The following is a 143,830-nucleotide window of genomic DNA, read 5'->3' as shown; positions in this document are numbered from 1 at the left end:
TGTGCGCCCCCCCCCCCAAAAAAAAACAACCTCCCTCTCTCTCTCTCGCTCTCTCTTGCCAGTCACCAAGTGTTTGCTCATGGTGGGAATTGTTGGGTCTCTGTAATTAATATTATAAAGAGTACGCTCTAGACCTGTTCTACAGGAAAAGTACAATGAGATAACTTCTGTCATGAATTGGTGCTATATAAATAAAACTGAATTGAATTGAACTCTGATTTTGTGCTATTAAGTAACTAAGTACATTTACTCAAGTACTGCCGTTAAGTACATTTTTGAGGAACGTGTAGGCTATTTTTCTTGAACATGTTAATCTGATGCTACTTTATACTTCTACTCCATAACATTTCAAAGGAAATATTGAGACGGTGTAGTCTCTCATTCGTCCAGGAGTGTTCTATAGTAGAAAAGGTTTCAGTCGTAGTCATCTGGACACTGTTTTCATAATCAAGACGTTTCGGCTCCCATCCGGAACTCAGAAATTTAAGCTACTCTGTGTTAAGCCCTGCCATCAGGGAGGAGTCTACCTGAGTATCAGTTGATTACCCTGCCTAGTTGCACCTGAAACTGACCTAATTGTTTCCATGATGGCCCAGTAATCAGTAATCAGGCCTATTGTTCTCTGGTTGCACCTCCCTCATCACTGTTAAGTGCCTGATTAGCATATGATTGGCTTGACCAAGGTGCTAAAATAAAATTTTGTGATATTGTACTTTTTACTGAACTACATTTATTTAACCAATATAGTTACTGGTTACTTTTCAGATTCAAAAAATAAAAACCTATAACGAACATATAAAATATGATACAGTAAATAATAATAATAATCCATAGTATAACAATTAACACATGGGCCATTTAAGCCCATGAGTGGGCCCATGAGCCCAAAGTCTAGCATTAAAAATTGTACTTATGTCCCAAGTATAATTTTTAATGCTGGACTTTTACTTTTGATTTTGTGATATTTTCACTGTTACTTAAAGGAGCAGTGTGGTATCTAGTGGTGAAATTGCAGTTTGCAACTATTACCACTCGCCTCACCCTCCCCTTCCAAGCTTGTAGGAGAAACTAAGGTGTCTGCGAAACTCGCAAAAAACGTGAACGGCCCTATTTAGAGCCAGTGTTTGGTTTGTTCATTCTGGGTTACTGTAGATACATGGTGGTGCAACATGGCATTCTGCACATGCGCAAAAGCCAGCGTATAAGCAGAATTTAACCTCTTTTACGACCTCTGCCTGATCCGCTCAATACATGCTTCAGGTGACAGGAAATCACGTGATATCAACAGCGGAAGTTGGTCTTCTGTGTTGTTTTTGACCGCCTTACTGTACAAAAACACAACTTTATGATTTTGGTGAAACTAGCGATATGGGTCACTGAATTTGATGAATTTACTGTTCATCAGACCACAAATGAGACAAGAATTAGGTTGGAAATACGACAGAAGCCAGAACTGCTTATTCACTTTTTAAAGTATTTATGTAAGTATTAATGTATTTATTTATTTACTTCTCTTGATTTCTGTATTATGTATGTTTTTACATTGCACAATTTTATTTCTGCTTGTGTTTTGTGATTAGTTTATTTAAATTTTTCTCAAATACTCCCTGTACTTTTATTTATATTGTAGTGTTATTTATATAATATTGTTAAACTTTAAAAAGTAAAAAAAAAAAAAAAAACAACTCACTGGCTGCAATCAAGTACAATGCTCACACACGTGGGTGGTAAAATGGGCAGGAATAAGTATGCATGGACACATGGGTACTGACAGGACCCGCTCCCTCTGTAGATATAAATGGCTTATCCTAAGGTAATGAAAACACAACAATTCTTATTTTCAGGTGATTATACTCTAATTAAAACATACTTGTGTTATATAAATATTATATTCCATTTCTGCCGATAGGTCTTCCCAAATGTTACACACGTATCCTTTAAGTAAAGGTTAGTACTTCCATCGCTGCTAAGTACATTTAGTAAAATACTATATTTGAGTACAATTTTGAAGCACTTGCACTTTTCTTAAGTATTACCATTTTATTTCATTTCATTAGGTCGGCTCTCAGACGGGAACCAAGAGCTCATCGTTCGGGACTGACACATCACTACTGGTTACTACTTTCACTAGCCTACATTTTGTTGTATGTATTTTGGGTCTCAGAAACCCCATATTTTGTCACTTTCATCAAAACAAGCTCAGTTTGTGGCAACGAGAAGAATTACCACTTACATACTTTTCTAGATACTGAGAAAGAAGAAAAGAAAAAAATAATCAAAATAGGAGAAGAAACAGTATAAACACCGCGGAAATAATAAGCCAGTACAGACAAAACGCACGAGTTAAATACATTTAGTTGACTTTTATTAACTCGAGTACATTTTCGAATGTTTTACTAACTAGTGTTTCCATGGTGGCATTGGTACTTACACTACGATTGACGGGCAAATCTTACAAATAATTCACTGATGAAGTAGAGAATTTTCTTTCCAGGAGAGCACAAAGCTGACATACATTATTCAAAGATTGAATAATAAAAAGAATGTATAATATTCGGACCCAGTTTGAATAGAAAATGTCATCCACCGGAAAAATGCAACGAGCAGCCTGAATTAATGGTGTCACTTTTCACTAGCTGTATCCTCCCCTTTTGTCATTCAGTCTTTATCTACCTGAGTGATGACGATATCAAGTTCCACCTGAGTGGAACAAAACATTTATACCCCTCAGTGCTAAAGAGATAATGTGTGTGTGTGTGTGTGTGTGTGTGTGTGTGTGTGTGTGTGCCCCTGGAGAAAAAGAGAGGGCTGCGGTGGGAAGATTGTGTGTAGCCTACGTGGGTGGAAAAAAACTATAAACTACTTGCAGTCTTTGATGTTCATGATCTTGTTGTTTGAGAGAGCAGATAACAGTGAAAATGTATGTGCGTGATGATTCCACAGTTAACACTAGATCGGCCGCGACGGTCATTTTGAAATGTATATGTGCAACATATAATGTACATTGTTGAATAAAAAAATACAATCCTGCTGGTACGTGACTTTACCCAAAAGTGTCTGTATTTTTATTTACAATGGGTTTCATATAAATTACACAAAAGTCAAAGAAAATATGACAATTTTTACCTGTTTCAACCATACAATATACATACATATTGACGTACTGAATTTCGCGCTATTCTATTGTTTTATCTTTCGCGCGCTTTGTTATACAAATAGGAACTATTGTCAAAGAAACGTCGCTAGCGCTAGTGCTATTAACATATGCTAAATTATTAGACTAAATTGGCTATCAGTACAATAATTTAAGAAATTGAGTAATTGCCTAGGTTGGAGTTTATAAGGAGCCTTTAGAAAATGTCTGAAATGAATGAAGGAATGAAGAGAAAGATTACCGCTGCCATGGCCTTGGAGAACTTGGACAGCGATGACTCTGATGCAGGGGATCTATCAGAGGTGGAAAGTGACAGCGACCTTTCCTTTGTGCAAGAAAACACTTCACAACACACAAAACACATCCTCATCAGAGAGTGATTCAGAGTCCATACCGAGGAAATATCCGTGGAGGGCACAGGGAGCAAAAAACATGGAGTTGGGCAGCCTTTGGTCGGAAAAAGTAGGGCTTCCCATTTTTCATGGTTGGAAACCATGGAAAATTCCTGGGGTTCGACACAAAAGAGAGACGTGTGCGTCTTCAGGATGACAAGTATGGAATAAAATTTTAGCTGGCTGCGGATGTCAATTCAAAATACATGCTGAACGGGCTCCAGATCTGGGAAAAGAGGAGACGTGGAGCAGAGGTCAGCTCGTGGGAGAGAGTGTGGTACTGAGACTGGCGGAGCCAATCCTGGGGAAGGGAAGAAATATTACTACAGATAATTTCTTCACTTCTCTCAAACTGGCCACCGCCTTACAGGTCAAGAAGACCAGCCTTGTTGGCACGCTGGGGAAAACGAAGCGTGAGTTGCCCCCCTCTGCAATAGAGCAAGCAGAGCTGTTCAGCACAAAGGTGCTAAAATGGCCTGATGCAACGCTCACCATCTTCCGGGGAAATCCAAGGAAGAATGTGTGCTTTCTGAGCTCCATGCACACAAGCATGGGCATTACTGATGGGCCGAAGGCAAAGCCGGAGTTGGTCACATATTATAATAACACCAAATATGGCGTCCTGGATCAGATGGCAAGGGCGTACTCAATGAAAGGAGGTATGCGTAGATGGCCAGTGGCTGTCTTCTATAACATCCTCGACCTGACTGGAATCAAAGCCCACATGCTCTTCAAGGAGTGCACCAGCAGCAGGATAGCCCGGAGGAAGTTCAGAATCAGAATCAGAAATACTTTATTGATCCCCGAAGGGAAACTCTTTGTTACAGCAGCTCGCCTTTACGTCAGTGCACACAGGAGAAAGTACTAGCAAAAAATATAATACAATACACTATAAAAACACTATAAAAACAGGTCAGAAAATATATTAAGTACCAGGTGGGTATAAGTATAAGATAAAATAAGTGTGAAGTACCAAGTGGGTTTACTGGTTGATGATGATAATACAGTATAATCGTAGAAAAGGTTTCAGTCGTCTGGACAGTTTTCAGAATCAAGACGTTTCGGCTCCCATCCGGAAGTCATTCTCAATTGTGAAAAAAATGGGACGGGAACTAGAAATTTAAGCTACTCTGTGTTACATAAGCCCTGCCCTCAGGAAGGAGTCTACCTGAGCATCTGTTAATAGCTAGTTTCACCTGAAACTGACCTAATAGTTTCCAAGATGGCCCAGTAATCAGTAATCAGGCCTATTGTTTTCTGGCTGCACCTCCCTCATCACTGTTAAGTGCCTGATTAGCATGTGATTGGCGTGACCAAGGTGCTAATACACTGTGATAGACTTTGGGCAGATTGAATCTCAGACCACAATTTCTGTTCAAAGAGGGGTTCTCTTTTTTCACAAAAATGGCTTCCTTGACGCCCCGTTCAAACCAACTCATCTCTCTACTAAGAATCTTCACCTCGCTGTCTTCAGATGTGTGGTTTGTAGCTTTTAGATGCAAATGCACGGCGCTCTGTAATCCTGAGTTAGCGTGTCGTCTGTGATGATAAAGTCTTTTGTGAAGTGGCTGTTTGGTCTCACCTATGTACCGTTCTTTTCAGTTTTCCTCACTGCACTGAATGGAGTAGACTGCATTGCTCTGTTTTTGTGTGGGCAATTTGTCCTTAGGGTGAACGAGTTTCTGTCTTAAAGTGTTGCCTGGTTTAAAGAAAACAGGAACATCGTGCTGTCTAAAGATCCTTTGTAGTTTTTCAGACAATCCAGATACATAAGGAATGGAGACACCGTTCCTTCTTGGTTCTGTTACACTTTTGTCCTGTTAATACAGTATAATAATACAATGCAATAATATAAGTAATAAGTAATAAGCAGTGGTGCATGCACTGTCGAGTTAAGTGTAGCTTATTGAGATTATTAAGATATTGCACAGCAGTAATGGAGGTATATAATATCAATATCAATAAATAGGAAAAACTAACATGGGAAAACTAAATATTGCACGGGAGTAGTACACAGAATATTGCACAATTATTCAAGTATGGCAGAGATGTAATGATCAATGTCCAGTTTAGTAACCTAGGGTCATAAAGACTAACACTTAGAGGGAAGAGTGAAAGAGTTTGATGGCCACAGGCAGGAATGACTTCCTGTGGCGATCTGTGGTGCTTTTTGGTGGGATGAGTCTTCTGCTGAAGGTGCTCCTTTGTTTGACCAGCATGTCATGGAGTGGGTGGGAGACACTGTCCAAGATGGCGTGTAGTTTGGCCAGCATCCTCCTCTCTGACTCCACCGCCAGAGAGTCCAGCTCCACCCCCACAATGTCACTGGCCTTACGGATCAGTTTGTTGAGTCTGTTGGCAGCCAGTGTTGCTGACCACGCTGTCCGACACACAGTGCTGCAGATGCATATGCTGTGGTCTGCCAGTCAGGTAGTCAACAATCCAGGACACGAGGGGGGGCATCCACCTGCATTGCTGCCAGCTTCTCACCCAGCAGGGCTGGCCAGATGGTGTTGAAGGCACTGGAGAAGTCAAAAAACATGATCCTTACCGTGCTTGCCGGCTTGTACAGGTGGGTGTAGATGCAGTTCAGGAACAAGATGATGGCGTCCTCAACTCCCAGCCGGGGCTGGTAGGTGAACTGAAGGGGGTCCAGGAGGGGTCTGACATTGGACCGCAGCTGTTTCAGCACCAGTCTCTCCAGGGTCTTCATTATGTGGGAGGTCAGTGCCACTGGTCTGTAGTCGTTGGAGGCACTAGGACGTGGCGTCTTCAGCACAGGAACGAGGCAGGATGTCTTCCACAGAAAAGGGACCCTTTGAAGACTCATGCTCCGGATGAAGACATGGTGAGGGACCCCTCTAGCTGGGGGGGCACAGGCTTTTAGCACCCTGGGGCAAACACCATCAGGGCCTGCAGCCTTGTTTGAGTGGAGTTTCATCAGCTGTCCTCTCACCTGGTCAGCAGTCAGGCACACAGCAGTGGTTACAGGCGGTGGAGGGGGGGAGTTGTCAGTCTGGAGAGGGCCATTAGCTTGAGAGCCAGTTGAGGGGGGAGTAGGACTCTCCCGGGAAGATGGAGGAGGGGGGATCAGTGGACTCAGAGGAGTGTGAGGGCAGACAGCAGCTGAGTTATCAGAATCAGAAATACTAGATATTAGACAGGGGAAAAGCAGGAGCCCATGTGTTGAATCTTAATTAAAGAACAGATTAAGTTCGTTGGCCTTGTCCAAGCTGCCTTCAACTCCTCTGCTGCCAGTCGGTCTGAAGCCAGTGATGCTCTTCATGCCGCTCCAGACCTCTCTCATGTTGTTCTGCTGGAGTTTCCACTCCAGCTTCCTCCTGTACTTCTCCTTGGCCTCCCTGATTTTCACCTTCAGGTCGGCCTGGATAGCCCTCACTTCCTCTCTATTGCCATCAGTAAAGGCCCTCCTCTTGGCATTCAGGATGTCCTTGATGTCCTTTGTTAAACACGGTTTGTTATTTGGATAACAATGGACCATGTTAGTAGGGACATTGCAGTCCACGCAGAAGTTAATGTAGCCAGTAATGCACTCAGTGAGCCCGTCAATGTCCTCTCCATGAGGCTCACAGAGTACATCCCAGTTTGTCACCTCAAAACATTCCTGCAGTGTCTCGTAGGCCTCCCCTGACCATCTCCTCACTGTCCTTGTGGTCGCGTGCTGCCTTTTAACCAGAGGCACATAGCAGGGTTTAAGGTAAACCAGGTTGTGGTCTGACCCACCCAGAGGGGGGAGGGGGGAAGAGCTGTATGCGTCCTTAACGTTAACATACAGCAGGTCCAGTGTCCTCTCCTCTCTAGTAGGACAACTCACATACTGGGTGAAATTAGTCAGTGTTGTTGAAACACTGACATGGTTAAAGTCACCCGAGATTAATATGAGTTCACTCGGGTGTTGAGTCTGTAGATGTGCTATGGCGGTGTGAATGGCGTTGCACGCCGATGCTGGGTTAGCAAAGAGGGGGATGTAAACAGCCACAACAATGGCATGTGAAAATTCACGTATCAGATAATATGGCCGGAGTCCCACAGCTAACAGTTCAATGTCCGGGCAGTACCACTCCCGGTGTGATCCCTGTCGGCCCGAACAGTCTGAAAGCTGTCGATGGAAACGTTATGGTCCTGGATATCCTGGTGTAGCCATGTCTCAGAGAAGCACATCAAACTACATGCAGCAAAGTTCATGCAGCAACTGGCAGAGGAGCTGAGAGCGGAGTTCATGGAGGGAACGGGGCCAGCATGGCAGCTGGCACAAGGTCCCAGTCAGCAGCAGAAGCGATCACCGCAGCAGACACCAAAACGGAGGCAGCGCCAGGTTCGGAGAAGCTGCAAACAAAATAAAACAAAAGACACCTGCTGCAAATGCCGCAAACCTGTGTGTGGAAATTGTGCACGGAGAATAGAGGTCACTTGCGTTGTCTGTGCAGCTTAAATAGCCAAGCACATGATGTAATCAGTTAATATAAAATTAGTAGGTTAGGTCCCTAAACCTACCCCCCCACCTCTCTCTCTCTCCTCTCTCTCTCAACCTCTCTCTCTCTCGTCCTCTCTCTCTCTCAACCTCTCTCTCTCTCTCTCTCTCTCAACCTCTCTCTCTCGCTCAACCTCTCTCTCTTTTTCTCAACCTCTCTCTCTCTCTCCTCTCTCTCTCAACCTCTCTCTCTCTCGTCCTCTCTCTCTCTCAACCTCTCTCTCTCTCTCTCTCAACCTCTCTCTCTCGCTCAACCTCTCTCTCTTTTTCTCAACCTCTCTCTCTCTCAACCTCCCTCTCAACCTCTCTCTCTCTCTCTCTCTCTCTCTCAAAACCTAACACTGCAGCTGCAGATGGTTTCTGCCTGTTTAAGAATTTTTTTCTTGGCAGTCACCAAATGCTTGTTCATGGTGGGAATTGTTGGGTCTCTGTAATTCTGTTATTAATATTATAAAGAGTACGGTCTAGACCTGTTCTATAGGAAAAGTGCAATGAGATAACTTCTGTTATGAATTGGCGCTATATAAATAAAATTGAATTGAATTGAATTGGTGCAGCAGGCTTCCAGATGTTACTGCTTTGGTCTCTCGGATTGGGTAGGCATTGGCGCATCTTTAGACGCTTCTGGTTACATTATTTCAGTTTGGCTGACTTGCGGCTTCACCACTGTTTGTGGTAAGTAAGGCTGATTTATTTTCCTTGATTGACTGAGCTCGTGGCACATCTCACTTGTTATTTGAGTCGCCCCAGAGCACAACTGGTAGCCCATTGATTAATCTGATGTATTTGTTCAGTGGTACTAAATGAAGAGACGTTTGGGAGCCAAACGAGCCAGCTCTCGGAATGAAGAGCTGTAAGATCCGACTCCCTTCAATAAAACTGTAATTCCCATCACTAGTGTGTGTGTGTGTGTGTGTGTGTGTGTGTGTGTGTGTGTGTGTGCCAAGGAGAAAAAGAGAGGGCTGCAGTGGGAAGATTGTGTGTAGCCTACGTGACTGGAAAAAAACTATGGACTACTTGCAGTCTGTGATGTTCATGGTCTTGTTGTTTGAGAGAGCAGATAACAGTGAAAATGTATGTGCGTGATGATTCCACATTTAAAAACCGGCCCGGATTTTTAGATTTTTAGTCAAACTTCTGTGACCTGAGTCCAGCATAAAGTCAAGGTCACTAATGAGCAGTGGAGATGCAGAGGAGAATGTCGGCATTTGGCACAGCACTTCTCAAATTACTGATGCAACATTTTACAGTAGTGTTGCGGCAAAGTGAGAGGGTGATAGACACGTGCCTCTAACTTTTGACACCTGTCATAACCAAGTAGTTTTGGTGCCTAAACCTAACCAAACTGCGACCGTTTCACAACGTTAACCACGTGTTAGAAACACATTATACTTCTATAAAGGTTATTAAAACACGTGGAGGTTTTTGTTGGTGGCACATGTTTAAGCAAGTAGTTACACTCACTGGGCTGTCTGGTATGTACAGGCGTTACACGACCATGGCTCCACGGGTTTATAAGTGTCGTATTTTTAGGTGAAATCACGTGGGAGGAGTGGCTATTTGGTCCTATATAGACATATCTCTTTGCATCTTTTTGCATCTTACTCTCTGGTGCAGCAGGCTGTCAGATGCTCCAAAAAGGCTCCCAGATGTTACTGCTTTGGGCTCTCGGATTGGGTAGGCATTGGCGCATCTTTGGACAACTGGATTTTGAGTGATCTGAGAGACAGGTTGTAAACTATAATCATGCTTCTGGTTACATTATTTCAGTTTGGCTGACTTGCGGCTTCACCACTGTTTGTGGTAAGTAAGGCTGATTTATTTTCCTTGATTGACTGAGCTCGTGGCGCATCTCACTTGTTATTTGAGTCGCCCCAGAGCACAACTGGTAGCCCATTGATTAATCTGATGTATATGTTCAGTGGTACTAAATGAAGAGGCGTTTGGGAGCCAAACGAGCCAGCTCTCGGAAAGAAGAGCTGTAAGAACTGTAATTCCCATCATTAGTGTCTGTGTGTGTGTGTGTGTGTGTGTGTGTGCCAAGGAGAAAAAGAGAGGGCTGCGGTGGGAAGATTGTGTGTAGCCTACGTCACTAGAAAAAAACTATGGACTACTTGCAGTCTGTGATGTTCATGGTCTTGTTGTTTGAGAGAGCAGATAACAGTGAAAATGTATGTGCGTGATGATTCCACATTTAAAAACCGGCCCGGATTTTTTGATTTTTAGTCAAACTTCTGTGACCTGAGTCCAGCATAAAGTCAAGGTCACTAATGAGCAGTGGAGATGCAGAGGAGAAAGTCGGCATTTGGCACAGCACTTCTCAAATTACTGATGCAACATTTTACAGTAGTGTTGCGGCAAAGTGAGAGGGTGATAGAATAGACGGCGCGATGTAAGGGCGTGGAGGTGGAGGGGGTTGATTGACACGTGCCTCTAACTTTTGACACCTGTCATAACCAAGTAGTTTTGGTGCGTTTCACAACGTTAACCACGTGTTAGAAAGCCTTTCTGGCAAAAAGCCCATGAGCTTAACTTCCCATTTGGGTCCTAGAATCTGATGGGTCACAGATTTTAGTGTATCAGGTGTCCCGGTATTAAGGTGGAAATCACCGCTGACGGAATTGGTTATGAATGCATGTGTATGTGTTAGATGATTTCACGTGTTTAGTCTACATTTCCCACTGTAAATATGCTTGGATTGCCACGTGCTGGTAAATAATTATATGTTGATTAGAAAGTTAGACCGGGGTGTCATTGCATTTTACCCAGGACTATAACTTGAAGTGTAGTTTTCGGCATAACTTAAAGGTCATCTCCTAAAATTGTTGCCAGTTAAAGTGGTTTTAGCCTATAATTATATCCTCAATAACTCATAACTTGGAACTTTTGTGTTTGTTGACAGAATCTGCCATGGGAGCAAATGCAGCCTCTAAAAACGACTGTTATCGGTGAGTGTTCCTCTTTTTTCCTCTGTGTCTGTGTGTATTAGGCTACTCATGTTGTGGGGACATAAATCTGTTTTGTCATATTGTGGGGACTAGACGGTGTAGTCCCTCATTCGTCCAGGAGTGTTCCATTGTAGAAAAAGTTTCAGTCGTAGTCATTTGGATAATGTTTTCAAATTCAAGACGTTTTGGCTTTCACAACTGAGAATGACTTCCGGATGGGAACGTCTTGAATTTGAAAACATTGTCCAGATGACTACGACCGAAACCTTTTCTACAATTGTGGGGACTCGCCTTCCTTTTTAGGGACAAAATGCAACGTAAATCATTAAAGTTTAGGGTGAAGACTTGGTTTAAGGTTAGGGTAAGGTTAGATTTGGGTTAGGTTAGTAGTGGTTATGGTTAGGGTAAATCTCCAGGAAATTAAGTCAATGTAATGTCCTCTGAAGTGATCGAAACGTGTGTGTGTGTGTGTGTGTGTGTGTGAGGACCAGAATGCGTTTTCAATGCCTTGGGAGTGAGGACATTTTGGCCAGTCCTTCAGAGGTTAAGGCCATGGATTAGGGGCTAGAGAATGCATTATGTCAGTGAGGTTCCTCACTCAAGTATAGGAGTACAAGCATGTGTGTAGTGACAGTAGGATAGAGGGAGAGATAATCAGGCTATGCACAGGATGCACTGATGATGTTTTGAAGTTGATACTTAAGTCTGATGTTTTCCATATCAGAAATGAGGGACTAATGAGGGACTACACCGTGAGGGGCGAATGAGGGACTACACCGTCATATCAGAAAATACCGATAACGAGTAGAAATCCAGCAGCAATGAGATTATCCGACATGCTTGTCTTGGCATATGTTGCCTATGACTGTAAATTTTGGTCACAATATTCATGGTCTCTAGAGGATTATTCCTAAAGATTCTGGTGACCCCTGACCTCATGACCTCAGATCAAAGTCTCACCAATAGTTTGGGCCATGGTGTCTCACACGCTGAACTCCATAAAATTTGGTCTGTTAATGGTTTCCAGGGATCCATCCAATTTTTCCAGTAAAACATTAGATGCTTTTCTCTGGTGTATCATCAGGCTAAAACTTCCACATGGAAAAAATAAATATGTGTTCCTCTCATTTTATTTACTGAGCTCATTCATGGTCCCAAGATGACTAATTAATGGATGAATAAAAGTTAAATGATTAATGAAACCATGCCACGTCTGTAGTGCCATCCTCATTGTAGCATCTCTACTGGTGCCTCTGAGAATAACAAGTGGTTACGGTAACAATAGTAACTTCTTACAGCTCATCCTCAGTTCTATTTATTGTATGCTTTTAAGATTGTTACCGTTGAAAATCCCAAAACCTTTCCTGCTGGAACCCTAAAATGTGATCTAATAGATTATTCCTGTGTAATATGTTCATGTGTGTAACTGTTCTAGTTAAGAGTTTTCACAAAAGTCCATAAGAGGGCAGTATTACAAAGGATAAGAGTGAAATGTGCATTAATGACAGGAGGCTAGTTTATCTGTAAAATAACTGTATTTTCTACATATTGACTGTCAGGGATAATTTCCTGGGTTATGTTATCCATGTCTTGCAGAAAAACCTGTATGGAAATAAAGTATGACATCCGCGAGGCTGTGTGCTGTGAGAATCGCCTTGATTCCGGGGCAGGGCTTTCATGCTGTGGACAGCAGAGTTTCAACCCTGCAGTAGCCACTTGTTGTAAAGTTGAACATGGAAAAGCCACAACAGGTAATGACCACACATTTGTGTCAAACTACAAGATATGAGAATGTTAGTTTTGTGATTTTACCAAAAAAGGAATGGAGCTGTTGAATGCGGTGAGTTATGTGCGATAATTTAATAATACAAAAAAAGGCACGAGGAACATAAAAAGGCTTTGAAGGGCAGCTACAACTGGTTTCAACCTCGGTGCTCTTCTTGGCAGCATCAAGACGTTTATGCTGACTTGTCTCTAGAAATAGGGCAAAAGCAGGAAGCAACATGAACGTGAAGATTGCGTCATAACCAAACAGCAGTAAGATGCCTACACTGTTAGTAAGGAGTACTGAACGCATGTTCCTCTTACATTATGACAAATTAAACACATGATCAAGTTACACTATTAGAAAAGATAGACATATTGAAACATATAATAATCCTGAGGCAGCCTACTGGATAATTTAACTTATGTATCAAAGAAATTAAGTCCCCAAATCCAACCAGGTGAACATAACCAATATCCAGAATTATATACAAATATATTACAGTTAAATCATATGTGTGATTTAAGAGAAACGTGATACATCTAACTCCTCGCCTGCTAGCCAGTGTCCTCTCATGGGCTGAATGAAGAATTATAAAAATCATAACTCTTGATGCTGCCTGACAAAAACAGTCTTTGTGTTAGTACTGACCCATGTGGGCGGTTTTGTCCTCTGTTTTTGTCATTTTACTGTATAATTTTGCAATTGAAATGGAATGGAAATGAAAAAATGTGTAATATTTCACCCAAATGAACACTTGGGGGAAACAGAGCAACGAAATTCACATAAAAAAATATATTTCAAACTGTTCAGTCCAACTCGGCAATTTGCAGGTGTATTTTTAGGTGGAATGCTATCCTACCCTGACATTTTGACAACATCTAATGTTAAGTTAGCTGGCACTTTCCCTTGGATCTGGTTGTGGGTTGCCGGGTTGCGGTGACAAATGGGTTGAAATTGTATGTAGTATGTAGATTGTGTGTGTAGATGTGTTTCATAGACAATCTGGTAACTTGGGTGACATCAACCAAACATCCAAAACATGGATCCGTGTATGACTATTATTCATCATAAAGTTTGAGGGCCATGCAAATCACGGGAGTTTCCTGGGAGAAACAACAAAACGGGAGGGTGCCAGAAGATGGCCTTAAATACGAAAGAAACCTGGGGAAAACGGGAGTAATGGCAGGTATGCTAAAGGGCCTCCTGAAAAATCGCCATTGTTCATAGAAATCAAATAGGATTTTTATGGCAGACTTGTTTCCACACAATCAAAACTGTTGCTGCAGTTCTTTTTGTCAGCTCTGTGAATTTTTTTTGTGTTTCACTCATCCTTGCATGTAGTTCAGTGCATGTAGTACAGATGAAGTGCTTTCATAGTACAAGGAACTGCTACGGTGAGAGAATTATTACTTTTCCCATGATATGATGGTAGTATCCACTAATGTTGTCAGTACATATTCAAAGATCACGGGTTTCCCTCTAAGGTCTAGCCACCACATTAGCAACACATCCTTCAAAAGGCGATCTAACACACGTCTTGTTCCAGGCCTTTAAGTGTCTCCCCTTTGGCTGAGGTCTGTGCTGCTCCAGTTGAAGACTTGGGAACTTCACAGCACTGATTTAATACGCACCTACTGTAACACATAGCACTTTTAGCTGTTACTGTGGTGCTGTTGTCTGTATCTTGACTTCATATCTGTATGTATGTTGACTCTATCTCTGTTTTTACAGCTCTTACACAGGGTCTAAGCGAAACAGTGTCAGCTTGCTGTGAACTTAAGGCTTATGACTCGCTCAATGAAATATGCTGCCAGTCAACCATCTTAGCCAAACCTGCGCCAAAGGCCCAATGCTGTGGTAAAGGTGAGAAATGCTGGACACAATTGATGGATGTAAAACATCATGTAAACATACAGTTTACATAAAATAAATACATTTTTTTAGCTTTCGTAATGTATACAATTCCCATAAAAAATTCTCAATTGGCTGTGTGTCCATTGATTTTTAGTAATCGGAAGTATAACCAGACACCTATGATGCAAATGTTTGTTTACAGAGTATTAAACTCTGCATAAGGACAGTAACAGTGAGGCTTAGCTAAAGAGCTTAAAACGTGTGTTATTTGTGTCACCACAAAATACAAATACCTACAACTTTTCGGATATTCCTTACATATAAAATTGAAAACTGAAGTAGACTACAAAAATTCTTGATCTGCTAATGTTGCAACTGTTTTACCTAAGTCTTACACAATTGTACATGTAAAGCATATTCTGCTGTGTGCTATTCTATCCAAACACTTGTGGTTCGCAGGATTTGCAGTAGCTTGTCATCTGAGTTGTGGCTGATACAGTGATACAGTTTAAAGAACCATACTGATCTTTTCCACAGAGGCATTTGATGAAGACAAGCAGATGTGTTGCGGTCGGAACAGGACGATCCTGACGAGGAACTCCACTCACCACCAGTGCTGTGGAGATGACCAGTACGACATGAAGACTCAGTGCTGCTGTGAGAAAAATGAAACTCTTACAGTACAACCTAAGGATTCCAGCTGCTGTGCAGAGGCTTTAGGTGCTTCAGGTGCAAATCTTTGAAATCTTTTTAAGATTATACTCTCACGTTCATGTTTATTAGTTCATGTGTATTAGTTAACAATTTGTAGCTCATCTGCCCACTGCCATCTGCCCTCATGAAATAAGAAAACAGTAACTTTAAATTATTACATAGACATATTGGTGATAGTAGATCCAACTTGAATATAAGTCCCTTTAATTGATTAAAAAAAATAAGTGTCACAAAATACAAATACCTACAACTTGTCGGATATTCCTTACATATAAAAATGATGATTTTCTGATAAGAAAATACTGAAGTAGACTACAAAAATTCTTGATTCTGCTAATGTTGCAACTGTTTTACCTCAGTCTTACACAATTGTACATGTAAAGCATATTCTGTTGTGTGCTATTCTATCCAAACACTTGTGGTTCGTAGGATTTGCAGTAGCTTGTCATCTGAGTTTTGGCTGATACAGTGATACAGTTTAAAGAATCATCCTGATCTTTTCCACAGAGGCATTTGATGAAGACAAGCACATGTATTGTGGTCGGAACAGGACGATCCTGACGAGGAACTCCACTCACCACCAGTGCTGTGGAGATGACCAGTACGACATGAAGACTCAGTGCTGCTGTGAGAAAAATGAAACTCTTACAGTACAACCTAAGGATTCCAGCTGCTGTGCAGAGGCTTTAGGTGCTTCAGGTGCAAATCTTTGAAATCTTTTTAAGATTATACTCTCAGGTTCATGTTTATTAGTTCATGTGTATTAGTTAACAATTTGTAGCTCATCTGCCCACTGCCATCTGCCCTCATGAAATAAGAAAACAGTAACTTTAAATTATTACATAGACATATTGGTGATAGTAGATCCAACTTGAATATAAGTCCCTTTAATTGATTAAAAAAATAATGATTTCCTTTATTTAATTGAGGAGAAATGATTGCAGTTAATTCTAATGGCATTGCCAGTAGGATCTCCAACTTGGTTTGGAACAGTTACACATACATATGTATTATTTGGGACACAATGCTATTCTTTTGATTCCAGTTTTCTTTACCTTTTTCTGTGTCACTATCTACAACAAAGCCTGTCAAAGATGTTTAAAAACAGACATAAACTAACTGAGACTTAGTGCACGAATATTGTATTAATTTTTGTTGGTCCGATGTTGTCTAGTCTGGTTCTTAGAGCCAGAGTAAGTAAGGCAAATGTCTGAGCATGAAGGATGAGTCACTGACACATAGCTGACATTTCTGCTGTAATGAATCATTTTCATTCACATGCACTCAAAATACTTGTGCTTTATATCCACAGGTGTAAAAAACAAGGTAAGAAACAAACTATCTTCAGTTTATGTGATATACCTCTGATTAGTTGCTGATTAGTTGTTGTCTCTCATAACAAAGCTGCACAAAATTGCATGCACCATAACAATAACCTCACACATATCTACTATCTACAATACAATAGAATATATAGGGGTAGATAGAACAGAAACACCCGACAATATAATGTAATCCACTACATTAGTTCTGCAGTAAAGCTGACCTTTGTGAGGCTCATACTATCAATTTTTGTTGAGAGTGTGTTGATTTAGCTGGATCATAATAATGTTAAAAGCCTTAATGATGTTGTTTTATTGGGTTGCCTTGCATCGATAAGTGAAGATCAGGGACAGAGCAGTGACATATTGGGTTTCCTTTTGAGATATTTACATTTTTATGGGTTTTTGTTTTTTTTAGAACAAAAACAGACCTCAACTCAACTGGTAAGTCAACCAAAGGTTTTACTATCTCACTGACACCAACAAAACTTTATTTTTGCCATACACTGAAAATGATCAAATCATCCTTCACAGTAAAAATCACGTGGTTAAATAAAAACCCAGTTTAGGTCAATATAGCACTAACGCAGTACTTTATACTTCAACCAGTACCAATGAGTTGTTTTGAGTGTTAGTGGTAAGTTTTTTATATGGAATTTTATTACTAGATTCGTGAACAAAGACCACACCTATAACTCGTCCAATTTCCGCTCACAATTACTTAAGCACACCTCATACGTTCATGTCCTGTTTGACTCAGTTGCCACATGACCTGTGACAGACTAGCCCAACAAACAAAACAAAACGCTTACCTTGAAACATCTTATTAAGCCGTCCAATAGCGTTCTACGAAGATCTCAGAGTCTTCCCCATCTCCCACCATCCAACCTCTCCAGGAAACCCGGCTACATTCAGCAATCCTCATCCTCTGATAACTCCAACATCGTCGCCTCTTCCCGACCCACTTGAGATCCGACAGGCGAAGCCACCGCAACCCGCATTCACCCTGCTATCACACCGACTGTCCATCCACTCCAAACATATCCCAGTGGACAGTCGCACTCCTGAAGCAAGCGCTCAGGCAGCAAAACATCACTTTTCACCAATCCGACAATAAAACCAAACTTTTCCAACAGCTTATGTAGTCCCAGCAAAATACTACTCCCCGTCACTGAGCTTCCCAACGCGGACACAGTGGATATTTTACAAGCACGGACCAGGTAAAGCAACAGTGAACACACCTGGTTGGTGCAAATGTCACTCGGTACCATGTTGGTTTTGAACACTTTGATAGGTTACGTCATTAACAGCAAGCCTCCTCCACATGTGGCTCACCTGTGTAAACTGTGTTGTGAAAATGGAATCGCGGATGAAAAAATCCAAAACGCGAGTTCTGTATTTTTGGCAACTTTATAAAACATACTACTGAGAAAGAAAGTCAAGAGAGCAGACACATACAGCCTGTACAGCGGGGCAGGGCAAGCCCGTGTGTGTTTGCAGCTGTGTGCAGTAGTCTAATGGTACGTGTCCACAGGATACATCATTCCCATGCAGTGTCAGTGCCCGATCTGTACCAGCTGCCCGATCCGTTCTGCACATGCGAAAAAGTGGTCCTGTCAGTCAAAGAAGGTTACTGCAAATGTGCCTGTTCAAAATTACTCGTGATGTGAATGACTGATTATAAAACAATCCTACTCACACTCAAGATAACAAAATGTTTTTTAATCATTGGAAATGTAATAGTTCTGTCCAAGAATATCCAAAATTGTCGAATATTAATAGTCCAGCCATAGTTAATAATTAGTTTGTAAACCGTCTAAAAACATTATTTGGATGGCAATTATAACGTTGCAACTGATGATTATAATACCTTGTTAAATTGTTAATAAATACTTTGTAAAGCATCTTTAAATATTATTCAGATAGTTAATACTTTGTCAGTGGTTAATAGTTGGTTTGTAAACCATCTGTAAACATTATCTGGATGGTTATTGTAAAGTTGCAACTGATGTTTAGAATTCTTTGTAAATGGTTAATAAATACTGTGTAGTGCATCTATAAACATTATTTGGATGGTCATTATAAAGTTGCAACTGATGTTTACAATAGTTAGGGTAACACTTTATTTGAAAGGGTGTGCATAAGACTGACATGACACCATCATAACCATGGCATGACACCTGTCATGAACATGAAGGAATCTTTATGAATGTTTATGACTGTTGTCATTAAGTGTCATACAGTCAATGATGTCATTTTTAATGCAAAGTTGACATTGTTTGAGATGTCTTTGTTATGACAACTTGACATTAACCAAGACAACATAACCTGTCATAAAGATGTCACTGAATGTTATTACACTGTCAAATGCTTGTTGTCAATGGTCTTACCGTGTTTATTCTTGCTTATCTTTGCACATCCACAGCACAAGTCTCTGTGGGTCATCATGTTACAATCCAAATATGTCTCGCTGCTGTGAGAGAAACCAGACCAAGGCTCGTTGGTGCTGCACCCCAGGTATGACAGGTGATGATGATGGGTGTGTGGGGGTTGCATCTGGCAGTTGTTATCTGATGGGACATTATGCCATCATAGTGGTGCCAGCTTCTGTTTGATTACAATGAAGATGACATGAGGTAAACATAACAGGTTCTCCAACAAGGCGGTGCTGCGTGAGCAGTTTTTTATCTTGTCTTGATAGATATTTGTCTGTTTGGACATATTGAGTAACTGTGTGAATGCACTAACGACTTAAACCACAAATTTCCCCTCAAGGGCACATGAACTAATTAGGATTTTGCCATTGCAGTGGCATGCAGAAACACCTTGAGGGACAACTGTGAAGGGATTAGACTAAGATGCTACTGGGTCAGGACACCTTGTTAAGCTAAACTGTAAGTTTAACTACTGAGCAACAAAAACTAGACCTTAAAGGCGCAATGTGTAAGAATTTAAGAGATTTAAGCATTTAAAACAAATTAACTAAAATTATCAACAGAACGTAAAGAAATAACAGTTCTGACATTATGTCAAAGACATCTATATAGTGTGTTGCAGAGATATCTACTGAAGTTAGCATGCTAACCAGCAAGTCCAGTACCAAATTCTATTGTATCAATTACTTCCTAGGCTGCTCACTCACACACACACACACACACACACACACACACACACGGAAATGACAGCTATTTTTTTTTTTACTTACAACTAAGACAAAGGAAACACCAGGCAAATTCTGCTGAAGAGGTACTCTTAGTCCAGTCTCGTAATACCACTTAGTACCTTAAGAGACATAGTCCAGTAGTATAGCTCAGGCCTCCCCCCTGTAGTTCCAGCTGGGAGATGTGTGCCAGCGGCAAGTTCACTACATTACACATGCTCTCTTTGCTTTTTTAGTGTAATAAATAAGCAAAATAAACAAACAAAAGGTCAAGAAAATACACGTATTTTCCTTATTAAACAGAAAAATACAACCGTACACCTGAATTCTGTTGCCCGCTGGCACAGCACCCGCCAGCATTCCCCACTGAAATAGTTTGTGCTTAAAATGTTACTACATGTTGTAAATATGTAAATAGTTCGTTTGATCTTGTAAATATTTAAATTGTTCGTTGGCAACACTGCTCCTGGCGATTAAAAGCTCCTGTGCTAGGACTGCTAAGTTAGCTGCACAGCTAACTAGCTAATGGCAGTTAGCAGCAGTTATGAACTGATATGTGATATGCTGCCCGCTATTTCTTTGGAGTATTAATTTGACAGGTGGAGTGTAGTCTCAGTTCTTACACATTGCCCCCCTATTGCCCCTACAATATCGCCTGTTCCTTCCAAAACTGTTACAAATGACAAAACTGATTAATATTAGTGTGGATCTGCCACAGCTATGGGTAAGCTTTGGTTAGGTTTAGGCACAAAAACTACTTGGTTAAGGTTGGTGAAAGATCGTGGTCATGGTTAAACACAGCAAGTAATATAACTAACGTTAGCTAGGTTGTGGGTTAGCTTAGCTAGGTTGTGGGTTAGCAAACTGCCTCTACAGTTGCTGACAGCCAGAGAGGATGAGACAGTTTCCCAGAGCCAGCACACCAGCTCCAGACAGCGATACTCACAACTCTCCTGCTCCTATAGCACAATATATATAATATATCACACAACAACAGCATATCTTGGCAAACTAGAAAATAAGCTGAATGTCCGTGGGCAAGTCATTTAACGTTACCTGACACACAAAGCATGGCTGGAATAGTGTTGTGTATCATTTACAGAGCCAGGGCTGTGTACAAACACCAGAGTGTTTTTCAGCACACACACTGAACGAACAGCTAGCAGACGGTGAGGAGATATTCACTTAATTTGACAAAAAGACGCGTATTGGATTAGAATCGCATACCCCACCTTTAAACAGGGAATGAACCCATTGTCCCAAGTCGCATGCTTCGTTGACCCTTCCATCTACCTGGACTTCCTCCCTATGAAGTTTTCATGCTACTTCCACTTTTTTTCCTGACGGGCAAGACTCGTAATTCACACAGCCACTAGAGGTCAGGTAAATGTAAACCCAGGTTATTTTCAGACATTTTAGCAATGACAAATGCTGTTGTTTTTTTTGTAAGGACAGTGATTTTTACCACACCTTAAAGAAGGTGACAGCACACAAGAGGAAGCAACACTAAAAGGTCACAATTTAGTCAAAATCCAGTAAGTACAAAATGAGCTTGCACACCCAAATCTCTCAAAGAGGACAGCTCTAGGCCAGACAAATGTCTAGTTGCACACTGATGAAGGCATAGCCAAAACATCTGAAACAACTCATAAAAACTGAAAACAGTCAACACTGCATTTGGATATTGGATGTGTGAACACCTTTTGTGGGAATGGAGGGTGGGATAGCATATGACAAGGGTTGTTTAGTTGGAAACAACTTCAGGGAAATTGCATGAAGAATGCAACAGACTGGGTAATTATTTCTTCTGGTGCCTTGAAAAAGTATAGGACTGTACATCAGATCAGATCAGAGATCAGATGAAAGATTTGACAGCTGTTGGTCTCAAAGACATGGGACTTAATCACTCCTCTCCTATGCTGCTTCACTTTCTTTTTTCAGAATTCCTTCATTTTATACTGTTTACAAAAAAGGATGAAGGGAAACCACTCACATTGTTTAGCACCCTTTGCACTCTGGAGGTTAGAAGACAGACCTCCACTTGCTTGTATCAAAGAGGTCATGAGAAATATGATTTAAAAATGGAATTGCTGGTAAACAGACGTGTGCCAATTTTTCTCATACTTCTTGATTTTCACTCTCTCAGACCCTCTGAGTCATCTTCTACAGACTTCCCCACACTCTCCAGCTGATAAAACACTGGTGTGTCCTGCACTTCTGTTTAGGAAAATGTGATGCTGTCCCCACCGTGTATGACCCAAAAAAGCAAGTCTGCTGTGATGGCTGTGTATCTGAGAAGAGGCCTTGGATAGATCAAGTAATGTACTACTGACCTTTTCTCTTTCTGGTCTGCAGAAAAACAACTTTTTCCCTGCAAAGGTCAGCAGTCTTTGTGTTTATCTTATCGGAAACCACCCTTTCCAGTGAAGTTTGTAGACATAAAGTCACTCTTTTCCTAAAAAAGACAAGCACGTTGAACTACTAAGAAAAAGTCAGTTTTGTAAGTGGCTGCCTCATTATCAATGAAAATGCTGGTTTAAGGAAAAACTTTCTTTAACTTTTCTTTAAATATAAAACTGACAGCAGTGCATCCCATAATTGTACAAAATAACTGCTGTATGAATGTAGCTGTGTTGACAGAGCTCGGAGCTCCACCCAGCTCTTTTTATACAGCAAGTGAGGGTGTTTTGTGTCTAATGGATAAAAAGCCCTGCTAACGTTGGTGTTGTTAATGTTAGTAATGCGCTGGTAAGACTTAAATGACTTTTTATGTGTAGAAATTAATATTTGCATTAGTTTTTCATTGTTTTGTGTCTGTATGTTTCCTCATATATATGTTCCCATATGTGCATTTCAATATGTGTATGATTGTGCCTGCTTGTGTCTGTATTGCTGCACCCTTTACTGTATTTTCTCTGATTCTTCAAGTGCTGCGGAGAGACGCCGTATGGTTTGGCACAACGTGGAGTTCTCTGTTGTAATAACACCTTGTATAAGGACAGAGAAGATGGAGAGGAATGTTCAGAGAGCAATATTCCTTACAACCCAGCTAAAGGGACTATATGTTGTTCGCAGTTTCATGGCTCACCTGGACAACATTGCTGTGGGGCAGAAGTCTATTGGCCTCAGACTGAGATCTGCTGCAATGGACACAGGTGAATATATGTGCATGTGTGTTTACACTTATTTGTGAAAATACTGATGAAATTCAGTGAGATAGGAAGACATTTTTTAAATTGGTATGGTACAGTGTCTGGTATAAATATTTTGTAATGTGTTTTCCACAGCCAAGGAAGGCAGCTGTGTGGGAAACAGTTTTACAGACACATTTTTACAGATACAGACAAAGGGAGACAGGAGTGGCAAGGGAAAATTCTCTGTAGCTGACTTAAAACAGTCTCGGAGACAGGCAGACATTCCAGCAGCCACATTAAAAAAGTGCTTCTTGGTTTTTTCTTTCTGCCGACCTTTAAACACACCCAGCTATTGAGACAAGGAATGCATATTTGTGTGGGTTTGCTGCTACTTAGACTGTTTTTATAAAATCTGTCTGTGCATATGTTTGTCACATGCTTGTGCATGTTATGACTCTTTTACAGTTATGCCTTTTCTTCTTCCAGGGGTTTACATTATTCTAATAGTGCTCTGATATTTAAGAGTTACAGTATTTTTTTTATATATAGTATTTTAGTTTTAGTCCTTCATCTTGGTTAAAGCTGCACTAATCAATATTTTTAACAATCAAATGACTATGTAATATGAAACCAATTGTTGGTGGTGATTATTCCAGAACAGTTTTGGTTTTATGGTTAGCTCTGTATTGGTTGAATTAGTTAATTGTCAGCTACTCTCATCAATCCTGTTTCCAGCTGCAGCGGCCAGTCGTTTTCATCATACGCACTGTACGCTACTTGGCCAGCACCAAACAGCAGAAAGACAAAGTCTTAGTGCTTAGCTGGGGAAGAAAATTAAACATCTAGCAAGCTAAAGACCTAGGTATTTTTCAGAGAATTTGGTGGAGACCAGAGCTTAAAGGAGAGTGAATTACTGGATTCACATTTGTCAGGTGGCAAGAGACACATGCAGACGCTTGCTCTGTGTCCTCTCTTGCTCTCTTCCTCTCTGGCTGTCAGCAACTTGCTAGATGTGTAAATCTGCAAGTGTTTGCTAACATGTTAGCCAGATCAACCTGAAAACATGATTTCAGGGCTGTTGTGTGTCAGCTTCTTTTACAGTTCTTTTTTTTCTCCTAGTGGCCAAGAATGATGTAATGCTTAACAAGCTACAGAGGAGGCGTTTCAGCTTGCAATTTTTAGTTGTCAGTCTCATGAGTGTCTGATGGAACAGATAGTCTTATATTTTAATCAATACAGCTATCTTCGTGTTCTGTCACGTTTTGCTCAGGTTTTACACAGGACTGAAGCTGCAGCTGCTGAAATGCTGCTTTCACCTCGCAGCCTGTATAGATACTGTGTTGAAGAAGTTATCTTACTTAGAACATAATAATAAATAACTTCTTTATCTCACTCACCTGATTTGATTAACTATGAGCTCTGTTTCTTCACCCAGAAATCCCAAAGTAGAAAATATGCACTGCTGTGGGGTGAAAGCCTACAACATTAAAGACCCACAGATGAAGTGCTGTGCAGGGACACTGTACAACCTGACGCAGCTAGGCAGGGTTGGACATGACGCGAGGTGCTGTGGGTCCATTCTGCAAAACCCACTGGTAGGTTTTAATGATCAGGTGTATTATTTGTACCCTTTTCAAAATACATCCATGATCGAAAATGTACCTAAAAAGAAGACAACATTTAAAGGGAAATCCTGATTTTTGGGGGAAATATTCCATCTTACATTTTAGCTTATTTAAGCACTGTCTGAAAGTGAGACTAAACAGCTTGAAAAAAATATACGTATATGAAATATACTTTCAACAACTCCAAAGATTGACATGTTTTAAATCATCAATGCATCCAGCCTTTTGTTCAGAGTTTTGAAAGGCATGCAAAGCCGACAACCTCACCATGAGGACAACACTTGTTGCTTTAAATAACGGCATGTGTACAGCCTGTAAAACCGAAAGTTATTTTTGTTTCTATTTTTCTGCACATCCCTTCAATAGAGCAAGCACATTCTTTTCAGTCTTTCATGGATCCTTCTGTAAATATGGGTAGAGACAGAAGTCCTGCACCGATTCTTACATAGAACAAAACATCTCTAATTAGAACGTAAACAGAACCATTTTCAACAGCTTATGCCTAAAATTAACATTTTTTTAATATTATACTACCATCTGGTTTGTTGCACCAGTCTCAGGACGTCTGTCCATAACCCTGGTGGCAAACAAGCATACTTTTACTGACCATGAATGTGACCGTTCATATTGTTCATAAAAATACTTTATATCTACTTTATAACCAGGATGTTTGCTGCTCACGTGAGGACAAGGAGGTGCTCTACACCAACAAGACAGGATTCAGATGCTGTGGTCACCTCTACTACAACACGTCTCTGTGGTCATGCTGTGCAGACAAGCTGAGCCCAGTACACCAACCGGGACAGCATCAGAGCCAGACGAGTAATGGTCAGTAATGCGATGCTTGGATGTTGCCTCAGAGAATAATACTTGATCGTTGTCATTTTAACTTGATGTATATTCCAGTTCCTGCATCTTAGCAATAATGTGTGTATAATGTTCATTTTCAGAATCCAGACTTCTATCAGTGAACAATCTGAATGAAACAGATCTTTGCGAAGAAAGTAAGATATCAGTTTATATTTTAGATTTTTTTGTGAACTTGGGAACAAATACTGTTTGAATATATGTGGATTTGTAAATTTTTGTTTATAAATTCATGTTTGTTTATGTCCCTGTTTAGTGCTAATTGGGACTGTGGAAAGTGTGTCTCTGAACAGCACCGTGTTAAGCAGTGTCCTGAAAATCTGTGGAAGAAATGGCACTGTGAAACCTCTGCCCTCACCTCACATCCTGGAAACACTTAATCGCTGTGACTCACCTAAACTGATCCCTGGAAAGACTTACTTTTTTGATCGAGTTAATGTCTTTATTGATTTCAACCATGATTCTATTCTCCAGTCACTCAGTTTCATTATTTCCAAGTGTTATCATTTTTAGGTCACCACTGGTTAATCTGTTCCTGTTGATCAGGGCCAGATTAATTTACTGTGGGGGCCATGGGGCAAAATTGTAAATTGTAAAGCACGGAAGTACAGTCTTGGATGTGTTGACAGCATTGATGTGGATTTGGCTGACTCAGGAACAACCTAATACCCCCACAGAACCAGCAGTGCATAGTGTTTACAGCAAGGCATTAAGAGTGTCCGACTCAGGACCTTGTGCACGGCTAAATCACCAGTAATAGCGTCCTTTTGCAAGTAAATGGTTAAAACGATATCATTTATATTAGTAGCTAAAGTCAAATTTTAATAGAATGTTAGCAAAAGTGGTCGACTCAGGATTGAGTGACATTACTCTCTGTGCATTGTGTATGTATTAGTTAGCAAGTAATAATTACTCTACAATATTAACTGTAATATTATTAATGTAAAAAAAATTGCGCAGCTATATGGCCCCAATTTTTTTGTAACTTAATGTGGCACTTTACTAAAACTAATTTGCAATCAAATTACCACAAACAAATTGCTACCCAATAAACCTGGAACCTTCAGGCCCCTAGATGGTCTGCAGCGGCACGCATCACTCCAGAAGTCCCTGAAGCTGCAGGGTTCACACTCCCTCCAACTGGAAAACCTGGTGATTCCTGAATGAAATATTACCAGAGGCTTGTGATCTAGTTCAGAAGACAGTATGTAAATAAAACAACTTTGGAGTTACCTGAAGGCATATTCCTTCTCTTTTGGTGGAGGCTAGCCACCATCTTCAACCTCTAGCTGCTCCACTAACTAAAGTGTAATCACTTACTACTTGTTACTAAAGGCAGTAATCACTATAGTAACACTGCCAAACATGGTGCCATATTCATTTGTACACTGTGAAGTATACTACTAGGATTAATTTCCAAAGATTGACAAAAACTATAGCCATAAAACCTGAGCAAAATATGTTACTCCAAAAGTAGCTGACTTCTTTGCGGTCATGGTAGCTGGTAGCATGCAAGAATATTAATATCTAGCTTGATTGTCAAATAAGCTAAACAGCTTTCAGCTAATATGTGTGGTTTTTCAAAATATTATACAAGTCTTGATTATTTTTATGCTTGATTGTTTTTCTATTTTTGCAATGAACTACATAATATATGGCAACTGTTTGCACACATGTTCTTCACTCATACAATTGTATGTTTACATGTAAATTATATGATTTATCATGTCCTGATTGATAAAGCTAGTAATTGATTATTATTATTTTTTTTTTTTAAATATCAGGGATACAAATATGCTAAAAAAGTTAAAAACCCCAATCACCCAAAAGGTTCCATTGCGGTGATTTGAATGTATGTTTCTCCATAACTATTCTGTTCTCCTTAGTTACATTTAGGCTGCAGTTTGTTATGTGAATGTATTTCTGTATAAATACACAGTAGTGGAAATGGCGGCTGTTTTGCATTTGTTGTACTGTACATTCCTCTGTAAACTGTATGTTTACTGAATGTGTGAATGGCAAGAATTTAAGCCAGAAAACCTATTCTCAATTTTACCAAAAAATATCTTCTGTAGAAGCAACTCATGATAATGCATGTTTAAATATGCTGGTATACAATTCTACATTGCATAAAAAAAATTTAAAAAAACTTTGTGTCTCAGGGGCCTCTTTCCACAGCATATATATATATTTCTCTAGTTTCTAGAGAAACTAGAGAAATACCAAGGGCTCAGAGAAGAGCTGTAGAAGGCTTGGAAGGTGAAGGCAACAGTGGTGCCCGTGGTCATCGGAGCACTCGGGGCAGTGACCCCCAAACTGGAGGAGTGGCTACAGCAGATCCCTGGAAGAACACCAGACATCTCGGTCCAGAAAAGTGCAGTACTAGGAACAGCAAAGATACCGCGCAGAACCCTCAAGCTCCCAGGCCTCTGGTAGAGGACCAGAGCTGGAAGGATGAGACCACTCGCGGAGGGTGAAGGACGAAGGGTTTTTTTTACATTAAAAATCTTACCGACTGTGTGCCATGTGTTTAAAAAAAAGTTTTAACCAAATAAAAAACTGTTATAATGAAACCTGTTGTGTCTTATCTTAGTTTTGGGCTTGAGCTGAGCTTAAGCTAAACTTGCAATTAGTAAAAGCTTTTCACCACAATAGTACTTTGACACTGGAAGATGTAGACTTTATTCTACAGTGGCCTGTTGTTTTTGTGTGGGCCTTTTTGGATCTGTTTCATTTAAGCTAACCAGGTTTACATTCATACGTAGTGCAAATTTTAACCGAATTTACAGAAAATCTGCAAAAGAAAATCCAAATGAATGTGTGTTTCCATCCACTACCGTTATGTGAATATTATAAGTTGAGCACATCGAGATAAACAGTTGGGGGCACTAAATCTCCAGACGTGTGCCATTAAACCATTGCAGAAGAAGAGGGTGCAACAAGATGTGACAGTCATCCTCAAAAAGGTGTAAAACATGATGGAAATGGCATTTATGTTTGTTTCATGTATTTGATGTGATGTAATGTGAGGAAGGTTACTGTCTCCTCATCGCTCCACACTTCAGGTGAAGCTTCAGTGGAAGTCACATGCTCAGTCTGTTTTCATTACACAAATTATCGATACACCAACTTTTCCACCTCAGCTAAGCGTGTTTTGTGATATTAGTAGTTTTATTTTCAATTTTTAGGTGTTTCCATCCAGCTGTTTTTATGCAAATTGAAAATGCGCACTTGGGGGGTATTTTGCAGTACTGGGTAATGTTTTAGATTACAGCCCACAAATTACAGTGTAAATATTTTAGACATACAGGGCTCCAATTAAATGGTATCAACCAACAGTGGACACTCCTAGTGTTCTGTGGGATTCAGGCATAAAACAGATAGACCAATAGACAATAGACCACAGCACATTCAAGAATGGGAAGAAATGGCTCAAGTATTATATATTATGGTTCTGAATGTTAACCCTGAACTGGCTTAAGAGGGAGTTACTCAGCAAAGACCTTAAAAGGAAAGATTTTTCAGCTTTTTGCAAGTTTCCTAAAACAATGCTCACAGCCAATATGGAAAGGATGAATGAATACAGGGACCTATAACTCTGTCAAGTTACAAATGTGAGAATTGTTTTAAGATAAGCTTGAAAAAAATCTGAACTTTTAATAACCAAGTACTCATAGATTAGACTCTCATGCATAGAACTGTTCCCCTACACCAGGAAGGACCTTGTCTTGATATAAATTATTCTTTCTGTAATTTCAAATTGTTCATTCTCTTAAAATCTCATTATATAGCCTTTACTGATTACTGATCACAACATAACAAAGTTCTAGCCTCTTGATTTGAAACATGTGGATTTTCTAGTTCATGAGGATCAAACAGATTTCATCAAAAACTACCTTGGCTCAAATAATGTAAACCCCCTTCTCGATATAACTGAATCCCCTAAGAAAATGCCTGACATACTTAATAACTTACTGGCAGCTCTTAGGGAAACCCCAAAATACTTAACTTCTCATTATGGATTAAGTCATTTAAAAGAATCCATAACAAATTCATTGGTCCACATATTTTGTGTTTGTTTTTGGCAACAAGTAACAGCCACACAGATTGAATTAGGAATAAATGAAATGCTTTAAAATGTGACATTTGTCAACTTCTACCAGACAGACTTGCCCAAAACATAATATAAGACTGCTCAATTAGCCAGTATTTCAATAGGAACACAGTTATAAGAGGCTGTTCAGGTTTTTGTAAGCAGGATCTAAAAATTATTTGTATGGGGCCAGAATTAAACTACTTCCCCAAAGAAAAAAAAGGCAAATTGGTTTCCCTAGCTTCCAGTGATACTGCTCGTCATTTATATTGTGCCCCTGCTCCAAACAGTTTGATCAAACTGTATGTGTCTTGGAAACCTATAAATTACATAGTGCACCCACACAGGTTACAAGATCTTTTTACGTTTAGTGTCAAACAGGTAAAACTAGGAACTGGACCCAAATGCAGACTAGGAGGCAGAGCTGGTGCAGATAGATGATTTAATAAAGTTCACAATTGCTTACATGGGAAGTAAGGCAGGCACAGATGAACCAACCAGGAGAGCAGTCTGAACAGGCAATATCCTGTTCTAAAGTCCTAAATTCACAAGACATGAAAACACGAGGCACAAAGGCCGGGACTCACCAGGTTCAATGACGATCTGGCACAGAACAAAGGAACAACAGAGACTAAATACACTCAGATACACGCGGTATCAATTAACTGTGCACAGGCTCATCGATCTGGGCAAATAAGTCCAACCTCCCCACAGTTATCCATTATCCGATAGAAATAAATTAAGCAAATAATTATGCATAACGTGACTTCTTGACTTCCATACATGTGCTGAACTATTTACACGTCACTAAGCGACGTCAAGGCCTACTCTCTTTTTTTCATGACAAATATGATGTATTGTGCTGGATGCTTGACGCGTCTTTAGTCTGAAGTCTCTGGCGGTTGTTGTCCTCATGAGGACAGATTTATACCTGTCATCAACACCAGTGAACGTAAACACATGAGGCCATTTCATTATGCAGCCACTTCCCACAGACATTGAATTATGTGGCTCTACACAGGCTGCCAATATAGTCAAGTGTGTGTGTGTGAGTGTGTATGTGTGTGTGTGTGTAGGAAAGTCTAACTTTATAATCCATAACAGGTAATTCATTATGTTGTACATCATCTGTTTAGAAGGCTTCCAGATGATGACTATTTACATTTTTTTAATTTAAGTTTCCCACTGTGTTGCAAATCAGTGACAGAAAGTGTCAGAAAGAAACATAATGTGTTCACAGAATTTATCCAGATTGCATTTAAGACTTTACTGTCCAATTTCTCTTGCAAATTACCAGCTTTTGTAGTTTGACAAGGCTGCTTTGCCAATAAATAGACCTTTCTCATGGCAGGTACTTGACTGTATGTAACTGAATATCTTTTTTTTTATGATTCTGGGTGTCTTGGGTGTGATTGGATGCCCTCAAGACAGCTAATGTCAGAGAAAGTATAAACTCTGTTATGACTCCAATGAGGAAATTAAACTGGCGCCTTCCCAACTGGAGATTAGTACTAAGAAATTAACTAAGTGACTGAAGGTACCAGTTAGATATAAATTTGCTGAACTTTTCAACAACATGCCAAACAGTGTGTGTTCTGTTATTTAAGAGTTTTCCCTCATGTGTCTTGTGTAGTTTTACTTCCTGCTTGTGATTAGTTTGCTTGCCTTTATTTGTTCAACCTGTGTCTTGTTGTCTCCCCTACCTGACACTTAGTGTACTATTGTACCTATCTTTTGGCTCCAGTCTGAACTGGCAACTTATTTGGCACAACAACCAGAAATCCCAACCTAGGGACGATCTTAAAAGAAATATTAATGTTTTATGGGAAGTTTGGAGGAATGGTTATGAAAGGGAGGGGTGAAATATCAGCTCTCATTTCTTTTTTTCTATGTGCTTGTGAGTTTAACTTTGATGAAACAACAGCTGTAAACATACTTACTGTTTAAACTTTACTGGTCTGTGATGATGTGAATGATCAAACAACAGGGAAAGGAAGGAGACAATCTTACCTTTTGACCAAAATGTTATTTTGTTCCACTCCAGTTGGCCACACATTCCTAAGATTCCTGAGTTGCATTTTCATGTTGCAGACTGGAATGTCTAAATAAAAGGGGTGTACTTTGAAGAGAAAATGCCTGACATACTTAACAACTTATTGGCAGCTCTTAGGGAAACACCAAAATCCTTAACTTCTCATTATGGATTAAGTCATTTAAAAGTAGCCACAACAAATTCATTGGTCCACATATTTTGTGTTTGTTTTTGGCAACAAGTAACAGCCACACAGATTGAATTAGGAATAAATGAAATGCTTTAAAATGTGACATTTGTCAACTTCTACCAGACAGACTTGCCCAAAACATAATATAAGACTGCTCAATTAGCCAGTATTTCAAGAGGAACACAGTTATAAGGGGCTGTTCAGGTGTTTGTAAGCAGGATCTACAAATTATTATACCAGGATTGAGGTTAATATTTCCAAACACAGAAACTGGATGCTAAAAAAAAAATCTGATCAACTGGAAACCTGGACAGTTTGCACATAAATACATTCTAAATATAGTATGAGATTATCTTATCAGATAAGAAATAAGATGAATAACTTCACACAGTAATAGTAAGGGTGAACCTGAAAGCAGAAGGATCAGTATCTCTGAAACAAACTCAGGCAGAAAACACACATATATGTGCATATGCTTGTGTACATTTGTGGCTCATAAAAGGAGTGTAAAGATGGATTATTGAGCTGGTGATAAGCAGTAACCATACACAGATCATTAAAGCCACTGTTAAAGCCACCTGCAGACCCACAAGCAACCGTTACCAACACACTTTCGGATGGGGAAACTGTTATTTTGTAAGTAGTGTTAATTCAAGACTTGCACTGAATAAGTTAGAATTGCATAGATGAACTAGATAAAAACAGACAGAGAGAAGAGCAAACTGAACAGTCTTTCCTGTAGCACCTGTATACTGATGGTATCAAGCAACTGAGCAAATATGACTTATCTTGTTGCTGTTGCTTAGCAAATTAAATTGTTTTACAGCACACAAAGAAGAAAATCCGTCTGCAAGTTTGCAAGTGACAATGAAGAAAGATTTCTCCTGCTGCTGCCCATCCCTGATCCCTAGCAGGGAAACTGCTCGTTTCTACCTGCTCTGTGTGCTCATTGCTCTTTACATGCTGGCTGGTGCTGCCATATTTTCTTCCTTGGAGAGACCAGCGGAGCTACAGGCCCACCAGCTCTGGGAAAGGAGGCTTAGGGACTTCAGCCATGAGCATAACATTAGTTGTGAAGACCTAAAATCTCTGTTACACTACTATGAGGAGGCTAGGACTGCAGGCATCCATACAGAACGAGGCAGAGCCCTATGGGACATCCCAGGAGCTTTCTACTTTGTGGGAACTGTAGTCTCCACCATTGGTGAGTTAAGAAGAATGGTATACTTGGAATACTGTAGAAATTGTAGCATCTGCTGATAATCCACAAACCACAAATACTAACATCTATGAAACCTAAAACAGAAAACACTTTCAGTTCCTTGATTGCCCCCAGCATGGTTATTTTAGGGATATTTTCTTCAAATCACACCACATTCATATGCAGCTTAGAAGACTTCTTTTCTTATGAATGACCAGCCTGTCAAACTGCAACTTGAATTTTAACTTTGTCATGATTTTACAGTTAAATGTGATGTGCAAAATTTTAAAAGTTGATAACTGAATACATTCATAAGTACAGTAGTTTTCACAAACTATGTAAGACATACACCATTATGGCTGTAGCATTCTGACTGCTGTAGCCAAAATGTTATGCCAGATAGAAACAAAAAATTGTTCAGCAGAGGATCAATCAATACCATGTCTAAGTAATACAAATCTATAACAATTACCCACAATGGAACTAATCATATGAACCTAATTAGACGAGACATATGAAGCCATATTGATTTGGTGAGGCCCACAGGATAGAGGTCTTTCAAACTCCACTACGATCCATCAAAATCAATATTTCACCTGAACCTGTAAACAAACATGTCTCCAAGATAAAAATTAAACCAGCCTCATCTCTGAGAATCAATTTACAGCCTTCCAACTGCATCCACTATCTTCTGTGGCTGTGGAAACTAAGGGACCAATGGCTCTGAGCCCGGATCAATTTCCTTTTTACAACAACATCTATATTTACCGACTGCGATCATGATGTTACTGTACAACTGGGATTTATGACCCGGATAGAGACTTCCAGATGAACTTTTTTGTTTCCCAAGACCAACCATTTGATATTTCATATGACTCATGATGGTTCCCACATTGCATTGCGTTTCCTTCCCTCCTTTCAGGACACTGTCCCAAAACATTTTTAACCTTTTTGATTTAGGACATGCACGAAGCAAAGCTTATGCCATATCCTTTTTAGTGATGTTCACTTTCAGTTTAATTTTAGGTCTAATACATTCTACCATTCCTGGTAAAAGAAATGTAACAAACAAAGCCTTAGCTATATGGAAGAAATCAGTTATTTGCTTCTGTAGCACTTGTATAAAACTCTTTGATAATCAGTTATATAGGGATGGTTTTTATTTCACTACTGCTTTGTCTGACTTCCCTGACAACGAAGCAGTTTTGAATCATAAAGGCTGTGGTAATTAAAACAAGACTAAGAGTCTCCAAAACACAACAGTGTTTTAAGCTAAATGCTTATGTCTGCATGGCAACATGCTCATAATGACAATGCTAACATGTTTAGCGGGTATAATGTTTACCATGTTCTCCATCTTAGTTTAGTGTGTTAGCATGCTTACACTTGCTATTTAATGCTTAACACAAAGTGCAGCTGAGGCTCATGGGAATGTCATAAGTTTCACAGGTTTTTGGTCATAAACCGAAGTGTAGGACCAATTCCAATTTTGATCAGATGGTGGAGCTAGATGAGTTGTTGATTAGGTGTTGAGATAGTTGTTTGAGATATTTCAATCTGAACTAAAGTGGTAGCCTGACCAACTGACCAACCGTCTGACAGACCGACATTGCCATCCATAGTGCCATTCCGCAAGCATGGCTAAAAATTTGAAGGTTTGGTTATTGCAGCACTGTAGTGATCTGTCCCTGTGAGCATGACAGTGGAATTGATAAATGGATTTCTGACATTTGTTGCCGATTTACGAGAGCATATTATATATGAATATAGGAGAGAGCACATGGATAAATGATCCAGACCTCAGTACCAGATAATGTGAACCGGCAGCATGTACATTGACATCAGCTGACCTTATTAATGTCATAGCAATAATGCAGTCAGTTCTCATTAGGGACATCTCTATTTTAATTCACTTCATACATTTTAGACAATAGAGTTGGTGAAACCACAGGAAGATCACAGAGGATGGGTGGTATACATGTACAACACAGGAAAGGAAATGACACACTTGTCTGAGCAGGTATTTTTATTTATGTGGAAAACGTGAGAGAGTAAACCATAGTGTGTGTATTAAAGCTAAGTAACTATGAATAAATGCTGTACAGCAAGGAGACAGCTGCTGAAGTATTACTGGGATAAAGGTCTTGATTTCACCATGGTTAATAGTTTTCCATCTCCTGGGTAAGCGCATTCCACTTTTCAATCCAATCCAGTCATTAAATAGAGCAAACAAACAAGGGGAAGGAGGGACGCCACATCCTCTGAGACTTGGCTGATGCAATTAATATAAGCTGCTGACACAAAGTCCCATTGTCCCAGTGCTGCCAATTCGTAGCCTCGCATTCTCATGTCTGCTATGCTTCCCTGCCCATTTTTGGATAGGTTTTCCTGTTCTTCTCTACTTGCCTGGTTTTGACTTTTGTCTGTTCCTAACATGAATGTTGGTCTTTGAGTCGTCCTCCTGGGTTCAAGCCTGTTTCAACTGAGCCTTTACAAAAGGTCAAGTTATAGTTCAGGGAAACCACACTAACTATATCATATATTATGGACAAGAAAATATGGAAATAAATTTGCAGGAAAATAAGCAAATATGATATATAGATGTTATTTGTCTTGATTATCCAATGGTCATTTGTGGAATTCTGATCACTTTTTCATTAATTAATTGATAGGTTTTCTTAATATTACATAATCTTTGACATGTGTATTGCATCAGTTTCCCATATCTTCTCACTTCATAACTCAAAATGCAAGCCATCTTTAGTTTTAAAAAAGTGCACAGCCAAACTTTTAACATCCTTAAAAGACATAAGAAATATGTTTACTTGTCATACACTCTAAGTCATTGTGTAACACTTTCACAATGGTAGCAATACAATACCTGTGCAATGACACTAACATTATGATAGTGTCTGTAATCACAGACCTTTAATCTCAAGTGTTTCTCATAGGATTTGGAGTGACGGCCCCATCCACTGTGAAAGGGAAGGTCTTGCTTGTTTTCTATGGGTTGCTAGGCTGCTCGGCTACCATACTGTTCTTCAATCTCTTCCTGGAGAGAGTCATATCGTTACTCAGTTCCCTGACATTCTGGTGCCACAGAAGGAGAACAGGACACAGCGGACTGGAGGGCAGAGCCAGTGATGGTAACAGAAATGAAGCATGGAAACCATCTGTGTACCAAGCGACACTCATCCTTTTTGTTGCTGTCCTGCTTGTCGCATGTGGCTCTGCCTCCCTTTATTCAGCCATGGAGGGCTGGACTTACTTGGAGTCCCTCTACTTCTGCTTTGTAGCATTCAGCACAGTGGGCTTTGGGGACTTTGTCAGTGGGCAGAGAGAGCACCATGATGACACCCGGGCGTACCAGGTTGCAAACTGTCTCCTGATGATCTTGGGAGTGTGCTGCACTTACTCCCTCTTTAACGCCATTTCTGTGATCATCAAACAGGGACTGAACTGGATACTGAGGACACTGGCCTGGATGTACAGCGGTATCCGCCACTATAGGTTACAATTCAGACCACTGTTCAAACTCTGTTTTTCTGACTCTGACCCACCTATATGTTGTGAAGATGACACGATGCATAGACAGAATATGCAAGCAGTTTCCAGTTCAGGCCACAGCATGCTGTGGCACTCCTGTGTTCCCAATGCTGTTGGTAAATGCCTTTGTGATAAGTCGCAAGTGGAAACAGTGTGCAACAGAAACATAGACGAAAGCGAAATCTCTGCAAAACCAGAACAGGATAATTATTCATGTGAAAATAATGTAATCTATACTAGATCCCTGCCAACTTAGCTAAAGTAAAATATTTCTGAAAATATGATCAACAAACAGCAATAGTAATCTGTAGTTTTCTCTAGTGATCAAAAAGTTAAAATGTCTGTTTCAGATGACTGAGCTGCAAGATGTAATATACTTTGCTTTGTGTTTTCTTCAGCAGCCTAGGTTCAGATTAAAATGTATATAAATTATTTCATTTCAAGCACGTGTTGGTGCCAAGGGGACATTTATCATGATTATACCAATGCAACTTCAACTTTAACTATTATCCTAAAGGAGGCAGACAATAAAAACACAGGTCACAGAAACACACTGATGACAATAATTATTATATGATAATACAAATAATTAAAAACAAAAATAAGTAAAAAATAAAGATATTAAAATAAAACAGCAGCAGATCAAGCCACTGATAAAAACACTACTACCATCCAGTAATAAAGCGAAATAAAGTGACTGGACCCACTAGTTTGGGTTCGAGAGGCAGACACCATCTCCACATTAAAGAGTAGGCTTAAGACTTTCCTCTTTGATAAAGCTTATAGTTAGGGCTGACTCAGGTGAGCCCTGAACCATCCCTTAGTTATGCTGCTATAGGCCTAGACTACCAGGAGACTTCCCATGATGCACCTCTTTTCTCTCTCCTCCTCTCCCTCTCCATCTGTATGCATTTTTATCCCATTACTGCATGTTACTAACTTGACATCTTCTCTCTCCCGTAGTTTTGTGCTTTCTCGTCTCTCTCCTCTCTCCTTCTTCTGTCGCTTTCAGCAGGTATTTCTGCCTCCTGAGCTGCAGAGTCTGGATCTGTGATTGTGGGCCACCTGCTGCCCCCCTGTTCCTGCTCGACAACTGCTACTACAGTTGTTATTATTAGTCTTATTACTATTATTATCATTATTATTCAAATCACTATCATTCATATTATTATTACTTTATTAATATTAATATTACCACTACCATTACATCATTATTATTATTATTATTTTAAAAGTCTAGGGGGAATTTGCATTGTGCTCGTCAGCCAAGAGTAGAGTGCAGATGTGATTGTTTCGGTTGTATATATATCGGTGTCAATCTATCAGTAGTTTACACTTGGACTGGAGATGTAAACAAAAAGCTGACTGACATTTGTAGTCTGTCATGAGTGGGTTGGACAGGTAGGAATCAGGCTATTAGCTATGTTTTAGTGTTGGCCTCCAGCATGTTGTGCCACCGTAGGTAGGCAATACTAGAGCAATGTCTCCCTCTGCTGGGGTGCTTTGTAACGCACATGAAAAAACAAGTCAATGAACTGTGGTACAGTATACTGAAATTTGAACCTGCTGCAACCAAACCATCTTGTCCCAAGTACTGTATATATAAGCCTTTGCTCATCCATTCATTAATTTGTCATCAAGGCAATGTTTGCATGTTTTAATAGAACTTTGCTGCTGGTCCAAGCGATTTAAAAGCATGGCATTACAAGACACTGCTCTGGCATTGCTAATGCAGATTTAATTTGGATAATAATAATAATTATAATACCCTCCATCAAATTACCATCATCATCATTATTGTAATATTCAGAAACTGTACAGAAATCTATATAATTTTAAAGTGGCAGATGTGTTGTAATAACAGATTAAATAGTGGTAAAGGTGAGTTTTCAGTAGGTGCTTTTCAGCCTTAATTGATGTTGGCACCCTTAGATCCAGAGGCATAAATCCCACAGTTTGGGTTAGGGACTAACTAAGTAACTAACTGCAGATGGCAGCTTCACTGTAGGTCTTTGTCTTAGTTTTTGGCACAGCTAGCAGCTGTGGATCTGAGGGCTCTTCCAGGGATTTCCATAATAAATTACCTTTTCAAATAGTCAGGAACAAGCCCATAAATACATTTATAGAAATGTACTAGAATCTTAAAATGTATCCTAACTGAGGCCAGTGCAGGGACTTTAGAACATATGTGATGTGAGCTCTTTTCTTTCCTCTAATCAATAACTGGCAGCAGGGTTCTGCATGAGCTGCAAGTGATTTCCAGACATTTTGTGGAGACTGTGAACAATGCACTGCAGTAGTTGAGCGTGCTTTCTAATAAAAGGATGCATACACTTCCCTGTATCTCTTGGAGAAAGAAAAGGCCTGGCCTTGGCAATATTCTTTAAATGATTGAACATTGTTCGAGTTATGCTGTTTATTGATAACACCCTAATTAGTACTTTGTGAGCACTTTTTTTCTCTTTGCTTTTTTTAGACTGTCAACTAGGACATCTTTTGTGCAATGTGACAAAAAAAGTGACATAAACATAATAGACATGATGGACAGACATACAGACAATAACATAAAGCAATTACAATGATGAATGTGATGATATGAGAGAGTAGTGATTAGGTTAGATTAAGTTGGGTATGTGTTGATAATGTGTTGATAATGTGTGTGCATGGTTGGATGTTTGTATGAGAGGCAGTGATATGTATTCATGTTCAATGATCTTGGACAGGCTGGTTTGTAGAGTAAGGCATGTGTGGTGGAGAGAAAGAAGAAGGACATAGTGTTAATGTTGTAGTGATAATAAATGTATGATGTAACTACAGTATCATTATAATAATAATATTATAATATATATTATAAATAAAATGCAAATATGCATAACTTACTCTGTGAAAATGTATTTTAATTTCACATTAAAATGATATATGTTTTACAAATGTAAATAATTTCACCAAAACAGTTACAAGTAAAGTGATTTAAGCATTTGTGGATCAATTTTTACATGTGAAACGAGTTTTGCATAGTTGTAGATTGCTCCCTGTCAGCTTGTGTGGGTGTGGGTGGTGTTGTATCGCGTGGTGGTGGTGGTGTGGGGTGGCCGGTCTGACTCAAGATTTTTAGGGCTGTTTTTCATTCCCAGTCCGCCACTGCCAATGGGGTATGGTGTGACGTAAGCAAATCCTGCGTGGGATACATGTGTTCCGCTCGGCGTGGGTAAAGAGACACGCATCATCTCATCAAAATAACAGCAAGCCTTAAACATCAGACAAGAGTAGAGTTGCTATTAACATGTTTATATGCTTACCCTCCGCAGATGTGATTGTTTCTGAGATATCCTGTGTCAAAGTTTACACCTGGATTGGAGATGTAAACAAAAAGCTGAATGATATTTGTAGTCTGTCATGAGTGGGTCCATTTTTACACGAAATGTAAATGTTTTGGAACCGTAGAAAGAAAATAGTTCCTACATGAAACTGCTCACAACAAATCTGTGGATTATTTTGAGTAACCGGGTCGTGATTTATGGAAGGAGACATTGCTGTTGAGTTTTTCAAATGCATTGTTGGGCGCTTTGAGCACCACAAGCCATATAGTCCTTCCATTATATTAAAAAAATGTAGACATCTCTACTGCCGATATCTCCAAAACTCGGCAACTCACACCAAAACAATCTAGATGGTTAAATAGTACTACGGGTAAGAGGAAAAATATGTACTTTTGATTGTGGAGTGAACTGTCCCTTTAATCTTCCACACAGTGTCCCTTCTGGAGACGGGGTTGTATCTTTGCGCGCTTCATTTATATAGAGCAACAAAAATTGTGGTTTTGCTCTTTTTCTATGTGTCAATTTTACATTCAGTAATGAATAGTGAACACGTATTGCAATTAAAGCACTTCCACATGTGCAGTGTTCGGTATTTTGGCAGTGCACTGAGTGGGAGGACTAAAGGTGTACCAGCGGAAGGATACAGCACTCAAAGTAAGGCACAGCACGCCAGCGTCGCTGGATTGAGGCTTCTGGGCAACTCTATTGCAATACCGGGATTACAGTCTGCACAGATTTCCCGAAACATATCTTTTAATAAAGTTTGATATAATTGAAATACTTAATTAGAGTGACTATCTCCTTAGTAAGGTGAATACAAAACCTTACATTGGGCGTTTTGTCATCTTCACAGAGCTTGAAAAGTCTACGGGACAATGGTGAGTAACAGTTACAGGCTTGCTAACGTTAACGTTAGTAATCTAGCACTACTAGCTAGCGTTAGCTAGGTATCGTTAGCATCGCTTGCACTGCTTTGCGACGTTCTTCAAATAACAGCCACCAACCAAATAATCGTTATTGCAGTACAGCATATCATCCGCTAGTCATCTAATAACTCAACTTAAAACTGCACACGAGCTAACGATATCTTTCTAATTTGTTTTACTAACTAACGTTAGCTTGAAAACTGCAGATAATCCTGCGGTGGACGGGCAGCATATAACGTTACATACAATCACATAGTTGTCAATTTATCACAATTTTGGTCGGTGGTTTTCTATGTACTCCGCAGTTGATGAGAGAAAACCCTTTTCTTTATTAGTAAGTTAGGCTTTGTGTCGACTGCGCAGCACACACGTCGCGGTGTGAAAGGAAACAGGCGGTCTGATTCCTGCCGTAATGTTATATTAGTAATTTAGCAGATTTGCGCAAGAGTTTTAAAATGCTGTGGTTTAACATCCATGCTCTAATCTGGGATTGCAGCGTTTTTATCGTTTGCTTTGAGTCCAGAGTGGGCGTGGTGGTGAAGGGGTGCTGTGTAAAAATAGACCGTCCAGCGTTAACGTGATCTTGAAACCCATGTCGTTAATCTTGCAAGATAGATATCAAAACTCTGGCTAACTGTCTTGCTAACGTTACCATAACAAGTTGCTGCAACATGGACAGTACCTCCTGCAGGCGCATCAGCAGCGTGTTCTGAATATAGTGTAACATGCGCAACAAGCGAAAAAAAAAAGGTTGTAATCGCCACCAATTGAGATTGCATAAGACTACAGCTCACAGGTAGTAGGAAACTGCTCACCGTTCGCAACCATTTATTTTCATATGGCATGGAGATTATGAAGGTTATGTTGCAACATTTTGTACTATGTGTTCTCGCAACACCACCATGACAGCATCTCTTCCGTTACGTATTGCGCCATAACGTTGAACCGCATTCTGCTCCTGCTGAATGATCCTCTTTGCCACCCCTCCTTCCGCGCCTCCCTTCCCCCCGCATTGAACCAAACCATGCTTGGTGCAGTAGTGCTGTCAGGACCCGCAGTGCACCCTCCAAAATGTAAACAAAGTATATAAAAAAAAAGCCCTATTGTGGCACTACAAATGAATCCCTGCCTTTGTGTCTCATCCTCTATCTTTCACTACTATTGTTCTCCGTATTGTGAGAGAACAGACACATGGTCTGTGATAGATATTGTCCTCTGCCAAGTAAGAAAACTTGGATCATTCTTCATTATCAGTCACATGCTGGCCAAACAGAATGTGGGTGTTTTGACTGTATGATTTTTAAAAAAAATCACCTGCAACCCCTGTAGTTTTCTGTACTCGACATGAGAATATGTGACATGATCTCTAGTTTACTGATGAGTTGAAAGGCAGCAACACTGTTTTTCTGAGCGCTTTCACATCATATCCTCTAACACTCAACTGTGCTGTGCGCTAATCCAGACACTGCTTGGATCAGCACCACTGAATTGGTTAGCAGTGGACAGAATGGAAACTCTGCAGTCTGTCTTGCTCCCTTCTTTTTTATCCCCCCACCCTCTCCAACCAACACGGTGACTCATTGAAATTGACTCGAAGAACACATGGCGTCACCACCACCTCGAGCTACAGAAATGTTAGCTTTAATGTCTTTGGTTTTGAAAGGCAAGGGATTGTTAGAAACTCATTTATCCTTCATCTGTGATGCAAGAGCACATGGACACGATGGAAACAGGATTTTTGTTTATTTCATGCATTAGCTCTGTAGCTACAAGAGTTTAATTGATTTAATTAATTGAAACTTTTGGTTGTACTTAAATAAAATGAGTCCTTAGGCTGCATCACAATATAGCATTTTCAGCTTATTTCCATCACTTGGCTGACATCAATGCTATTATATTATTGTAGGTTTTATTGTATGCAGCAGTTAAGTTGTTGTTTGCCTGATCATGCCAGTTGTTTCCAAGTCATCTGAGAATCATTTCTTGACAGCAAATGACACAAAGCAGCTAGTTCTGTCAAGTAGCAGTTGGCACAGGGGTTAGTCTGTGGTGATAAACCAAACCTCACATCTGTTCAGTAAAAAGATACAAAGAGGTGGTTAGTTGCGGTGATATTCAGTGTGCTACATTGGCGACCCTGTTCGTGTCTCACTAATTATAGCAGGCGTGTGTATTTCGGGCTGTGGAGTATTTATACCCGTCCCTCATCACTTTCTCAGCCTGAAGTGGGCATGTTGACTGACTTAGACAGGCCTGGTAAGACCTCATGACATCTCAGATGAAGTTGAAAAATGAATTGGGTGTGTGAATGCAAACTTATTCATGTTTTGTTACAAGTAAAAGTGGTAAAAACCTAAGAACAGCAGGAATGGATAACATATAGATCTTCGCATTGTGGTTTTGTGTAAAATAGTCATGTGTTTTTCTTAATAAAATAATAATAAGTATATGGTTCCACTCTCTGCAAGCAATATGAGTGTATCTATTCTATGATTTTACTCCAGTAATGCAACAAGTCTAATAAAGGATAGCGAGGTTAAACAATATTTTTGCTGTTTTTTTTAATCGATTTGCCATCTGTAAGGATAGTCTTTAGCAAAGTCATAAGCAATGTCTGGGTCCAGTTGTCAGATAATATCACCGTCTGTTTTGAATTAGCCTAGTTTGTTTAGAGTGCATTTGCATTGGCATAGGTTGTTTACACAGTGGAGTCTGCTGCAGATGCTCCTCATTAGGCCTGCTCAAAGCTTTCATATCTATAATCATTGTGCTGAAGATCTTAAAGTCATTTTTGAGTATCAAAGACTCTGGTGACGGTTAAATGTTTGTAGTTTCCTTCTTCACAAAAAACAGCAGCTGTGGTCAACTTGAATTTGTCGTGTTGATGTGAGATTACAATGTTTTTTTTTTAATCATTCATACACACTTAACAAATTACACCTGTATCCTTATCCATATTGTTTAGAACAAGTGGAGTTGACAGAACACTACCTTGAAAACAGAAATATGAAGAGATGGGCGCTACTTACACAGGCTATGCTAGAACTAAGAACCAACTAGCAGATTTTAAGGTTGAGGCGGGTCTTCCAGTAAAATGTGTGACAAAACAGCATTATAATGAAGTACTGTAGTGGTGCAGAGATGCCCTTGCCTACAAATCTTGTTCTTCAGATGTAAGAAAATGTGTTTGTTTGGTACAGACTCCAACAAATGTCACATCTTCATGATTTTAATAGTTTTTTCAGTGAAAATAAAAATTGTGATGCAAAAATGATCATTCCCACTAATCGTGAATCATATCGCAATTGTAATGTCTGTCAAAATAATAGCAATATGATTTTTTTTTTTTTACCATATCATGCAGGCCTAGATAAAATAAATAATTATCATTAACATGGCTGCCCAAAAGATTATTTTATTATGGACTATGAATGTTCCATCAATGTCTTATTCTTTTGTTAACAGGCTGATCAGCTGACTGAGGAGCAGATTGCTGGTGAGTGCAAACTTTAACTGTGTTTTTTGATTGATTTGGGTTTAGCAGCTCCTTATTCACCACCAAACCTAAGCAACTAAGGTGTCTAAGAGATTAAAGGAACTAGAGGTGCTTGAGGATATGACCTCATGGTTCGGGTCTGGTCCTGATCCTGGTCCCGGTCCTGATTATGGTCTTATCCTACTAACTAGTTAAGTGCATTCACATGGCTTCCCTGGGTGTAAATCAGACCCTGATGATGTGGCTAAAGTGAAAACCAGCAGGGTTGTGAGTCAAGAAGAGTCCCAGGATGAAACAACACATGAAAAGCTTACATATGCACATTTATTTTCGAAATTTTGCAACAGATGCACCAGTGCTTTTACTTGCATAGATCAGTGGTCATTAGTCCAGCGTCTCACATGTTTTGTTCCTTCCTAGCATTTAATTAGTCATGCACAGATCCTGTTATTGCCTAGAATGTTTTTTTTTTTTTTTTTTTTTTTTTTTTTGAAAGACTGAAAGTGAAATGTCTGCATCGATGTGAATGCTCATGACATACTAACATTGTTTTTTCTGTAAAATTACAGAGTTCAAGGAGGCGTTCTCGCTGTTTGACAAGGATGGTGATGGTACAATCACTACCAAGGAGCTTGGGACTGTGATGCGCTCTCTGGGACAGAACCCCACTGAGGCTGAACTGCAGGACATGATCAATGAAGTGGATGCTGATGGTGAGGAGGAAAAGCAACGCACAAGAAAATTATACCTGTTAAAAGTTATAGTTACTACAATTTTTAGGGTCATCTTCATGTCAAATGTTCCTCTTTCCTGAAAGAATATACTGGAAAGTTTTAGCAGTATATGCTGTATAGAAATATTTAGGGTATCAGTACAAGCAGTTGGCTTTAAATTACCATCAAGAGATTTTTTATCTGCCTGTAAACTTGTCAGTGCTCTCTGGTGGACAAATTATGTAATACTGTATGTATGTAGCTAAAATTTGCCAGTAGTATCGGCAATGCTGATGAGTCGGTTGGGCTCTACTCTAAATTGAATACAATCTGGACTTGTAGCCACACATGTTTTGGTAGTTAATAAAAATGTGGGGTATTTCCTTTTATATTTTGTGCAATGACAGTGTTAAGTCCTCTTCGATTGATATGCTCAGTTTTTCAGTGAAATTACTTGGTGACCAAAGTATCACAAATACTCTTAACGCTAACTACTCTGTTTGTATGACTGTGTAGGTAATGGTACAATTGACTTTCCTGAGTTCCTGACCATGATGGCCAGAAAGATGAAAGATACAGACAGTGAGGAGGAGATCAGAGAAGCCTTCAGAGTCTTCGACAAGGTACGTTAGGACTGAGTAGTCTGAGAATATTAACTAGCACCACTCAACGAGCAACTCTGTTTTTGCCACAGATCAGTTTGTATATCCATTGTATCCTTGTGATGGATACATGTAGCTGACTGAAGAGAATAGTATACTCTTATTTCTGGCACTGAGAACCTTAGAGATTAACAAGTAATACTGACCAAGCTGTCCTAGGACATAATAGTAGAAACACTGAAACTAACTTAAGTGGTATTCAACTTTTAGCTACTATGTAAAATGATAAATAAATACAATAACAGTAGTTCCTTTGTTGGATCTGCAGGATGGTAACGGCTATATCAGTGCAGCAGAGCTACGGCACGTCATGACCAACTTAGGGGAGAAGCTCACTGATGAGGAGGTGGACGAAATGATCCGCGAGGCTGACATTGATGGCGATGGTCAGGTCAACTACGAGGGTGAGATGTTCTTTTTGTTTGATTTCTTCCTTTTGCTGCAAATGATAAAATTAACAGTGATGCACTAATTACAACCCTGCAACTGCTTGTGTGTTTTTTCTCTTCGCTTGACTTGTTTTCACTACAACATAATCTTTGTGTTTTTAATAAAATCTTATTAGAACAAGGAACACATTTATTGTTACATTACTAAGACAGAAACCAGAGAAAATGCCAGTTGCAACATAACATTTATGATAGGCCTTCACATCATTTTAACAATTTCTTGAAGCAAAAGCCTCAAAAACTGCCAAAATTTCAGTATTTGCATCTGTCATTTAAGAATTGTTTTCTGTTCTTTTTACAGAGTTTGTCCAGATGATGACTGCCAAGTGAAGAGAACACTGGTATTTCTCTCAACGTTGCTTGTCCTCCTAAGATCACTGTCTTTTAAGAACCAAAAAAAAAGGAACAATTATCAAATGATAGACAAATGCCTCCCCCCCACAAAAAATCACTTATCTGTAGAATTTTGCAATTTGTGCTTCGGTGCATCCAACTACTTCTAAGGTATCTGTTTAGCAAACACCAACAGAATAATCCCTAGAGAAGTTAATGGACCAAGCTTTAAGAGGGCCAAAGCCCTGTACTTCAGACCAAGATTCTGCTGAGTCACCCAGCTCCTGATTAATTTAGAGGAAAGAGCAACACTGAAAAGGCAGAGGAATAGGAACCCATGCCACAGTTCCTATAGAGAAGTTGGCTATTTCCAATATTCAACAAAGAAAATTGCACCAGTGGTGATTCACTAAATACTGAATTGAGTACTCCTCTTGCATGCACCCTTTCTGTGGCAGTTTCTTGTCAAGGAGGCTCTGATCCCATCAGAGGTTGTGGTCAGATTGTGTACACACTGGAGGTATATACATTACTATATAGCTATATATCTGTAAAATTTGTGTCACTATTGATTATTGCAAGAGCAATTAGTTGCGATGTAGAGTGTTCATTGGTGCTTGGTTGGAAATGAGCATTCTTATACCTTGAAGAGTTCGGACAAGAACGACAGACTGAAAAGTGCTGATGGTTTTTTCCCCTTGGGGATGTTAAATTGTCTTGTTTTGAGTCGTGGGCTTTACATTTCCTGCGGCACTGATGGAGACAGTAGTATGTTGTATTGCTTCAGGATGATTATTGAGAAAACACACTTGAGGACTGCAGTTAATATATTGCAAACAGATATCCTGATGATACAATATTGATGTAATGCTTTATAAATGTGTTCTCAAATACTAATGTACTGATGACAAACTTTGATCACCAAATATATCTACATATATATTAGTGTGTCGTAAAGTTTGCATTGCCTATTGTTGTAGTAAATGACCTGTGACATGTTTTCTCTTCGGTTTTGAAATGTGCCATAATAATCTAAAACGCCTCAACCTTCTTGCAAGACTCGTAGTTCATTAGAATATAATAAATCTACTTAATATAATAACATATAAAAATACATGCAGTTGAACATATTTGCACTTTGGTATAAACCATGTGTATTTTAAAAAGGTTTTGTTTTAAAAGAAGAAAAAGAAACCAAATGTCACTGTTGCTGCTGCTATAACAAGTCATATGTTACACTCATTTCTCGTCCTTGGTGTCTGATCTTCGATTTGTAGTCCGGTGATTCAAACTTCAATCTGCTTGCTGTTTTACTGAACAGAATACATATACTGTATATTCACAAACACTACTTGTGGTGGGGGTGATGTGTTTCATTTGGGGTATTAGAATGGGACTTTCAGATAGGGATGAAATGAGGTTGTGTAGCAAAGAATTAAGCTTTAGATGTGAGATTGGTTTCAGTGTTAGGTTTTTGAACAGTTGGCTAAATCTAAGAAGCAAGTTAGCTGAGGAATCTTATGACTTCCTCAAAGCACGAAACTTAAATACTGCTCTGTTTAAGGCTTTTTAATCAGTTAGCTTTGATTCAGATGTCAGGAAGTAAATGGACTGTTAACTTCTGAAGGTATCTCAAAAATGTAAAGATGTGATATATTTTCCATAAATCAATAAACTGACTGAGCTTTACTTCACCTGCATTTCATTGTCATGTTTAATCTAACAGGAATCTCTACACATCCTGTTTCTATTGGTTTAAAGCCTATGACATTTACAAATGCCACTCTTTAGTATTGCACTATATCCCTTCCCTGCCAGTGTCCCTGTGCCAGAAAGGGAGCACTAATCCCTCAGGTTGGGTCAGGGCAGGTCACCCTAACCCTTCACTAGAGAAACTATCCCAGGCACAGGCTATATTTAGTGGCTCATGAGATTGCTACAGGAGCCTGTGGTAATCCAGGTCAGCTTGGGTCATGACCTCTCACCTCACACTCTAAATGCAAACAAGGAGCGGTCACCTTCTTGCTGACAGGCAAAATCAAGAGCTACTGGGATGGGCTTTAATCTGGAGCAGGTAGATGTAATTGGATGTGTGTCCACATGTTAATCGTGTGGTTAAGTAGATAAGGTAAATGAATTAGGAAACAGGAGCACACTCAGCAGGACAATAAGTACTGTAGCACCACAGGCAGATGTGATTACTCTGTGGTTGTGTAATGGCAGGCAGGAGAAGCTCACTGGTGTAGCTCCCACTGTGTTGCAGTAGTATCCTTCTCACAGAGAGCAGTTAAAGTGGAGTTATTTGGACATCAGATTTATTTTACAGAAAGCCTAAAATCTACAGCATTATCTCCAGTGGTGGAAAGCAACTAAATTTACTCAAAATATGTCTTTATAAAACATGATGCAATATTATGGCTTAAACTATCCAACACTAAAGCTGTTGAAATTAGCTCTATTTCAGCCAAATGTGCTGCTTAAATGTTTATACATCAATAACAATGATCCATTAAAATAATAACAGACAGCATTCTGCATAATGAGAACTTTTACTTTGATACTGCAATTACATTTTGTTGCTATTACTTATGTGCTTTTACTTCAAAAATTTTGAATGCAGGACTTTCACATGTAATATTTTTACAGTGTGGTATTGCTACTTTTACATAAGGAAAGGATCTGAATACTTTTTCCACCACTAATATTAGCTGAGATTGGGTATTTGGAGCTGTTTGTATTGTGTATTAAATATTCCGAATGTATATAATTATACATTATTATTACTGATGCATGCAAATATTACAATAATTTGATCATATGTGTGTATGTAAAATCAGAATCTGAAATGTGATTAGTAACTATACCTGTCAAGTAAATTTGGCCACAAGATACATTTTTTTCTAATCCATTATTAATCAGTTATTTCTAATCAAAACCTTTGGCATATTACACAAATAAAGGTCAAGTTTGTCAAGTTCTAGACATCACACACATAAAAATTTCCACCACAAACATGGTATAGTAGCAAAGGATTTGACCATAACTTCAACACTAGGTGGTGTTGTTTCCTCATCTTCAAACTCAACTACCAATGTCTAATTCAGGATAAGTGCAGCACATGCAGTGTGGCTGAGACAGGAAGGAAATAAGACACTGTAACTGAGAACTGCTGAATGAACAAATGATTTAAAAACAGTTAAGTTTTCAATGAAAGGGGAATAAATGCAACATGTTTTGCGCCAGCCAGTTATTCTTATAATGTAGAAATAAGATGTGTGTTTGTGTATATGAATATGGGTGTGTGTGCGTGCATGAATCGTGTGGTAAGTTGTTCATGTGTTTGCTTGGGTGCACCACACCCACTACCCATAACTGTGTGCACAATGCAATGTAACTTGATCACCCCTTTGCTTGAGAAACACTGAGTATTACTTTTCATTCTCATTATGCCTAGGGGAGTGGGTTGTGGAGTATTATGTAAACTGTTCTGAACAATGCAGACTCCTGAACAATATAACTATTTCATAAATAATATGTTTGTACAGTTCATTTAAAGTATACGTACACCGTATACGTATACCTCCCCTTCGAAGAACATACACTATATACAACAGAATTGCCTTCTTCACCGTCGTCTTACATCTGCTGTTTTGACACGATTCACTATCACCTACTTCTTGCCACCCCTGTGTTGTCTTCCTTTTTGTCTCTTCAAAATCACATGACGTCCTACAACTGCTATTGCTTTCTATATGCTTTCTGGCTGTGACTATTCAGAATGTAAAAACAGGAAGGACATTTGGAAAGGCTGTTCTGATTTGCACCTGTTTGTTAGGTCACCCAAATAGAAGTAAACTGAGGTGAAAAGATGCATAGCATTGACTCTGCTAAGCTATATTGTGCAGCAGAAATATGTTTTTTTCTGCCTTTTTTCTGCTTTCCTACCCTGTTAATCATGTCATGATTCATCTGGTCATCCTGACCACCATCTAGTTCAGTTGTTTTAGTGACTCTGCTGATTTACACAGGGTTATGACATGCAACATAGGTCCCTGCCTGGAATTAAACTTGGGATGCCACAGTTATGTGGTATCCATCTTAACCACCAGGGTGTTTCTTCTTTTAGCGTTTTCTGGAAATTTCGCAAGGACACAAACAGTTGTATTCATTAACCGCCTTTACCACTGCATTGAAACCAGATGTTCATGTAATACATTTACCAGAGACAAATTAACTAAACGCAGATATCTGATAACTACAATGTGTTCATGTGATATGATGAAGAGGATCATTAAATTAATGGATTATGGGATGATCCTCCAAATTGTTGCCTGAATTCCAAGGACACCTCCCAAATAAGCTGCACTTTGCTGCTAAATTGTACTTAAGCACACTGTCCTGTGTGCCTGATTAATGACACAGCTGATTTAGCTTATGTTCAGGTAAATATGTTGACTAGTACAGAATACTCTAATAGACTGTGATCTCATATCCTTATTCTGTAGACTTGCATGTTATAATGTATGTGTTAATGAAATTGTGAAATATTACAGTTCAGTTTTATTCTCTAAAATTTATTTTCAAAAGCTCGAAAGCAGTTAAACTTGTCTTACTATAAATTTGACATCCAATTTTGTTTTCCATTTCTAGTTTCAAGCAAATTCTACTTTTCCAGTTTCATAGAGAATAAGAACTTCCAGCTAAAACCTTGTGGGCTCCTGTTGCCGTTGCAGTTTTCACAGTACCAAAGGATGTCACGTAAAGACCTTTCTACAGAATACCTGATAAGAAATGTTCATTATGTGCTTGAGAAGACTAATCATAGTATTTAATTAACAACTTGACAGCATAAAGTATTACATTTTGTGATACTGTACATGCACATTCTTATATATTGACTGTCTCTTGCACAACATTTCAGTCATTGTTGTGTGCCATAATGGCCTGATTGTGTAGCTCACTATTGCTTAGACAAATGCTTATATAACATTTTAATAAACAATTATCTAATAAACATGATATTCGCCTATCAGTTTTCAAAATTAAAATTGCTCTGGGTTTTTAAAACCTAATGTTAATAAAACGTAATGTGACGATAGCCGCTGTTTAGAAAATGATGATAAGAGATTATGGATGAGTCATTCCTGGAAAACTGTGAGCTTGAATCAATAAAAAAAGAAATTGATGTGGGATGCTCAAAGAAAATAATAATAAAAATGATCAACTAAATTTGTAAATCACCTTTTGTACAGAAAATGCAGCTCAAAGTGTTTGACAACAACAAATTACATGCACTAAGTGCTTCACATAAAAAAAGAATGAACATAAAAACAGGGATAGAATGGCATCATTAATGTAAAATAAGATGGAGAATAAAACCCACTTGATAATAGTAGTAAAAATAAGACAAAATTGAGGAATATAATGTTATATAATCAAGTAAAATACAGCATTTTAAAAGAAGTGCAGTAGTGCGAAGCAAAGTGCAAAACGTTTCGTGCCTTTATCAGGAAAGTCAAAGCTAGTTAAAGGCTTTAGTGAAGAGATACGTTTTTAAACTTCTTCTAAAAAAATTTTGCGAGCGGGGCGTAATTGACAAAGGCTGCATCCCAGATTTTCTTAGCACCTTATATACCTATATATACCTATATTTTTAGAGAATATAGGTATATATAGGTACCTATATTTTTAGAGAAAACTAAGCAGATGATGAAAACAGCTAAACTGTAGTTTTTGATGTTCAATGTTTGTTAGTTTCATTTGTGATCAGTACCTAAATCATTTTGAAAATCCATTCTGGATGCATGTAGAAGACATTTTACAGTAGACAAAACAATCTCAACTCAAGCTTCACTAACTCTCTTGTTCTTTAGCTTTCGACCATATCACACAGTCTTCATCAGCAGATGGGGTTTGTTCTTAGCCCTTGTTGAGCATGAATGAATGAGTCATCAACCTCTACCTTTAGGCCAATATGGACAAGAACCTACGAGTTCTCAGCATGACGAATAGTTTGAACTGATAGATAGAATTCCATGACAACTTAGCGCCATCTGCTGATGAAGACCACGAGGTACGGTCAAAAGCTCCAGAACAAGCAAGAACATAGACCTTGAGTTGAAATTGTTTTGTCAACTGCTGTTTCCAAGGTCAAAAGTGAACCTTAATTGAAGGAAGCTCAACAAACTGTTTTCTGACAGTGAATATGTGTGTAACATCGTGGCTAATTTAAAGACACAGTGGTGCCATTTGGTACATTTATAATGTAAGAATCAATTTGGATTTACATTACGGATACCTGCTGCAGGCAAAAGAAACAATATCTGACGGAAAACATTTTGTAGTGCATGTTTTTGTGTTGTCTATCATCACAAGACTGAAAAACTTTGAGTGAGTGACGCAAAAACCCAACTTGTTTGCATCCACACGTCAGAGCCTGTTTCTGTATCGTAGCTGAAAGCTGAGACCAGGGCTGTGTGGGAAATCACTCCCTATTTACTATGTTGTGCAACATTCTGAGTGTGTAAGTTTATCCACCATATAGTGCTACTGCTCACTACAGAGTGAACTATTCAGTGTCATCATATAGGGAGTAGTGAATGAGTGAATAAGGGTGTTATTAGGGACATTGCCCATGACAGTGCCTGCTAAGCTCCAGAAACTTCAATAATTGTCTGTTAAGATAAAGTGAAAAAGAATGGAAGGAGAAGTGAAAACGTCTTTCTTTAAACACTAATAGAAAGGGGAACTACATGTAACCTTTCTTCTTCCTGTCTTGAAGAGCAGGGGAGGGCTGAAGGGATATTTCACTTTGTTAGAGTGTTGTCGCTTTCATTTTGTGGCATGTAATGTACATCTGAGTTCAGCAGAAGTAGTCTGGATTTTTCTGGGTATCATCTCTGGTATTTCATTTTTATTTCTTCTTTGTAATGGCCTCAATGTGCTTCAAACAAACTAGATTATACCATCTGTTGTCTGACACCATCTAAAGGCTGAAGTGTCTATACTGAAAGTGCTCCAGACGGCCACGTGCAATCGTGTCATTGCATCTTCTTGGTTGCATTCCACTGCCTTCATCATCTGTTCCCAAAAATTTGGTGTTTGGTGTGTATCGGAAACTCAAATACAGCCAAAGTATTTTAATCAGTATGTGTCATCCGTGTGTGTGTGTCTGGTCTCACTGTTCACATCAGCAGCATCTCCGTCACCATCTCCAGCTCAAGTCTTTGCAGTCAGCTTCAGCTCCGGCTCATTGGACAGTGTTTACCATTATGGATCTTAAAACCAGTTTTGAATTGCTAGTTTTCTGAATGTAAAAACAAACACAAAGATTGCCCTGGAAAGTCCTGGAAGGCGAAAACTCCCAGACTTCGTGACATGCACAGCTGAAAATATGTGCTGGCTAATTAAATGATTTGGTGATTAACATTTCCATGATTTACAGACTTGATACTTATCAATCAATGAAAACACGCTGTGATAATCACAAAGGAAACATTCATCAAATATGGCAACCAAACCGCATTAAAATGTAGAAAAAAATAAGCAAAGACATAGAAACCATTTTTGTTCTCTCTTATTTTCTCTCTCACTCTCTATCTCACACACACATGCTGTTATCCTTCCCGTCAGGGTGAGTTTCTTCATGGAGTGAGACCTGTAATAGTATGTACAGTGTTGGCTGCATTTTTGAAATATGATAACACACTCACACACAACGTTATACACAACAAACATACGTCAAATGTGACCTTTTTCATAATCATATCAGATAATCAAAACTCGGGGAGTTTTTTCAAATCCCTGCACAGTTTCTACTTTATATTCAGGTCTATGTCATAACATTCTGCTTTCAATTAGGGATGAAAGAGTCAAAACAGCCAAGACTGAATTCTCCGGGCTCCGTATGTTTCATAATTCTAGTCTAATGTGAAATTCCACTGTCTTTCTGGTTCTCTTCCTGAAAATTACCCACTTACATCAGTTTATTTCTTTGCCGCAACTCTCAAGTGACATTCATCGTTCAATCTCGCTGGTGCTTTTACTGAGAGAAAACAAGCCAGAGGTTGACATGTGACACCTCATTCATTTAACAGTGAGTGGATAGAAGCCCGGTTTTCTCTGTGATTCAATTGGAGGAGGAAATGATGCGTACCAGACCAAGCATATCCATCTTATGGTGAGACAGCTCCAGACAAAACACACGTTTACTTATGTCACTTTTGGGGACATAACATAGACTTACATTCATTTCCTGGAGACTTACCATAAGCCTAACCTTAACCACTGACCTAAAAATCTACTTTTTCCCCATTGGGGACACAGCTTTTCTCCCCAGTTGGACATGCCGTCCCCAATTCTTTAGTCTGAAATGTGTCCCCGAAGGTAGCCTAAGTCAGACCACACAGGTTACTGACCATACTTATCCACTCTTTATATTTGAATTTTGATTGATTCCACAGCTAATCTCTCAGCTATTCATTTTCAGTCAGTTCTTGAATGAACTTGAAAGTAGTTACAGTAAGTAGTTACAGTGAACATGAACGATGAATGTCACTTGAAAGTCGCGGCAAAGAAAGTAACTGACGTAAATGGGTCATTTTCACAAAGAGCATTTATCAGAAGTAGTCACTGAAAGATGATGGGATTATCACATTAGACTGTCTTGACCAGAATTACCAGAACATAAACTCAGGGAGTATCGCTCTTGTCTGCTTCTGTCTGACTCTTTCATCCCTAATTGAAAGCAGAATGTCACTAGTGATAGAGACCCGTAACTAGTTACAGTAACTACTAGGGCTGAACGATATGGTAAAAAAATTATATTGCAATAATTATGACAGCTGCACGATTGCGATATGATTCACAATTAGTGGGAATGATCATTTTTGCATCACAATTTTCATTTTCTCTGGAAAAAAACAAATAAAATCATGATGATGTGACCAAACAAACATGTTTTCTTATATCTGGAGAACAAGATTTGTAGGCCAGGGCATCGCTGCAGCACTTCAGTACTTCATTATAATGCTGTTTTGTCATTCAAAAATCCATCCATCCATTCATCCATCCATCTATCTATCCATCCATCCATTCATGCATCTGTCTGTCCATCTGTCCATTCTTCCAACCATCCTTTCATCTATCCACCATCATTCATTGTTCCATCCATCCAGCCTTCTATCCATCTGCTCATCCAAATGTCGATTTATTTATCCATCCATCCATCCATCCATCCATCCATCCATCCATCCATCCATCCATCCATCCATCCATCATCAATCTATCTATTCATCCACCCATTTGTCATTCCATCCATCATCCATCACTCTGTCTATCCATTCATCCATCCAACTATCAAACCATCCAATCATCCATCCATCTTAATTTTGAGTATCCATTAAACCTGAACTGCACGTTTGGTCTCTATGAAACCTGAGTCACCGCACCCATCTACTCTTTAATTAGCATTATACACATACAACCAAATACCAGCAGCTTCTATTGTAAATCGATGCTTTGCTGCCCTCATTGTAAACAGCTTATGTATCATCATAAGAACTTGTGTAAATTTACCAAGTGTTATGATCTTGGTGTCTCAGCTGGTATGTTCACAAACTAGTCTGCAGGTTTGGGGGAAGAATGCAAATATGTCTGCTTTGTGTGACTATGGCTGCTGTTTATTTAAAGGTGCCAGCCTGGTTTGTTTTATCGACAGTGTGACTATAAACACCCTGCGTGCCATCCACGTCTTAAGGTGCCATGTGGTAGTTAAAGTAAAACAGAGCTTTGTTTGTCAGGGAGTGAGTGAGGGCTGGAGCGACAGAGTGAAACTGAGAAAATTAAAAACAAATATCTGCATATCTTTGTTTAACAATATCACAGTGTCCCCTTGCCAGCAAGCTACCACCCACTACCAGCTGTGTAACTGTGCATCAACACTTTCATTTACACAGTGTAAAACAAGGAGACACTTGATCTCCATTGCTCCATCCAGAATTGAACATTGACACTGCGCTGTTATCATAATGTGTCATCACAGCAGTTTGCTTTCGCTGTTGGGAGATATATGCTGGGAATCACACAGCGGCACATTAAACTACATGTATCAATAAAAATGATAAAGGTGTGAAAAATAATAACAATAATTCTATAGGTGTAAGTTGAAATTTCCACTACATTTCACAGGGACACAAACATTTCACTCAAAAATTTCCTTCAAAACATATGATGATCTGTAAAATATGATGCATTATAATAGGTAAGATTTCCAAACAATATATATATAAAGTAGTTCAAATTAGCTCCACCAATTAGGCTACAACATTAAATGCTACTTACAAGTTAATGTGCTAGTAATAAAAATCCAATACAATTTAGATATGATAATATAACACTCTGAAAGGGGTCAGTCTGCGTAATGGGTCTCTGTAAATAATAATATAAAAAGTAGGGTCTACACCTGTTCTATAGGAAAGGTGCAGTGAGATAACTTCTATTATGAACTGGCACTATATAAATAAAGTTTAATTGAATTATGAACTGTGTACACTTTGTTGATAATAGTAATGTACTTCTACTCAAATTTTGAATGCAAGAGTTTTACTTGTAAATGAATGAAGTAATTTTACGTGTTTGCATCAGTACTCTTAATTTACTAAAGGATCCCAATATATCTTTCCCCACTGCATCCTTGTTGTTGCACCTATGTTGATTGAGCACAAACTGTGTTTTCTGACCAGTTTTTCTCTGGTTCCACTTTTATCAGACACTCTTTAGGTTGTTCAAATATTTGACAACATATTCAGAAGTATTCTTAACCCTTATTCTTAAGGGCTAAATCAAAACATGGCGTCTCTTCCTGAGCACACACACTGGTGGAGGATTTACCTCTCTCTCCACTCAGGTATTTCACCAAAGGCTGCACAAATGCAACAGAAAGTAAAGAATGAATCAGCAGGGCAATAGAAGCAAACACAAGCAGGGAAAACTTCCTCTCATGGCATTTATGTTCAGTCAATGCACTGGTTCACCCTTTCTCGGTTGAGATGTACCAAAGGCTGCATGAAATGTAAACTAGCAGAGATTAAGGCTATTCAAAACACCTTTTTAAAAACCAAGAAGAGACACTGCCAAACCAAATACTTACACAAAAGACTAATTGGATTACATTTTTTTCTGAGCTCACATGGGGAACAAGCCAATACTGACCAAACGCTCTGTGTCAGTACAGCGGAGGCCCTGAATTAATATTTTCCATCTATTGATTGTGTTTTATTTATTTCAGTCCATACTGCAATAAAAGGCCATTATAGTTCAGTCTTAAAATAATATGTTATGAGGTTTTGTCTAAACTTGAGAACAATTCTGATAGTGGGACATGCCAGTGTACTCATAATGCAGCTCTATCTGCTTCTATTCTGGACACAAATGTATACGATATATTGAAACAAGGAAGAAAATGGCAAATTACTACACAAATAATTCATTCTGTAGAACAAACAAGTGAAGTTCTTCTACATTTACCTTTTACCTAGCTTTTCAATTTAAATGTTCCTTTGAATATCATCTGTCAGCGTCTCTCGGTGCACCAGTATAGTGGGTGGGACTATACATTGATGCGAAAGTAGTGACGGAAATCGCGGCTCTTTGAAGGGAGCCGGATCTTATGGCTCAGTTCCTTTCCGAGAGCGGGCTCTTTCGCCTCCCAAACGGCTCTTCATTTAGTACCACTTCTGCTGGTCACTGCCTAAGTTACTTTCTTATTTGTTGCAAGAAATAAATACGCAAGATTCTTCATTTGCAATACATTGAAATATTCAATAGTCATATTGATGGTTAAAAAGTGGGATATATCAAGAATAACTATCCAAAAATAACACTCTACTTATGAAATAGTATGGTTAATAAATAATTACACAACTCTATACAGACACATACAGAGGCCCTATATTTCAATTTAATTTGATATAATATAAAACAAAAAAAATATTTCTGCTCTGTTCAAAAGTGCCATTCCTTTGTTGTCATGCATTTCTTTTTTTTGGGGGGGGGGTTTAAAAGAACCGGCTCATAGAGCCGACTCGTTCGCGACCGACACATCGCTATCCGAAAGAGACTTGGAGGTGTGTCTGAGAGAGAGAGAGAGAGAGAGAGAGAGAGAGAGAGTGTAAGCCGAGGAGACGCGGAGCTCATGCAGTGTTTCTCCCAGTCCGTGAACTCAGTGTGTACCTGTCGACACGTTACCGGCAGCGGCAGCTTTAAACTCCATATCCGAAATTTTAACAAACCCGTAGTCTCCGTGGAAAAAGAACAACAAGCAGAAGAATGAGTATGAACTTTTGAACGGTCACTCAAGTATCGCTGTGTTCCAGCAGAGCTAGTGAATGGTGAGTGATTATTAGTCACTAAAACTATGATAAGAGCATTGTTGTCAGAGTTTCTCAATATGAGAACACAGTTATTTTGCTGAAAGGCATTTATATATGCTACTGTACTAAGACGAAAAACCTTGATGCCTGGTGGAATGAGAGTTTGAGGAACGGTTACCTATCTAAGCAATAAGCATCTTTTTTCTTGTGTTGTTTGTTCTACAGAAAGATTTAAAAACTGTCTACAAGAAGGAGCCAGACAGAGAAGGGAACTGCGACTCATGTTTTAAGTCAGTGCAGCGTTATGGGTTTCACCACACAGCCCTGCCTTCTCTGTTGCCAAATGATGATATCAAGAGGTCAGGATTTCTTATTGTTGTCTGGCAATTCCTTATTAATTCCACACTGAGCGGGCATATTTCTTTTCAGTGAGTGCAACATGAACAAAAGCATGCATTCAAACCAATCATATCACAATGCCACCTGCAATGACACTCTCACTGTGAATGGGGATGGCAAGCCTGCAACGAGCATCATCATGTTTTTGGCTGGTGTGGGGGGAAACCTCCTGGCTCTCTTCATCCTCGGAGTACACCAGAAGGAGCATCGCTCCAGATCCTCTGTTTTCTGTATCCTGGTGACTGGCCTGGCACTCACCGACCTGCTGGGCACCTGTCTCCTCAGCCCACCTGTGTTCATCTGCTATGCCTACAACATGTCCCTGATACGTCTGGGCAGTGAAGACCTGTGCAATCTATTTGGCTTTGCCATGAGTTTCTTTGGCCTGGCACCCACGCTCATCCTGTGCACTATGGCTGTGGAGCGCTGCCTGGCCATCAGCCACCCTTACTTTTACTCTGTACACATCCGGCGCAGCTTTGCCAAATTCGCTCTTTTCTTTATTTACCTCTTTTCTTTGGTCTTCTGCCTCTTGCCATTATTTGGCTATGGCAAATTCAGACAGTATTGTCCTGGGACGTGGTGCTTCATTGACATGGATGCGACAGGGGATGACAAGGCCACCTTGGTGTTGGCCTTCTCTCTGTCCTACTCATCCCTCATGGCACTGCTGATCTTGGCGGTGTTTGTGTGCAATGGTTCAGTGATTGTCAGCCTGTGCCAGATGCACCGGAGCCAGATGATGCGGCGCGGCTCTGTTGGCTCAACGGGGAGAAGGAGGAGGCTGAGCCTGGCCTGGTTCGGACAGGGGGAAGAGGAGATGGACCACTTGGTTCTGCTGGCGCTCATCACTGTCATCTTTGTGGTCTGCTCCCTGCCGCTCACTGTGAGTTCACATTTGACCTTCCCTCAGTGTGTGTGTGTGAGTGTGTGTTTGTGTGTCACATATCGCTTTTTTAAATGTTGCACTTCCTCTGTGTGACTTTTCTAACACATTCTGTGGTCCATCCTCAGCATTGTTTTCGTCAGATTTTACCTCTGAATCATGATAAGCTTGCATCTTACGACATTTTACACTGGAAAAGGAGGAAAGAGCTGACACCCTGATGTGTCATTTAAGCAGTTTTTGAAGCATGAACCAACCGTCCTCAGCAAAAGACGTTAAAGAAAGTTTGTACCAAAATGGGAACAGAAAAAGGGATTATTTTAAAAGTAGTTTTAGTTATTGTTATCATTAACATGGGTCGCTGATGTCTGTCTGCACACTGACAGTAGAGGGTAGTTTCCTGCATGGAGTAGGTTAATTTTAGCATTAGAGAATTATACGTCTGCACTAATAAAATGAATTCCTTCCCCTCATTCTGTAATCATTATGTACATAGAAAGCTCAGCTGAAATGGCGACCATGGTGTTTTCGTTGCTGTGGTATGTGTTTGTGTGCCCTGTTGGAGTCTCACTAACGGTTGTGCTTTGCCCTGCTGGCTCCAATAAAAGGTGTGCCTGAGAGTGCACCCTTCGCCACACAAGGCATGCTGTCACTGCGTGTGTCTGTGTTTGTGTTGTGCATTTGTCTACATAGCTCCATATCTGTCCCCGTTTGAGAGGAGTGTTCCAAACCTGACAACCCTGGAGGACTGGTCCGGCCCTGCCTTTCCCACAGGGCAAAGCTCCTCTGGTAGGAGTCCCAAGGTTAACCAGCCTCCCGTCTGTGAGCCTAAACATTAGCCAGAGGTCCTGAGGAAAGTAAAGTTTGGGCAATAAAAAACAGCTGGAGGATGTGATTTATGTGAGTTATATTATAAAGGCATCCCTGGTTTCATATATTTGTATTAACCACAGTGCTAGTCTGATGATCAAGTAGTTTACAGGAAGCAGTAAAAAGTGTTCTCGCTCTTCACCAACTAGTCATTGTCTGCACCAGGATTGTTTGTGGTAATACTTGGCCTGAAGGTTTGATTAAGTTGTGGCTGAGACAGCCCGGGGAAAGAACAGTGATGACGATGTACACTTGTCATCACTTTGTGAGCAATACATCAGGAAACTGAAACCTCAACTTCACCACCTGCAAAGCGTGTATGTGTTCTAGCTGTATAGTAATGTAAGTTGTTTATCTTTCAGTTTCAAAATAAAATTAGAAAATTTGCAGTCCAAGACCAAGACCCATGTTACCTCAATGGTAGGGTAAGAGGTAAATGCACAGTAAATAGTCATTTTCATTTTAGAACTTCCACTTTGTTCTTAAATAAATCTTTGTTCTCTAAATTGATTTGATTACTTAACAACCCTAATTTTAGATTTACTTATTAATATTCATAATTGAATCATCGCTCAACAATCTAGAGTTACAAGCCTGATCAGTAGTATTCATTCTGAATAATTCAAGACCCTGTTAATAAGTAATTAATGATTCATGCAGCATCTCAGCAGATGCGTGTGTGTGTGTGTGTGTGTGTGCGTGTGTTTATTTATGCTTGTTTGCTCATGTGCATGTGCATCCTTGTGGTTGTTACAGAAAGAACTGAGATGGCAGTGATGACGTGTGCAAGTGCATCTCAGCACTTTCCAGACACACGTGGCTTCATATTTAACACCAGTTAGTTTGCCTGAAGCACAACAGATGTTGGTGAGAAAGTCTGATTCTGTTCATTGCAACGAAAATATTGTAAAGCACATATTAAGTTGACACTACTCTGTATTAAGTATTGGCACAGTTCAGATTTTTGCAAGTTTTCTCCTTCGCATACGCAAGTATACAAGCAGCATTCAATGTACACAACGATGTGCCAACACAAACCCTACAGCGTGTGTTTCCGGTTAGTCTTAATTTACTCAAAGGACTTTCATGTAACTGAATATACCTTGGAGAACGAGGCTTTCAAGCTCTGAAGAACGGGCTCTGTCTGCGGTTTGCCCTCACCAGCAGGGACTGCATGCTAGTAGATGTAGGTGATATGGAAAGCAGGTGCTAGAAAATGAATGCTTCCTTTTTTTAACGTAAGTTTGGCAGAGGAGATGAAAAGTTGTAGAATCAGAAAACATTCATTATTTTCAGTATCCGTTTTCTGAATAATGTATATTTTAAAGTTGCAAGATCTTGTATTAGCTAAGTGGCTTCTGGACAAAATCTGATGTGGCAGCATTCGCCCTCGACATTTCTGAGGTGTGACAGTTTCTTTAGTTCAGTAAGATTATTCATTTTTCAGGAGTCTAAAGTTCACATGTGGTGATGCGATCAGGGAAGTGGTAAAAGATCAGATGCGTGGGCATTTCTCAGAAAAGCAGATTTTTGTTTTTGGAGGTGAAAGGGGTGTGTGTGTGGTCGACTGATGTTTAAAGAGTAATTCCTTGGCTGTGTTTGTCCTGTTTACTGTTACCTGAATCACACCAGCTTCCCAGGCTTGTCACTCTACAGCCCTGGCTTTGGATGTTATAAATCACCTCTCACTGATTTAAACCAGTACATACTGTGCAAATACAGTAGACAGATGAAAGATAGATAAGGTGTCATTAACCAATTGAACTTGGTATGATGAATGTCATCACTGCATTCTTTCTGTGAAAGAATGTTTGATTTGTTTGATGTAGCGTGAAATATTGTTAGAAAGTTAGTGTCATAGAGAATATACAGTATGGTTACTGCTTGTTGAACATTTTAAAATACAGCTACAAAAATCCGTCTTCAGCAGAATGAGATTCAAAGCCTACTGTCCTCTAATCAAACACAGTTAGAGCTACATTATGTAAGGTTACACCACCAAATTTACAATAAAATTAACATACATTAAATAAAGAATATAACAGTTTGGGTTGATAGGAATTGGTGTTGACACAATAAGTTGATCAAAAGAAAGTTCATCGACAACATTTTTGCTAATTGTTTAAATCACAAGCACAAATGCCAAACATTTGCTGATTTCAGCTTCTCAAATTTGTTTTTATCTGATTGTACATTAAATATGTTTGGGTTTTGGACTGTTGGTTGGACAAAACAAGCAATCTAAATATGTCACCTCTGCCTCTGAGAGGTTGTGATGGAAAATGTTACACCATTTTCTGACATTTTATAGACTAAAGCAATGTTCATTTAATAAAAAGAAAATCCAATGATTAATAAATGGGTTAGGGTTAAAGCTGATTATCCTCAGTTGTAGATCTATGTGGAATTACTGCCCTGTCGATTTATGTGTTGCTTACGTTCTCATGTGAGTTTTTAGGGTCAGTATTTCATGTGTCTTGACAGAAGATTTCCCTCTAAAAGGGAATTCAGCATTACTCCGTTTGGCCTTTCTTCTCTCCTCTTTGTCCTGCCATCTTCAGTTTTTAAATAATCAAAGTTGTCTCCTGCAGGGGACAGGTACAGGCTGATAGCGCTCCCATGGGAACTACAGAAGCTGCCTGGGGTCCATATGTTGCTTGTCAATACCTGGATCAATAAAGTGCTGCACTCATATCACAAGCTATTCATAAGATTGTAAGTGGTTTTAGCTCTAAATTTCCTCCATTATGATATTAATCAGTAGTTTTAAAAAAAGTGTTATGGGAAGCCCTCAATAAACCCAGGGCAGGTTTTGTTTTTAGGTGACTGTAGCAACTTTAAGCAGCACTGTGGGACAGATTTGAATCACTGATGCTTCGGCTTAATGATTAAAGGTTTCCATGTTTGAGTCTTAGTCAGCAGACTAATATTGACTTGTAAGTAAGTAAGTACACTTCTTTTGTATAGATTTGTATAGTGCTTTACACTGACACACATTACAAAGTGCTTTACAAAAACATTAGCATACAAGAAAGAAATAGATGAAATGACCAACTGAGCCACATAAAGAAACGCACAACTAAAAACACAGTACATAGTAAAAATACACAATAAATACATAGTATGTAATAAAAATATACAATGAATACATAAGTCACAGACCTGGAGCATACAGGTTACCCAGACACCTGTGTAAAAAGGTACGTCTTTAGCTGCCTTTTAAAAGAATCCACAGAATCAGCAGACCTCAAGGGTGCGGGCAGAGCATTCCATGGTTTAGGTGCTACGGCCTCAAAAGCTCGATCACCAAGACGAGTGCGTGGGACAGACAGCAAATTTTGCTCACTAGACCTAAGAGAGTGAGCTGATGAGTAAGGGCTTAGTAGTTCAGCCACATATGCAGGAGCCTGACCGTGCAATGCTCTGTAAGTAATAATGAGAGTTTTGAACTGGAAACTATATACAGCAGGGAGCCAGTGAAGAGATCTTAGTATGGGGATCATGTGAGACCATTTATTTGACCTACTGAGTAATCTTGTGGCAGCATTCTGGATTGCCTGCAGATGATCAAGGGCAGACATGCTAAGTGAGGAAAAAACTGCTTTATAATAGTCAATGTGAGATTAGATAAAGGCGTGTACAAGCATTTCTAATTTAGCAGTTGAAACTACAGATTTTAGCTTACTCATATTTATAAAGTGGAAAAAACAAGATCTCGTCAGCTGCTTAACATGGGTGTCGAACAATAAGGATTAATCAGATATTACCCCTAAATTACACAGGTTGGAGTGGGCATCAGAGGAAAGTGGCCCAATACGCTGCATAATCATAGGGGCAACTTTTTCTGGAGCAACAACCACAACCTCTGTCTTATCAGCATTGAGCTGTAAAAAATGTTCTACTGTCCTGTCCCTAATAACGTTAAGACAGTCTAGGAGCCTAGATAATCTAAAAGCCTCACTGGGTTTGAATGATAAGTGGAGTTGGATATCATCCGCAAATAAATGATAAGCAATATTTAATCTGTTTATGATCTGTCCCAAGGGCAGCAAATATAGATGGAATAACATGGCCCCAGAACCAAGCCCTGATGGACACCACGAGACAGTGGAGAGGAAACAGATACAAAGTCTCCAATAGAGATGGTGAAACTTCTGTCAGTGAGATAAGAAGAAAACCAATCCAACCATCTATTCTTGTAAACTGATAGGTAGGAAAGAGTCCAGAGCAGTAGGAGATAGAGAGGGGCTAGAGTTAGGTGGACAAGTCCCTTGTCCCTTATCCTAGCATGTACCTTATCAACAAAGAAGGTAAGGAACATGTTACAATCCTCTGTAGAAAAACATTGTAATGTAGAGAGCAGCAGTGAACCAATGTTATTAATGGTGTTGAATAAAATTCTAGGATTTCTTTTTGAAGAAGAAATTAAATTTGCAAAGTAAGCAGTCAGAGCATCTTTTACCAATGAATTAAAAGAATATCGGAGATCTTTGAGATATAGGCAATGCAATTCTAGCCCAGTGGCTTTCCGTAGCAGTTCAGTCCTGCGACCCTTCCATCTCAGGCAGCGGACAGTGTGTGTCATGGAGAAGTGTTGCAGATAGCCTTAGTCCTAACCTTAAAAGGTGCCACTTTGTCCAGCGACATGGAGCAATGCTCATTAAACAACTGTGTTAATGACTCTACGTTGTTAAAATTTGTATAAATATCACAGTTAAAATGTGCTGAGAACTTATCAGCTGTGCTCTCAGTAATGATGCAGAATGCAATGCTCTTTTAAGACAAAGGATCAGCATTTACAGAAAGATCATAGAAAATACATTTATGATCACTGATGAGTAGGTCCTCACAACGGACATGATCAATATCTAGTTCCAGAGAGAAAACGAGGTCCAAGGTATGACCACCCATGTGAGTGGCACCAGAGTCATGTTGCTTGAAATTAAAAGACTCAGTAATATTAAGAAATTCAGTGGGTACACAATTTGTGGCGTCATTGATGTGCAGGTTAAAATCACAGACTAATAACACTTTGTCCAGCTTAATAATAGTCAGTAAACTTAGATAAAAACTGACCTGTTGGGCCAGGAGATCAATAAATTAAAACACAATAAAATGGCTTTGGCCGACCAACTTCATTCAGTTGTAGTTCAAAAGTGGTAAAAGGTTCAGTGCTCACCAAACCACAGCTAGACCTCCACCATGGCCCAACAGATGCAGAGTACCAATAAATGAACAATCCATAGGGCATAGTTCATTTAAATAGATAAATTCCATGTTCTGTTGCCAGGTTTTAGTCAGGAATAAAAAAGCTAAATTTTCTCTATTTAGTATGTGAGCCTTGTTCGCCACAGTGTGCATTAATCAAGCACATTTTCATTGGCGATGCAACTGTGTCTTCATCAGTGCAAGAAGCTTTGGGGATGCGAGCAAATTTGTGGATCATGGCAATCCCGACCATAACAAAGGCGTGGGCACGGGTTAGTGATTCTGACTGGGATGTTCATGGGTATGGGAGTGAAAGCAAGAACAGAGACTGAGGGGATAGTAGTAGGAGCCCCCTCCTGGCCACAAGGAGGATCTAGCGCAATTTGTAGGGGAGGTTGAGGTTTGCTTGTGACCAGAATTAACCAGATGAAGATGTGTGATGTGAGATAGTCAGTGAGAGGTCCAGATAGAGTAGAAAATATTGTCAGCCAGCGTGTGTGAACCTAGGCCATTTGGATGGATGCCATCAGGGAGGAAAAAAGCAGGACGTATCCAGAAGAGATTAAAATTGTCAATAAAAACTACATTGCAGGCGGCACAGGTTGATTTAAGCCTCGTGTGGACACACAACTTGTGTGCCTGAAGTTAGATGACAGGGAGTTGCTTGCCAGCAGTTTTCTTCTCCCTTGCCTTTGTTGGCACAATTCTACATTTCTTGGCACATTACCCCCAACCGTAGGTCAGTCGAATAGCCCGAAACCGTCGCCATGTACATGCATATGCGTGTGCACAAGATAGTCTCTTAAAAATGCTGCTCTATAGTGCTACTAATGGTCAAAAGCTTCACAGGCTACCTTTAAAAAATGAGTGTGTAGTGCACTCAAAAAGCATTTTATACAACATGATTTTACATTTTGTTACATTTAGATTTTACATTTCAATTCAAAATATAATGTACTGTTTTTGATTTAATAACTAGCAGACTCCAGGTGACTTTGAATTACTTTGACTGGTAACTTTATTGCATGTTGTCCCTCTTGCGCCAATCCCTCCATCTCTCCACTGTGGCTACCAAATAAAGATTCAAATGCAAAGAAACAAAAAAGTCTCTGGGGTTCACAAGAGAACTGCACGATCTGTGATTTGGAAAAAGATCAATGGAAACACCAAACTCCTTTCTATAGCTCTGAGCAAACTGGGCAAGAGAGATGGTTGTCAGGAAGAAGATAAACAACAGCAAACAGTTCTGACACATTTGCAGTCACAGGGCATCATGCCTCCAGGAGTCAGTGCAGCGCCTCATAAATCTGGGCTGCCTGTCAGACTGGGCAGAACGAAACCACTCTGAAACAAAAGCGCATGGATTGAAGTTTTAAAAAAGTTATATGAAACAGTATGAAACAAAAGATTCAGTTGTTTCAAGATGCAAAAACTTGTTCACCTGTTCAGGAACTCTTAGAAAAATTGAGGAACCAATTAAAGGAGCCATATGAAGATTAATTCTAGATGGGATCCTGCTTTAAAACATGAATTCATTATTTCCCCGCAGGACTTTAACCTTATGCTTACAACTATATCAACATTAGAATAGTTCCAAAACAGCCAGGAGCTCTTAAATCCCTCGACAGGCCCAGTCAAAGCCCAGACTAGAATGCCATTGAAAGTATGCAGTATGACAGGATCATAGCTACAGATAGACACTCCCCACATCCAACTGGATCCAGATTCAATAAATCAGTGTGGACGAAGAGGGTAAGTCCCCAAATCCAGACATATTTAAGATGACTCAAATCACTGTAATGCATTCCAGATGTGGTATTAAATGAGTCTACTTTTGCAACCACACAAAATGTGGAAATAACAGTTGAAGTCTTTGTGACGTCACGGCAGCATAGTATACCTTGACCTTTGCATGAGTTTGAGGTGTCAGATGAATCCATACAGCATGGGAGTGGTACAGTTAGACATGTAAAGACACACATGCTGTGAGAGTCAAGATAATAGCAAGCTTTATCTCCCAAACTGTTATTGTGCTTGAGGTGCCTCAGGTGCTGCCAGGAGATAAATGTCATTTTGAGCTTCATCCAGGTTTCTATAAGGAAAGATGATGCAATCATCAGCTACCTTTGTGGACTGAACAGTGAGGTTTACCTTTCTTAGTAATGAGGTGTAGATACTGAAGCCCTTTAATGTGTTAAGTGTTTTAGTGCTGAGGAACATGGCCTTAGGCTTCCGTCAGAGGACAAAAAGCGGTGAGCAGGTGCTGAAGAAAGTTTTAATGAGGCACAGAATGACGAAAAGAGGGTAAAGACAGATGTGGAGAGCAGATAGGAGATTGAAAAACAGAACAGCAGAGGTTTTTGTTCCATGATGTGTTTTTTGTTATCCAAATGAAAAAATATTCATGAGTCAGTGGCCCAGTTACGTGCTTAACTGAACCGAGCAGCACAGTGTGCATGCATTTTGTAGCGGAACTAGATCAGATCCTGAAATAGATTCTCTGTTGTCTCATGGAGGAGTAACTCTAATGCCCTTAGTGGAGATTTCGACTAATATAATTGGCCACTTTGGGGCAGCAATAACAAGCTGTAAACACTGACATATAAGTCGCGTTTCTGGCCACCTGATAAATGTAAGTCCAATATTCACTCTCTTTTAGATCTGTTTTTGGTCTCTACCAACTTTACTGAATTAAAAACAGTAAAGTTGCAGGCTATGAGCTGAAAGACATAGGGGGAAGTAGAGCTAGGGGGAAGTGCAAGGTAGGGTGACAATCCTGGGTTCATCACTACGAGTGACCCCTTTCACATACAAGTAGCCATGTGAATTATGGTTAATATAAAGATATTGATTATAAGCACTTTAAACTGTAATCTCTCATATCATTAAAATACTCCACTTTGTCTCCTCCATCATTATCTTATATTTTGTTAATGCTTGAGTTGCCATATTTTTCTCTAGAAGTGTAACTAGTCAATGTTGCCCTTTTTTGGATTAGTAATAATGCGTCACAGCTTTATTGTTAACCCTGTGGCAAAATCTACAATATTAAATTTAACGCTTGACTGACACTGCAACAATGAACAATATCCTGTTTGCGTGTTCATGTACTATGCATTCATATTCTGTATCCCTTGAATGATCTGTGTCTACTTCCAGTCCGACTACTTACCACATATTTTCTCTGCAGCTACATATTTAAAACATTACTTTAGTGGTAGAACTGGGGGATGTAGACAGAGAAAATACCATCAAATGCAACTGTTCACCCGTACTACTGAACTCTCAATAACCCTTTAAATTACAGGCCTTTTATTGCTGAAAATAACAGATTCATTATTTACAAATCGGATTTTCGATTCATTGACAAATATATTTTAAACAAGTAAAAACCTAATAAAACTGCACCAAATATTTCTTTGATGTGTATTTACACTTTGACAAGCATCTTTGAGCAAAAGCCCAGCAGTGTTGGCAACAAATGTGTAGTTTGCAACAGAGTATGTGTGGAAACATTCCTTTATTTGTGCTAGTTTTCATTTGTGAGGTTTCAGAAGCATGCAGAAGTTCAGCTTTTATTGCTAAAACTATTGACAAATAAAACATATATTTTTAGTGTACATTAGTAAATACAAATGTTTCATCAGTTATGACTGTATCATTGATGGACTTTTTAACTGTTGGTTGCCACTTAAATGGTGTCTGTATTCCATGGGGGGGAAGCTCTTGCTGCGTACTGTAAAAAAAAAAAAAAAAAAAACGTGTAAAAAAAATATCAGGGGGGTTTTAAGACCACATTTTTATAAAGCTGTCTGCATCTGTGCAAGATATTTTTTTTATGGAATTAAAGAGATGATGTAAAGATGTAAACACATCCAAATGAGCCAAAAGTAGAATCTGCACACCTTTAGCTGAACACAGCATCATTGTTACCTTTAGTTTTAGCCAATGGCTTTGGACATGTGTCATTTATTACCCATGTATTTTTGGAGGTATTTTTCAACAGACAATTTAAGTTACTATGAAACACATGCACACATTCTACTTTTATCTGTAGAAGCTCCTTCTCCAATAGTTTCAAGGACCACAACTAAGATTTTATTACATTGACCAACTAATAAAATCTTATTGATCTTGGCAAATGGTATTAGTTGTGGGACTAGCTTGCGTCTTCAGGAGATGAAGAGCCGTCAGCCCAGAATACATCTGTCTTCTTCAATCGATAGCTGCCTCCAGACTCATTTGTTTAGTTACTCAAGCTCTAACTGAACAGTGGGCTGTCAGCAACTGTTGTTTAGGAGTCGGTGTTATTGAGAGATATACTGTATAGATAGTCTTCCTATCAAAATACGGATATTTTTTTTAATGATTAGTTTGACCAGGTGTGAAAAGTTCAGCCAGTTTTCACTCTGATGTGTCACTCTGAGGATGTTATGTGGAACGAACTTGGCACCCAAAAGCAGGACACACGGACAGAGCTGATCAAGGTCTGAACAGTTTTATTGTGTGGAAAGATCAGGAGATCGCGGCGTGTCTGGCGAAGTGCGTTGTAGCACGGAGAGTTCGACCGGACTGGACGGAGGCTGGAGAGTGGTGCGTTGAGCGGAGACCAGGGAAGCGGGTTCTGGACTGGCTGGCGTGGTTGAAGGCTGGGCTGATAGGGTGAAGACACGCTGAGACTGAGACTAGAGTCCGATGGCCGTGGCACAGGGAAGTGATCACCGGCAGCACAGAGGTCTACAAGCGCAGACAGACAATGTTACCATAAGGTAAGTACAGACAAACTTCAAAAGGTATCTTACTTGAGCCGTTACGTATAGCGCGTACTGGGTACGAAGACGATCTGGCGCTGGAAGTGTGGATGAGCCCGGTAGATAACTGTGGTGGTTGATGATGATGATGATGATCAGGTGTGCCGGTAATCAATAGCAGCCGGGAGATCTGGAAACCAGCCCAGAACCCAGACACACACACACACACACACACACAAGACGGACAGGGGACCGCCAGGAAACACAGGGGAAGGCAGATACAGAAGAGGACAAAAGGATCAGGGGGCATAGTGGCTAACTATGACAGTACCCCCCCTCTAATGGGCGCCTCCTGGCGACCCTCCCGGAGCCTTCTGGGCGAGCCTGGTGGAACTCCCGAATAAGTTGTGGATCCAGGATATGGGAACGGGGAACCCAGGACCGCTCCTCGGGGCCATAACCCTCCCAGTCCACCAGATACTGGAACCCCCTACCTCGGCTGGAGGGCACAGATGACTGACAGCTACAGGTTTAAGTTGAGACACATGAAAAGTGGGGTGGATCTTCATGGATCGAGGTAACCGGAGTCTAACAGCGGAGGGGTTAATGACATGCTCAATGATGAAGGGTCCAATGTAGCGGGGAGATAGTTTCTTGGACTCTGTGTGTAAAGGAATATTTTTGGAAGATAGCCAAACCTTCTGACCTGGCTCATATGTGGGTGCTGGGGTCCGTCGTCGGTCAGCGATCTGTCGATTCCGTTCCCCCGACCGACACAGTGCAGCTCGGGTCTCTCTCCAAATCTTGTGGCAGCGGTGAAGATGATGTTGAATGGACGGAACAGCCAACTCCCTCTCCTGGGACGGGAACAGGGGGGGGCTGATAACCTAGAGATGCCTCGAAAGGAGAGAGACCAGAGGCAGAACTGGTTAGAGAGTTGTGAGCGTATTCTATCCAGGCGAGGTGGGAGCTCCAGGTCGACGGGTTGGTGGCAACCACACAACGCAAGGCGGCCTCAAGGTCTTGGTTGGCCCTCTCGGTCTGACCGTTGGTTTGAGGATGGAACCCCGAGGAGAGACTGACTGTAGCCCCCAGCGCCTGACAGAAAGCCTTCCATACTTGGGATATGAATTGGGGCCCTCGGTCGGATACCATGTCCAGAGGTATACCATGGAGCCGAAAGACATGATTTACCAGGAGGTCGGCCGTCTCCCGAGCTGAAGGAAGTTTGGAGAGAGCTATGAAGTGAGCTGCTTTGGAAAAGCGGTCCACAATGGTGAGGATGGTGGTATTGCCATGGGAATGAGGAAGACCGGTGATGAAATCCAGGGCGATGTGTGACCACGGCCGACGGGAATGGGAAGAGGACGGAGCAATCCGGCTGGTGGTCTATGGGAGGCCTTACCTCGGGCACAGATGCAACAAGCTGCGACAAAAGCCCGGGTGTCCGCCTCCATGGTAGTCCACCAGAAGTATCTCCTTAACAGGGAGAGAGTGCGGGTGGTTCCAGGATGACAGGCGAAGCGTGAGTTGTGCCCCCACTGAAGTACCTGGGAGCGGGCTGAGTCCGGGACGAACAGACGATTGGGAGGCCCGTTCCCGGGATCAGGTTGATCACGCTGAGCTGCTTTCACAATGAACTCTATCTCCCAAGTGACGGCGGCCACCACACAAGTTGACGGGAGAATGGTCTCTGGTACTGAGGAGCTCTCAAGGGTGTAATGTTGCCGGGAGAGGGCGTCCGGCTTGATGTTTTTTGATCCTGGACGGAAGGTAAGGGTAAACTTGAAACGGCCAAAAAACAGGGCCCAACGTGCCTGGCGAGAGTTTAACCTTTTAGCGGTCTGTATATACTCTAGATTCCTATGATCAGTCCATACAATAAATGGCTGCTCCGCTCCCTCCAACCAGTGTCGCCACTCCTCCAGGGCTAGCTTGACGGCGAGGAGTTCTGTTTCCGATGTCATAATTCCGTTCGGCTGGAGAAAGTCGTCGAGAAAAGAAAGCACATGGATGCAGTTTCTGGTCAGAGAGCGTTGTGAGAGAACCGCTCCGACGCCAATGTCCGAGGCGTCCACCTCGACCGTGAACTGTCGGGAGGGATCAGGTTGGATGAGGATAGGGGCTGACGTGAAGAGAACCTTTAATTGGTTCCAGGCGACCTCTGCCTCCCGGGTCCATGCGAACGGGATCTTAGAAGAGGTCAGTCTGGTCAATGGCGCTGCTACCCGGCTATAGTCCCGGATGAAACGCCGGTAGAAGTTGGCAAATCCCAAGAACCGCTGTAACTGTTTTCGGGTGGTAGGTACTGGCCACTCTGCCACTGCTTGGGTCTTGGCTGGGTCGGTCCTCATCTGTCCACTCTCTAGAATGTACCCAAGGAAACCAACTGACTGCACATGAAACTCACATTTCTCCGCCTTGACAAATAACCTATTCTCCAGAAGTCGTTGCAGGACTTGTCGAACGTGGAGGACGTGGCTGGACTGATCCGGGAGAATATGAGTATGTCATCCAGGTAGACGAAGATGAACTGATTAAGGAAATCCCGCAGCACATCGTTCACCAGAGCCTGGAAAACCGCTGGGGCGTTGGTGAGCCCGAACGGCATCACTAAATACTCGAAGTGACCCAGAGGGGTGTTGAACGCCGTCTTCCACTCATCCCCCTCCCTGATGCGCACCAGGTGATAAGCGTTCCGAAGATCCAGTTTGGATCCAGTTTGGAAAACACCTTGGCCCCCTGAAGAGGCTCGAACGCAGAGTTGATTAGTGGCAGTGGGTACTTATTCTTTACGGTTATTTGATTTAGCCCACGGTAGTCGATGCAGGGGCGTAGCGTCCCGTCCTTCTTAGTCACAAAGAAGAACCCTGCCCCAGCTGGCGAAGAGGATGCCCGAATGAGACCCGCACGAAGTGAATCCCCGATGTATCTCTCCATGGCCTCCCTCTCTGGTCGTGACAGATTATACAGACGGGTAGCTGGCAGTGGAGCCCCGGGAAGAAGATCGATGGCGCAGTCATATGGACGATGCGGTGGTAAGGACAAGGCTAGATCCTTGCTAAAGACTTCGCCAAGGTCGTGGTACTCGGGAGGAACTAGAGACAAGTCCAGCGGCTCCAATTTGGTCGAAGAGGGGCTGCTCCCTGGTGGTGATCGAGCAGATTGCAAGCAAGAAGCATGACAGAATGGACTCCAACTACCTATTCTCCCCTTGGCCCAGTCGATAAGGGGATTATGGAGATGCAACCAGGGAAAACCCAGAACCAATGGTGTGTTGGGGACGAGATTAGCTGAAATTGGATCCTTTCCCTATGGTTTCCCGAGAGCACCAGGGATATCGGAACGGTACGGTGAGTGACGCGAGCCAGAACCTTGCCATCCAGAGCCTCAGCGTTGCGTGGGCTCTCCAACGGTTCTGTGAGGAGACCAGCCTCTCTGGCCAAACCCGCATCCAGGAAGTTACCCTCGGCACCGGAGTCTATAAGAGCTTGTAAGGGAAGAGACCCACCTTGGAAGTAGAGAGTGGCGGGGAACTGCAATCTGGGTGGACCTGGGTTACGGGGGTTGTCGTGGCTCACCAGAACCCCCACTGCGACCGGTGAGCCTACTCTTTTGGCCTCCGGAGGCACTTGTCCCCCGAAGTGCCCCCTTGTCGCCGCAGTAAAGGCACTCCCCGCGGTAAGTCGGCGACGGCGCTCTTCTGGCGTCAAGTGGGTCCGGCCTAGTTGCATCGGTTCTCCCTCTGCGTCGATTGAGGTTGGCAAGGGCTTAGGAGCGGGAGCTGGGCTCGGCAAGCTGGAACGGGGATGGATGGTGGTGGCCACATGGCGAGATGGAAGAGGATGTAGACTGATGGAACGCTCCAGCGACCGCTCGCGCATGCGATTGTCCATCCGGATGCAAAGTGTCACCAACGCGTCCAGCGCCGTGGGCTCCTCACGGGCAGCCAGCTCATCTTTAAGAGTGTCATTTAGACCAGCAATGAACGTGCTGATGAGTGCCTCCTCATTCCATCCTGAATCTGCGGCTAGGATGTGGAACTCCACCGCGTAATCCGCCATGCTGCGGTTCCTCTGCCGGATCCGTAGCAACCGCTTACCCGCATTTCCGCCGTCATCAGGATGGTCAAAAACCCTTCTCATCCTCTCCAGAAACTCCACTAAAGACAACGAAGAGAGAGGTTGACGGGCATGAGTAGCTTCCGCCCAGGTTAATGCCTTGTCCCGTAACAAACCCACTATGTAATTTATCTTAGATTGATCGGAGGAGAAAGTGACCGGGCGCTGGCTGAACACCAAAGAGCACTGCAGCAGGAAACCCCGACATTTTGTGACGTCACCGGAGAAAGGAACGGGATCGGCGGCGTGGGATTCTCGGAAGGGAGGAGTAGGGGGCGTCACCGGAGACTCCGCTGGTGGCGCGTGCGACGCTGACGGAGTCGAGGTTGTAGCGGAGAGTTGGATGGCGAGTCTGGACACCTGCTGAGTCAACTGCGTGAGCTGGGTCAACATGGCCTGATTGCTGTCGGCGAGGGTACGGATCATCTGCTCGTGTTGTCCCAGAAGAATCCCTTGGCCTGTTATCGCCTGGTGGAGGGGAACTTCCTCCGGGAGAGTGCCTGCTGGGTCCATGCTGGCCAGATCGTTCTGTTATGTGGAACGAACTTGGCACCCAAAAGCAGGACACACGGACAGAGCTGATCAAGGTCTGAACAGTTTTATTGTGTGGAAAGATCAGGAGATCGCGGCGTGTCTGGCGAAGTGCGTTGTAGCACGGAGAGTTCGACCGGACTGGACGGAGGCTGGAGAGTGGTGCGTTGAGCGGAGACCAGGGAAGCGGGTTCTGGACTGGCTGGCGTGGTTGAAGGCTGGGCTGATAGGGTGAAGACACGCTGAGACTGAGACTAGAGTCCGATGGCCGTGGCACAGGGAAGTGATCACCGGCAGCACAGAGGTCTACAGCGCAGACAGACAATGTTACCATAAGGTAAGTACAGACAAACTTCAAAAGGTATCTTACTTGAGCCGTTACGTATAGCGCGTACTGGGTACGAAGACGATCTGGCGCTGGAAGTGTGGATGAGCCCGGTAGATAACTGTGGTGGTTGATGATGATGATGATGATCAGGTGTGCCGGTAATCAATAGCAGCCGGGAGATCTGGAAACCAGCCCAGAACCCAGACACACACACACACACACACAAACAAGACGGACAGGGGACCGCCAGGAAACACAGGGGAAGGCAGATACAGAAGAGGACAAAAGGATCAGGGGGCATAGTGGCTAACTATGACAGAGGATCTTGTCTGGCTTTCAACATCGTGACAAGATCACCTGACTAACTGAAGGGTTACAGGAGGGCTGTGTGAAAAAAAACTACAAATTGATTTTGTTATTTTTTGGTCTATTAGTCTTCATTATCATCATATATGTTATTTTATATGTATATTTATAAATATACTATTAAAACTAGCTAGAGCTAGCGGTGTTTTCCTGCTAATCTGCACTTGGATTGATTTGCGTGTAACAGAAGCTTCATATAATATTTCACTCTGTGCAAGCAAGGCACTCCTAAGCATTTTTTTCCCAGTGCTGGTTGTCTTTGAGAGAGACGGCAACAGAGGGAAGATCCTTTGATGCATTGGTTAGCAAAGTCATTAGTAGGTTGTGTGTTTGTGTCTAAATAGGATTTATCAGAGAGATTGATTGAAAGTATTCACAACTCTTGCCAAGACATACGGAAAATATCAGCAAATCTTTCTCACGCAGCCGTTTCCCGTATACACAAACACCATGTTTAGTGCTCTCCATGTTTGTCCTTTTGGTTTCTTGCCTTGTGTGTCCACAGTTATTTGTCTATCCATCAGCACCTTCATTGTTCACACAGCATTGCGTGAAATGTGCTCCACACCCAAGTGTAGAGTTTCTCAACCTCGTGGGGTCACATGATATGCCGAGACTGATATATTGACATTTGTTTGTTATCAATATATTTATTTAACATATCATTTAAACTGCTCACCAGTTAGTCGTTAACTGTTCCTGCCTGCTGTTTGGTGCTGAGCAGGTAGTGAACAGTGGGTTTTTAGAGATTTTTTGTTGAAAACAGCTGCATGCTACAGCCAAAAACAACTCATAGGAGAGCCATGAAAGTGAACCTTAACTGTAAAGTTCTGGGCCGTACAGCTAAACAATAAGCTGAAACTCACTATAAAGATCTATAAAGCCGAGGGGAGCTTCAGATTCAGGTGATAATTCTCTGTAGGTTCATCACTATGAGCAACCCCTTTCACATTGTCACGTTGTTTTCACACTGTCATTCGATGCATTGTTATTATGAAAATATCGATTATAGCTGCTTTAAACTGACGTTTCCCTGGTGTTAACTTAATAATTAAATATTCTGGGAAATGTAGGTACAGAGACAACAATAGTATTCTTGTTTCATACTCCACCTTGCCAACAGTCTCAGGAGATATATGACCTAATAAAACTTGGCTGAGACACCCTCACATCAAACAAACCACAAGTGAAGTATAATCTGGTGATCATCTGTTGTTGTGCTGAGGGACGTGTGAAAAAGGGAAACATATAGTGATATATAGTTTAATAAAAGCCTGATATTACAAAACACTCACTGCAGCGAAGAATCAACTTGAATAAGATGACACGAGATGGACACGTTTCAGTTAATCTCAAATCTTTTATTATAAGAAGAAAAAAGTAGTAAATAATAACAATCCACCCACATGATTTCATACATAAAATTAAATCTTTTGGTGGAATGGAATTAAATGAGTAAATGAAGTATGGATGTTATCGGGGTTGTCCAGTCATAAATATTCCCTTTCCTGTTCCATGAACTTGACTTCAGCTGGCATCATATGGGTTGTGATTCATGGCGTTCGCCTTAAAAAACATATTAGATGACCAGTTGTGCCGTGCTGTGGTCTGGCTGGGTGTTCACTTTTCTATCACAGCTAGTAAATCATCAAAAACTGATCCCACTCATATGTGTGACAACACAGGATGAATCACTCATTGTATGTTAAAACAGCAGAAAACACTCTGTTTTCACTCAGTTTTCTGTTAAATTAAAGATTTATTTATTGTTTTTAATTTTGGGAACAGGCGCCATTGAATCTTCTTTGTGAGCTTTCCAAAATGTTTGGAAATGCTGCATATGAAACGATTTCTGCCTTCAAAGAGCAGATACCCCAGAGTATGCAGACAACAGGGACTAAACAAATTCAGCAAGATAATTGCAACCAGGCAGCCAGTGCAGATTCTGTGGTTTGGGATTTTAGGCCCCAGTGAACCCTAACTGATGTTTACAAGTGCACAGAATCTGAAAATATGTGATGGGAATAAGTTTCCTGCACTCTCCTCTGCTCCCAGAGACTCTAGGACTCCTCCCCTAAAAATACCTTCAGTAGATGTCACAGAACAGTATCTTGATGATTGGCTTTGTATAATGATACTGACAAATGGTTAGTCCCCAGATCGGTTACTTTAAGTCCATTCATATTTTTTGATATGTGCAGCTCTGTTATGGAATTGGCTACTTGAGGCAGAGTAGAAAGATGTTTATTTGGGATAAACGGACAAATTGATCTTGATGAAAAGAAGTGGGCACTTAGGGCTTGGTGATTTTTTAATACTGAAAAGATCAATATTCATAAAGGCAAACATAAATGCAAAAAACACTTGTATATCATTTGTAGCACTCAATGTTGAAACTGGACAGTATGTGTGTGGATGAAGAAAAGCAGATTTAAAAAAACAACTGAGTTTCATTTGTTTGCTGTTGTCCTTTTTTTAACTGTCTTTGTTTAGTAAGAGAAAAACTGAAATTGGCTGAGACTGAGCTAGCTAGTCACATACAATATATTTAAAGAAGTGTTCTGCTTATGTGTTTTCTTGCAGAGAGTTAGATGAAAAGATCAATACCAGTCTGTAAGCTAAAAATGAAGCTACAGCCAGCAGACTGTTAGCTTAGCATTAAGACTGGAAACAGGGGGAAATGGCTAGCCTGGCTCTGTCCAAAAGGTAACAAAATCCACCTGCCACTAATGAACACATTATATCTCATTTGTTTAATCCATATAACAACCAAAATGTAAAAGTGACATTTTGCTTATTATTATTTGCTGATTACCTTTAGATGCCCCTTTAATGCTGATCTCCAGCTGACATCCACCTAGCAGAGATTAATTGAAGATCAAAATACACAAGAAAGCACAGCCATGTGTGCTAAAAAGGTGTTACGAAAAAGTTGGCACTATTGCAGCACACACCAAAGTCAGCCAGTGTGGTTTAGGATGCAATCTTCCTGTGTTTAACCAAAAACAATGTTGTGATGTTGCTTTCATGTTTTAGTTTAAAGAAGTGTATCATGTCATGTTTATTTTTTAAGTCTCAAGAAGAAAGCGTGTTGAAATGACACATTGATTTGGCTCTGGTTTGTTGTCAGAGTCATTCTGGGGAAGTCATAAGACTGCAGGCCAGCAGTGCGTGTCAAGACTTGTAATTCTTTTCTGTGTCTAATGCACTGCTGATTGATATGTCATGTTACAGTATGTATTCAGTTACCTTTGCTTCAATGCCAAAGAAGATTATCTGGATTGTCTGGGTTAAAGTATAAAATCCTTAATGCAGTTACTATCATATAAAGTGCCGTGCATTTGCATCTAAAAGCTACAAACCACACATTTGAAGACAGTGAGGTAAAGAAGTAGAGAGAAGAGTTGGTTTGAAAGAGGAGTCAAAGAAGCCATTTTTGTGAAAAAGAAAACCCCTCTTTGAACAGAAATGGTAATCTGAGATTCAATCTGCCCAACATTTACCACAGTGTATTAACAACTTGGTCAAGCCAATCATATGCTAATCAGGTACTTAACAGTGAGGAGGGAGGTGCAGCCAGAAAACAATAGGCCTGATTACTGATTACTGGGCCATCATGGAAACAAAGAAGGTCAGTTTCAGGCGAAACTAGGCAGGGTAAACAGCAGACACTCAGGAAGATTCCTCCCTGAGGGTAGGGCTTAAGCAACACAGAGTAGCTTAAATTTCTGAGTTCTCGAACCATTTTCACAATTGAGAATGACTTCTGGATGGGAGCCGAAACGTCTTGAATTTGAAAACATTATCCAGATGACTACGACTGAAACCTTTTCTACGATGGAACACTCCTGGACGAAAGAGGGACTACACCGTCCTATCATATAAAAGCTGAAATCTATAACTTTCTGCACATTGACGCCCTGTATGGAAGTGAGAAGTAATTGAAATTGTGTTTTTACTATGAAAACATGGGAAAGGTAGCGAGTCGCTAGCCAGAGCGTTAACAAGTAGAGCCACAGTAAAAGTGTCAGTATTAACTTCTAACAATACTCCACCATTGAGATGACATGAAATTACCATATTTTAACCTAAAAAGCTACACATTTTAGTCTTAAAGTACCCAAAGCACACATCCCAGCTCCCTGAATTTTATACCCTGAATAGTGACTGGAATGGCAAATTACAGGAAAAAAAACAACTTGGCTCATGTTTGACAAAGTTTTGGTGATCATTACTATGTTATGACAATATAACAACACTAAGCAGCTTCATTTCTGAGAAACTGGGACAGTGAGACGTCTCTAGACGTCCAGGATGGCAAGCAATATAAGCAGTCAAACGTTTAGACAGTTTATCTAAGCTGGTTGAATCCCCAGTTCAGCCACATTATCCAAACCATTTTTCTGGAGTAGAAAAAAATGGTCTGGTATAAATGTGTATTGGATTTTGCAGAGCTACATGCTGGTTCAAGTTTGACCTACTATACTTATACACAGTTTTTCTATGCAGTGGACAACTGTAATGGACATTTTGGGTACATTTACCTTTATTTTAACATGCAATTAAGTGGTATAGATGAATATATAGTTAAACTAGGAATTTATTTACCGCCCATCTGGTTGTCTGACCCTTTGTATTGCTTTTCCTACTAATAATGTTATCACAGATGTTATCACATCCCTAGAACTCAGTAATGAAGTTGTTGCCATAACCGTTAGAAATGATGGATAAACCTACAAAAGGTAGTTTTAAAACCTACTTGGTTTTAAAACAACAAAAATGATTTCAAGTAGATGTTGTTCATTGCCAAAGAAAATAAGAGACACAATTTATAATGCTCAGTTGTGCTCAACTGGTGGCAAATGAGATGATGAAGTGTGCACATGGACTGAATTAGAAAAATGTGGGACGTGGCTGCCATCCAAGTGGCTCTCCGAGACAGGATGTGTGTCGTAACCAACTTAAAATTAAGAAAACTGATCTGATTTGGCTCCAATAGTGAAATTAAACACAAGTATAAGTCAACAATAATCACACAAATCCTAACTATTGCGTTCAATTTAAAATCATGATTTACTTTGTTTTTTTTTCAGAACATGACAAAGAACATGAGAGTCTTCTCTTGGCACTAACATCTTTCAAAAGATAATCTGCCACTGATCTCAAAGTGCGTACATGGCATCATCACCAATTCAGCACCAGACATCAGCAACATCAAATAGGTACAGTATAGGCATAGGGCTCTTGCAGCTTTATCTCTGTTGAAGAGGAACTGCGGTGAACGCCTGTTTAGTCTCTGTCTGTTGCGACAGCTACAAGGTTTTGTAACATGGCCAATGTCAACCTATTTGTATCATATATTTACACATATGAGCCCACTTCATAAGTCACTTTACCCCAATTGTAAGTTGGGTTTCTGGTTTTTTTTGGCCTTTCACAGACGCTTCCTCTTTGGTGTTGTGTGTATGTTTTTTTGTTCAGCAAACAGCAACTCCGGCAGCTTCTCATCCCACAAGTGTCTGACAGTTTACTCATCAGAGAGATCACATTGACAATTTTAGTTTGCCCTAAATTCTTTAACTTACACCATTCACAGGGGGAAAAATGTGATAAGTATGGATTCTATATACATAAAGGATGTATGATATAGTTATTATATTTTCACAAACTGAGGAAGAGAATGATGCATAAAACAACATGCATGATTTAAAGCAGAAGGAAGTTGTAAGTATGCATGTAAAATATTTTGTTATCTTGCACTGTGGGCACTTTTCTTCTCAGATAGTTGACTGGATTGAGTGTCAGGGTGGTTACTGAGTCTCTGGAATAATTTTCTCACTGAAGTCCATTTTGCACAATGCTAGTGAAAGGTCAATGACTCCAGGTAACCCACTGCCGCCTCGGGCACTTTTTAAAGAGGAAATTTGCTGATGGACGTTCAGACAGCGTAATTCCCCTGATAAAACTGGTCTGAAGACAAACACAGACTGACTTTACTGCCTCACATTGCTACCACTTCTTAACATTTGATGTATTCTTGCTCCTGAAACAGAAAACATTTACATTTATGTGACATCTGTGATGCTTCCTGAATTTACAGCTTAATACTGATAAACTTACACATGTTCAGGAAGCTACAGATGTGTTTTCTACAGATGTGTTAAAAGAAGTCACCAAACAAAGCCTCAGGGGTGAGAAGATGCATGTGAACGCTTTTGCCAGCACACACCCACTCATTCTTCCTCTCTATCTTTTTCTGTATCTCAGACGACTCAAACCACCTCCTCACTAACTTCCTAAGTGCAGATGGTGGAGCATTTAAATTCCCCTTGAGCGTATAAACACCCTGATAACCTTTACATTAACATATGCACTGTATGACTCACCACCAGCATATCATCAGGTCCTCCATGAACTAAATCTGGAGCAGAGTTCAGCGTGGTCATACAGCCCAGGGACAAACATATTTGATTCTTTGACTCTGACTTGGAGCCTCATCCTGCACTGGTTGAAGGAGGTCCTCCACGAACCTTTGCTCGGGGAGAAAAGGTTTGACATAAAAAACAAACAAACCACCTAATATTGAATGCCGTAAATGAAGGCAGTGGGTGGAAATCCAACAAACTCCATTGTTCTTGTGATTCCTGCCTCAATGCACTTTATTGGGAAGCACCTTCTCAGAGCATCAAGCAGGAACAAAATGCTAGACATAAAGTGTGTGTAAAGATTTTTGAATTTGTTGAACTGAACTGTACCTTCAGGCTGAGTTTCAAGAAATGAAGGATGGAAAGTGACTTAGTCTTTCCATTGTACATCTGCCCTATAATCTGAGTAAACTTTGCTGAGGTGTGAAGTTGAATGAGAAGTTAGAGTAAATGAAAGAAACACTATCAGTAAACATGTTTTATCACTATATCACCTCAGTGATGTAATTCGTCTGAAATTGAAACACTAGTTAGTTCCACACACCTTTGGTAAACTGTGCTGTTGTGTCATACTTTGGCCTAATCTCCATGTCAAACTGCTGCTCATTTTAAAGGAATAGTTCAATATTCTGGAAAATCTGCTTATTTGCTTTTTTTCCTAAAGTGTTTTTAGTGTGTTTTATGCCAATAGGCCTAAGATTAATTTTTACTCAAAGTATTTATTCAAATAACAAATTGTTGCCAGAATAAGGCCTTTTTCTTGGTCATAAGCCAAGACAGTTAATGATGTTGTGATTCTTGTCGTGAAAGAATTTAAGGTCAAAAAAGGACCTTTCTGAGGCTTTTAAAACATGTTTTTGATCCTCTGCCTCCTGTATTGTGTTGGTATCCTGGTAAAAATTCCAAATAGATCTGGAGCCGGGTTGCACCAGCTCTTCATAAGTTCAAACTTATCCTAGTTGTAATTTAAGTGGAGATTTTAAATTACAAAACGTTACGCCAGTAACGTTTGACCTAATAACTTTAGCTAGGTTAGAATAATCCTTGAGTCTTGTTGTAATAGCAAGGGCATAGATGTGGTTTTGGGGGTTACACAATCAGGTCAGGGGAAAATGTATTATTAATGCACTAGAGACCTGATACTTGATACTATGATAAAATAATGTTATATAAAAGTATAAAACTACTATTTTCAATATCAACAATGAACCTTTAAACTCGCCAAATGTTTTATTCCCATCTTTACTACAAAGAGCACGGTCTCCTCTGTTATTTCTGGCATCTTTTTAGGAGAGTTACATGTATATAAAAGCAAATAAAATAATTTTTTCCCCAAAACACAGGGCAAAAAAAAAACAAACAAATGCAAAACACTCACTATTTCTTGTAAAGCTTAACTGCTGTGAGTGCATTGCAACACTGAAGGCAACTCAGATGTGTTAATACAAAATTTACATTTTTATTAGCTGAACAGTAAGACTACACCGAATAGAGACATTTTAGTGACTGAATGAACCTGAAACAATAAAAGTGAGTGGGACATGCCCCACATTAACTTAAAAGATGATAATATGTTAGTGTTGTGTTTACAGCTTGTTTCCACTGCCTCCAAGCGGGCCAAAAAATCAGTTAATGCAGGTTTAACAAACACACATGAGATTCACATCAGTCTTCTCATGTTAATCATATTTCCCAAAATGTTGAAGTCATCCTTTAAAGATGTGTGGAGCGCTGCAGCATTTCTCTCTCTCCCTGCTTACTCACTGCTGAAAATAGTCCTCTCTGAAAGGCCTGTAATATCTGCACTGCTTCCTCTCATCACAGTCTAATGATCCTGTGGTGAAACAGGATCAGGAAGAAAGAGTTGGGAAGAGTCCTCCAGGACCAACAAGATGGAAAATAATGGGTCGTAGAGTGTAGACAACCATTACATGGTCTGTTTCCTGAAAGACACAGCAGTCATCAGCCCCAAATAGCATCTTATGTGTGTCTGCCTGGATGTACCCATTTAAACCAACTGGCTCCAGGTACATGAAGAGTCTCAGTCATCAGGATATCTAGAAGTACTAGACCTGAAACAATTAGTTGATTAATCAATTAGTGCAACTATTTTGATAATCGATTAATCTTTTTAGTCAAAAATGCCAAAACAACTTACTTACAGCTTCTCAGTTGCGTGGATATGCTGCTTTTCTTTCTCTTATGTGACAGCAAACTGAATATCTTGGTTTTGGACTGTTGGTCAGACAAATCAGGCAATTCCATATCACTTTTGGTTTTAGAAAATTGTGATGAGTATTTTTCACTATTTTCTGTCATTTTATAGACAAAACAATTAATCGATAAGTGATGAAAAGCGAAATATCTTCATGACTAAAATCGCAGTTTTCTTTGACATAGTAGTTTTATATATGAGTACAGGTACAGATTGCAGAGCAGTGGATGGTGATAGATGAATGTGTATGTGTTTGCACATGTACAACATGCAGTGTATGTGCAGCTGTCTGTGAATGTGATGTATGCATTTGTTTATACAGTACTAGTGTGAACGTATTTGCTTTTGCTGGATTTGTATGTCTATTCGCATTCTTGCAGTATGTTCTTTCAAAGCTTTCTGCATTAGTATCTCTGTTCTCCAAAATAATCACCCTGATCCTCGCCTGCTGTATACCATTTCTGGCCTGCCCTTTATCCACAGACTCATGCATTAATACGCGCATGTTTAAGGAGAGCCTGACAAATCATCAGTTTTGGCCCCACAGCCTGAAGCGCTTGGAGAAGACAGCTTGTGATTTGTGTCCCTCTCTGCGGGGCTTGAGGTCTGCTGAGAGGACCATAAGAGGCAGGGTGGCATGCAGGAACAGAAGCAGAGAGAGTGGTAATGTGGAGCGAGACAACAAGGGTGAGGATGGTGGCAGAGCATATGAGGAGGCATGTCTGTTTAAAATGTTTCTGGCAACACAGCATGATGAATAAAGTGTACGATAACTGCGCGTTGAGCACAAGAGAGATTTGTCATTGTGTTTGTTAGTGAGTTTTATGCCAGTAGGCCTAAGATTCATTTTTACTCAAAGTATTAATTTAAATAAATTGTTGCCAGAATAAGGCCTCTTTCTTGGTCATAAACCAAGACAGTTAATGGTGTTGTGATTCTTGTCGTGAAAGAATCAGAAAAGGTCAGAAAAGGACATCTTGTTTTAAAACATGTTTTTGATCCTCTGCCTCCTGTATTGTGTTGGTATCCTGGTAAAAATTCCAAATCTGGAGCCGGGTTGCACCAGCTTTTCATAAGTTCTAACTTATAATGTTCAAATAACGTTTGACCTAATAACTTTAGCTAGGTTAGAATAATCCAATATTTCCTATTTATTCTAAACTGCATGAATACTAACTTTTTTCCATGTATGCATATATAAATAAAAAGTAATACCTTCATTTACAGGATCAGTACTTTAGAGAAGTTTAACATATTGTTAAGCCCCCCTCAGCTATAATTTTTGGATGTTATATTATTACTTGTGACGCTACAGTGACTTTCTGTTTACTTAGGTGATATTTGGACAGTGCTACAGACGTTTCCTAGCAACCAATTTACACATACTAAAGTCTTTACTAGACATTTGTTAACTTCCAACCTGATTTAGTAAATCAGTAGTTTCAAACTAGCTAGTAGGAACCAATAACTTAGGAACTTAACGCACAAACTTAGTAATAGATTTATGACTAGATGGTGCAACCCAATCCTGGAGACATTTTTAGTTTAATGCTAATCATTATGCAGATAGACATACAGTAGTAACCGATGGGGGAAAATTGACTGTTTGATAAAGAAGTGGCATTGGGTCAGATTGTGATATGTTTAGTCGGTTTCTTGCGATTTTTGTCGCAATCAGCAGTTTTAAAAAGGAAACTTTGAAAGGAAACTGCAGCCACACCATTTTGATCAGTGTACATGTCAATTCTGACTGTGTGTGTGTGTGTGTGTGTGTGTGTCTGTGTGAGTATTATTATAATCCATGAATACTTGATGTATTAAGCCTGTGAAATAATTGAGAGTCCAACAGTAATTCTTACAACATCGATTGTGCAGTTCAAGAAATTACACACAACCTCAAATAACATGATTACTTCCTAAAAAGTCAAGAACATCTGGGTGTTGTTTTGTTCCACTTTTGACTGTGACCACTTCTGACACATCTAAGATGACAACGCTTTTCCATAGTTTTGAAGTTATTGTGCCATCGAGCTTAGAAACATCCAAAGATAAGTGCTGTTGTTTTGGGATTGCATAAATACAGCCTCTTCCTCTCTTTGTGTCTGTCTTTCTTGTGGGTGTATCTGTAGATCAGTATGTGAGCGACCACATCCATGTGAGTTCGGCCTCTTAATGAACGTGTAGAGGACATAGTCAGCCCTGTGTCTGGTCCCTCTGGTAGTCTGGTTTGGCCTTGCTCTGGACTTGTTCCCTCTGGCCCCTCTCACTCTGTCTCTTGCTTATTAGTTTTCAGCCCAGGCCCTAGCAACAGAGAAACATTTACACCAATGCACAAAAGCACTCAATCAGCACAAGTCATTAATTAGTCCACTGTTTGTTGGATATTTCATGGAGGAAATGGAGAATTGTTGATAGAGAAGAGGAGCAAGGTGACAAAGAAGCTTCCTGGGCCTGCTGCTTCTCTCTCTGCCCAGGATGAATAAGCAGCCAGCTGCTGCTGTCTGGGCTGCCTATCTGCAGCCTGTCATACCTTAAAGGTCAAATGTTGTGGCGTTTTTACATGTAGCATCGTCTGCATCTGTATTCAGGACACTTTAAAATGAAAATTAAAGGCGTGCTACCACAGAGCGTGGTTTATTTATTATCAAAAGACAGATGTTGACATTTCGTGAAGCCTAGTATAGCAAGATAAATCACAGTCTCAACTGACACTGATACTAAAAACACGGTCATGTGTTCTCATCTGCTTTTCACACCAAAGTGCCAACAACTCCATATTCTGCTGTTACTGATGCTTGAATCAGGTTCAGGATTTGGCTCCATCCAGCAGACAAAAAAGGGTTACCAAAACTCTGTCTAGTGAACAAGTTACCTTTATATATTATTATTGATTGATCATTATTATTTATATATTATTGATTAATATATTGAATATTTGATTAGTCAATTAATCATTTTGTCTATAAAATGATAATGACAAATGTTCTTCACCATTTACCAGAGCCCAGTGCAATGTCTTCAGTTTGCTCATTTTGTCTCATCAATAGTGTAATCACAACAGCAGCAAATTGTCTGTGAAGCTGTAACCACCAAATTAAATATTTTGGTAGATTTATGAAACTATTAACTGATTATCAAAATTTCCATGACAACACTATTCTAGAGGAGTTTTAAGGGCTGAGGGCAGATAGTGAGGAGAGAGCAAGGATGTTGTATCCAGCTACTCTGGATAAGTAAAGATTAAAGCACTGCAGCTCCAGAATGTAGCCGCAACATTATTGACTTATGGCCCTGCTGGTTATCTAATCTGGGACAGAAAACCAGCAGTACTCTGCATCCTGAGGCCTAAACTGAGGACCACTCTTTTAGAGGTCTTGTAGAAGACACAACTCTCATGTATTTTCGAGGCTTTACATTTGTAACATTGGAATAGTAAAGACTGTGTCTAACCTCAACCCTCTCTTTCTTCAGATTGCAGGCTTTATCAACGCCATTCACCCTTTTGGTGGTGACGCAGAGAACCTGACAGCCTTCCGCTTCTACGCCCTCAATCCCATCGTGGATCCCTGGGTCTTCATCATCTGCCGGAAGTCTGTGTTTCGCCACCTTTGCTCTCTGCTGAGCTGCCGTTTCAGCAGAGGAGCTGTGAAGACGACAGCACACTGTGCTCTGTCTTTTCCCCTTGACAATCACATACAGCGCAACCCCCCAGACGGGACAGTTCCACAGACCAACCTGTACTCCAATTTACCTCCGTGACCCAACAGAAACCCTCGGCTGTGCAGGGGGACTGGGAGGTGGGAAACTTTCATGCCTGATAAAACATTGGAGCAAATTTGTGAAATAAAAACATTTTGCATAAAGGATTCCTCCACTCACCTATTTTAAGGCACAAAAACTTTGGCAAAGAAGTATCTGTCACAATGGAAATCTATATGTGGCCGTTACAGTTTCCCTATGAATGAACTCTGGAAAAAATGATTGCACTAGGTCTTAAACTTTCATTGACTGATGGAAACTGTTGCAAGGAGAGTTGTGCCATAACACAAACAGCACTGTAACTTAGCACTAAGGAACACATCAAACCATATCATGCCTATGAATAATATACTGTAAAATCAGAATATATGCCTCGGGTAAAGCTGCATGGGTAAACAACATGCATGAATGTATACTGTCTTCTTTTTTCTCTCAGCTTTTTCTTTAAGACACAGCCAGGTAACTCTTGGTTAATGGATTGTCCACATCTGCAGCATCTATGACATGAGATGCTTGTCACACTTAACATGAAGATGATCTATTTCCCTCGCTGTCATCGCTGGGGTCTATGACATGTTAGTCTATTTCCCCTGAACAGAATTATAATGTATCCATCAGTGACCAGTGAGTGTGGTCCAAGAGACAGGTATTTTATTCAAGTGAGCAGAAGTTAATGAAAAGTTAAGGAATCACCAAAGTTATCACAATTCATCCTCTTGGCACCAAACAGTAGATAACTGTACCAAATATAGCAATCCATCCAATAGTTGTCAAGACATTTGACTCAAAACCAAGAATGTGAACCTCATGGTGGTGTTTGAAGAGAGTCAGTAGGCTTCATCTTCACGGGAAAATGAACGTCTGTACAGAACTTTATGGCCATCCATTCAATAGTTGTTGAGATATTTCAGTCTGGACCAAAGTGGTGGACCGACAGACCGACATTGCCATCTCTAGAGCGACAGTGGTTTTCTAAAATACAAATCTTGAATTTGGATAAGTTACTTCTATAGAGTGCAAGTGTGGGTTCCAGCTGTGCATTTACATCATACCTGTGAAAATGGTCCTATCAGAAAGTACTGACTCATAGCACAGCACTGTTCCACCTGCAGCACAGATTGCTAGTACTATGAAACATGAACATCTAATATACAGTATGTGCTAATAAATTAGAATCTCATCTTTAAGGGGCTGTGGTCAGTTCAAAAAGGAACAACCTGTGTTAAAAACCTCCTGTCCAGACGATAATGTCACTGTATTACATTAACATTTGATTCCACCCTTCCTTCTCATTCTCACTGATTTCTAAGCTACCTGTGATGATTATCTGCAAATGTTCTTTTAAGAGCCTCTTGCGTTTGAAAAACTCTGTTGCTGCAAAATGCACAATGAGAATTAGCCCTTTGCTGTTGTTTATAAAATGTAAATGTAGTGTATTTATGCCTTTTCACTGTGCTATAATGTTGTGTATCCTTGCAATGTTGTTGCTTTGGTCTATACAGTGGAATACAGAAGTAGAGGGATAACACATGGTGATTTGAGTTTATTTATTTTTTTGTTTTGGCTGTGTTGCACTTTCACTTTTCGCTTTATAGTCCATAAATGCTCAGTCCTGCAGATCTGAGGTAAGTCAGACACATTACCATTTGCACGTTCGGTCTTTGAGGGTATACATATTTGAGCTATACATCCATTAAAATGAATGAAAGAATACATTTTTAGAAAAAACAAAACATTTATTCATTATATGGTACACATTTTGCTCATGTGAAATAAAGTATTAATAAAAGAAAAAACTGTCTCACAACTTATGTCTGTGTATGTTCCCAAAGAGAGATGAGATATGAACAGTGTTTATGCTGATTTTGTGATGTTTAACAATACTACATAATAAAATAACATACTGCTCTCTATCTCAGTTCATGTATAGTTCTTGACTGTCATGTCACCTCAATACATTTGCTGTGTGTTTACAGTGTATGAAATGGAAGCAGTGACAAGATAATCGACATTTATTGGACCTGTGGTGCTCCGTTTTATAAGACTGTAGCCATTTGGAGATGTCGAAAGCTACTTTTATTAAACAATTTGGGGAAAATGAAGTGTCATTAAGTTACATGGCAACCAAAATACAGTACAGTAGTTCATGTAATTGACTGTTGAGTTACTTTGGAAATGATACGCTGAAATGAAATACATGAAATACATGTGATTGGTGTTTTGGAGATACATCAGCAACATTCAGATTCCTATTAAACTCTCTGTTCTTATTTATATGTTCAAAATTTAGCATGACATTTTAGAGGGCACTGCCTTTTTGTTGGCAAAATATTTTTGTGGTATGTTATGAATTAATGAACCCTTCAGCAATCAGTCGTGTCATGAGTCCTGCTTTTGAATTTCAATTTGACAAAAGCACAAACATGTAAAATGATGTCAGCATAATTAATTAGCGGTGTGTGTAAGTGTAAATTTCTAAAATGTGACATGTTTACAAATAGTCAGACGTGTGATTCAGAGTAATAGCAAGCTAAAGTGTTGAAACGAACATAATATTTACATTTGAAAGTACTGGTTTGTGTGTGAAATAATGGGGGCTCATGCAAATAAAAATGACATGCAACATTAACAATACTCAATTCAAGAGCTGAATGATGACAGCTTATGTAAACAGTTTCATTTTTATGTATTAATATTGGTTTGCCATCTATAGAAACTCATGATTTAGTTATATATTGATATGATATAAAAGTTTGTTAAAAAAAAAACAGCAGAGCAGTAACTGGTACTGCAGCACCACTATGTGGTTAACTAGTGTACACTTCCAAAACTGGATGCATTTCTAAGTCATAGTTTCTCCTCAGGCAACCACTCTTCAATGACAGTATTGTTGGCAAGGATTAAGTTAATATGCTGTAAATCAATTTCCAGTCTTGAGTTGCTCAACAAAAGATCACCCATGGGGTTTGAGAGAGTAAGAATTCACATACAAGACTAATTAGGATGTGGCTCATGTGGTTTGTACAGCAGCTAAGTTGACATACACAGGCTACATGTAGGGAAAAATGACTTATTAGTAATGAACCATGTAAAGAAACATTTCTATGCAAGCTTTTACATCATGAATATTTAAGTCCAGAATTCCTGTGCAGTCATTTTAGTCTTTGTTGAACAGTCCATACCCCCACATGCACGGTATTGTTTTTTCCAGCACAAACTCAGTTATAAGTGGGACATTTGTCAATTCAACTAAATATAAAGCTGGGAGGGAATCCAAAACACAAGAAAAATGACCCAGGCGCAGATTGTTTTTTTTTTTTAGAAATCTTTAGTGATAAATCACTCAAAATACTTTAGAGCAGTAAAAAAAATATATATATTTTCACTATTTATACACACACACACATACTGCAGGAACACATTAAACTATAATACAGGGCATTTAAATGTTATTTTATCCCAGATCATTTGTGCATGTCTGTAATCAGTGAAAATATTTTTGGGTTTTTTTTTGTTTTGTTTTTTACAAAAAGTATGGTCTACAGACGCACGATACTATGTGAAAGCCCCGCATCAGCACTTTCAACTGTCTCGACATGATATATAACTGAAGTTATGTTACTATAAATAGGACATGCTCAGTGTATTCAGCGATGAATAGACAGACTCCAGAGGGCTAAAGTGGACACGCTATCCTGACCAAAAATGATGCCACACATTTACACACACATTTTATTTGACCTCTGAGCACATACCAATCACAACTAAAAATAAACAAAACAATTGTGTGGCATTTGTCATCCTGTGAGGAAAACTCGAATCCCAGTAGCTCAATGCCAACAACTGAATACAGAGAAGCTCTACGAGTAACTTCCTGCCTTAAACAGTTTGATGACAATGGCTTCATGGGGCTGCAGTTCCAGCGTGTCCAGAGTCATCGACCCTAAACGGTTCATCCCTGTGCTGGTCACAAACACTCCAGCTACAGGCAGGCTCGGGGCCCAGGCGGGATTCAGGGCATGAAGCTCAGGCCCCACGTTGAGCAGAATGAGGAAGTGGACACAACCCCAGGAGCGCAAGAAGGCCAGGATCGGGGGAGATGGAGAGACAAGAGTGGAGTTGGAGGAGGAATTGAAGGGGAGGAAAGTGAAGGTCCCGTACAGAAGAGCTTCTTCTCTGGCTCTGGAGCGACTGAGGGAGGTAAAGAGTGCTACAGCCGAATGCTTCGCATTTTCCTTGTCCTGAGGGAGGAATGGTAGAGACAACTGGCTGTTAAATTTAACCTATCCAACTAATGATTTGTCTTAACTACAGCTTTACATGACCTGAATGTATAGGACTCATTCAGGTTACTCACTGTGTGGGTGTCTGATGGTTTGTTCAACGCTCCCTGTGACGTGCCAGCTTTCAGAGACAAGTTCTGTGTGGCAGAAAGGTTTTATTTGGTAACAGCAGCTTTTAAAATAGATAGTTAACTGACTCAAAAGTCTCAAGCAGGACTTCACCTGTGTTTTGTCGATCCCTTCGTCATATTGGATGGCAGGTGATCCTGGCAGTGTCATCATCAACACCAGGAGTAATTTCTTCAAGTCGCGAGATGCTTTACCTCCAACCTGCAGAAATGCTTTAGTAACTTTTCAAGCAAACTGGCAACTATTTTCTGATTCAAATCATTGTAAACTGATACTGTAAACTTACTTTTATTTCCCATGTTTGTGAATTGAATATATTTGGATTTTAGCCTGTTAACTGGACAATACGCACTTTGTGACATTTGAGACGAAACGATAAATTAATCTTCCGATTAATTTGTTATTTGTGGCCCTACATCAATATATTCAATTTATGCAGGCTTTAAATGAGGAGAATGGGAGCAAAATCTCAGGGATGTAGTGGGAGCCATTTACAGATAGTGATTGGAAATTATACCATCAAGAAGTCTGATCAGTATTTAGCATTTATCATTTAGCATTTATGGATATTTATCATTTATATCAAATATAGAATTGACAAAAATAATACTGCTCAATTGTAGCCAATTTAAAGCTTCCCCTCATGTTTTAGAAATTCTTATTCAGACATCAAAATATACAATAGCACTTCAATAGAACTTTATTGTATATTAAATGATGTTCACAGACATATGCATGTCTTACTGTCCAGCTGGGCCATATATCTTCTCTTGTTTGCAGGTGCGTCTCTATAGCATTAGCGACTTCCTTGTCAGACAGGTGGTGATGCGAAGATGGCAGAATTGACTTCATGACCACATCCACCAGCGTAACGTTTAGAGGAGGCCGATCGTCTCTGCTCTGTTTTACCACCACAATCCTGAAGATACGTGTAGGCAGACACTTTCCAATGACCTTGGAGCTTCATTTTATAATGATTTAAAAAAAAAAATTAAAAATCAATCCACATCTGCATGTATAACGATACCTTTCCAACTCCTGACTGTTGAATTCCTTGAAGATGCCTCTCCACTCAAGCAGAATCTGAAATGTAAATATTTTACTGAAGTTTGTGGAAACTGTTAGAATACAAAACATTATTGGAGCACCATTTTACCTTTTCTGAATATGCTGCATCTGTGTCACAGATTGCAAAGCCTGCCACACCTTGCTTCAACCAGAACCGGAGTGCATGCTGCAAAAAAAATTTAAAAAAAAATAAATAAAAGGATTGTTTTAAGAAATCCAGCATCACTGAGAACTTAACATGTAGCATGACCAGAGAGTAGGTAGTACGTGTACTGAGTGGTTTGATGGCTCGTCTGTGTTTCCTGCTACATCCTGAGGTCCCAACAGATCCAGTTTGCAGAAATCTAACACCACTTTGAGACCTGCACGACCAATAAAAAGCGTATTTATTATCATCAAATCATGCAGGAAAAAAAGTCGTAAGTCTACATATGCAGGCTGAAAGCGGACCTTTACGCACCTGCTTTGTTGCTCTCTGTGAGTAGATGCAGGATCTGAGCCAACGTCCCAAACCGCTCACCAGTCGCAGTGAAGTTTAAAGGAGACGCCTCCTTATCAGACAGACCCTGCAGGATTAGGGTCCCTATACCCAGGGACTTGAGGTAGGGAAGCTGCTCATACAGCGCTTGAGTGAGAATAAACATTAAATTGAGTTTGTAACATTTAAAAAAAAACAAAAAAAAACAGTCTGTTCAACTTCCTCATCTTTTCACGTTTGTCTCAATACACTTAGTTATGTTTGGTGTATACAGTATTGTGCACTATGTTTCATGCTTCATGTTGTATGCAACAAATGCTCATAAAATATGTGTTCTAGTTTTAAGGTTACTTATCTGCACTACACAATTGTTCTTGTACCTCTTACTGTAGTTGCTCAATTTCCCTGTGTGGGATCAAAAAAAGTGTAATCTAATATTTCAAAGCAAATACAATCGCACTGCTCTTTTAATCTCTTTTCCAAGTTTGTTGCAATTATGCTGTAGCCCACAACATTAATCCTGTGTCTCCTACACAGTGATTAAAGACAAAGCAGTTTTACACCCTGATGAAAGAGCCATGTGCAACTCTTATGTTAAGTATGACAAATGTTGGCCTCAGATAAAGATTCTCACAGTAATCAGAGAGCTTTGGGTTAGTCAGAGGATTTATATTGTGCTCAGACTGAATGTTCTCAACTCTAATATCAGCCACATGGTTCTCACAGGAGACAACTACATATCCACCCAATTAACAACCTCTGAGCAAGGCTACAGTACTAACCAGGCAATAAAGTGGGCAAGGACAGGGGCCAGGACAGCTCCAAACTCACTGTATGTCAACTTGTTTGTGCCAATTTAGTTGAAAATTAAAGTGGGTTCTGCTTTATTACATGATCTTGAATATGTCTTTAAGATGGACCTTCATTATTTCAGCTTTTTTTAAAACTTATATTTTGCATAGTTTTGAATTAGTGTTTAATCAAATTACCACACCGCAATTCTGGGACTAGCTGGTATTCTAGCATAGAATAACTGTATACACTGCACAGAGAGATTAGTAGGGGCCCAGCAGCTCATTTTTTTGCCCACCCAAGCAGGTTAATCCAGCCTGTGACAAGACATGTCACGTTTTCTTTTGAATTGCAAAAATGTTAAAGTAAACTAACAAACAGGGGGACAGCCTATAAAGATATGAATCAGTGAAACTGTTCAGTCTGGAGACATTGGCATGCCTCCAAATGACCACCAGGAGGCAGGTAGTCAAACTGCGAATGAATCAAATCTAGCTTTGTGAAATACTTTTTATTTTTATTATTTTTTTAAAATGTAAATACCGATATTTCCTCACCATTGATGCCCCCTGACCTCTCGGCCTGCTTCTCCATGAACAGGTCTGGCTGCAGCTGGTAGAACAGCGACTTCTGCCACCACCTGAGCGGTGTCACAACCGGCCGGGGGCTCATTACTATGATGGCGATGGAGGTGGCGAGCATGGCCACCCAGGCCAGCCAGAACAGCAGCACCAGGTAACAGCGCACCTTCCTCCACCCCGGACCCCCCGCGACGACCTCCAGCTCCTCCTTGGTCATGGGCTGCCACTGCCGGACCGGCTCAGTCTCCGGGATGAGCAGCGGGGCCGACTCCGAGCCGCCCACACTGCCCGACAGCCCGGGTCCTGGCAAGCTGCCGTATCCGGTGTCTCCTGCGTTCAGAGGCATCCTGCCCGGCTGCAGGTAGGTGACACATAGTTAGATCTGGGGTTTAATTTCAGTTTGGATAAACATACAGACATTCAAGTTGTAGCAGGCAGGAGTTTGCCAACTGTTGCTGGGCTGAAGTTTAGTTTGGACCTGTTTGTTTAGCCTGTTTCCATACCGTGTTGTCTGTTTCCTCAGCGGCCTCTTTATTAGTTTGTTCCATGTGAACCACGAGGGGACTACAGATGGTAACACAGGTGCTGCAGGATTCAACGTCTCTCTACACAAAAGCGTACACACACAGCTGCGCCATGACCTGCACCCATTTCCCCCCTGATACTACCTGTTTTACACAGGTGTTTCAATTAATTAATCAACTGCTATGGCTACATGCTACAGGTCAGGTGACACACATGCCCTCACTGGCATCTGATTGGCCAATCCTGTTGCCCCACTCACCCCACAAGTTGATCACAGGCCTCTAACTGTTGGCCCAATAAGGTGTTACGTGGGTTTCCTAACTAGATTTTCTCTCAGACAGGCCAGAGGGATTTTCATGCTAAAAAGACTGTAACTTTGGAAGATACCAACTTGATTTTATCTAACTCAGGTCTTATTTTAGCTTAATCTTATATTAGCTTCAGCCAAACTTTAGAATGCATTTTGCACAGCACCAGTTGATTTTGTCTCCCAATCACTACCTTTGCAAGTCTATCACAGGGATAGCAGAAACCCTTTTGCACACAATTCTAAGTACTCCAAGAGCCAGCCCAAGCATTTTTGTGTACCAGAGCAGATACACAGACAAATAAATAAACAAATGAATATACTTTACTTCTTATGACCCTGAACAAACACAGAATGGGATTTAATTTTACTTATATAGTGAATGAACGCAGAATTTCGTATTTTGTCCCTGGTGGCTGAAAAATTTGTATCTCCAATTTCCAAGATTCTCATGCTTACAAGTAACTGGTAGGATTAAATCGTGTTTATGGATGCTTATATATTTATTGCCTATCTACTTTCATATTTCTTGTGTCTGCATATTGACTGCTGTTATATCAGTCTGACATTATCCCTTTCATCACATCTGCCTTGTTGAGCCTTGATTACTCTCTTCATATTTTATGTATTTTATTATAAGTTTGTAACCACTGTGTTAGGCTGCATCTATCTTGGCCAGGACACTCTTCTTAAAAGAGATTTTTAATGTCAGTGAGGCACTGTCCTGGTCAAATAAAGTTAAAGTCTGGATTGAGATGATTAGACCCCTCTGATAAACCCCTCTGAAATAATGAATCATGATGAATTATGATCATAATGAAAAAAGGCATTGACATTTTTGTTAGTTCCTATGAAATGTAGACATTTTGCAGATACAAGATTTTACCTGACAACAGTTGCTGGTTTAGGGGCCCTCTGGTGGCCATTAGGCTGTAAAACAGCTGCTTAGTTAGTCTATGGACTGTGGGAGGAAACACAGCAAACTCAACACACAAAGGCTCCAGCCAGTCAGGACAAATTCAAACCCAGAACCATCCCGCTGTGAGACAACACTAACCACTTTGACCCCATGTTGCTCTAAATACCACCCAAACACACTCACAATCATTACTCACATTTTCTGTTTGAGGTTTCTTGCTTTCTTTCTTTTCCACCTCTTCTTTCCCCTTATCTTTGTCCACAAGTGTTCCCAGCTGAGCAGTGCCGTCCTGAGTTGAATATTTGAGTAATCTGACATGTCAGGAGTGAGGAGGTGAGAAGGACACTCTGTCCAATAAAAGCTCTGCTCAGGCAATTAATACAGAGGTGCTGAGCCTCACCACACCCTCTCAACACATTCTGAAGAACCCATGACTGCTAAAGAGAGCCCCCAAAAGTCCCTCATGTGGTAGTTTTGACGCTGACTTGAAGTATCTTGTTTTTATTTTTGGTAGTATTGATACTGTAGATAGGCTAAGTGAGGAATAGTGACATGTTTTAAGAGAATTTGTTTTTATTTCCTGTACAGTTTTCAGTCTGTGAGCTGAATGTCCTGCACACTCATTATTTGGGTTTGAATGTCTGAATGAAATGCACGATTGTAAATGCAAAGCCAGCCTCTGAATTTGAAGACATTGCCATACAATGAGAGATTTAAACTTTAATCTTGTATTATATTTCAGGGACAATTTGTGTGTGTGGGGGGGGGGGACGACAAGAAATCAACTAAATAATAGCTGAAATTATTAATAGAACATTAATTGGCAATTATTTTGATAATCAATTCATCATTTGAGTAATTTTTCAAGCGAAAAATACCAAACATTTGCTGATTCCAGCTTCCTAAAATTTGAGTATTTGCTGTTTTTTTTTCTTTTATATGGTCTAAAAACTAAACATGGCTGTAAATGTCTGTTGGTTGGACAAAACAAACTATTTGGAAAAAGTCACATTGGGCTTTGAAAAGTTGTGGTTGGCATTCTTCACTATTTTCTGACATTTTATAGACAAAACTACAGAATCTGTAGATAATGAAATAGTTGGAGCCCTAAACTACTGTAAATCTCAACAAATCGTATGTTCAAAATAAGTGGGTTTAGATATCACAAACATAATGTAAAATTAAAAATGTATCAAAAACTGGTTACAGCATAAATATATAAACTCATCATTTTGTAGTATCTATCTATAACTTTAAATTTATAATAATAGAATAAACTATACTATCAGTGAGCTTAACCAGGCTGTACAAATCTGTTTCCTGCAAGAGAACAACTTTTAAATGTCACGGTGATGTAACACACGACACATCCGCTCTAAAGTGCCAAAGGGGTCCACATTTAATGAGGTATGTATGCTAATTCCTGGAAACATCACATCCTCTTTCCCTAGTATGGCCCTCTACCCCCCTCCATCATCTTTCTCCTGCTCTGTCCTGCATTCTTTATCCTTTTGTGTCTCTCCCTCTGGCTTTCTTCTCTTGTGGTATACGTTTATGTTCTTGCTATAACAAGTCATTGTTATCTATGTCACCTTTGCTACCTGACAGCGTTGTGCAAAGTGATTATTTACTGAGAGATACTGCGTTTCATTACGAGACCCTCTGATACCCATGTAGCCCACGTGCGTAACACATAAATTAAATGCAAGTTGTTTTTTTGAAGAGTGCAATGCTATTTAGTTTTTTTGTGTGTGTGATTTATTGCTTTAGAGTTAGTGTCGTAGTTTAGTTCAGTATCAGATCATTTGTTTCCTGCACATACAGTATGTATACATTATCAGCCACACAGTAATGTAAAGTAAGCTGCCTTATACAGAAGGATCCAGCACGTGCAGATAATGTGTCTATCAGTGTCTCCCCAGGTACCTTATGGTTAAATATTATTAAATACTCCCTGTTAATAACAATGTCAAGAAAATAAAACAATACAGAGGGTATGTGATTTAAATTTCACTTTAATTGACCAGAAAGCTAATGATTTAAAGAGAATATATTATACAAATAACTATCATTAGTTTAGTACTGGTCTAAAATGTGAAAGTGTCTGGTTTAAGCTGGTCTCCATGGAGATGGTGAAGCTGGTGATGATTCTGCTTCCTTGGTCACACCTTTAGTTTGAGTCCTCCTCCGATCCTTCAGTGTCCTGAAACATCACGAGAAACATCATGTAGACATGACTTTATTTTCCAGGCTGGCACTTAAAAAGAGCAGCAAGTACTTTTTATGTCATTTTAAAAATCAAAGGTAGTGAGTTATGGTTTAGTTTATTTCAAGAGAAATTCTTGAATATCTAGTTGATTTAAAAAAAAAAAAAACAATTTTGTGTTTAGATCCTCACTCTGAATGCTTTACACTGTTTGTGTAAATGAGACATATTAGTATCAGTTGGTGGAGAATTTTTATTGGCATTTTATTTTCATATTCCTAGGGCCACAACTTTATTTTCATTATTGATTAATCGGTCAATTATTTTTGCATTGAAACAATTCACTGATTACAGTAAATTGAATACCTTTGTGGTTTGGACTGTTAGTCAGATAAAACAAGACATTTAATGACATCACCTTGGGCTCAAGGACATTGTTAAAGACATTTTTCACTGTTTTCTGATGTTTTATTAACCAAATGATTAATCGGTTATTTGAAAATGCAATCTACAAATTAATCAATGAAAAAAATCATTTGGTGGCAGCCCTCATATGTGTTACCATCGGCTCCTGAGTTCTGAGAGTCATGATATGTTTCTGATATGCAGAGATGATACAGTCTCGCCTGCAAAGAGAGAAACAGGGGTATTATGTTAAAAGGATTTCTGATTTGATTCCCCAAAAATGTTCAGGTGTTTTTTTTGTTTTTTTACTCACTTGCTGGTGATGCCTCCTCCTGGTGGAAGCCCTGGCATCTCTTCTGCAGCCAGGAATTTGATCACATACAAAAGGTCGGGGTCCTCATCTTTGGACCTCATCATCTGGATAATTTCTGTGAAGGGAGATAATCGAAACAATACGGTTATAAATTAAGGAGCTAACAGTGGTCTAAAGTGTAGAGTGTCTTGTTGTGGGAGTTTGCAGAAAATCACCTTCCACTTTCATATCAATCCGTTGCTCCAGGTGTGCCTCCTGCTGCAGTGCCTCTTGTGACACCTGGGGGGCGCCGGGGAAGCAGACAATGATGATGCTGATGTTATCCAAGCTTCCCTGCAGAGGGAGACAGAGCAGAGGATTATCAGAGAAACTCTAAAACTACAGTTTTAATTCAAATAGACAGTGGTGGAAGGTAACGAAGTGCATTTGCATTTTGAGGTTCTTGTATTTTACTTGAGTATTTCAATTTTATGCTACTTTATACTTTTACTCTGTTTCAGAGGGAAATATTGTACTTTTTACTTCACTACATTTCTTTGACAGCTATTGTCACTCTGCAGATTAAGATTTTAAAAAAACTATAAAGAGCATATAAATTACACATTTTGACTTGTTATACAGTATAATTAATTACGCAAAAATATAAATAGTTTAGATTAGCTCAACCTGGTGTTATTACATTAAAGTGAAGTTTATATGTTAAGTCAGTAATTATAATCCAATAATATAATATAACTCTATGTATGGGCTCTTCTGCCTGCATAATGACTACTTTTACTTGTAACAGAGTATTTTCACACTGTGGTGCTGGTACTTTTACTCAAGTGAAGGATCTTCATACTTCTTCCGGCACTTGAAATCACTTGAAATAGACATGTTGACAGGGAAAATAGCAGAGGACTGATGGGGTTGAATGGAGATATATTTTGGTTTTGACAAGCTATTCTTGATGTCGCAGTAAGTACTTATAGAGGATGATGATATTCCTGATTTACAAACACATTACTTTAGTCTGTGGCTTTGGAAAAATGCACCTGTGAAGTAGAGCTAGATGGATAAATCAGCAAGGCCAATATATCAGCCGATATTAGCTTATTGCAGATTGATTGATATCAGTGCATATGTCAGCCAACTAGGTTTGAGGTAATTTAGAAACAGATGATCTGTAACAAAATTGTTTGTTTGTTATGTGTTCATGTTAAAAACATATCAACTGATATATCGTTATTGGATTTTTTAATCTCCCAAATATTGATATCAGTATCAAAAATGCAGTATTGGCCGGGCTATACTGTGAAGTCATTGCAGTTTTGTAACCATCAGCTTGTTGGTTATGACATCAGTGATGCAAGGAGTGAGGATCAGTGTGTACTGGAACATGCAGTCTTTCAACAGGCACAGTAAGCCTTTTTAGGGTTAAATAGCAGCCCATCCTGGCCAGGATAAAGCCGCTGAGCCGGTGTGTATTGAGCGGCAACACTGAGCTCCCGTCAACATACTCACATTCAGTCTTAATCCGAGCCATGTGTAGCATTTCTTCCCTCCTATCCCATGTCTCAGGATGCCTTAATACAGCTATTTATAGGGTGGGCTAAGGGCTCGTCAGTGCTCAGGCAGCAGGTCACTAACAAGCATTAAGAAGACCTGCAGGAGAAGTCTACTTACATAACAACATCAATGTAATTCCTCCTCACAGAGACCCTGCCCACAGTATACACATGCTCACAACGCCCCCTTCTTATTGTAAAGCTTCCCATTCATAAGGCCACCTGCTGTAACACTATGTGTCGTAGAAAAATCCAATGAGCTGAGTTTGGAGAAATGGGTAGGAGTTCTGCTGAGCTAAGACAACAGGGTGATACTATTACATGTGCACAGGTGTTGGGTAATTGAGTTGATGAATCACATTTTTTTCCATGACATTTTTGAGAATTACTGCATTCTAATCTGTGCTAATCAAGACCCATACTTGCACTAAATAAGACACTTTGTGGAAACATAACTTGGATCAAAATGTTGCCCACAAAACAATCACAGGACATGTTCCCTCTATAGCTATTCAGGATATGTAATTGTATGCAGTTTAGGAAGTTTTTTGTACCTGCTTTAAAGGCTCTTAGAGCAGATTGATCAAGAGCGTATAATTCACATGGAAGTTTGAGACATAATTGTAGCTTTGTTCACCCTGCCATCACCTGCATCATGGGTCGAGCTGGGTATTGAATCTCAGTGCTTTTGTGCCACTGACCGAAATGTGTCTGTAGCACCATGTATCAAAAACTGTCAAGTATTTATTCTTTGATTAGATAGTTCCTGATTTTATTTAGGCAAAGTCCTTGCTTGTGTTCAGGCAACATTTAACATTCTTGTATAAAATTTTAAAAAGGGTTTTGTTGAAAGACATGTTTATACTCACAATTTCACTCCAAGTCCATTGAGTAGCTGTTCTGGAGCTTTTCATTGTGTCACACAATCTTCCTCTGCAGATTGTAGCTCTTGGAATTTTCATTATTTAGAGCACTTAAAAGGGACAGTTCACCCCAAAATCAAAAATAAATATTTTTCCTCTTATCTGTAGTGCTATCTATATCCATCCAGATTGTTTTGATGTGAGTTGCCAAGTTTTGGAGATATCAGCCATAGATATGTCTGCTTTTTCTAAATATAATGGCACCCAGTTTGTGGTGCTCAAAGCACTAAAAAAAATACATTTGAAAAACTCAGCAGCAATGTCTCTTTCCAGAAATCATGACCTGACTACTTGAGATAATCCACAGATTTGTTGTGAGTCGTTTCATATAGGAACTATTTTCTTTCTACTGATAGTTCCCACATGAAACTGCTGAGGAGGAGCTCTTCGGGGAGCTTTCAATCTTTTTTAATAAAATTATTTTTACGATTGAAAGCTCCAGAACAGCTAATAAATGGAACTTGGGGTGAGATTGTTTTGTCAAATATTATTTTCAAGGTCAAAAATTAACTTTCAATATCAATGTTTATACTTGTAAAAGCAATGTATTAAAAAAGTATAATTGTGCTATTGGTAATGAAACTCAAATCGGCTGTAGTATTGAAAAATTACTATACTAACTATAACTATAACTAACTATACCCATCCCCAGTCATGGTTGTGGCAAAACTGTTGCAGATGCCTTTATGCTGAGGTACCAGCGGCAAATCACTATCTTCATCACTATCTTCTTCCTCACTTTTTCCATTAAACATTAGCAAAGTATTCCAATCTGTTTGCCTGATGAGGTTATTTCTCATTCAGTCATTAACCACACAAGGGTTAAAATGTATCCGTCAGTATCAGAATCTTTCATCTTCTCTCACCTTATAGAGACAGAGGTCAATGACTTGGGTGCAAATCTCTCTCAGGTCATCGCACACCTGCAGACGGTTGCGCACAAAGGCACACAGTTCTTCATTACTAATGGCGTCCCACACACCGTCGCATGCTAGAATTAGGAACTCGTCTTCGGGCGTCCTCTCCAGCTCAAACACCTCTGGCTCCGGTGACACTAGCTGCTCTGTCTGTGGCCTCCAGTCCACCTCCTTGAAGTCAAAGTCCCCCAGTGCTCTGGAAACGGCCAGCGAGCCGTTGACTCTCTGCAGGGTCACCGAGCCTCCAGCATTCTGGATACGCTCCTTTTCTCTGGGGTTGAACGGCTTGTGGTCCTCTGTGTAGAAGACTACCTGGCCGTTATTGCAGAGCAGGGTGCGGGAGTCCCCGCAGTTGATAAAGTAAATGTAGCGCGGTGAAATCATGACACCTGCTGCGGTGGAGCCACTGCGGTCCCAGTTGTCCTGCCGAGCCAGTTTGTGCATGTGGCGATCGATGTCCAGGAAGCCTTCACGGATCCCCCCCTTCACCTGCTCGGGGTCCTCGTTTGCTTTAACCCCACCTGTGGGAAATGTTTGGTTTAAAGATAAATTCACACCATACTGTATAGTTTCTGGCACCACCATGTTGTTTGTTTAGAGGTCAACACACATGGACCCAGGTACCATATAAACTGGGGTCTGTCTGTTTGATTTGTGAAATGCCTGGCTCCAACATTTAACAGCATACTGGAAGGTCAGAGTACTAAGACATCCCCTGCAGAGAGAATCCATCATCTGTGTTGTTGGAGTAACACTGTGGCATAGTGCAATAACATGGCCGACACAATGGTATAAATTGTTAAGTTTCGATTACAATTTAGCGCTGGATTTGTTCAACCTATATTTAACCAAGAAAGCCTAAAAGTGTCGTGGCCATGATAGGTAGCAGTAGCAAAAGTTACAGACTAAGGGCTGCAGACTTTCATGTAACTGATTGTTAATCTTCTCTCATATGGCTAACCAATCAGTTTGCAGCTCTAAATGTAAGGAATGTAATCTGAAGGAATGACAGCAGCACTATTTTGTTTTGATCCCCAAAATTTGTTCCAGTTCTGTTCTTCGACTCCTGAACCTTCTTCATTACTTTGCTCACTGCTGTAAAGAACCACAATATCCAGAATCCTTGTTAAAACAAATGTATGTGATTTTATCAACTTTCATCACTGTATATATACAGTGGCATGTTAGTTATCCAAGGTAATCTTACCCTTAAACCTGGATTGTTTTAGCTTTTATTAATCTGCTCTTTATCAGCTACTTTTATGGACTTTGTGTTCCTAAATCAAATCTATTTCCATGCATAAAACAGTGCGATCGCAGGATTTGTAGAAATTGCAGAAATGTATTATAGTTATTCAGTATAGTTCTTCATTTTGAGTGCAATACATAGAAGTCTTCTTTGCAGCACAACATATTTTTTGGAAATACAAATGCAGTATGTTTTCATTTTTAATGACGACTTTGTTAAAACGTTCTGGTTGTACCTTAAATGATATTACATTACATTCATTTGGCAGATGCTGTGGTCCAAGGCCACTTACAGTAAATGCCTTTAAACTCTGTATGAACAAGAGCTAGATGTCGTAAAAAAGTGGAAGTACATCTCTCTCGAACAAACAAGCGTGTTCACAGTACAAGTGCTTAGAGTTATAAATTTTTTTAACTAACTTGAATCATTAGATTAATCTTATTATTCACTAATTGTTCTGTACCTGATGCCAGGATGCGATCCAGCAGGTTTCTGGAGCAGTACTGTGCCACTGTGGTGCCTGCATGTCCATCAAAAACAGCAAAGTATCCCCACTCTGTGAGCTCTCCTGTCAGCTGGGGCATGCAGGTGTGGGCATCCTCCATCTGAGCCCTCCAGCCCTGCATGCTCGCCACAGCATAGTTCACCCCGAACTGAGAACACCCTTCTGACACATGCTTCTCCAAGATGGGACACTCCAGGTACGGGTTTGGCATGGAGTCGTCCTCATCCGAATTGTCCTCCTCCCCAGGCCCTGTTTCCCTGCCCCCCCCTTTGAAGAAGAAGGTGACCATCTTCTCTGTCTCTTTGACTAGCTGGCGAAGGAAGGAGGGCACGTCTACATTGCTGGCCCGCCTGGCCGTCCTCATCACGCCCCGGAGCCTGTGCTCAAGCTTCCTGCTGGACCTGGCAGCAGCCTTTCGCCTCCTGGTGCCCCTCCTCCGGCTCTGTGTTTTCCGCAGCAGGTCCAGCGCAACAGTTAAGCTGTGGCGCAACAATTAAGCTGTGGCACCCCAAACAGGTAAACAAAAAGTGACTTCAAATAAGAATTATCCTGTTAAATAAAAAACTGAGTTGGTTTTCTGTTAAAAATGATCAGGGCCATTTTTGCCTCCCTTAGCCTGTGGGTAGAGTCTGAGAATCCTTCTTCTGTCTTTTTTATTTGACAATAAGACCATCAGGTGTCCTCCTCTTTCTGTCTCTCTGTTTCTGTTTCTATGTCTCCCTCCTTCTCTTCTTTACCCGTCCTGTATCAGCCCTGCACTGCTATTGGCCTATCTATTTCTGTTGATTTATCCCTCTGCTCTGCCCCCACCTACTGCCTCTCTCCTTGTCCCTGTAACACTGCTGGATAATCACCTGGCCTTCAAGGCAGCCCAGATGGCCTGTGTCTGCACACATGCATGGATTATGAGAATGACATTTTACACAAGACAGAGGGATCTCGTAATCAGTCTTGCATGTCTGTATGGGGATTTCATTTCTGATACAAGAAATTTTGAATCCAAATAATTCAGCATTTTGCTTATTTGTCTTAGTGACAGACAATGACAATAGGCTTAGTTAACAATACTCCACACTTGTTTCTATTGCATAGGTACAGGACTGTTTGACATTGTGGGAGAACTCAGGGTATATTGTGTTAAAATATACATTAAGAATTGCATTTCAAAGTTTATTCTTGACCTTGGAAACAGCCACTGATAAAACAACTGCATGTCAAGGTCTGTTTAATAGCTGTTCTGGAGCTTTCGATCATATCACATGGTCTTCATGAGCAGAGGCCGTTTGCCCAGTTTGTCTGGTGTTCCCAAGGTCAAGAATATACTTTGAAACACAACATTTAAGCCAGGACGGACAAGAAGTCCTTTAATTACCCAGAAAAACATGACAATGACAATTGGGGCCGGTATCACAAAGCGAGATTAGCGGGTTAGCCAGCAATTATATGTCTTTGGGCTTAATTCAGGTTTTCCGCTATCATAAAGCTTGGTATTACCTTGGTATTACCATCACCATGTCACCATGACATTTTATACTGTAGATCAGTAGAAATCACATTGCCTAATGATAAGTATGTCAGTGATAGAATGACTTCTAACAAACAGAGAAATAGTTAACCATACTGACAGCGGAGTGAATGATGATTATAGCTACATATTAATTGCTCTCACTAACAGTGTTCACATTAGCTCAGTAAATTATAAACGCAACTTTTTCGGTCTGAGAGACCTTATCAGGATTTAAGTCCTTTACTTTGGACCTACTTTTCCGCTTTGCTTTGGTAGCAGGAAGAGCTTTAACTGTTTTATAATAATCAGAAAATTAATTCATATTATATAGTTTGTTCTTTATAATAATTCCTACACACGTATGTGTACATATGTGTCACCTCGCTGAACATCACTTTTTGTTACTGCTAGATGATAAATTGAGTTTAATATTATTTAGTGTTTGTATATAAATTGATGTAGTTGCTGCCCATTATAGATTGGGAACGTCCATTTTTTGATGTTGAGATGTGCCTTCTGTGTGTGGCTAAATGCATAAACCTGTGGGACTGATTGCCTGACAGCTCATGGCCCCTGATTGGTCTCACCTGAGGGGGTGCTGGCTATATCTGTCTGGAATGTTCTTTGTTCCTCAGTTTTACCTGATGAAGGTCTAAGGACCGAAACATAAATCTAATCTAATAACGTTTATTGCAAGTAAAAGGACAGTGTGCAGGAGTTCTCTCTTCTCTTGCTACTGCCATTACCAAATTTCTTCTCATGTGATATCAAGTACATCACTTAGCCAGACTAAGCTGAACTTTCTTGGTGATACAGGCCCCTGAGCAGAGTCCACCTCCTGATAATTGTTGTATGATATGATCGAAAACTCCAGAACAGCTACTAAATGGACCTTGAGGTGAGACTGATAGCTGCGTTATGAATGTTTTTGTGGTTTTTGCATTGTAGCATTGTATCCAGACTGGGCTTCCACGTGGTTATCTCCTCTTTCTGTCAGGTTTTCTGTCAACATGTGCTCTCTGTTTAGGCTCAAATAACACTCCTACTTATTTGAGATTTAGTCACTTCTTTCCAATGTGCCCTTATTATTTTTATTATTTTATTATTATTAAGAAACACAAGGCAATATTGAAAATACACATATAGATACGATTTAAAAAGAATAAAATAAAATAGAAGATTAAAACAGAATAAAAAAAGAGTAAAAAAGTGACTGTGCAGTTAATTGTCCAAGTTGTTATATGTTGACACACAGACTCACCCCACCCTGTCCTGTATGTGACTTGCTGATTCCATGTTGTCCCTGCATGACAGCTGTGTGTCTTAATCTCATTAACTGCTGTGTATTTGGAGGTCCTGTCCTGACCTGGTTTACATGTAGGAACTCTTGAGGTTTAATATTAGTTAAGGACTATATGTGTGATAGTTTGTTTTTATCCAGTTCTAAGTAGGACTAAACCTTTTCATCAGCTGATGGTTTCTGCTGGGAGGGTTTCAGTTGAAGCGTGTTTACCTTTATTTATCCAGTTAAGACTGAGCATGCACACTGGATAACACAGGAAGTTGATCACCCTGGGACTGTTTTGATGTAACATGATTCGTACAGCACTTTTGAACACGAGTGTGGAATGGTTAAATTAAATGTGATACTTCAACAGTGATCTGATTGGTAGTACCTCACATCACTTGCATGGGTAGTGAAGTTTTGTTTTGCAAAATTAAGACCATGTTTCCCATGAACCCACTTAAGAACTTAAGAACTTAGACCATCAGCAGTTAATTTGACCCGTGGGTCAGCTTTTTTCAGCATTGTTTATTGGGGGGACGACATTTTACAAGTGCGGTGAAAAAAGTGAGGCTTACATGTTTTCAATATGCTTTGTTTATTTGTTGTTTATTCGTTTGTTTATATTGTTTCTTTGAAATAATTTAAGAATAACATTGATTTTTAAAACAGTTTTAGGAGTGTATCTGAGGGCAGATGTCATAATTCACATTAGTAAGTTTCAACAGCTTATGTTAATACTCATTTGGCAAAAATGACTTGTAAGCGTGAAGATAATGTGTTGCACTATGAGACCAGAGATGTAGATGATTGGTTAACCACACACGATAAACAGTGGCCTGCTTCATTTATTCTACTGCTTCATTGAAGTACAGTTATTGACACAACTCTGTTCTGGTCAAATAGGCCAAATTATATTATTTACCTGTGTTGTTTATCTTTATTAGACTTCATTTCACCACCATGAGGTGTTCAAATAGCCTGTCTCTCTCATATGGGGGCATTGATTATTATTATTACTATTATTATTAGAAGGTCATATTTATTGGGATTTAAACAAGCATTTTATTTACAGTGTTATGTACAGTAGATTCATGAGGAATCATGTGAAAGCTTTAATGTAAATGATGAAATGGAAAACTTCGTCAGGGGGCCAAATATTTTTGTTGGGCTGCTAATTACTTATTGACTGACTTAGACCATCATTCAGCCTGCACTTTTATCCTGCTCTCTCCTTTTTGTTTATTTCTGTTTATATCTTTTTTTTTCCAGTTTTGCATTTCACTTTAACTAACTAACTCTCTAACTATTTTGTCATTTAAGTGACTCCGTTGTTAATGTCAGTTACCAAGCAAAATCTAGCTAAAATATGCCAACATTAGCTAACATTAGCCATAAAAAGCTGCTGGTCACGCCAGACCGCGTAAGGCTTTAGCAGCAAAACCCCTGAGTGTATTGAATTGAGCAAAGATCCATATTATCAGTTATAAATTCAACTTTTGATTTGTAAAATCATTTTCTTTTCTTTTCTTTCAAAAATTACATTGTCTTGCTTTATTGTATTTATGCTGTATTTGTTAATGTTTTCAAGGCCTTATTGAAAATGAAATGTGATATATAAATCAAAGCAAAGAGGGCATACACATTTTCCTGCAACGTCTTCATTTGCTGCTCTAACCTTTGTCCATTAATCATGATCAGTTACAGCTACACACTGCTGCCCCCTACTTTTCACTGTTGCACAGGCCTCACTTCCGATTATAAAAAAGCTTTTAGTTGAGTCTGTACATTATTTATACTCCAGCTTTTAATATATATATAAAGCTGACATGCTGGTAAGCAATGGACCTGACTGGAGCTTCAGCCTGTCCTTCCCATCTTCAAATACATCCTTCTTTGTCTATGTTTTGTATATGCTCATGTTATACATTATTAATGACTTATTACTCCTTCTCTTACAGCCTGCCCCTGTAAGATCCTGAGATGAAATCACATGACGATAGAGAGAGAGAGAGAGAGAGAGAGAGGGAGAGGGAGATTAGCTATGAATTGGAGACGACAGCAGCCTCAGACAGACACAGGAACACACTCATGCTTCTCTAACCTTTTGCTGTAGCGTACATGACTACCGCTGCAGTCATAACGATGCAAGAGAGGAGATGAGGAGAGGAGAGTGTAGAGGGGAGGATGGTGGAGTGAGGCAGGCAGGGCGGGGCTGCTGAGTGACAGAGCGGGAGGCAGGAGAGGGAGGAAGCTGCTCAACAGACGACCAAGAAACAGAGGGAGGAGGAGGAAGAGAGAGAGTATATCCACAGGACGTGAGTGCCAACAGCAGAGGAGGGGGGGGGCTTCCAGACTGGATGGGCCCAGCAATGCCTTGATGGAGTATGGGCCAGGTTTTAGGATTCTCCCACTGCCGTGAGTGTTGCTTTTGTTCTGCTGTTTTCATCTGTGTTTCTTGCATTTGTTTATCCCACTATACCATCGTCATATTCCAGCTCAGTATCTATTCTTGCTAACTGCTGTAAGCATCGTATGTGTTAGCTCAGCCCCCCTTCCCTCCCTGCCTACTTTCCATTCCTCTCTCCTGCTCCTGCCATTAATAAACACATGGCTGAATGGATGGATGCAGTGCAGAAGGAGCCCTACAGTATTCTGTTGTTCTAGCCTCCCAATGATTTGCAGATGTTTATGTGGTTGTGTACGAGAAGGCTTGACAGGCGTGTCAAGAATGCAAGTTATTTCTCCTGCTGTTGGGCTTTCATATTTGTGTTTTGTTTTATCTTTTTGTCACAATATTCACCTGATATCCTCTACAATTATATTAAAGTGGTTTATGATTATTTGCATGTGTTCATACGGAATATGCTGCATTCTTTGCCCTGCCTAGGTTGATTTATTAGCTAATGTCATGCTGGCTGTCTAATGTAGTGAAGGCCAGTTTAGCTCTGTAAGGAAATTCATTCACTGGCCTATGCAACTAAAATCACTGAAATTGATCTAAACATAGTATTGTGTTTAGTGGCATGTAATGTTATTTTGTATAGAGATTAATATTTGTTGATTAGCTTAACTACCAACATTTCAATGAGAAATACAGTGGAGGAGTGTTCGGTTGTGACTTCTTCAAACACATAAAGCACAGTTCACTGTTATAACTTGACTCATAACAAGATACTGCAGTGTTTGATGGGGCTTTTATGCTATTAATCATTTCATGTTAATACACCTAAGTTGAGGGTTTTGAGAGTCATACTATTAAGATAAATGTGAGATGGTGGAGGGAATGGGTTTCTGACAATCTTTTGCTTCAGCATGTTTACTAGCAGATTTATGTAAAATGCTGACTGTTTTCTTCCAGAGGAATATGGCTCTGTGGCGTCCACTCCAGACTCAACGCCTCCTTGCACCGATGGTACGAAGCATATGACACTTTGTCTATCCACTGAGAAATTCTGTCACACAACACTTAAAAAAATAAGAGCTTTCTGCTTCTTGAAGCCTTCCTTTTGAACTTAACGCTAGAAGAATACTTCTGAACACCTCTCTCACCTCTAAAACACTGGCACTGAAGATCCACGGGTAAACACAGGAGTACATTTTGATCACAGCTACATTTTGGAAGGAGAGATGTTTATGCACTTATCAAAGAGGGTTTCATTCACTTTAGATATCACACTTTTTTCTCCCAGACACCAAATGACACACCTGGCTGCTTTTATCTGACATATCTATTTATTAAAAGCAAAATCACTCTCCTTGTATGACACTGAACTCTCTATGGCTGAATAAACTGCTAAGTAATGTAAATTGCTCTTGTGTGTATTGTTTGTCTACATTTAGTCTCTGAAATCAGTTCTTGTCTTTCTCTGTCTAGTGTCTGTATGTTTGTGCGTTGGGGTGACCACATTTCTTTGTTTTCGTCTCCATTCAGGCGGAAATGAGGAGTCCGAGATGTGCGAGCTGCAAACAGCCAGGGAATGGTCTGACGATGAGGAGGGGGGAGGTGGAGGTCCAGATGATGACGAGGGACTGGCTTCATCCCCGTCCATCTGGGGCACGCCACGTCAGAACTCCTTCGAGCTGACTTTCTCTTACATTGCTATCGCAGAGGCCGAAGCGGTGGGGGCCTCGCGACACCTCCGTGACCGACGCAGGGGTGGCTCTCGGGGAAGTCGCACTCCTTTGATCCGCACGGACACCCTGGAAACAATGTTGTACTCCCCCGATGTAGACTGGGACCCTCAAGCCTTCCTTAGTCGAGAGGAAGAAGAGGAAGAATCAGGAAGGAGAGAGCAGGAGAGGGTGGAGGCAAGTGCAGCGGTGAGGAGGGAGCAGCACAGACAAATTGAGACTATTACAATCCAGCCCTCTCACCAAAATCTGGACCCAGAAACTCAGGGGAGAGATGCAGAAATCCAAAGAGATGAGACTCCAAGCAGTCTGACCCAGACTGACCAGCCTCCCTCTCCGTCCCCGTCTTCCCAGCGTCAGAGCGCCTCACAGATACTTCAGGGTGAGAAACAGGTGGAATGTGTGAAGAGGTTGTTTTATTCTGTGTAGTGTGACATGTGAATGCTCACGATGCCCCAACACAACTCTCAATGGGCTGCCATTGGTTCTGGGTGTCAACATAGTTAAACGTAGCGGTCTTGTCAAATATCTCCCAAACGTGTCCATGTAGCTGCAGGATTGTGCTTAATTTTGTGATCATGAGTGTCAAACCACGACATGCCAGAAGCTGGTTACATAGTCTGACTTCTGATCTTAAATGTCTTTTATTTAGGGTTTGATGTGATGTGGCATAGAGGCAGACATTATGACAAGACATGACTACAAGTGAATGGGCCTCTACACGGAAATGGATCTAGAGTCATTTTATGATCTTTCTGTATCATCAATGTTCATGTTTTCCAGCTAGCTTGTGTCACACCTGGAAAAGCAGACTATAAAGCTATGATAGACCCAAATTTGGGTCAGAAATTGCACAACAGTTCAAACACTGGCACACTGTGGTTTTAGAAATAAAATTGAATAACTTTTGTCAGTAGTTTGAGCTCAAGCTGAGCATGTGCGACAAGTCAGGTGATGTCATCATGATAGTGATCATCTTCTGTTTCTCGGCAGCAGCAGCAGCCTCACCGACCCCTGAGCCAGAGTCCCCCGTCACCAGGGAAACCATTTCGGTCACGCTGCTCACATCAGTGCGGCCCAGAGGCCCAGCGTTTTCGTCGCCAGCTGCCATTGGTCTAAACTCTCAGGAACAGCTGGTCAGCGATCACTGGTTTTCAGCACTTAACCTATCAGAGGACCCGACAGTATGCACCCATATAGCAGGTACAAGATTCACATCTGTATCTTTAAATGTTCTAATTTTTCTGACCACCGTTCTTCTATCCCTCCCATCTCTCTTTGTCTTGTTGCTGAGCGAGATCCTTTCATTGAGCTTGTTAATCAATACTGTAAATAAAGAAAATATCAGATTTCACTTTCAGCATGGACCTTCAAGACAAAGACAGGACCCCACTCCCCATCCCCCCGGAAGTCCTGCCTGTTAATTGTGTCTCCATAGTAACCCTCTCTCGGGATTTCAGGAATGACTGGCTAATTGTGGGGAAAGCATTCCTGGCACTCTTTTTGGACTCACACGCCATCACTGCTGATTCCAGAGTGTATCACTGTTTGACACACTCACACACAGAAAGACAGACAGGTGTGTGTGTGTGTGTGTGTGTGTGCGTGCGTGTGTGCAGTTTCTTTATATGCAGGTTTTTGGGAGTTTGTTGGCACTTTAGGAGTGAGTGAGACACAGAAAAGGAGAAAGAGAGAGCGAGAGATAACATCCTGTTGTCCAGCTTGATGGCATTTTAAGTGGACCTTCAGTCAGAGTAGAGCTCAGTTTTATTTTAGTGGATGTGGGGGGCCAGTAAACCCTCAGACCATTGATGAATGTGTGGTCAGGCTTATGTCAGAGTTTAGGGTGTCCTGAATAAATAGCACACACGCATCCATTGGAGCATCATATTTCTTCTGGTTTTATTACTTGTTTTAAGGGCTGCATATCAAACCTCATAGCTTTTTTTTTTTTTTTTGGCATTGAATGTGTAGTCAGATTCGACACTTACTATTTCTTTGATCAAACCGTTTCTGAATCATGGGTCTTGCAAGTTCTTGCACAGCTGATTGTGTTTAGATAACATTTAACATTTGAAAAGCTCCTTTTGTTAAATGAAAAAAGGTGTTTTGTTGAACAATGTGTAAAGTATCACGAAACTCTTGCTGAGAAACTCACGTATCATATCAGCACTCATATCAAAACATTTCAAATGATTCCAAACCCTACTTGCTGGACTATGCAAGGGTTTTGTGTAATCTAAATACATGTGTTTCAGCAGTAAACTGCATAATAATGTCTTAATCTCTACCAGCATCTCCAGTTTTTTGCAGTGATTCAAATACAGTGAATTATACAGTGAAACACAATAGCACTTCTCTCTGATTTTCTGACTAGTACTTCATAATCAAGCCATCATCTATTTATTATCAGTAGTGGTGGCACAGAAAAGTGTGGCTTGTTGACATAACAGAACATAAACCCTGGTTCTCCTGTTTCAGGTGTTAGATTGCACATGTATATGGACACAACTCTATATAACTTGAGTTCAAAGGAATACCATAAATTCATTCTGCGTCAGAATGAACTTTTACTTTAAGGAAGAAGATCTAGTGATTTTGAGAGTATCGTGTGTTGTGAATCATCTCTTTATGTGTGAAGCTCTTGGAAGTCTTCAAGAGTGGTGGGTGGTGCTGCGAACAAGATTATTTTGGGCTGTCAGGCCTTTGGACTGCTGAGCGAGCAGGGGGTGGCCAAAAACAGCTCAGAGGGACAAGGGGAGCACAGCAGGATGGAGAGAGGGACAGAGGGTGTGAGGGGAAACACTGGCGCTGCAACCAAAATGGCCAATAAAGGTAAGACCTTTAGGCTTAAAGCAAAAAGAGGATCATTTGAGACAGCAGCATCCACCTACATAGACAGTGTGTAGGTATTAGTTTAGAGTCATGAGTTGACATTCAGCTACTGTAAAGGGCTGTTTTTGACCAGTGTGACGAGAGAAGGCAGAAGAAAGCTATAGATTCAAGATTGTGAAGGGGTGGAAACCACTTAAAGTCTTCAGTAGTGGACTGATGAGCTTTGTGACTTTGGTGTAGTGGTGAGAAAGCCGGACTATCAGGGGACTGAAGGTAAGAACTGAGCGGATTTCTTGCTTCTCTTTGATCATTTTACAAGCAGAGTCTCTGGAGACGGCAGCTTCCGTCACCTGGAGGAGTGTTTGTCTTTTAACTGATGAGCTGCTCAGTTGTAGCAGGATAGACTCCGTATCAGTGGCCTTCATTTAAATTAGCAACAGCCATTCAAATGAGTACTAACTGTCCTGTTGTGGTATGCTTTTTGCTGTTGTAGTGTGTATTAACTTTGCCAGCGGGGTTCTCTTACATTTCAGCGTTTTCTGGCACGAGCAGAGACATTTCAGACTGTAGTACTATGAGATTTCCTGGACACGTGATTAAGCTGACATGACCTGGGTCAGATGAAATGGATGTTGATGTTAAATTGAAATGATGTCAGACTGGAATGAAATAAAGTGTGAATGAGCCATGTGATTTATTTTCTTATTGATTAATTGGCTGGTTGGTTAATTGATTGCTTGATTGGATTATTGATTCCTTTATGCAATCACTACCTCAATGCTCATTTATATAATAAGTAACTTAGTCGAACGATTAGTACACTAAGATAAATTCTGCTGGTTTGGATTGCATTATTGTGGTAGAGAGAATGCCCTAATATTTTATCCCAGCAGTTGAAGTGTGGTGGATAGTTGATGATCACTGATTTAGCTGAATCATCGTATCTGCTGACACATGATGTACTCTTTAAGTAAATTAATATTAGTCCAACAAATTTAGTTGAGGTAAGTTATAGATGGCAATAGAAAGAAACAAGATTTGAAAAGTCTGAAGTCCCCCCTAAGGCCACCTAAAAGCAGCAATGTTAATTATACCCAACAATACAAAAGTGTTATAGAATATAAAATGCATGTTTTCTCCCACAAGTTGTAGATAATGCCAGTTTATGATGCATATGTGACAGCTTGTGTTGGGTTTAAAGAAAAAGTTTAGCTTAGCATAAAGACTGGAAACAGGGGGAAACAGCTAGCCTGGCTCTGTCCAACGGTAACAAAATCCACCATCACTGATAAAGCTCACTAATTAACATGTAATCATGTTTGTTTCATATGTACAAAAACTAGTGTAAAAAAGACAATTTATCAGGCAACCAGTGGAGACTCCAGGAAGTCACTGCACCCAGCCACAAAACATAACTCCGCACATTACTCCCCATCATTTTTACACTTTGGTTTTTGTACAGATTAAACAAGCAGGATACAATGTGTTAATTAATGAGCTTAAAGGTGCTGGTAGCCGGATTTTGTTACATTTGGATAGAGCCAGGCTAGCCGTTTCCCGCTGTTTCCAGTCTTCATGCTAAGCTAAGATAACTGGCTGCTCTCTGTAGCTGTATATTAAATAAGAGACTGGTATCAATCTTCTCATCTAACTCTCTGCAAGAAAGCATATAAGGGTTTTTCCCAAAATGTTGAACTATTCCTTTAAAATAAAGAACTCCAAGGACTCCATCAATGTATTAGATGTCTCATTTATTACATACCTCCTGCAGTGCTGCTGTATAGTTGCTCCACCACAATGTGTTTAAAAAGTCCTGGGTGAGTAAAGGATAAATGCAGGGTAGTTCTATGGTACAGTGTTTTTAAATATAATAGTGTCTTCCATGTTTCTTTTGTTTAGCCTAGACATTGTCCATAGATTAGATGCGTTCAGTACTCCAGTGTTGTTTTCTTTCTATTGTTCTTATTAAATTAGTTGCATACTCTGACACCACGTGCTGAGTAACCCTGTCCCAGAATGACAGCAGCACAAGCAAACACGTTGGACAGGTGTGTTCCAGGGGCATCATGGGTATTAATTGTGTGCCGTAATGCTTATAAATAACCCACCTGCTGTCAGTGCACTCTATTCAAAGAGGCTTCCCTTTATTTTAATGCTGAGGCTTAGCATTTCACTGAATGACAAGCACAAAGAGCTGTGCATGTCTGACAGTGCTGCACCATACAACACACCCTGAAATTAAACAACACAGAAACACTGCTTTTACTTCGGGCTGTGTGCTATAGTTTTTAGCTTTATGATTATCCACTTTGTGTAATGCCACATGGTCATTCATAAAGGTTTTACATTGTTGTGTAAAGAGAAAAATGTGGTGTTTGAAATAATTCAAGCTAGATAAAGGAATCACATATACTACTGTATATATTAAAGTTGTCCACTCTTGTAAAGCATTACTCTATGGACGCCTCAGTCTCCACGGCAGCTGTTGCTGGGTGACACCAACAGGGTGTGGAAAGGAAGCTGATGACGGCCTGACGTTTATTAGCAGGTGCTGTGAAAGGCTGCATTTAAATTCTGCTCGACTGCTTGCCTCCTTCTTTCATCTGGGGGCTAAATTTAGCCCGAGCCGGAGCCTGACGCGTGCTCGTAGCCGCTGTGTGTGTGCTCTCATGCCGGAGGCTGGAAATCCCTTTCTGCCTCATGTCTACCCCTTCCACTTCTCTGGCCTCTCTTCCCCTTCCTATCCCTAGGTCTGAACTACTAAATATTCCTGCCAGTCTTCTTCTCGCTAGTTCCCCGAAAAATGAAAGACCTTTTGGAAGGGCTGGAGGCCAAGTGCTGCAGCTGCTCTGTGAAAACCAGGAAGGATGCAGTAACTCACAATGCTGTCAGCTGTGTACAGCTCGAAAACCTCCAGCTTCAGAAATCATAAACCAGCTTGTTTATGATTTTTACACACATCTGACTTGAGAATTTCTGGGACTATTTTATAGTCTGGTTCAAGACCTCTGAATTGGTGCAAAATCTCTTTTTTCATCCATTGAAATTCAGTTATTCAAATGTCTGATTATCAGTCTATACTGTCTCTGATACCTGTACATTTTCCCTTGGTTTTTCTACTCTATACTTTATTTCTTCTTCCTCTCCACTGTTTTACCTACATCACCATCACCCTCTCCCTGTTATTTTTTGCACCTTCCTGTCTTAACCTTTCTTTTCTATCCCCCCTCCTTTTCCTCCCTCCATTCTCCTTGCCTTTCAGTGATGGACCTGATCTACTGGAAGGACACAGAGCGAACAGGCATGGTGCTAACAGGGCTAGTGGTCGGCCTGCTGTCCCTGTTCCAGCTCAGCATCATCACTGTGGTCTCCACAGTCTCCCTGGCTGTCATGTGCTTCACCATCTCAGTGCGCATCTACTACCAAGTTCTCTACATCCTCAGCTGGGGCGATGGAGAACACCCCTTCAAGTAAGATGCTATGCTAAGACAGTGGTCAAGACAGGGAAAAGAAAAATGACACAACACACAGAGGTGGATTCACCCCATTCAGTCACATTGAATAAATGTTTTCCAAAACAAGCGCCTGGGTTCATTCAACCAAAAACCTTTCCACTCCAATTATGGTTATTAATTGGTGGGGTGTTTCTATTAGCATAGCTGGGCTTATGTTGAGGTTCAGGCACCATTGTTAAAGTAATAAGCAACATGCTGTGTCATTATATATGTGCTTGTATGCAAATATGTTGTTTATGCAGTTTTCCATAATAAATAGCCAACTGAAGTACTTTCTTAATTATTGATCAGTGATACCCCTTCTTCTAAATACCTCATATGTATGAAGGTATTTATATTTGGGCTTAAACGATTGCAGCCAAAGAACATGAATCGCTGTGTCGTTAAACATCAATATTTAGTAAACAGTAAAGGATGACTAATGGAAGAATTCAAAATAAATACTACACAGAGAGGCATAAGAATAAACGTTTCCATTTATCATCAATACTTCAATCTTTTTCAGCCTCCTTTTTTCTGCATCTCATGTCCTCTTTTTGTTGTCTCATTTTCTCTCAGGTCATACTTGGACCTGGACATTAGTTTCAGTGGAGAGGAGGCTGACCTCTATATGCAGAAAGCCATCGTTATGGCTCTGTCTGCCGTTGACACTCTGAAGGGACTCTTTTTTGTTGGGAACCTCTTTGAGTCCCTCAAGGTGAGCTAAGCTAAGCAAATTAAGTTTGTCTTACTTGATTTGTGTGTGTGTTTGCATGCATGTGTTTGTGTGTGTGTGTGTGTGCAGGCTTCAGTCTCTTGTTTACTCTCTTAATGACCCGTTCTCAAAGATTCGCTTCACCCTGTCCAGAACCTCTCCCCCTAATTAACCCAGACATCTACATTCTTTCATTTTGTGCCATCATCTGTCATCTTCCTCCCTCCATCATCCCAGCTCCCTCCAGCACTGGAGATGACAGCATTGCCATGCCAACCATCTCTTATGCTAGCTCCGAGCTGAAGATTCTGCTCCTAAATTAGGGCAACTTTACTGACGGCAACTGTCAGCCCCAATGACATATTTTTGGTAATCATGGGAAAAGCAATCAGTCCCTTCGGGGAAAAAAAATCCTTTCAAATTAATTTACAGCATTAAAAGGAGGCAGTCTGCCTCTCTTTTCTCATATATGCTTTTATCCAGTCTCTGGGTATGCCTCTCTTGCTAGCAGAGCCAAAGCATTATGTTAATGTTTATCAAACCTAAATAAATCTGTCAGTATCACATGTCATCACTCATGTATGTTGCTACAGTCTATATACATTTTTACTTTCTATCGACAGGATGTACAGTGCTTAAATGATTTTAGGTTAATGTTGTTTCTCTGGAAGCTAATTCAGAATTTACTGTAGTTGTGAAATAGTCTATGATGACACATCACATGGTGGATTTCTTCAGAATTATTAGATGGTGGCTGTAGCTCAGGTGGGAAATATTATTAATACTATTAATCATAGTATTGCTTGTTCCAACTCTGACTCATGTCCACATGTTGAAGTAGACAAACTTAACCCAAAAGTGGATAAAAGTGTCTGCCAAATGAATGTATTGTCATAATGCTGAGCATGATATACAGTACAGTATGTATATTTGTACTAGTACTAATATTCACAAGACATTTTCTTATATTGCTTTTCATTGTTACAGAGTAATATAAAGGACATGCCAGGAGTATTAAAGGACATTGTACATGTTTTAATATAGTACACACAAAAAATGTGCTCTTAAAGTGAATAGATAAAGCAATGCTAATATGTATGTGCACTGTAGTAATGGTGCATATTCATTAAATGCAGGCATATTGTGCACAAACCTCATAGAAGGTACAGTATATAACAATGCCAAGTCATCATATCAATATCAGCATCATTAGAAACAATATCTATTCACAGTAATCCACATAAAAAGTCAGGACCAGTATCAAATGTATGACCACTGTACTGTACATTCATTGGTATATTATGTCAGGTATCATTTTAACAATGTGATCTATTTAAATGTGACAATTACTTGCCAGTTTTGTGATGGATAAAGTTCATATAACTTTCTGAACATTTCTAAAAAAATCTTTGTGTTTCCAGTTTGATAATCATAAAAGCTAGTTTTTCAGTTGACAGTAAAAATCTTACAGGATCCTCCTATGGCCAAAAAAAACCTGCAATGTCAAGAAATATTACATAATAAATGAAAATAAATTTAACAAAAGATGCAGATAAAAAGAAATGCAACATGATTTTTAACTTTTGAATTAATTAGAAGTAATTTGTGCTCATTTCCTTCAATGACTTAAAGACGCTTGTATTGTGTGTTTATTACTAAATCAGGATAGGTGCTACTGATGCAGCATTTACCAAACATCAGTACCAACCATCACTGTTACAGCATAGTAAGTAAACTTCACTAGTGGTATTGGAATAAAATGCAAAATATTGTATTCATCATTAACAGCTGAAATGTCCATATAAATGATTGCACATCAAATATCTGCAAAAATTCAGTTCATCCCTCATATAATTATGGCATTTCAGTAATTAACAGCAGTAGTTTGTGACCAGACAGGCTTAACACATTTACAGTAAATGAGTGAGTCAGTGTGAGCTGACTGAGCCCCTAAACCCCGGGACCTCCCAGTCTCAACCCTGACCTGGCCGGTATGTGACATGACACACAGGAGGAGGTACACAGAGACGCCCGGGATCAGCTGGAACCTCTTTCCATCTGTGACAGTTGTGTCCCATATCAGGGCAACACTGGATCCCATGCACAGCACTGTGACACTGTGAGATATAAGGGGAAACACAGAGACCCATTTTGGGAGTCTTGTACTTGGTGATCTTTCTTTTCTTATACAATGCAGGGAATTATGCAAAACTGCAGCATGATTTACTGCTTTCTAAAAGAATGAAATTAATAGCACATGGAGCAGTGCTGGAGGGTTTTCTTGGCATCTGCACGCATCGTTGATGGGAGTTAAACTCTCTCTCTCTCTCTCTCTCTCTCTCTCTCTCTCTCTCTCTCTCTCTCTCTCTCTCTCTCTCTCTATCTCTCTGTCTTAGCTCCTGGTTCTGATGTACCTTGTGACATACCTGGGAGACCTGTGCAATGGCCTTACTCTGTTCATCATCGGTAGGAAACCAATATCACCACTGGACACATGGAATCTATTAACATACTGTATGGCTGTCACGTTAACAACTACTTTTCTGTCTTCTTTCTTCACCAGGTGTGATCGCTCTGTTTTCTCTGCCACTTTTCTACAGACAACGCCAGGTAATAACTGTTTTAATTCATTCTTTATACTGTCACTTTAACTGGTCCTGTATTTCCATGTCCATAAACATATATTTTTGTGCAATTCTGTTATTTCTCAGGAGCAGGTGGACAGCTTCATTGCAAAAATCCAGGCCCACATTGACAACGTCAAGGACACGTGAGTATGGCGCCATCTTCTGGCACAATGTTGCCATCAACACGTGTCTACTGGTATTTTGCTACTGAGGCAGTTAGTGTTCAAATGATGTTAAGGGGCTGTCCCAAAACCCACACTTAGTGGGATTTGCGAGTAGTCAAGTACCTTCTTGTGTGACGTATTTCCGGTAGCTGCCAACAGTGTCCAAGTGACTGTTTAAGAATGAAAGCCAATGTGCGTTTATCAGTCTCATCATGAAGGATACATTTTAATATTAAGTATAAGAGACACTTAAGCACATATTTGTATTTGGTAAATTGTTTATGTTGTCATCACATGTTACATATGTTCTGATTATTGAAATTCCGACAATAGTTCATGTATATTTCAATAGTGTATTATAGGTGGACTACACTAAAGTTATGCTCCTACTTGCTATTATTAATCTTCCTTTAAGTGCTAGAATACAGGTACATATGTTTATTTACAGCAGGTGATACTGCTGTAAGGCAGTTTTTCAGTGTGCATGAGTAAAGAAGTTTAGGAACGATGTAGTGCCAGTAAGATGCAAATTTGGATCAAAACAAACTTTTGACTGTGGTAACTGGTGATATCTTGTAACACCGTGTTACTAGAACATCAAGTCAGTAATGGACCAGATTGAGATGTGAGATTTTGGATAAGATTTACCTGCCCTGGTGTTGTGATCTATACCTTCAAATAAAGCCTCATTCACTGTTTCCCCTGCTTCTTGGACTTGTGAGTAAACTGGTCTACTTCACAAGAAAGTTGGATTTAATTAAATGGAACAAGAGTCAAAACTAATATTTTTTGCAGATTAATTGTCTGTGGAACTTAGAACATGGTAAAACAGCCACTACATTAAGTGCTTACAGTTTGTTGAGTTTCTGTCACAATTGTGTAGCGTTTGGGCTTATATAATAATATTTTTAATATATAATAGTCATAATCTTCAACTTCTTCATGTTTGTTGATTATTGTTGGTCATAAAAACAGCTTATGGGCATATTACTGCCAAAAAACTGGACTTTTAATACCGCCGGGTAGCTCTATTAAGATAAGTGTGTGCATCAAGTGTGGGTTAAGTGTACTGTGTAATGTTTCAGATGTGGCACACACTTGCCTACTACCTGGTGGCACGTTAAAGTGCTCAAAACCACAACGAAGGTATTGGGACAGACCCTAAATTTGTCAACCTGCACAAGTACTAATTACTCTTCTATTTCTCATCCACAGCTTTCAAAGACTTGCCCAGGGTGGTGGCCCTCCTCCTGACCCAACTCCAGGTGGTGCCAAACCCAAAACCCAGTAAACACTGATGGACAAGAAAAGCACCCGGAGTTACAGGCTGTCACTCAGATGTCTTACCCAGCAGTCTGTGCTCAGAGCTCCAGAGAAAGGAGCTCCAGAGACTGGGGAAGGGAAGGGAGGTTACTTAAATGAACAATGATGAGGATCACGCGTGGTACTTTATACTCTACCTGTATCTAAGTTATGGGGTTAGGGGTTTGGGTTTAAACTTAATCAAGGTGAAAGAATCCTGGATGAGACTCTTGCTGCTGACGTCAGAGACGGAAAGATTCTACGACACAGCTTGTCGTATGTGACCATCCTTGGAAATGTTCACTTTTTTAAAACATAAAAATGACTCAAGAAGTGTCTTAGATGGTTGAGAGCTGTAGTCCAAATGTCTACTGTCCAAATGTCCAAATACTAAGACCAGGAATGGGAAGTTCCCACACCGACAGCTACTCGCCTGAGAAAAGGGAAGTCAGTTGTTAAGGTGATTTAAGTGAGGGGACAAAAACTGCTGCCATTATTCATGGCAGCATTAAATTGGCAATTAAGGATGCATGTTTCAGCACATGTCCTTTTCTGAATGCATATTCATTCACATGACAGTTCATCTGTGTGTATGCAAGTATGAGTGTGTTTGTGTGCGTGTAATTCCTGTCATACAGCTTGCTGAAATGAAACCTAAAAGCAATTAAAGTCACATTTCTTCTTTATTTTCCAAAACTTTCGGTTTCTTCTCATCCACACAGGCATTCACTTTCATTCCCACAGATCATTCATTTGAGGGGTTTTTGGGGATATTTTTCCCTGGTCATGTTTTCTCATGTTACTTCACTGCTTACACCACTGAGTGCTGCTTTACCCATTCATTTATGAAAGAGGGAAGTTGAAACATAATAATCATAGAGATAGAGATAGATTCTTCTGCTACAAGTTCAATAATTAAGATCTATCATCAAATGGAAAGAAATCACTTGACAGGAAGTTCCCCATTGACGGAGCATCAGAAGTGGTGTCAGTGTTCATACAAAAAGTGCTTTCAGATAGACATCCTCTCTGAGCTCTTAATGTGATGTGAGGGAATGTGGGAGTGAAATACAGCAGGTGCCTTTCTAACTGCAGGTTATAGTGCATGATCTGATTTGCAGTACTTACAACAGCTTACAGCAACTTCTCCCATAACAAACCACTTCTCATTACCTGACCATTGCCTTCCTGAGAATGGTGTTTTGTACAATACTTGTGTGATAGTACATGTGTGCAATGACAAGGTATCTTATACAGAATTGTAAGTAGATCCATTTTAGGAATAATAAAATTATTCAGGATACTCTGCAGCTCAAGTCCACATTTCCATTTAGCGCTTGCTTTTAAAGCTCTCACCAAAATGTGTCTGTTCCTATGCCTTACTATGTGCATCATTTACCTGTGTGCTGCACTGAAAGCATTGTTATGTTAACAGACATGATCCATGAAACCCAAACATGATGGCCCGTTAGCCTTAGACATCATGTGCTGCTTAGTATTCGACCTACACTAGTTGCACACACACTGGCCTCCTGTAGCAGTTTTCTGTACTAATACAAATGATGCTTTTGTCTTGAACTTCAGCAAAGAGAATGGAGATAGTGAAATTAAAGGCACTTAAATTTCCTTATCACAGCTTGGCATATACATAAATGTTCATTCACTGAGACCTGTCTTGTCAAATTATATTTAAACAAAACTGCTGTTAATCTAGTCAAATTTATCATTTTCATAGAACTGTCTCACTACGTCTAGACTACCAGATGCTTAGGTTTTTATATTTGCTGTGTGGAGGAAAGATAAATTCAATCCAAACAGGAAAGTAACGTTTAGTTCATTTAAAATCAGTCATAATAAATACATTATAGTAGTACACTGATTATTTTGTATTCTTGAAAATAACTAGAGTTTTAATCTAGGAAAAATAAACACGCTGAAAAGAAAAAAAGAAGTGTATAGTGTGACTTTTTCAGATGCATAGATAGATACTGTGTAGATAGATTGGTAGATTTCCAATATGTTAGAGACTGGACAGAAATAACACAAATAAAGACCTTGTTATTGTTGAATTCCCAACATTAAAGGTAAAGGGACCTAGAGGTTGTAGCATGGGCCCCACATTTATACAAATTGTACATTTACAAATTGCCCCTACAGTGGATTTTCATCTTGGACCCCCAGAGTTGTCTGTAGGAGTTCAGATAAATGATTGTCAGACCAGAAACTGTATCCTGTTTGTTTCTGGTCCAGGATGTCTTAATTCATTTCTCTCTTACCTGCATGGGCATATCTGATTTAAAGTTAAGATGTTGCATTTACCAGTGGTGGAATGTAACTAAGTATATTTACTTAGGTACTGTACTAAAGTACAAATTTGGGGTACTTGTATTTTACTTTAATTTTTTCTTTTCATGCTGCTTTACTGTATACGTCCACTACACTATATTTCAGAGGGAATTATTGTACTTTTTCCTCCACTGCATTTATTTGACAGATTTAGTTACTAGTTACTTTGCACATTAAGATTTTTATATACAAAACATATGAAGATCTTATAAAATACGCTGCTTTGTTATAGTAAACTACTGTACCCAACAATATATACAAGCAGAGCTGAAACCATTAGTTGATTAATCGGTCAGTTGGATGGCAACTATTTTGATAATGGTTTCACTTATTTTTCAAAAAATGCCATTTCATGATTTCCTGCTTTTCCTTGTAATTATTTTATATTTATATTTTATATTTATTTTAATAATTTCAATTTATTTTTAATAATGTTGAGGTTTGGACTGTTGGTTGGACAAAACAAACATTGTCAAAGTGTCACTATTTTCTGAAATTTTACAAATCAAACAATCGCATCGATTACTTGAGAAAATAATCAGGATATTAATCCATGAGGAAAATAATTCTAGTATATAAGACATATAAAATAGTAAAAAAAAAATCAACTCCACCTCAACCAACTACAACAGTAAAATCTTGCTTACACATTAATGCATGAGTAACAACACACTAATGATATGATATGAAATGAAACAGTCACAGGGGACATTTTTCTGCTCTTGCATTGAACCACAAGGAGGTGATAAAAGTCAAGACATTACTTCTATTCCATTTTTCCAGTGTGTCTGACAGGTTTTGACTAAGAAACAAGAACACCTCAGCCAGTTTGAAAAACTACCCAGTCACAGGGAAAGTTACTTTTGAATTCCATTTCTTATACAAATATCCCTTGATTGAGCTATCTTTTGGTCGTGTGCTGTACATTCTCCAGTAGCCACAGTCTGTTCCTTCTAGGCTCAGCTGGCTACAAGTTAAAGTAGGCCAAGAGGTCTGAGTGGGTTTGAAATTTCAGTATCTTTATGTGTCATGTTTAAAATGGACATCAAGGTTGTCGCTTTCTCATTGGTGAGGACAAGTCTGAACTTGCCTGCACAGGGAGCTCATGGCAACTTCACAGTTAGTCGCGCTGTGAAGTATAGATTAACTGGTTAAAAGAATAAACATAAATGAAAAAAGAAAAGAAATGTCAAGTCTTTTCTGATCTATTTTAATTTTCCCAAAGAGTCCAGTACGAGTAATTTTCTAGATATTTTCCAAAAAAAAAAACATTTTTTGATACAGACTTTTTTAACCTGTGTCTGTTCAGCCCTCCGCTGCTGGGAGGTGAAGTGGGTGGGATTAGTCAAATCAATCTGAAGATATAATGCGTTAGACCCGCCCTCGCATTGTAAACCAGTGCAGAGTAGCCCTGATGGTGATCTGTCACAGTGGATTTGGCAACGCGCAGGACGAGAGGAGAGGTTTTACGCACGAGTCCCGCTCGAGATCATAAGTATTCGGAAAACTTGTACTAGAGAAGGAATCCTGTTCTCATGGTGGGTCCTTCATCTGCGTCGAGGAGAGCGCGGTGAAGTGCTGGCTGATTGAATGTCACCTCCAGTCATCATGGATTACGGACGGACCATGGCCCCTCCGGTGCCCCCGCACAAACCCGTTCCCGCCCGGCCAGGGCAGGCGCAGGAGCGGCTGCTGAAGTGCATCCTTCTCGGCGACGGAGCGGTGGGCAAAACCAGCCTGGTGGTCAGCTATACGACAAATGGCTACCCAACCAAATACGTCCCTACTGCATTTGATGACTTCTCAGGTAAGCAAAAGAACGATATTGCTATTTTAGAGTCTTTACAATTTGCTTAATGCCTCAATAATAGTATATTCAAGGAGCATCACCCCTTATTTTCCTGGATCAGGGGTTCTCACAAACCTTTCTAGATTTGCAAAGATAACATAAAAACGTATATAGGTACAAGTCCAGTGCAAATTAGTATATTGAGATTGGAGTCTAGGATCAAATTCCACGGTATGAAACTTAAATTACATTTTTCCACTTGGTCCATTTGTTTCTACCTGCTTGGCTATCTCGCTAATTTCCACTGAACTCTTCTTCAACCTCGCATGTTTGGAGAATACCCGCCTATTTTGCCATCTCCAGTATTATTCCATTGTTATGTTAGATGTGTTTGTGTTTCCTGTTATCTGTCTTCCATCAGTGTTAATGCACACGAGTTCTCCTCCCTGATGTAGCCCGATTTCCATTTGGCAGGGTTCCACTTTCCAAATTGTCTCGCCAGTCCCAGCAGGCTTTGTTTACTTCAAAATAAGAGGAGAGAACAAATCCTTCAAAGGGTAAACTTGTTTTAAACTGATCAGTGTTGGCATGAAAAAGTACACCTGTGACCTGTTGATCACCTTTATTGCTTCATAATCACATCTTCAGACTGTTCTTTAGAAACTCTGAAAACCTTACTCTATTAGATGTTCTATCTGTATATGACTATCAGCTATTATTGTCACTGAGTATAAACTGATAGTATTGATATATGAAAAAACACACATTAACACATTTTTATGCTTATTTACTTGACATTGTAAACTGACTTGTAGTTTAAGCATTTAAAAGTCAAATTTTCTGACATCACACTGATGAGCAGTAAAACTAACAAACTGGCCAACACAAATCCCATAAAACGCTTGGTGAGAACACACACCGCCCTCAGACGAGCGCTGGCTCAACCCTCCCATACAGAACAGAGAGCGTCTCTGGTTCAGGGGTTTTGGATTGCACAACTCTGCCTATTGTTGTCGGCCTTGACCCGCAAGCCCTGTCCTCTATAGTGGAATGGGCACATCTGTTGCAGTGGCTCAGAGGCAGAGATTGTCTTTCGCCTCGGCCTGACAGAGAGTGATTGTGCAGTTGGGGCCCTTAATGGTGATGTCATTTCTCGGTGCCCGGAATCAGAGCGCCCTCTTGAAAAGCTGACTTCTGAGCACTTACGCAATGCCACAGGTGGCAGAGATGCAGAGGAGCGGGAGGCTGGGAGAGGGGACGATAGGAGGGAGTTTTGGTCCAGAAAATCAAAGGAGTATCATATGTCAGGGATTAGGAAATGATTACACAATGGCGGCCCTCTCTCACTTTCCTTTCTTTCTCTCCTCCCGCTCTTTCACCTTGGTTTTGTGAAAGCAGGGTGCTATGATGCCTGTCCCACTACTTGAATTGTTCCAGCCAACTCTTTGATCAGGTGGTATGACTGACCACACACGCCAGGCGTTTTGTAAATGTTTCCATGTGCCTGCTGCTCTGCATTGTGCTCACTCTTCTGAAAAGAATAAATGGCCCTATAATGAAACTCGCTGTAAGATGACTCATCCACTTTTCCAATCTGGAAATGAGGCCTATTAGAAGAGAGTCACTGAACAAACATAATCTGCTCTGTTTTTACCCCCCTGTTAGTCAGCCTTGAAATGGCCTCTGTCAAAACACAACAGAGAACAAAGCTCACAGAGTGGTCCGAGCGACAGTAAAGTGTTATGGTCTCAGCAGTAACTGGCGGAGTGGGTGGGCGAGTCAGGCAGGCCGTCTGTGAGCTGGAAGAGAGGAGCAGGGGGTCTTTGTGTTTTCAACTGGCAGACTTTTGTTTGTTCCACAGAATATTCTGGTGGGTAGTTGTGTCTACGTGTTAACGTCTTAAGTGTCAGGTGGGCGCTTTATAGGCTAACAGTCATGTTGACAGCTGTGACTTATTTTCTCTGTCTGTCTGATCACAGCTGTGGTTCAGGTGGATGGAAACCCGGTTAGACTACAGTTGTGCGACACTGCGGGACAGGTGAGTTCTGTTTACACACAAACACATATTGCATCACCATTTATCACCCTATCCAGGTCACAATGTATGCCCCTGCATGCCTCTCAAGCCATGCTAGTGGTGTGGCTCTATGAATGGCAATGTCAGTTGGTCAGTCAGTCCACCACTTGATCCAGACTGAAATATCTCAACAACTATTGAATGGATTGACATGACATTTTGTGCAGACATTCATTATCCCCAGAGGATGAAGCCTGATGACCTTTGTGATCCCCAGATTTTTAATCTAGCAGCATCATAAGGTTCATATTTTTGGTTTTTAGTGAAATGTCTCCATCACTATTGGATAGATTGTTGTGAAGTTTGGTACAAATAACCATGTTTCCGGTTTTCGGGATGAATTGTAATGACTTTAGTGATCCTGTAACTTTTCATGTAGCGCCATCATCAGGTCTGAATTTTAATTTGTCCAATTCTTTGGTTTATGACCGAATACTTGCATAAGTACTGACATTCCCATCAGCCTCAGCTGTACTTTGTGTTTAGTGCTAATTTGCACATTTTAGCACACACTACTGCTAACACACTAAAATATGATTGTGAACATGGTAAACATTATACCTACATAACATCAGCATGTTAGCATAGTCATTGTGAGCATGTTAGCATTTAGCTCAAAGCACAGCTGTGAGTACAACAGAGCTGCTAGCATGGATGTTTCTTGTTGCATTACCATTTATGGATCTTTTATGCCATTTATTAAGCATAAATGCTGAACTTTCGCCTCTTCCAGCTTCTCACATTTGAGGATTTGTTGCTTTTCTTCAAATCAAAAACCTTTAAATGTGGGACTGTTGGTCTGACAAAATGAGCCATTTAAGCACGACTCCTTGAGTCCTGCACTTTTTGAGGGTAATTTTCACTGTTTTGGACATTTAATAGATTAAACAAATAATTGATTCATTGATTAATCGATTTAAAAAATATTCATTTGTTATGACATACTGTTCATATGGGCCTCTTGGTTGCTATTGTAGGTAACTCATCTGTATAGAAAAAATTTGAATTTGAATTTGAATGAGAATAACACCACTGCATAGGTTAGGTATAGCCTATGATTGTGTAGTGACAAGGTGCTAAAGGAGAGGGAAAAGCCCGTAGGTTTGACTGGAGGTGATGATACAAAAAACCTGATTTCTCTCTGCTGTTAAGGACACAGTGTTATAGGGAGCTTGCCAGGCAAAAGTTATAGACTCATTATTATGTTGGTACTGTAGGGCAATCTTGTGAAGGAACAGGTTGTGAAAGAGTACTTTTATTTCTCTGAGGCATGTGTGGTTGTTTCATAATCCAACTAATAGAACCCTGCCCTGGGAGCGTTTGACATTCACAAACGCTACGAGGGCACTGCCAGTTCTACACAGAATCAAAGACAACTTGGCTATAAAGTGGAACGAGGCATTTGAACAAGCCCCTAATACATGTAAACCCTCACAGCATGTTGCAAGCTGCACACAGTGTTAAAACTGCACACACACACACATGCACACAGACACACACACACAGACAAGCTTGGGCAAATATGGGCAGATAAAAGTCGGCAAACACTTACTGTACTTATGCAATTTCATAAGAGGGGAGCTTGTGCCAGAGACAGGTTGGGGTGTGCAAAAAAAGATGAGAGAGAGCCGAGACAGAAAGTCAGAAACGGTCTAGAGAAAAATGATAGCAGCTGTCGCCAAAGCTGATAAACAAAGTTGCTCCTTACTCAGATGTTGATATGTCTGTTTGTTCTGCAGATGGACCTACGTCATCAGATCGCAAAGCACAGCCAAAGCTTGTGTGGGAAACTCACAAGTTGATAAGTGTCCGCTGAGTTTGTTGAGCTTCAGATCCACGTGTTTAAATTACTGATTGTTTCTGCAGATTTGGTTGTGTTTTAAAATCAGAAGGATCTGGCACAGAGCATTGTTTAGGCAAAGGGGGATTAGGAGAAGTGTGCTGGAAAGGAGAGGGTTAAGAAAAAGAAGGAGAGGTTTATGTCAAGTTTCTGCCAACCTTAATCTGTGTACTCAAGGGTGTGGGAGGCCCTTGTTAGTCAAAGCTGTGTGGCTCCAAAGTGTTAATTTAAGAGATTTACTGTAAATGATATAAATGAGTGGGCAGGGCTTGTGGATACTGTATATTAGCACAATATAAACACTATTTAGACAGTTTTTTATTGAATGGTTATTGGCACAATTCCCTTTCCTGTGATGTTACAGTACTTGAGTATGTTGACCAGTGAAAGCAATTACTGAAAGTGCATTAGTGTGTGGTCAGTCTGGGCGAGAAGTGAAGGGAAATAATTCATCACAAAGGAAAGGTTTAGGGCTAAAATAGAAAACATTAAGATTGATTTGCTTTATATCTAAAAATCATGGGCATCACCACATTGCTAACTATCTGTTTCTGTCTCCCATCAGGATGAGTTCGACAAACTCCGCCACTTCTGCTACAGTCGGACCGACGCCTTGCTGCTGTGCTTCAGCGTGGTCAGCCCCGCTTCCTTTCAAAACGTCTGGGAGAAGTGGGTCCCCGAAATCCGCCGCCGCTGCCCTCTCACGCCTGTCCTCCTCGTAGGCACGCAGTGCGACCTGAGGCAGGACGTCAAAGTGCTGATCGAGCTGGCGAGGCGGAGGGAGAGGCCAGTGCTGGAGGAAGACGCCAGAGCGCTGTCGGAAAAAATTGGGGCAGTGACATACGTTGAGTGCTCGGCGCTGACACAAAAGAATCTGAAGGAGGTGTTTGATGCGGCCATCGCTGTGGGGCTGCGGCACTCTGACAGGAGAGCGAGACGGGAGAGGAAGGTCCGCAGCACAGCTGATAAGATGAAGATGCTCTCCAAGTCCTGGTGGAAGAAGTATGTGTGCGTCAAGTAGGGGAGGGAGGAGACGATTCTCCTGTGACTGATGATAAAACTGGAACTGCTGACTTATTGGTGGGGAATGATATGGATGTAAGGACTGTTTTTACGTTCACTTGGACACGACCCAAGATGTGGTGGCCAGAATGACTTTAAATCAGTGGAGCAATAGTTCAACAGAGGCAGAGTGTGTCAGGTTTTGGATATTTTCAGTTTGACCAGAAAAGATCTCTTTGTTGATGCCTAAAAGACAGAGCGCATAAGGCTGTAACCACTGTCTGCCCCTCAGAGCCAGTCTGAACTGTTAAATATGACTGTGACCAGCATTCAACCAAAAGTTTTTTGGCACATGGACTGCATATCGTACTGAATGTGTGCAAAGGAAATGTGAGCTGACTCGGAGGGGAGATATTCAGACGGTGATGTTACGTACTTAAAGTATACTCCTCCTATGTGTCTGATTTGATACCCTTCTCTAACAAAGTATATTATTTTATGTGTTCTACACTGTAATTCAGCCCCCCAACACTTCTGATAGATCCTTTTTATTTCACTGAAATCAGAACATGAAGTGAACATGCTTAAATCCCCAATCAAAGATGCAATAATTCTGCTGTTGAAAGTCAAAGCCAGTCGTGCACCTTGTTTCCTAAATCAGAAGCATCTTCAACTCCAATGACAACTTATTAAGAGTCAGATGTATAACTGATCAAATTTATTTGAACTCATTCTCTTTTGGATTACAATCAAATGTAAATGAGTATAAATTCTTTTTAAATCTATGAGTTCTTAAGGATGTGGAGCTGTGGTTTGAACATGTTGTACTCCAGCCATTTCAGTTCTGTCCAACTGCAAGGTTGTGTAGGGATTACTCTACACCAGCTTGTGCCTGTGCCACATTTTGAAGTGTTGATACAGCTGTCGCACTGTTAGTCGACCACACAGTTAGAGGTCTGTATGCACCTCGCCAATACTACTACAGTAGACTGATGCCACACAACATTAACAGAGTAAACCGAATGCCTATTGATGCTGATTACCCAACCTATACTGGATAACACATGCCTGCCGTAAGTTTTGGAAGGTTTAGAAGTTTCAGTTGTTCACTTTGACTGAAAAGCATCACCTGAAGTGTTAGAGAAAGCCAGTTTGTAACTTCGCTGTTACAAGGTTGCAGCAATAAGTTGGGTGGTGCCACTGTACATTGCACTTATCACACACAGTCTAAACACATCACTGAAGTCTTGCCATGCAATGGCCTTTGGACCAGTGGTGTGAATTAGATATAGAGCAGGTAAATGCATCTGTAGTGCTTGAGATGTAGGTTTACTGACTGTCACTGAAACAGAAGTGGCTCATCTGCATGTTCCCTGCACTACCCACTGGTTGGATGATCACAGGGTCTTTCTTTGTCATTGTAGTCAGGGCCTTAAGCTGATCATTATCAATCTTTGTCAGTCAGTATATTGGAGCTCTCTCCTCTTTTGAAATTATACAGTAAATGAGGTGAAATCACCAAAGAGACTGCTTCTATGTTTGCTTCTTATTTTTCAGAAGCCTGTCATTCAGCTCAATCTATTTATCTGTTCCTTCTGGGCCAACAACTGATCAACAGCAATACAGAGCAGATGTATGCAATATTGTATGCCATTATGTATGTTACATAGTAATCATTTATGATGTTTGTAATGTCATCAGGATAAATCTCTGTGTACATATATAAGTGACTCAGTCATTGGCTGTGCTGTCCAACTCTAAATGGTACTTAACAGTACGAATGTTTCAGTTGGTGTCTGATTTTTTGGCATGAGAGCAGTTTGTTGAGCTGTATGGGCGGAACAAAATAAAATGTGAAATATTTAACCTGTTTTCGTCATTAACTCTTCCATGGAGATATGTTATCTTGACTGTCACACTGTAGAGAAAATTATGTGATAACAGTGGAGGAGTGTTTGTTACACACTTGCTTTATGAGGTCAACACATTGAACTTTGTGAATAAAAATGCACCATTAGTAGACTGGGGGTTATAATCTAAAAATCATTCACTATTTTAGTTTAGTTTATTTGACATTATTGACTACAAAAATGTCAAGGATGGCCAAGACTTATTTCCATTGTGGTCCTTGTTAAAAAACATTTTTACAAAGTTGGGAAAGAGTTAAATGTGACTTCAAAGATTTAGCCTCAGAGGTTTTGTCAGCACCAAGACTTCTAACTATGCAGGATCAAATCATTATAATTGCCTGAAATAGGCTTTTCCTCCTATTCATAGCTACGTGTCTACACCACAGTATACAACAATGAGCAGAGAATGACAGCACTTCTAAACAAGGACGAGATACCCAGCTAACTAATGATAGGGGCGGCAGCTAAAAGAGAGTTTGTGTTGTCTGGCAGACTGCAGATGAGTATGTTGTCCAGCCTCAGACAGGCTGAAACTAAGGTAGAAATGGTGCCAAGTGGTCTAATTATGATAGTCAAGATGGCTCCACTTTCCACCGATATTTTAGCAAGAAACCCCATTGTTGTATCCTAGCAAGGCAGCCATCTTGTGAAACGTCCTGTGATTTAGCATTGTGGCTTGTGTGTTTGACTGTAATACCTACCTGTCTGCTAGAAGTACAAATTATTGTCTGTGGTAGGAATCTTGAGCTGTCAGTCATGAAAGTAACAGGCAGGAAACATATCAGAGATGAGGTCTACACATACACAGATATTGTATGACTGTGTACATGTGCAAATGTGTCTCCACTGTTTTAGACTGCCCTGCTTAATCCAAACACCAAAACTGTCGCTGAGGTATAAAAATGAATAAATATTCTACTTTATAAAACAAGAGAACTCAGAGTTAAGCAAACATATGTGGGGGTATTTGTGTAACCATATGTAAACATAAAACATGTCAATGAGCCAACATCACCAAATCCTTGAAGACTATGGAACTCAGGTGGAACTGACATAATATTATCATTCAGTGGTAATCCAACTGTATGCATTAGAGCCATTTCATGGTCACAGGTTCATGGAGGCAAAACCAACATTTAAAAGACCTTTGTGGCTCAATCAGATGGCTTCGACCATGGCAGATATTGGGTTCAGTCCAATAGAGCTGCTCAGTTTCTCTTCAAGTGGAGCTGGAGCTCTAATATCTGTCGTTAGTTTGAAGTGGACAGCTGCTGATGGGAACAGGGCCATAGCCAGGATTGTAGAAATACTAAGGTCGTAAGTCCAAATTCCTCAAGCACAACCCCACCCACCTAAGAAAGTTTTTGACTAGCTACCAAAAGAGCAACCAAAATTTTCGGAGTATTAAAAAAAATATCCATACTTTATTCATTCAACTGTTAAAATATATTTTCTGTGAATTTTATCTCCTAATATTTTTTGAAGCATTCTCTACACTGCCCAGTATTATGGTGGGGATTACTAGTGTTTTTGCCTAAAAAAAAAGAGTCAAATTGTTTAGTTCACCATTTTGGGAAATACGCTAATTAGTTGTCTTGCCGAGAATTACAGAAGATCGATACTACTTTTGATATTTGTTCGTTCAACATGAAGCTTGAACCAGTAGCAGGTTAGCTTAGCTTAGCATAAAGACTGGAAACCGAGGGAAACAGCTAGCCTGGTTCTGTCCAGCACGTAAATCCCTGTAAAACCACAAATTGTCCTTTTTACACTTAGATTTTTCTATGGATTAAACAAACCAGATCTAACATGTTAATTAGTGAGCTTTAGAGGCACTGGTAGGTAGATTTCGTTAGGCTTCAGGGAGAGCCAGGGTAGCTGTTTCCCCCCTGGTCCCCTGTTTCCCCAATTTTTATGCTAAGCTAAGCTAACAGGCTGCTGGCTCAGCTTCATACTGAATGGACATATATGAAAGCAATATCAATCTTCTCATCTACCTTGGCTAGAAAGTGAATAAAAAACATTCTTTGAAAATATGTACTGTATCAGAATCAGCCTAAAATAAAACCAGCTAGTGTGATATGTGTGTAATCGTAAAATGTAAACTCATCAAACCACCCAAATTCCCAGAAATGTTACTGAAGTGGTATCTACTTTCCCTAGATGGAAACTGTTAGATATTCCTTTTAAATTAATGTTAGGTGAGATAATGGTGTGAAATGGGTGGCCCAGTCAGCTTTAACCTGCTTCAGCTGTAAAAACTCAGATGGTCGTTGAACTTTTCAGTCCTGTAAACCCACTTCCTTACATAACTTCTGAGAATCATTTAGGTAACAACTGAACTCTGATTCCACATGAAAGAGTAGCTCTGTAATCAGTTTTGATGTCTTAAAGTTGGTGAAGGATTTCTCCGGCACCCCTCAGGTAATTGCCAGCATAATGACTGGAGCTCAGCCCATAGGGCGGGATTACTGAGGGACATTAACTATGTCAGTCAGGTCTGTAGGGTGGGAAGGGATCCAACCAGTAGACTGTGGTCCACTTTGTACATTGTCTTTAGGATTAACTGTTGCCCAAGCTCTTGTAATGCGATGCAATATGTCTGGGGCCCTGATTAAAAGACACCCACACAAAGACTTAACCGAAGATTGAGTACAGTTCATTATTTTTGACAGAAATCTGCTTTCAAAGTATGTTTAAGACCCAGTCTCTTGTAAGTTACCTTCAGTGATTTGTTCTCATGTGTTCACAGGGGACTATAAGCGTTAAGTGCTGGGTCTCTACGGAACCCCATTAATATTTCAAATGATTAAAACAAAGAATAATAGTAGGAGTGATAAAATCACAGTTGTCTCTAACAAGGGGAAGGCACAGTGTAAGACTTTGAAAACCCATCTAGTGGGGTGGATGGGGAGGCCTATGTGGTGGTGGAAAGCTTCAGAGGTGGTACAGTGTTCCGTGTTCCTTCATGTTTCCTCGAATCTGTCCCCTGGAGGACCGCCACTCATTTACAAAAGATGCTGTATTTACTCACAGTTGTCTAAAACATTGGTGGATTCTTTAATTTTTTTTAAAAAATGTGTCTTGATCTACAAAATGCCTCATATTTTGATTTAAAGCTGCTCTAATCAATATTTTATATTAACAATGGGTCAAATGATGCGTGTAATGTGAAATGGGTCGCTTGCAGTGAGAAACCCACAGAGAATTATCACCAGACCCTACAGTTTGCCACAGCTCTACAAGGCGTCTTTCAGGTCATTGTTTTGGTGTAACATACTTGCGTCATTTGCCAATATGTTAGTGTTGCGTGTGTGCTTCCCCCAGGTGGCCAAAAAGTAATTTACTGTATGCAGGAAAATATATTTGTAAATATGTATTACAGATCATTATACACAAATATACAGTACATTCAATTAGCATAAGTCTAAAAAGACAAATCTGAAAACATGAATGAAGTAATAATTCGTGCAGCAATTCTGTGAAATAAAAAAGTCCCCAAGACACTAATTACATGGTACATTACAAATATAAAAATAATGCTTTTTAAAGAATCAGAACTGGCTGTTATTTACAATTGTAAATACATTTTACAAAAACATTAATGGGACATTAATATTTTTTATTTTGTCTTGGGGATGAAACAGCAAGTCATCTTTGAGTTATGGAAAGAGAGAGTTTGTATTTACATACAACACCTTATGTCCAAAAGTATTATTCAGATCATTACACACATTTTGGGCTCCAAATACAACAGAGACACTCAGTCATCAAACAGTATACAGTGTAGAGTACACATGATGTAAAACATTTTTGCTGTAGAAGACTGGTCATGTCATATTTCCTGCTCTCCTCTCACTTCTTGCACTCACTGATCTTCAGCATTATCATGGCTGACGTCAGCCGTGTATCATTCTGCCACAGCTCTCACCTGAGATGGGCTGAGTCGCACTCTCACACACACAGAGAGAGAGAGAGAGAGAGAAAGTCAGACAGTACTATGTTCCCATTCTAACTGTTATGTAGACTATGTAGTAAGTTCAAAGTAAGTTAACGTTACAAAATAAGAGAATCTCTTCACTCATATAAGACATAAATAATGTTTTCACTCTCCTAAATATATCTGAATATGGTGTCATTGGTGGTCTTGTGCGAGAGCAGTGTGTTACCGTGTGACACAGGTATTTACTGTAGTGCTGTAGTACTGCCCTGTCCTCACCACCTGTGTTGTACTGCACCAGTTGTGGGGAACTACTAAACCAATGCACAGTAAAAGGCACAGCACAAAGAGTCATTAATATAAAGTGAATAGAGTCTTTTCAAGTCTGTAGAGTGAACAATGATTAGAGAGAGAGATGAAGTTTGGTTTTATCCCGAAAAAGGCAGAATCTCCTGAAATTGATGTTGATTTATATATTTATGAATAAAAATAATTTGTCTGAGCTCTCTCCTCAGACTAAAGCCACCAACCTCCTGTTAGCTAACACTACGGTTGCAGGAGTGGCCTGTCTGGCATGCTACAGTATGGTGTTGCTTGCGGGATTATGTTTTAATAAGCTTATATAAACACCCCCCACAGTGTGGTCTCATTATGGGAAGCTAATTGAGTCGCTCTGTCCCGGGGTCAGCAGGGCCTCTTTGAACAGCTCAGTGTTTTGCTATAAAGAGGCCCATCTCTGCCTCCAGAACATCTGTCCTGTGGTTTGTGGAACATGTGTTTTTTCTTCAGGCAATCAGTTTGGACGTGCACATTTTAATATCTTTGCACTTGCACATGTACAGTGTATTTATGTACAGGTGCTTCAGCTGTAGCCTCCAGGTCCATTCACATTTTTAGGATAACTATAAAAGTGATTATTAACTACGATACCTTGTAAAGCAATTTAGTCATTTGTCAACCTGTCATAGTTCTTTGTCCTTGTTTCACTCCAGTCTCCAACTGCTCTTTCCTGGAGCCTTGCTTGTGTTTTGGTCTGTCTGTATGCTTTTATGTTTAATTCTCATTCTTATTTTCAGCAATGCTAGCGGCATTGCAATCCAAACCGAAATATCTCAACAACAATTTGGTCGATTGCCATTAAATTTCAGAGGTTTTTCAGAGGATGAATCCAACTGACTTAGGTGTTCCCCTGATTTTTCCTCTGGCACCACCGTGAGGCTGACATTTTTGGTTTTTAGTGAAATGTCTAGACAACTATTGGATGGATTGCAATTAGATTTGATACAGATTTTCATAGAGTATGAAACCTACTTACTTTGGCGATCCCCTGACATTTTCATGTAGCACCACAGGGTAGGTCAAAGTTTTCATTTATACATTTAAATTATTCAGCATTTTTTAGATTGACTGGCACAATTTTTGGTCCCCAGAGGATAAATCATACAGACTTTGGTGATCACCTGACTTTTCCTCCACCATGAAGTTGACATTTGTGGTTTTGAGTGAAGAATCTTCATAACTATTGGATGGATTGCCATAAAATTTGGTCCAGCCATTCATGTCCCCCTCAGGATGAACTGTAATAACTTTGGAAACATCATAACTTTTCATATTGTACCATCATCAGGTCAAAATCTTGTCTTATTCAGTACTTTGGTTTATGACCAAATACCTACAAAACTCATGACATTCCCATCAGCCTCAACTATACTTTGTGTTTAGTGCTAATTAGCAAATGTTAACATGGTAACATGCTGAACTAAGATGGTGAACATGCTCCTTATACCTGCTAAACATCAGCATTTTAGTATTGTGAGCATGTTAACATGCCAACATTAGCTCAAAGCACCGGTCTGCATAAGTACAGCCTCACAGAGTCAGCGTGGCTGTAGACTCTTAGTCTTGTTTAATTTGTAACTTTGGAAAGGCCACATGAAAAGTCTTTCCCCCCTTTCTTTTGTTAGGTTTCTTTTCTTTGTCATACTTGTTATGTGGAAATACAATAACAAACATTTTGAAACGTAAATTTTCTGATTACATTTGAAGTAAGCTTCTGAACAAAATGGAGGGTTACCAGTAATCCGAAGAGATCTTCTTGTCCTGACTCATACATCTGTTGTGCTGGACTTGTGATCAACAGCAGGGTTGGGTCAGATTACTTGAAATGTAGTCAGTTACTGAATACAAATTGGCAATTTTTGTAATTAGTAATGTAATCCATTGGATTACAAAAAAAATTAATCTAATCTGAATACTTTTGGATCACTTCAAAATCAAACATTGAAAATAATGCTTATGCTAAAAAAATGGACGCAGCCACAAAAAATTTAGTTCCACAAATATTATTTTTTCTCTTTAAACATCTCAAAACTCAATGCAAATAAAATGCATTTTGCATATTCAGCATTTACAGTTGGTCAAATCAAATTACCCTTACAAAAACAGTGCTGGCACAAACTACACTGTACTGTACTGTGTGTATTCTACAACATGTGGGATGCTGGAGGACTTTGCTCTTGTAATGCAAGAGGAGCACTTACTCAAAAAAGTAAAGTCTTACTTATTTTGTAATATTATTATGTAATCCTGATTACGTGTAATCCGTTACTACCCAACCCTGTTCATCAGTAAAGCCATTACAGAAGTAAGCTTCAGTCCCCTTCTTTCTTACAACTTTAGATTTCACTGGCTGATTGTTTAGTGTAGTTTGCATTCAAAACAATTGCTCAACTTACAAATATAGGTATTGTTTTGAATGGATTCATGTTTTTACTCAGAGAGATTCTAATTTTCTGTTTTATAGTGATAACTCCAGTTGTGAATGTAGGTGAATTAAACAGACTTGCAATTGCCAGCGGTGCATGCTGTTTGTTGCTTCGATCAAAAACACACACACACCTGCACGCTTGTCACGTGTGGCCTTTACAATGTATTGGTTTGTAAAGAGGTAAACACAAAAGACCGTTGTGTAATTTCACACTGTTTATGGTTGAGCACACAGCTGAAAAGATAATTAACCTGTTTCAGATAAAATGAGATGACAGAAGTGGCTCCATATCTGTTCCTTATCTGCAGCTTTGCTACACAATAGAAACTCCTCTCCATTGAGGATTGCAGTTAATAATTGACTTAAATTATGTCAGACTTTCACATGTTTACTCACTTACTAAACATTTTGGATTTGTATTCTCTGGTGTTCAGGCAAGACCAGATGCTGTGTTCTTCTTGATAAGGAGAGCATCTGCTGTTTGCAGAGTGTCTCAAGTTGCCTGCACTGTACTTGGTTTCGGTGTTTAGTGCCAAATGGTATCTAGGGCATGAAAAGTAGTCCCTGACTCTAGAAAGTGATATTGCTGATGAAACTGGAGCACAGGAGTAGATACTTTAGGTTCTAATTCAATAAGGTTTTGATTTCCAAGAGGAACCACCTTTTTAAAGTTTTTTTTCTTTCCTCACTAGATCATATTCGCTGGTTTGAATCCAACTGTACGTCTGATGTCACTAACAAAGATTGTGATTGGCTCACAGATGCGGCCCACTTGGCTGATGTTATCTGATTGGCTTCCGGAGACATTCATTGTTCTCTGTGTAGAAATGGTTCATGGGTGTAGTGACCTCATTTACTCTGGGACATATGTGAATATTTTCTTCTCTTTTCAACTTTCTCTTTCTCGCTCGCTCTCTCCTTTGCTCTTGTTAAATCTCTTCACCCGGTGCTTCCCCTTTTGTTCTGTTGCCTCTGTCACTTGCTCTCTCTTTATGCCTTAGCCGACTATGGCAACTTCACATCTGGCTAAAAGGCCACTGCTGTACCAGAAACACCCCCTACGTGGACAACTTCACCATATTCTACAACAGAACAGATCTCTTTAAACATGATCGCCTCCATCCAAATCATGCAGGATGCCGTCTTCTATCTATGAACAGCAAACTCACACTACATTCCTGCAAAGCATTCACCACCTGAAGCTATGACATCGGGCGGCTCATTTTCCAGGTGAGCCCAAAATTTTCGAAAGCAGTAAATGTAAATAAAAACAAGCTCTGGTTTCAGAGCTAAACACAGAACTGTCGCTGCTATCACTTTGGTTTTAAATTATAATGTATCTGCTGTTGACAAAGGGAACTATTGTACTGCCCTCTTTGTTGATTTATCAAAAGCATTTGACACTGTTGATCCTGCTATGCTCCTACAGAGTCTACGTGATACTGGTTTTGATTATAAGTCCTGTAAATGGTTTCTGTATTTCTACCATTGTCAAAGGGGGTTACACAAGGTTCAATTTTGGGTCCTGTCTTGCTCACAATTTATATTAACAATAATTAATATTATTTACATCCTTTATAACAAATTGTAATACCCATCTTTATGCGGATGATACAGTTCTGTATTGTTTTGCAAATACTGCACACTCAGCCACTGAGATGCTGCAGCAAGCCTTTGACAAATTGCAAATTTTCTAGAACCATAGATATTATAGACAATAGTTTACATATCACCACTATGAATGGATAGATTATTGAGAGGGTTTCAGAGTATAAATATCTTGGGATCTGGCTGGATCAAAAGGTAACATTTAAATTTCACATTGACACATTTGTCAGAAAGCTACAACAAAAAATTGGATATTTGTACAGAAACAGAGCTAATTTTCCAATGTTCAGTAGGAAGCAGATAACTGAGGCTGTCTTCTTGTCTGTCTTGGACTATGGTGATGTTATCCTCTATTTTTAAGCTGCTAGATTCAGTTTATCTCTCCGCCCTAAGATTTATTATCGGTGACAGTTATTATACTCATCATTGCATCTTGTTTGAAAAGGTTGGGTGGGCATCTCTAACAGTTAGACGTGACATTGGTTTCTATTTATTTATAAAGCCCTTAAGGGCAATTTGCCACAATATATCACTTCCTTATTAAGTGTCATTATTTGACTCAATCTAGTGATTGGCTGAAGCTCGATGACCCGCGTGCAAACACTAAATTTGGGAAAACTGCTTTTGGTTTTTGTGCTGCACACATTTGGAACATTTTACAACACACACACTAAAACTCAACACATTTGTACCTATAGGTCAATTTAAAACCATGATTGC

General features: G+C 40.0%; 8 protein-coding genes across 21 annotated transcripts; 6 read left to right on the top strand and 2 right to left on the bottom strand.

Moving 5' to 3' along the window:
- The first annotated feature begins 9,650 nt into the window (after positions 1–9,650).
- si:ch211-195m9.3 lies at positions 9,651–27,100 on the top strand. Of its 8 annotated transcripts, none has more exons than XM_044204019.1 (16): positions 9,651–9,715; positions 9,809–9,841; positions 10,941–10,986; positions 12,583–12,737; positions 14,486–14,617; positions 15,146–15,328; positions 15,830–16,021; positions 16,635–16,648; positions 17,063–17,088; positions 19,070–19,170; positions 22,030–22,121; positions 22,733–22,959; positions 24,374–24,533; positions 25,229–25,391; positions 25,514–25,567; positions 25,687–27,100. In XM_044204019.1, the coding sequence occupies exons 1-16, from the start codon at positions 9,667–9,669 to the stop codon at positions 25,941–25,943; spliced, it is 1,884 nt and encodes a 627-aa protein (XP_044059954.1). In that variant the 5' UTR covers positions 9,651–9,666; the 3' UTR covers positions 25,944–27,100. The 8 variants fall into 8 exon arrangements, with proteins under 8 accessions (XP_044059954.1, XP_044059955.1, XP_044059958.1 ...); XM_044204020.1 differs by having other exon boundaries at positions 15,146–15,337; positions 15,830–16,012; XM_044204023.1 differs by having other exon boundaries at positions 15,146–15,337; positions 19,070–19,161; positions 22,880–22,959.
- Positions 27,101–32,612: 5,512 nt separating this feature from the next.
- si:ch211-261a10.5 (potassium channel subfamily K member 13) lies at positions 32,613–37,315 on the top strand. Its single transcript, XM_044202809.1, has 2 exons — positions 32,613–32,949; positions 35,898–37,315. Exons 1-2 carry the CDS (start codon positions 32,613–32,615, stop codon positions 36,746–36,748), a joined length of 1,188 nt encoding a protein of 395 aa, XP_044058744.1. The 3' UTR covers positions 36,749–37,315.
- Positions 37,316–40,427: 3,112 nt separating this feature from the next.
- calm3a (calmodulin 3a (phosphorylase kinase, delta)) lies at positions 40,428–48,085 on the top strand. Its single transcript, XM_044204015.1, has 6 exons — positions 40,428–40,690; positions 44,204–44,234; positions 44,804–44,947; positions 45,464–45,570; positions 45,878–46,013; positions 46,360–48,085. The coding sequence occupies exons 1-6, from the start codon at positions 40,688–40,690 to the stop codon at positions 46,386–46,388; spliced, it is 450 nt and encodes a 149-aa protein (XP_044059950.1). The 5' UTR covers positions 40,428–40,687; the 3' UTR covers positions 46,389–48,085.
- Positions 48,086–58,556: 10,471 nt separating this feature from the next.
- ptgir (prostaglandin I2 receptor) lies at positions 58,557–91,956 on the top strand. Its single transcript, XM_044204014.1, has 3 exons — positions 58,557–58,780; positions 58,988–60,047; positions 88,334–91,956. The coding sequence occupies exons 2-3, from the start codon at positions 59,202–59,204 to the stop codon at positions 88,619–88,621; spliced, it is 1,134 nt and encodes a 377-aa protein (XP_044059949.1). The 5' UTR covers positions 58,557–58,780; positions 58,988–59,201; the 3' UTR covers positions 88,622–91,956.
- A 383-nt stretch (positions 91,957–92,339) lies between these two features.
- Positions 92,340–97,924, bottom strand: si:dkey-202g17.3 (4F2 cell-surface antigen heavy chain). Of its 3 annotated transcripts, none has more exons than XM_044204013.1 (10): positions 97,900–97,924; positions 95,929–96,307; positions 94,562–94,726; positions 94,369–94,463; positions 94,190–94,267; positions 94,061–94,116; positions 93,778–93,952; positions 93,127–93,234; positions 92,979–93,041; positions 92,340–92,862 (listed from the first exon to the last, which is right to left on the bottom strand). In XM_044204013.1, the coding sequence occupies exons 2-10, from the start codon at positions 96,296–96,298 to the stop codon at positions 92,482–92,484; spliced, it is 1,491 nt and encodes a 496-aa protein (XP_044059948.1). In that variant the 5' UTR covers positions 96,299–96,307; positions 97,900–97,924; the 3' UTR covers positions 92,340–92,481. The 3 variants fall into 3 exon arrangements, with proteins under 3 accessions (XP_044059948.1, XP_044059947.1, XP_044059946.1); XM_044204012.1 differs by lacking the exon at positions 97,900–97,924 and adding an exon at positions 96,456–96,650 and having other exon boundaries at positions 94,375–94,463; XM_044204011.1 differs by lacking the exon at positions 97,900–97,924 and adding an exon at positions 96,456–96,649.
- Positions 97,925–99,700: 1,776 nt separating this feature from the next.
- Positions 99,701–106,132, bottom strand: ppm1na (protein phosphatase, Mg2+/Mn2+ dependent, 1Na (putative)). Of its 2 annotated transcripts, XM_044204008.1 has the most exons (6): positions 105,727–106,132; positions 103,964–104,535; positions 100,843–100,960; positions 100,628–100,742; positions 100,472–100,535; positions 99,701–99,906 (listed from the first exon to the last, which is right to left on the bottom strand). In XM_044204008.1, exons 1-6 carry the CDS (start codon positions 106,130–106,132, stop codon positions 99,874–99,876), a joined length of 1,308 nt encoding a protein of 435 aa, XP_044059943.1. In that variant the 3' UTR covers positions 99,701–99,873. The 2 variants fall into 2 exon arrangements, with proteins under 2 accessions (XP_044059943.1, XP_044059944.1); XM_044204009.1 differs by lacking the exon at positions 100,472–100,535.
- A 13-nt stretch (positions 106,133–106,145) lies between these two features.
- On the top strand, positions 106,146–124,517 carry rtn2a (reticulon 2a). Of its 3 annotated transcripts, XM_044204005.1 has the most exons (11): positions 106,146–106,284; positions 110,522–110,978; positions 111,922–111,975; positions 112,495–113,076; positions 113,688–113,897; positions 118,792–118,999; positions 119,603–119,741; positions 122,135–122,204; positions 122,302–122,348; positions 122,450–122,508; positions 123,745–124,517. In XM_044204005.1, the coding sequence occupies exons 2-11, from the start codon at positions 110,948–110,950 to the stop codon at positions 123,818–123,820; spliced, it is 1,476 nt and encodes a 491-aa protein (XP_044059940.1). In that variant the 5' UTR covers positions 106,146–106,284; positions 110,522–110,947; the 3' UTR covers positions 123,821–124,517. The 3 variants fall into 3 exon arrangements, with proteins under 3 accessions (XP_044059940.1, XP_044059941.1, XP_044059942.1); XM_044204006.1 differs by lacking the exons at positions 106,146–106,284; positions 110,522–110,978; positions 111,922–111,975; positions 112,495–113,076; positions 113,688–113,897 and adding an exon at positions 115,377–115,529; XM_044204007.1 differs by lacking the exons at positions 106,146–106,284; positions 110,522–110,978; positions 111,922–111,975; positions 112,495–113,076; positions 113,688–113,897 and adding an exon at positions 115,563–115,802.
- Positions 124,518–127,557: 3,040 nt separating this feature from the next.
- rhoub (ras homolog family member Ub) lies at positions 127,558–134,751 on the top strand. 2 transcript variants are annotated; one of them, XM_044204003.1, is made up of 3 exons: positions 127,558–127,984; positions 128,441–128,523; positions 132,449–134,751. In XM_044204003.1, exons 1-3 carry the CDS (start codon positions 127,768–127,770, stop codon positions 132,902–132,904), a joined length of 756 nt encoding a protein of 251 aa, XP_044059938.1. In that variant the 5' UTR covers positions 127,558–127,767; the 3' UTR covers positions 132,905–134,751. The 2 variants fall into 2 exon arrangements, with proteins under 2 accessions (XP_044059938.1, XP_044059939.1); XM_044204004.1 differs by lacking the exon at positions 128,441–128,523 and adding an exon at positions 129,946–130,004 and having other exon boundaries at positions 127,559–127,984.
- Positions 134,752–143,830: the final 9,079 nt, after the last annotated feature.

This window comes from Siniperca chuatsi, linkage group LG7, assembly GCF_020085105.1.
Source record: "Siniperca chuatsi isolate FFG_IHB_CAS linkage group LG7, ASM2008510v1, whole genome shotgun sequence".
Taxonomy (NCBI): domain Eukaryota; kingdom Metazoa; phylum Chordata; class Actinopteri; order Centrarchiformes; family Sinipercidae; genus Siniperca; species Siniperca chuatsi.
This window is presented reverse-complemented; position numbering and strand designations above follow the sequence as displayed.

Bases quoted from the DNA above. Each gene is read 5' to 3' on its own strand.
- si:ch211-195m9.3 (XM_044204017.1), top strand. From the start codon at position 9,667: ATGCTCCAAAAAGGCTCCCAGATGTTACTGCTTTGGGCTCTCGGATTG. The intron at 10,987-12,582 runs GTGAGTGTTCCT...CATGTCTTGCAG, and splicing joins TCTAAAAACGACTGTTATCG to AAAAACCTGTATGGAAATAA. The intron at 25,392-25,513 runs GTCAGTAATGCG...GTTCATTTTCAG, and splicing joins TCAGAGCCAGACGAGTAATG to AATCCAGACTTCTATCAGTG.
- si:ch211-261a10.5 (XM_044202809.1), top strand. From the start codon at position 32,613: ATGAAGAAAGATTTCTCCTGCTGCTGCCCATCCCTGATCCCTAGCAGG. The intron at 32,950-35,897 runs GTGAGTTAAGAA...TGTTTCTCATAG, and splicing joins AACTGTAGTCTCCACCATTG to GATTTGGAGTGACGGCCCCA.
- calm3a (XM_044204015.1), top strand. The intron at 44,948-45,463 runs GTGAGGAGGAAA...ATGACTGTGTAG, and splicing joins CAATGAAGTGGATGCTGATG to GTAATGGTACAATTGACTTT. The intron at 45,571-45,877 runs GTACGTTAGGAC...TTGGATCTGCAG, and splicing joins CCTTCAGAGTCTTCGACAAG to GATGGTAACGGCTATATCAG.
- ptgir (XM_044204014.1), top strand. From the start codon at position 59,202: ATGAACAAAAGCATGCATTCAAACCAATCATATCACAATGCCACCTGC. The intron at 60,048-88,333 runs GTGAGTTCACAT...CTCTTTCTTCAG, and splicing joins TCTGCTCCCTGCCGCTCACT to ATTGCAGGCTTTATCAACGC.
- si:dkey-202g17.3 (XM_044204011.1), bottom strand. From the start codon at position 96,500: ATGGAACAAACTAATAAAGAGGCCGCTGAGGAAACAGACAACACG. The intron at 96,308-96,455 runs GTATGGAAACAG...ACCTACCTGCAG, and splicing joins CTGAGGAAACAGACAACACG to CCGGGCAGGATGCCTCTGAA. The intron at 92,863-92,978 runs GTGAGTAACCTG...TTCCTCCCTCAG, and splicing joins AACCATCAGACACCCACACA to GACAAGGAAAATGCGAAGCA.
- ppm1na (XM_044204008.1), bottom strand. From the start codon at position 106,132: ATGAGGACGGCCAGGCGGGCCAGCAATGTAGACGTGCCCTCCTTCCTT. The intron at 100,743-100,842 runs GTGATTTTCTGC...CTCCCTTCACAG, and splicing joins GATTGATATGAAAGTGGAAG to AAATTATCCAGATGATGAGG. The intron at 99,907-100,471 runs GTAACACATATG...GTGATGTTTCAG, and splicing joins TCAGAACTCAGGAGCCGATG to GACACTGAAGGATCGGAGGA.
- rtn2a (XM_044204005.1), top strand. From the start codon at position 110,948: ATGGGCCAGGTTTTAGGATTCTCCCACTGCC. The intron at 113,077-113,687 runs GTGAGAAACAGG...GTTTCTCGGCAG, and splicing joins CGCCTCACAGATACTTCAGG to CAGCAGCAGCCTCACCGACC. The intron at 113,898-118,791 runs GTACAAGATTCA...CTTGCCTTTCAG, and splicing joins AGTATGCACCCATATAGCAG to TGATGGACCTGATCTACTGG.
- rhoub (XM_044204003.1), top strand. From the start codon at position 127,768: ATGTCACCTCCAGTCATCATGGATTACGGACGGACCATGGCCCCTCCG. The intron at 127,985-128,440 runs GTAAGCAAAAGA...TCCATTTGGCAG, and splicing joins TGCATTTGATGACTTCTCAG to GGTTCCACTTTCCAAATTGT. The intron at 128,524-132,448 runs GTAAACTTGTTT...GTCTCCCATCAG, and splicing joins GAGAACAAATCCTTCAAAGG to GATGAGTTCGACAAACTCCG.